Source organism: Onychomys torridus, chromosome 3 (genome assembly GCF_903995425.1).
Source record: "Onychomys torridus chromosome 3, mOncTor1.1, whole genome shotgun sequence".
NCBI classification, from domain to species: Eukaryota; Metazoa; Chordata; class Mammalia; order Rodentia; family Cricetidae; genus Onychomys; species Onychomys torridus.
Genome location: NC_050445.1, coordinates 31,627,729 through 31,736,384, shown reverse-complemented (window position 1 = coordinate 31,736,384; position 108,656 = coordinate 31,627,729). Strand labels below are relative to the sequence as shown.

General features: G+C 41.2%; 1 protein-coding gene across 5 annotated transcripts; it reads left to right on the top strand.

Annotated features, from left to right (window-relative positions):
- Positions 1-17,305: 17,305 nt before the first annotated feature.
- Positions 17,306-104,132, top strand: Ubn2 (ubinuclein 2). Of its 5 annotated transcripts, none has more exons than XM_036180279.1 (18): positions 17,306-17,982; positions 25,333-25,422; positions 36,380-36,481; positions 38,235-38,369; positions 39,912-40,015; positions 40,637-41,126; positions 49,996-50,066; positions 55,270-55,399; positions 59,110-59,228; positions 60,110-60,223; positions 60,727-60,870; positions 62,143-62,193; positions 64,374-64,416; positions 66,482-66,532; positions 67,569-69,116; positions 77,501-77,732; positions 77,983-78,072; positions 80,779-82,681. In XM_036180279.1, the coding sequence occupies exons 1-18, from the start codon at positions 17,548-17,550 to the stop codon at positions 80,826-80,828; spliced, it is 3,999 nt and encodes a 1,332-aa protein (XP_036036172.1). In that variant the 5' UTR covers positions 17,306-17,547; the 3' UTR covers positions 80,829-82,681. The 5 variants fall into 5 exon arrangements, with proteins under 5 accessions (XP_036036172.1, XP_036036174.1, XP_036036171.1 ...); XM_036180278.1 differs by having other exon boundaries at positions 17,307-17,982; positions 25,330-25,422; XM_036180282.1 differs by lacking the exon at positions 17,306-17,982 and adding an exon at positions 18,128-18,559 and having other exon boundaries at positions 25,330-25,422.
- Positions 104,133-108,656: the final 4,524 nt, after the last annotated feature.

Genomic DNA, 108,656 nt, shown 5'->3' with positions numbered 1-108,656 from the left:
TACTGGTCTAACAGAACTCCAGGAAACAGAGTCACATCATCTCCCTACGCCAAAGCTTCGTTTTCTTGTTCTATTCTTACTTCTTCAGTCATAGCTGATTCTCACTGTCAAGGATGTAGGTGGGTCAGATATGGCTGAACCCACTAGAGTTCTGTGAAGCATTCTTGGCAAGTTTCCCTTATGCTAAAGGAACAGAGTAGTGGAAGGGCAGGTGTAAGACCTGGCAGTTGTGGGCATCTTCCAGTGAGGTGCTGCTCAGTTCTAGGTCTTCATTCCTGAAAGATACCCATTCATGCTAATGCACTTCCCAGGGAGGTTTCCAGAGTTTATTACTCAGTAGTCTGACATCTTCCTGTCTGGAGGGAAGGATAGCTGTTCCTCCCAACAGCAGAGTTTTAGATTACTTTTCAAAGTTTTTAATCTACAAGATTGAGATAGAAACATGAAGGCTACTTAAAGCGAAGCATATGCAATTCTGTTAGGAGGGTAATTGTTTCTGGTTGTCTTGACAGGGTTTCAGGCCTTCTCATAGGATAGCTCAGAGGAAAAAGGCTCCAGGATGGGGAATGGGAAATGTGTACAGTCTATAGCATCAATGTACTATTTAAAATCTGTAGTGTATACTTAGAAATGGAAAAACAATCTTTTACAATTATTTTTGTACTGCAAAAGAATTATATACCACTGTACTATATTTAAATTAAATTTTATTTTTGGTTCTTTTCATGTGTGTTTATGAAGGTATGCTTGCACATTTGGAGGTCAGAGGCCAAGTTGAGTATCTTGGCTCTTTCTACCTTATATTTTTATTTATTTATTTATTTTATTTTATTTTGGTTTTTCGAGACAGGGTTTCTCTGTGTAGCTTTGCAGCCTGTCCTGGAACTCACTTGGTAGCCCAGGCTGGCCTCGAACTCAGAGATCCGCCTGCCTCTGCCTCCCAAGTGCTGGGATTAAAGGGGTGCACCACCACCACCACACAAGTCACCATGATTATCTACATTAAGTTGTTGTTGTTGTTTTAAACTGGCTTTTCTTTTAGACAGGATCTTGTGTAACCCTGTAGTGGAGGATGATCTTGAACTTCTGATCCTTCTATCTCCACCTTCCAAGTGCTGGGATCACAGGCCTGGGCCATCATTCCTGGTCATTTGAGTTCTTTATGACACAACATGGAGCCGGGCACGGTGGCGCACCAGCCTGGTCTAAGAAATAAGAAACAACATGCATAGCCTTACTTGCTAGCTTTCACAGTACAGCTCAGCAATTCCATTTTTTATCTACTTGCCAAAGAGACATTCTATACAATCACAATATGCACAAGAATGCTACTTTAAGCTGGGCAGTGGTGGCACTCGCCTTTAATCCCAGAACTCGGGAGGCAGAGCCAGGCAAGATCCAGGACAGGCACCAAGACTACACAGAGAAACCCTGTCTCAAAAAACAAACGAACAAACAAAAAAGTGGAAGTGGGGAGTCAGGTGATAGCACATGTCTTTAATCCCAGCACTTGAGAGGCAGAGGAAGGCAGATCTCTGTGAGTTGGAGACTAGCCTGGTCTACAGAGTAAGTTCCAGGACAGCTGGAGCTACACAGGAAACCCTGTCTCAAAAAAAAAAAAAAAAAAAAAGTGGGGGGAGTCGGAGATGGCAGTTTAAGGACATCTGACATCTCAGCCAAAGCTGCTGGCTCTGCAATGGAGGAAGAGAGCCAGGCACCAAGGCCTGAGGATCTCCAGAAACTGGCTTTTCCACTGGAGCTTCCGGAGAGAATACCGCCCTGCCAAGGACTTAATTTTAGCCCAATTGGGCCTATTTTCAGACTCTTGACTTTGACTATAAGATTGTTGCTTTTAGTCAGTGTTCTCTGTAATTTGTTAGCGGCCACAGGAAACGAGCACTCTATTGAAACAATTCTAGGTCACATTGCCCAGTTGGAAAAAGTGGGTTACAAAATAACATTGTAATGTTGCCCTGGTTTGAGTGTATCTTTGGGAACTCTGGTATCAGTCCTCAGTACCGGTGGTAGGTGGGCCTTCCCCTGTGTTTATGTGGGAATGTACCCTAAGGATGGACTAGTGGTGCTGTGAAATGGGGCTCACCAGTGGATTCACTGTGTCCTCTTTCACTGAATGAGGACCAGCAAGAAGCCACAGGACGGGGTGGCACACACTTTGGTCCTAGCACTTTGGAACCCCGGAGGCAGGAAGGTAATGACTTCAAAGTCATTCTCAGCTATTTAACAAGTTTTGACTACATGAGACCATGCTTTTAAAGATTTCATTCTTACTTTAAGTTATATCTTGTATGCATGTGGTTTGTACAATGAGTAAGGTGCCCTTGGAGGTAAGAGGAAGGAATCAATCCCCTGGGGATATGATTGCAAGCAGTTATGAGCTGCTTGATATAGATGCTGGGAACCAAACTTGAGTCCTCTGCAAAAACAGTACTTACTCTTTACTACTGAGCTGTCTCTCTAGCCCCATGAGATCTTTAAAGCCAAAGGAAAGCTAGGTGTGGTGACACATGCCCTCCATCCCAGCATGAGAGACAGGTGGGTTTTCTGTGAGTTCAAGGCCAGCTTGGTCTACATAGCAAATTTTAGGCCAGCCAGGGCTAAACAGCAAAAACCTGTCTCAAAAATAAAGATGAACCAAAGGTGGGAAGGAGGGGCTAGCAAAAACTCCCCAGATACAGGCAGTTTGATTTGAACTTGGACCCCGAGCTATGAGAAAATGTGTTTCTGTTGTTTGATTATTTGTAAACTACCCAGTCTCCAGTTGTACACAGCGGCACAAAACAAAGGCGTGACTCCATTCCTGTGTATTTACATGTACATGCACAGAGACTTCAAGAGTAACGCCCTACAAAGTTAAAATTGGACTTTTGCTAATAAGCATTATGCCTCTATTATGAGCTAGGGGTATAGCTCTGTTGGAAGAATGCTTGCCAGACATGCATGAAGCCCTGGGATTCATCCCCTCCAGCCCTGTACAAACTGGGGCACAGTGGTTTGCTATAGATGTAATTCTGAACAGTCTTATAAGAAACACAGAGCCAAATGCAGAGTTAAAAGCCCAGAGATCAGAGAGCAGTAGCCAAGAGATGAGACCACCTTCTTACCACCCACTGCCGCTGCCGTCCTTCCCCTGAGAAAAAGACCTACTTCCTGTGTATCTGTATTTTTATTGACTTTCTGTTCTGCCTTCTCATTAGTTGTAAACCCAACCACATGACCTCCTCATCACTGCCTGTCTATACAGACCTCCAGGTCTCTATGGTTGGTTTTGAGATTAAAGGCGTGTGTCTCCATGCTGGCTGTGTCCTTGAACACACAGAGATTCTGCCTGTCATGAGATCGGGATTAAGGATGTGTGCTACCACTGCTCGACTTCTGCTATGGCTTGCTTTATTAGCATACAAATAAAATCACATTTCAGCACAAATAAAATATCACCATAGTTTGCTCCTCTAATACGAGTACTCTTGGGAGATGGAGGCAGAAAGGTAAATTCAAGGTCATCCTTAGTTACATAGTGAGTTCAAAGTTAGCCTGGGCCACATGAAAACCCTTGTAAAAAACAAAACAAGAGAAAACATTTCCCCTCTAGTAGTAACTGAACTGGAAAAATTTGTTGTTTTTATGAGACAAAATGGCTGGGAAGTTAAGATACATGCATATTCACCATGACTGCACATTTGCTGAATCTCATGGAATTATATTTAAGATTTGGGGCTTGGGGGTACATCATATAATATAGGGGTTTTTTGTTGTTTTGTTTTGTGTTCTTTGCTTTTGGGTTTTTGAGACAGGGTTTCTCTGTGTAGCTCTGGCTATTCTGGAACTCATTATATAGATCCGTCTGCCTCCTGAGTGTGGGATTAAAGGTGTGCACCACCACCACCTGGCATAATATAATTATTTTTAAAAAGGAAACTTGGCAAGATGGTGCCACAGGTAAAGGTGCTCGCCTCTATACCAGTGGTTCTCAACCTTCCTAATCCTGCAACACTTTAATACAGTTCCTCATGGTGTGGTGACCCCCAACCAGAAAACTATTTTTGTTGCTACTTCTTAACTGTAATTTGCTACTGTTTTGAACTGAAATGTAAATATTTGTTTTCCAGTGGTTTTAGGTGACTCCTGTGAGTGGGTTGACCCCGAGGGGTCACAACCCAGAGGTTGGAAAGCATGTCTCTATAGTCTGGTGGGTGACCTGTGTTCCATCCCTGGAATCCATGAGAAGGTAGAAGGAGAGCATGTGTGGCATTGCCCCAGCCTTCACATGCATGTATAGCATGTACAATCTCACATAGATAAATCACACAAATATACAATAATAAATGTTTAAATGTTGATTAAAAAACAAGAATCCGAGGTTGTAAGCATTTGCTCTCTGTGTGATGACAACAGCTATCAGAGACTGAGATTCTGTCTAGGTATCCATCCAGGGTCTCAACAGAAGGGAAGAGACGATAGAAACTCAAGTGTCTGGTGGGCAGAGGAGGGAGAGAGTACAAGTGATGAACAGATCAATAGATGACACTGGTCACCTCAATGGCAGCTCTACACATACACTGCAATGTCTTAAGAATTCTGAGGAGAGGGGCTGGAGAGATGGCTCAGCAGCTGACAGCACTGACTGTTCCTCCAGAGGACCTGGGCTCAGTTCCCAGCGACCACATGGCAGCTAACTACTCTCTGTAACTCCAAGATCTGACACCCTCACACAGACATACATGCAGGCAAAATACCAGTGCACATTAAAAAAAAAATCCTGAAGAATTCTGAGGAGAAAATTTTCAATTAGAGACTGTCACGCAGATATGTAAATGAACAGATATTCTTTTCATATGCATGGTGTGAACCATCTAAGAACATGGGAACAGAGGTGAAAGACCCAACATAAGAACCAAGGGCTCTAACTCAAAAGAAAGGTGATAGAAATGCTTGGATGGAAGCAGATTTCAGGACAACTGTAGATGTAATACAGAGTTAATAGCCAAGAGATCAGAGCAATAGCTGAGAGCTGAAAACCTTACCCTTCACTGCTGCTGCTGTCTTTCCTATCCCATTTCTTGTCTCCAAAAGCAGCCTATCTGCAGACTACTGTACAACAGTCCCAGCATCGCAACATACAGCTCCAAGACCATGCAAGATTAGATTCACCCGTGCACACACTGAGATTAGATGAGAGCCTGGAGCTAGGTTAAGTAGAAAAGTAAACAACTATAAAGGTGTTTTGTTTTTTGGTTTTTCAAGACAGGGTTTCTCTGTGTAGCTTTTGGTGCCTGTCCTGGATCTAGCTCTGTAGACCGGGCTGGCCTCAAACTCACAGAGATCTGCCTGCCTCTGCCTCTCAAGTGCTGGGATTAAAGGTGTGCGCCACCACTACCCAGCTAACTATAAAGGTGTTCAGGGAAGGAAACATATTGCTACTTCATAGCTCAGCTGTAAAAAATAATTTCTATGGTTTACAAGGCTGTATGCAGAGGCTGCAGAGATGGGTCAGGGATTAAGAGCACTTGTTGCTCTTGCAGAGGACCTGCATTTGGTTCCCAGCGCTGACATGGTGATTCACAACTATTACTCACTCCAGGTCCATGGGAGTCAATGCCTTCTTCTGAACTCTGTGGGTTCCAGACATGCACGTGGAGCATACACATACATGCAGACTATGCAGTCATATACATAAGACAAATGAATCTTGAAAAACAAAACAACAAACAACTGTAAGCAACAAACACTGACTCAACCAAAGATGGATTCAACTGTGTTAGGAGACGACCACACGTATACATGGTGTGTGTGTGTGTGTGTGTGTGTGTGTGTGTGTGTGTGTGTAAGAGAAAGGAGGTAGGGGGAGACAGATAGACACACAGTAAGAATACAAAATCTTCCTGTTTGATGCCAGGGGTTGGTGGCGCACGCCTTTAATCCCAGCACTCGGGAGGCAGAGCCAGGCAGATCTCTGTGAGTTCGAGGCCAGCCTGGTCTACAGAGTGAGATCCAGGAAAGGCATAAAGCTACACAAAGAAACCCTGTCTTGGAAAAAAAAAATCTTCCTGTTTGATTACAATATGATGAATGCAACATTTTAATGGCAAATTTCCTTGGACATAGTTCTGAGATGCTGAGCAAGGATCAGGACATCAGAGACACAGAGTATTTGCCCAGAGCATCTCCTAGCTGCTTATCAAATGAACAGTAAATCCAACCTCAGGGGCAGAGGCTGAAGGCTTGCTAGGTGCACACACACACACACACACACACACACACACACACACAATCCCACGTGCCTCACCAGCAGCTTTCTCGGGAAAACTCATGTTCCTCAGAGAGGAGTAGCCAAACCACAGATACAGCACAGCTTAGCATCTGAAGGAAATGAGCACAAGTGAGAAACAAGAAAAAGAATAAAACCAAGATTAAGAAGAGGGTGGGGGCAGCCGTGGTGGTGCACACCCTTGATCCCAGCACTCGGGAGGCAGAGGTAGGCAGATCTCTGTGAGTTTGAGGTCAGTTTGGTCTACAAAGCAAGTGCCAGTACTATTATAACACAGAGAAACCCTGCTTGGAAAACCAAAGGGGAAAAAAAAGATGGCTCAGCAGTTAAGAATGCTCACTATTTTACCAAAGGACCAGAGTTTGGTCCCCAGCATTCATATTGGACTCAAATGGCATGTGAGTACAGCTTCAAGGGGTTTGATGCCCTCATCTAGTTTCTGTGGGTACCTGGGCACACACAGGACACTCACAGACAGACATACACACACACACAACACAGGGGACACATACACATAAATCAAATCGAATACATCTTTTAAACTATCACTTGAAAATCGGTACATGTATGTGAAAGTTGTAACAAAGCATTGTATTCTGGACAGAAATGTAGACAGTAGTATTAGTACATTAACGTCATTTACTAGTGATAAATCTAGTCACAGGCATGGGTGTACCTTATAATAACAAGTTAAAGTACAGAGAAAAATAACACTAACATTGTAGACAATGTCCCAAAGAAACTGAGAAGTAAGGCCATTTTAAATTTACCTCTTTACACAACATACAACCATTCAAATGATCAGAAGCAACATATACAAAAACAGAACAATTAGACAATTTCAAGGAGTCTTTGAAAGATGTAAAGGAGAAAGAATGACACAGACTAATGTGGTATGTCTCTGCTCCAACATCTCTTGTTCAAAACTGTATATGGGTTTGTCGTCTATTAAAACAAAGGACTGGCAGACTGGATCCCAAAGTGAAATCCAACTCTGGGCTGCTTGCTCTTACGGAGAACACAGGCATTCATAAAGACTACCAGGAAAAAGACAGGCAGTGCCACAACAGGGGAAATGCTAATCGAGAGAGAGCAGGTGCCATAATCAAGCAAGGTTGGATTCAGGTCAAAATCATTAAGCAAGTCAAAGAAACACACTGAATGATAAAAGCTCTGTTTCCTGATATAACCACAATGGTTATGAATATGCAACAAAGGAAATGAACCAATATTCAAAGAGCGAAAATGATGAGAGACAATGGCAGTCCATGACAGGTGAAAGAAAAACGTAAGTAAAGCCTGCAGGTAATCTAAACCTTATCGGGAATAAGCAGGAGATTAATATGCCACCCAACAGCCCTCTCCTTCAAGGACCCATGGGCCAGTCAATAAAATTGACTGCACATCATGCCACAAAGAAAACAGTATCACTTTCCATGGATCACACCCTATTCTAAGCATGCCACAAATGTTAGCCCACTTAATTCAAACACTATTTTTTTGTTTATTCAGAGCTGAGGACTGAACCCAGGGCCTTGCACTTGCTAGGCAAGCGCTCTACCACTGAGCTAAATCCCCAACCCCTCAAACACTATTTTTAAATAATTACATACATTTATTTTGTGTATATGTGGGGACATGTGTTCCATGGTATATGTGTGAAGATCAGAGAACAAGTTGGGGAGACAGTTTTGTTCTTCCACCATGTGGGACTTAGAGAGACTGAACTCAGGTCCTCAGGCTTGGCAGCAATCACTTTTACCAAGTGAGCCAACTCACTCACCCCAACACCAGTGCTTTAAATGATGTATATTATTACTATTCCCATTTGTCAGATGGGGAGACTGAGATACAAAATGCTCAAGTGACTTTGTGTAAAGGTCTGAGAGGGTATAATAGTAAGCAGCAAAGGTAGAGTTAGACCCAACCCAGCAGCCTAGTTCTCACCCTGTGGTTGTAACCTCACTAGTGACCCTCTTCAGTAAACTCAACAGAACCAGTGTGCATTTTTTAAAAACTTCCTTTTTATATATTCTTTGTGTCTTTCACATCATGCATTTCGATCCCATTCATTTCCCTGTACTTTGTATCCACCCTCTGCCCCTTGCAATTCCCCTGTACTTTGTATCCACCCTCTGCCCCTTGCAATTCCCTCCCCAAATCACATTTTATTTATTTGTTTGTTTGTTTATTTATTTTTGGTTTTTCAAGACAGGGTTTCTCTGCATAGCCCAGGCTGTCCTGGAACTCCTTCTACAGACCTGTCTGGTCCCAACCTCACAAAGATCCACCTGCCTCTGCCTCCCGAGTGCTGGGATTAAAAAATGTGTGCCACCAATGCCCAGTATGTGGGTTTTTAAATCACAGTGATAGAAAGCAGAAGTTAATACTAAAACCAAAGGAACTAGGTAGGTACTTACTGTGCCATCAACAGATTTTCCTCTGTTATGCTAGGCATTTAACTCTGGGCTTCTGGAATGCTTGGAAACATCCTGCCACAGAACTACCCTCCCAGCTCTAAAACATTAAAAATAAATAAATAAAACTAAAGAGACCAAAAATAATAATAACAAATGCCTAGACGAAAACTGTCCTAACTATTCAGTAAAAAAGGCTATCCAAACTAGATTTACGGTAAATCTTGGGAGACAGGGTCTTGCATCCTTATACTAAAAGCCAGGAAAAAATGAAAAGGAGGTGCCATTGGGATCTTCAGGAGTTATAAAAAGATTATTGAAATAAGCATAAAGACTTCACATGAAAGACTAATCAACTCCAAAATTAATTAAGTTAAAAATAGAAGCCATATGGTGGTGCCTGCCTGGAATCCCAGCACTCAGAAGTCTGAGGCAGGAGGATGAGAGCTTGAGGCCAGTCTGGACTGTACACAGGAAGATGTTGTCTCAAAGAAAATAGAAAAATGATACTACTAACAAATGTGTGAAGGAGCTGGCTTTGAAAAAGAATTTCAAAATAAACAAAAAGTAATTTAAATCAGTAAAATAAATGAAAAAGCCTTCATATCTCACCAATCAAGTTGGGAAAGAACAAAAACATACAGCATTTGGGACTTATCTGTCATACGGCTGAATGGGGGGTGGGAAGATTCTCCCCTGCCCTGTCCCCCTCCCCCCACAGCAAAGACTTAAGAGCAGGAGAGCCGTCCCTACCCCCCATCAGCTGCAGCATTGGGGAGAGTGACCTCCTTGATTGGGCAACCCAGTAGAGCTGGCCTTGAAGGTGCAGTGTAGGAGAACCGCCCCTGTGGATGCGAAGGCCAGAGAACTGGCCCTTCCTCTTCCTTGTTGCTGCAAGGGATGAACTAGCCAGGGCAGTGCTGGAGACCTCACCCTGGTGATGGAGACAGGGGACAGCTGTCTAAGGACCCAGGCCCAGACCTAGGGTTAAGTGTGGCCCACCCCAATATCTGCCTCATCTGTGATCTGCAGGAAAACAGTTGTGTGTGCATAGGGGGGAGGGGTGGGTGGTCCTGCCAAGCCAGGGCTTCAGGGGCTCCAGGACACAAGGCAGCAACTGGATTTCCAGGAAGAGTCTCCGTGTTGACAGTGTAGCAGAGACCAGGGGCCTCTAACCAAACCAAAGATTTTTTGCAATGAAGGCCTGTATGTAAAGATGTATGGATAAAAGGGTTGAGTGTGTGATTCACGGTGTCACACTGCAGCTTCCAGGATGAGGATGAGATTTTCCCTTTCTTCCTCCTCCCCCCCTTTTTTTATCTTAAATTTCATTTTATTTTTGGGGGGTTGGGGAGAGAGGTTGCAGAGGTAGAGGGCAGATTCGAGGGGGCAGGAGATGGGTGGGATAGGATGTATGCTGTGAAAAACAAAGAGTAAATAAAAAAGAAAGTTTAAAAAAAAAAGATGGCTCAGTGGGTAAAGGTACTTGCCACCAAGCCTGAGGACTTAAGTTCCAACCCCAGGACCACACTGAGAGAATCCTCTCTTGCAAATGTTTTCTACTCCCCACCTCGACTCTCACACCTAATAAGATGTAATGAAACATAGCTCTTTGATAAACTCACAGAAATGGGAGCTCAAGCATGTGCACCTTTGACAGTTATTTCTAAATTGCCACACACAAAGTTTATCCCAGCAATAAAAGGAAGTGATTGTTTCCCCACATCCTCAGAAGCCCAGTGCTATCCATTTCTAACTCCATCAACCTAGAGGACCAAAGAGCATTTCAGGACAGCTTTTCCTTCAGTGTTGCAGTAGGTTTATGCTGGAACTGGATTAAGCATTTCACTTGATATTTGAAAAAAGCAAAGTTTTGGGGAGCAGACATTTCCTGTTCTATGCTGCAGCAATTTAGATACTACGAAACCTACTTTCCTATCATGTTTGACTGAACTCTCTGTCCAGTCTCTAGTCTTTGTGTTTTGTTGGTCTGTCTTGTTTTGAGGTCAGCTTTTTGACAGCATTCTTTTTTTTCTTTTCCTTTGGTTTTTCAAGGCAGGGTTAATCTGTGTAGCTTTGGCTGTCCTGGTACTCCCTCTGTAGACCAGACTGTCCTGGAACTCACAGAGAGTGTCCTGCCTCTGCTTCCTGAATACTGGGACTAAAGGTGTGCACTGCCAACCACCCAGCAACAGCATTCTTGATTTGGCTTAGATTTTCTTTCCTTTTATGAGTTATGTTGTATCTATGTTTTCTTCTGTGAGTAAAAAAAAAAAAATCATCACCTCTTAAAACACGAGGTATTGTGGGCAATTTTGTCCTACTGTCTTCTCTTATGGGCCTCAGAATAGTTGCCTGTCAGGCTCCTAGTCCTTCCTGGAATATTATCCTTTTGCCTAAACTCCATCTACCTCGGCGGAAGAGCCTGGTCACCAGACCTTTCCTGGCAGTTGATGGATCTGAGGATTGGCACTGACGGTCAATCATTGGTCCTTCCCTAGGATTTTGGAATTAGATGTAAGGGTTTGCAGTCTTTAATCTGGTCTGGCCTATCCAATAATGATGCTAAAAATAAAGGAGAAAGGAGCTAGGGATATGATCAATCAGTAGAGTCCTTGTCACACAAGCAGACTTGTTGAATGTTAGAAAGTTAGCTGACTATCATTATGCCACTTTATAATTTTTTCCATTGGCTTTTGGTTTCATTTTTATCTAAGATTTATTTTTATTTATTTATTTTTTAAGATTTATTTATTTATTATGTATACAGTGTTCTGCCTGCATCCCAGAAGAGGGCGCCAGATCTCATTACAGATGGTTGTGAGCCACCAAGTGGTTGCTGGGAATTGAATTCAGGACCTCTGGAAGAACAGCCAGTGCTCTTAACCGCTGAGCCTTCTCTCCAGCCCCTCTAAGATTTATTTTTAATTATGTGTGTGCTTGTGTATGTGGGTACAGGTGCCTGTGGAGTCTCAGTAGGATGTCAGATCCCTTGGAGCTGGAGTCATGGGCAGCTGTGAGGTGCCTGAAGTGGGTGCTGGGAAGTGAACTTGGGTCCTCTGTAGGAGTAATACTTGCTCTTAAACACTGAGCCAGTTTTCCAGGCTCTGGTTCCATTGTTAATAATACTTAATGACCTGGTCTACCAACTCTACTTGAAGCTCATCTCTATAGTCTAGCTTTTCCACCTTCCTTTCAAAACTCCAGCTCACTCCCTCCAGAGGCTACACCTAAACTTTCTTTCTTCAAATTTCCTCCTTCAGAGTTTTGCAAGACATTAGTTCCTCCCACAAGTGTTAACAAGAAGGTATGCATGGGGCCCAGGGAGATGGCTCAATCAGTAAACTGCTTGCCAGCACAAGCATCAAGCTCCGAGCGTGGGTCTCCCAGCATCTATGTAGAAAGCTGGGCCTGGTGCCTCAAGTTTCTACTCTTGGTACTGGAGAAACAGACAGGTGGACCCCTGAAACTTGCTGGCTCACCAGACTAACCACACTGATGAGTTCCAAGTTCAGTGAGAGACCTGTCTCAGAATATAAGGAAGATGAACTGATGATATGGCCAGACAGACAAGGCACCACCAAGCCTTTTGACTCAAGTTTCAATCCCAGGCCCAGCATGGTGGAGAGACCCAATTCCTGCAAGTTGTTCTCTGACCTCCATATGTACACTGTGGCACATGTACACCTCCTCCTAATCCTCCCAAATACAGAAGTTCACAAAATAAGTGTAATAAACAAAAAATAAGGTAGAAAGTGATTCTGGAAGACATCCAACATAAGTATGCACATACAATACACATATACACCGACAGACAAGGTACAAGGAGCTTAGTAGCTTGATCTCTCAGGATATATAATTATTACATGGATATACAAATATTAAAAACAAGAGTAATCTGACATTATAGTATATAAAACTTTAACTATATAAAATACTGATTTGGCACTCACTAGGATGTGCCTAAAACCTCTTCCTAGCTGCTGCTTCTTCTTCTTCTTCTTCTCCTCCTTCTTTTTTTTTGAGACAGGGTTTCTCTGTGTAGCTTTGTGCCTTTCCTGGAACTCACTCTGTAGACCAGGCTGGCCTCGATCTCACAGAGATCCACCTGGCTCTGCCTCCCGAGTGCTGGGATTAAAGGCGTGCACCACCGCTGCTTGGCTCTTCCTAGCTTCTTTCAGGGCCCCTTTCTTCAACTACATCAGTTAGGATTTTCTAAGTTCTCTCGGGAATGTGTATGTATCTGCCTTCTACCCCTAGTCTCTAGGAGCAAAATTACTTTTTCCTGGCCTGTCCCGCCTCTAACTGCTAAGATGCACATTTACTTCAGCTTCAAAACTGCAACCAACTAGAGGGCTCAGAAACCAGTTCTGAGGGTTACAATATCATTTAATCATTTAAGAACAAATAAAGCAAACTACAATAAAACTTAGGAGAAAACATCGGTACACGCCACACCAGTCCTTATTTAGAACTTAAGAGTAGAGCTGCTAAGACCAGGGTATGGAGCATGGGGATATGGCTCGTGAAAGGCAAATTCTGGGTTCATTCTGGGACAGACAGCCTAACTTTACATTGCCACAAAGCCCTGGGACATATGCAGTTAAGCAGATGAGAATGTCATTTGCTGGCAAAACACTCAAAACTTTCTATTGTGTTTCAGGAGAGTAAAAACCCTTATGAGTTTAGGAAAAGGATGTCATCAATATCAGATGTGTATGTCACGATGTTATTCAAGATACTATAAATTGCTCTCAAAGAGGATGTTTTATTAGAAAAAGGAATAGAAGCCAGGCATAGTGGCACACCCCTTTAATCCCAGTGCAGAGGCAGACAGATTTCTGGGAGTTTGAGGCCAGCTTGGTTTGCATAGTGAGTTCCATGACACCCAGAACTACACAGTGAGAACTTGGAGAAAGAGAAAGGGGTGGGAGGGAGGGAGAAAGGGAGGAATAAAAAAAGGGAGGGAGGAAGAGGGCTGGGAGAGAAATAGGAAAAGTGAAAAGATACAGAAATGTGTTTACTGGTTTTTTCCAAGACAGGGTTTCTCTGTGTAGTCCTGGCCGACCAGGCTGGCTTTGAACTGAGATCTTCTGCCCCAGCCTCCCAAGTGCTGGGATTAAAGGTGTGACTACCTGGCAAAGCTTAATACTTTCAAAGTCCAAAGCTAGCTGGATGTGGAAGGAAGGACATCCCCATAACAACCACAACGCTCTGGAGGTGAATTGGAAAGGACAGGAGTTGAGGGCAGTCTTAGCTCACGACTTTGTCAACAAAGCGACACCTGAAACGTCTCTAGGGTTAAGTTGTCAGTAAGCTCTTTTATTCTCTATTTGTTTGGTTTTTCGAGACAGGGTTTCTCTGTGTGGCTTCGGAGCCTGTCCTGGAACTCACTCTGTACACCAGGCTGGTCTAATAAGCTCTTTTAAATATGACCTTAAAATGTAAAGTTAATCTTCTCAGTCAATGAAAATTTTAGAAAGACAGTATTAATTGCCTTCTGATGTAGCAAATGAAAAATGGAATTTTTTAATTTATTTTTTATTTATTATTTGAGACAGGGCTTCTCTGTGTAGCTTTGGAGCTGAAAAATGGATCTTATTTAGGGTTGAAAACCAGCCAGGCAGCTGGTTGGTGGTGGCGAATGCCTTTGATCTCAGCACTGGGGAGGCAGAGACAGGCAGATTTCTGTGAGTTCAAGGCCAGTCTGGCTGGGGTAGTGGTGGCACATGCCTTTAATCCCAGTACTCAGGAGGCAGAGGCAGGTGGATCTCTGTGAGTTCGAGACCAGCCTGAGCTACCAAGTGAGTCCCAGGAAAGGTGCAAAAGCAGAGAAAACCTGTCTCAAAAAAACAAAATGTGAAACTCAAGGCCAGTCTGGTCTGCAGAGAGAGTTCTAGCATAGCCAGGGCAACACAGAGAAACTTTGTCTCAAAAACAACAACAACAAAGGAAAACCAGCCAGGCATATTGTTACACGCCTTTAATCCCAGCACTAGGGAGGCAGAGGCAGAAGGGTCTCTGAGTTCAAAGCCAGGCTGGTTGACAATAGTGCGACCTTGTCTTAAAGAGAAAAACAAAATAAACAACTTCTTTATTCAGCATTGGTGGATATAGTACATATACTTTTTGAGAAATAAGCTAATAAATCAAAAAGTTGTTCTTGGGGCTGGGTAGTGGTGGCACATGACTTTAATTCCAACACTCAAGGTAAAGGCAAGGGATCTCTGAGTTCAAGGCCAGTGTGGTCTATAGAGCTAGTTCCAGGACAGCCAGGCCAACACAGAAATCCTGCCTTGAGTAATCAAACCAACCAAACAAAAAACACTTGTTCTTGGTGATGTCACAATCTAAACTATTACTATAGAACATTTAGAATGAAAAGGCGTAGAACACTTTTATTTTAGATATATGTAGCAAACCAGTTTTTTGTTTTCTTTTGTTGTTTCTTTCAAAACAGGGTTTCTCTGTGTAGTTTTGGTGTCTGTCCTGGAACTCAGCTTTGTAGACCAGGCTGGCCTCAAACTCGCTTAGATCCACTTGCCTCTGCCTCCCAAGTGCTGGGACTAAAGGTGTGTGCCACCACTACCCAGTGCAAACCAGTTTTATATAATTACTATCGTCGGTGTAGGAAAGTATATTCAATACTAGAAATGAGCATTTAAATAATTCTAGGTCAACAAGGTGACTCATTAGACACAGGACTTGCTATGCAAGCCTGGCCACCTAGAAGGAGAAGACAGACTCCACAAAGTCATCCTTTGACCTCCATCATTGGTCTTCCTGTATGCCTCACAGTGAGGTATCTTATACTTCAGGTGTGTGTGTGCACTGACTTACAAAGAATCTTCTTTTTGTTTTGTTGTTTGAGACAGGGTCTCATTACTCTGGCTGGCCTGGAACTCACTATGCAGACCAGGCTGGCCTCCTGAGGGCTGGGATTAGTGCTGATGTAAAGGCTTAGAATCTATTTCTTATTGTGGATTGAAGTTCACAGTATTGGGAAAGCACCCGGCAGAGGATAATGTTGGATGAGCAGCATGCCTACAGAAGAGCTGGCTCAAGGACAGACTGAGTGAAATCTCTGGGATAAATTGTAGATACTGAATACAGGTATAGAGCTCACTTTGCAGGACAATTGGAGCTGGGATAGAGAATGATACGCTAAAAAGTGTTTCAGAAACATTAATTGTCCCATTGTAAGACTGGCAGAAATAGAGTCTGAGGGCAGAAAAGTCATTTAAGTGCTACTAAGTCCAAAATATAAGATCCCAATCAAAATCGGGAAGGAATATAGGAGGTAAAACATGGTGTCAATGAAATATTGCAGCATTTTAGAGCTACAAGAGTTCATTTCTTCTTCCTCTTCTTCTCCTCTTCCTTTTTTTTTTTTTCCAGACAGGGTCTCACTGTGTAGCTCTGGTTGGCTTGGAGCTCACTAAGTACATTAGGCTGACCTTGGACTCAGAGATCCACTTGGCTCTGGCATTCCACCACCACCATTAAAAAGTGCTAGACGGCCTGTAGCTGGCTATGCAGACCATGTTGAAGTCCAACAGGCTGCCTCTGCCCGTGCACCTCCACACCTGGCTGAGAACTAGGAGGGACTTTTGGGATGAACATTCCATCACCACTTGGTACATCTTTGGAAAGGAATGGAATTCTGAGCTAATACCAGCCAGTTAAAAAAGTCTATGACGTCACTTTGACTCAGCTCCTCAGCATCTAATACAGCTAAGGCAATTAACAAGCTTGGGTTTCCTTAAAGACGCGGAAAGCGAGCTTTCAAATTCACTTTCTACTAAATAGATTAAAAGAGCCAGTAATTCTCATCCTTAAAAACCTCAATTCCAATTCAGTTCCCACGGGTACGCCAACGGAGCCTAACCCACGCTCCTTCCCACTCAGAAATGGGCCATCTAACGTGGTTTTTTGTTTGTTTTTTCCTGAGAGCGAGTCTCCTAAAATAACAAAACCTGCTGAGACGTTCACGTCTTCAAGAACTGTTCGTTTGCCAGTTCACTTTCCCAACTGCGGCGCGTCATGGAGCGTCTCACCGCCATGCGCAAAGCGGCTGGGGAGAAGTGTAGGAGGCATCGGTGTGGGAGGCAGCGTGGCGCTTTCGGGAGGGGTCTTCGCCTTTCTAGCCTGGGCACCTCCGGCGACTGGGCACCGGGCGGGCAGGCCCGGCGGCCCGGCCTCGAGTCCCTCAGCCCTCTCCAGGGTCCACCTGGAATCCTCAGCTGACAACCTCCCCCCGCCCCCACGCGCCGAGAGCCACAGGCTGACGACGGGCGGAACGCGGCGCCATGTCTGGGTCGTTCCCAGGCACATCGCAACGCTCACCCTGAGGGATCCGCGAGCGCGCCTCGATTTCCGGACGAGGAGAGGAAATTACTCCGGGAACCCCAAACCCCTCCTTCCGAGCCGAGGCATAGATAGCGTCCGCGTTACCACGGAGACAGGCCTGTCTGTGACGTCACTTCCGGCGGGCTGTCTGGACTCCAGACTGTTGGGAGGAAAAGAGGAAAACTGAGCAACAGCCACGACTGTGGACGCGAGCGTCTCCGGTGTGCGCATGCGCCCGCTCAGCGGCCTGCTTCTATTTATGTGGGGGACCCAACATGGCGGCTGCGGCGACCCTGGCGATGGCGGTGGAGCCCATCAGAACGTAGTAGCGGGGACAGGGACCCGGTCCGCACTCACGGTGGCGTCCGCGGAGACGGCTGAGGGTGCTGGAGGGAAGAAAAGCGACGGAGAGCGGAAGGAAAGGCGGGCAGGCACGCCGTACGGCGTCGAGGCGAGAGCCGGCTCGAGCGAGCGCCGAGGGCCAGAACAGTGGGGATGGCGGAGCCGCGCAGAGTGGCGTTCATTAGCCTGTCACCGGTGAGGCGGCGCGAGGCCGACTTCGCGGGCGCCGAGCGCGAGCCCCCCCGACTGGAGCCGCAGCCGTACCGCGAGCCGGCCCGGGCGGAGTCGGCCCCCCGCGCTGACGCGCAGCACCCGGCGCGCGACAAGCCGCTCCCCCAGCGCGAGGTCAGCCGCGCCGAGCCGCCCATGGCGCTGCAGCGCGAGCCCCCGCGGCCCGAGCCGCCGCCGCCGCCGCCGCCGCCGCTGTCCCTGCAGACTGCCCCGCCGCGGGAGTCGGCTTCCCGGGCGGAGCCGCCGCCGCGACCGCCGAAGGAGACGGTTCGCCTGGAGCTGGTGCTCAAGGACCCCACGGACGAAAGCTGCGTGGAGTTCAGCTACCCGGAGCTGCTGCTGTGCGGAGAACAACGGGTACAGAGGGTCCCTCCCTCCCGGCCGCCCCACGGCTCGGGTGCCTCCGGACCGGCCGCCTGCCCGGGCTGCTCTGCACTTCGCTCGCCCCGGGGGTGGGGTGGCGGGGGCCGGGCGGCTAGACGGGGCGGGAGCTGCGCGGCTCGGCCCACCTAGGTGGCCGAGGCTGCCCCCTTCCACACCGCGGCGAGCCCGTTTTCCTCTGCACCTTTCGAAACCTCAGCTTTTTCCTCCTGTTCCTTTCTGTTCCCCACACCAAATCCCGAGGCCCCGCGAGCCGTGCGGCTAGCTTCTTGTGGCACTCCATCTGTCGTTCCGGTAGAAGGGAAGCGAAAAACCTTGGGGGACACGCCCCCCGGTCTGAAGCGGAGAGATTGTGTGACCCCTTCTCGGCTCATCCTCATCCTTCCTCAACCCAGCTGTACCGGGCTCCAGGGCTGCTGAGATGGGCTCGTGGCCGGGTGGTTTATTTTCCTTGATTGAAGGGGATTTAAGAGCAATTAAACATTTTCAGAAACTAAAGATTCCACGTTAGGAATGAAAAAGTGGATTCGTTAATGTGGTTACACTCGTGTTGGTAAATATTGTTAGCTCTGTGTGTGTGTTGAGTTTGTGCATATTGTCTTTGAATGGAAAGGTCCCTTGTCTTATTCGGTGGCTGTCTAATCATATGATTTGCGTGGCTATCATTAGTTCGAATTGGGGTTGTTTGTTCAATGTAGTCTTTTGGAGAATGATGAAAAAAAAACGTTGGCTTTGAATTAAAAAAAAATTTAGGAGAATACATAGGTATGCCTTTGAGGGAAGCGGTGAACAATGGGGATTAGGGCAGCGGTTTGTCGGTGACTGTAATTTTTATTGTTGTGGGTTGCTGATCTTTAGAGGGGGGAGGGGGGAGAGAGACAGGCAGACAGACAGACAATTGTCCTCTAGTTTAGTGACTATGCTTTTTATTAGCCTGGGCTTTCTAGCAGGTCTAATGGACTCCAGAATTCATTAGTTCCTTTCATCAACTATCTTTGTTGTTGCAGTGAAGGACTCTTAATCAAAAGTCTCACGGTGAAAAATATCATTAGTCTGTGTTCATTTTGTGCCAGATAATCCTTTGATGACTAGTTACAAGTATTGTTGTGCAGCCATCATTACTAAATGTTTTCAGAGAAATTGAATTGTTAGGGGTAGAGACCATTTTGGTCACTTTCACATAACATTTGTTCTGTAGATAGACTCACTTCAGAACTCTCTTTTTTTTTATATGTCTTTTTTTTTTTTTGTCTATTAAGTTGGAGCATTTTTCAAATATATTTCAAAATATAATTATACTTGTTAATATAAGTAGGCGTTCAATTTTTATAATTTGCATATGTTACAGATTCAAAACGTTTTGTAGATGGGTGTGCTAGTCTGTGACCTCAGTGCTCTGGAGACTGGGGTTAGAAGGATGGAGAGTTCAGGGCCATATTGTGAGACCCTGTCTCAAAAAACAAAAACTGGATGCCAAAATGGCTGAGCAGGTAAAGGCATTTGCTGGCAGACCTGAAGACCTGGGTTCCATCTCCAGGATCCATCCACGTGGTGGAAGGAAAGGACCATCTTCTGCAAGGTGTTCACATACAAATAAGTATAACAAAACTGCGAGACAAAAAACATCATTAGGTAAAAATACATAATTCTAGTTAGTGTTTTGCCATTGTACAAACACTGTAGAAACTAACCTAGGTGGGGTTTTTGTTTGTTGTTTTTTTTTAGTTTTGCTTTTTTGAGACAGGGTTTCTCTGTGTTGCTGTTCTGTCCTGGAATTCACTCTGTAGACCAGGCTGGCCTTGAACTTAGATTCCTCTGACTCTACCTCCCCAGTGATGGGATTAAAGGTGTTGATACCCCACCCCGCAAATCTAGGTGTTTTAACCTGCTATATAGTTAGCTATATGGTACTTAACCATTTAATTTGCTATATGGTTATGCTCTGTGGTATTTATCATTGCATATGTTATCTTTTCTGAACCTGAAGGCAGTGTTTGGAACATGACTATACTTTCATGTTCTAGGAGACAGGTAAATTGGGTTTAATTTTTGTGTTTGTTTTGTACATACTATCAATTTAGGGATTTATTGGTACAAATTTCTCATCATATATTCAAACATATATCTTGTAATTCTACAAAAGAATTTATTCTGGTTTTATTTTTTGTTGCGTCGGTTTTTTTTTTTTTTTTTTTTTTTTTCTTTTGTTGTTGTAGTTTTGAGACAGGGTTTTGCTGTGGAGCCTTGGCTGCCCTGGAATATGTCCTGTTAGACCAGGCTCTTAATCTGTTTTTTATGCCGTATACTTTTGCAGCAAAAGTTTGCCTCATCTTCCTATGATTAGTCCTACTTAATATATTTATTACCGAGTAATGTATCAATAACACCTTTGTAAGTGAGTTGTCATGGCTCCGTAGAAATCATAGAAGAGTGGCCAACCCTAGGAAAGCAAACTGGGAACATGAGAGTGTCTGGAAAGTGGTGAGCCCCAAATCTCCTCCTCCAGGGAGTCTTTGACTTTTATTTTTCCCGTGCTGAGAATGAAGCCAAGGATCTTGAACATGCTAGGACAGTGACATGCCATATCACTGACATGACTCCAAGTACACCTCATTCTTTGTTCTGGAGACAATACAATTTTTTTATAGTTTCTTTTTTTTTTTTTTTAATTTATTTTTATTTCACACACATTGGTGTTTTGCCTGAATGTATATATGTATGACCGTGACTGATATCCTGGAGTTACAGACAGTTGTGAACTGTCATGTGGGTGCTGAGAATTGAACCCGGGTCCTCTGGAAGAACAGCCAGGGCTCTTAACCGCCGAGCCATCTCTCCTGCCCCCGAGACAAGACAATTTTAAGTTGCTCAAACTGGCCTTGAACTTATTGTGTATCCCATATTGGCTTTGAATTTATGGTCTTGCTGTTTTACCTTCTTGAGTAGCTGGGGTTACTGAGTAGCTGGCGCAGATTATTTTTAGAGTTACAATCTTTCCAAAATAATTTTAAATTTGAGTTACTGGCATTGAATAGTGTAATAGGCTTTAAGTAGAATTAGAATTAATTAGAACCTGTAATAGGCTAAGTAGAATTAAAAGAAACAGTGTCCAAATTTTTTAAAATAGCTATATGTCAGTGAACAAGATTTGTTAACTGAAAGTTGGTAGCTATGGGCTGTTAAAAACATTAAGTGGCCAGGTGGTGATGGCGCACGCCTTTAATCCCAGCAATCTCGGGAGGCAGAGGCAGGCTGATCTCTGTGAGTTCAAGGCCAGCCTGGTTTTCAAAGTGAGTTCCAGGACAGCCAGGACTGTTTCACAGAGAAACTTTGTCTCAAAAAAGAAAAACAAACAAACAAAACCCCAAAAAGCAAAAAACAAAAACAAAGTTATGTGCACATTTAAATAAGTATATTTATATACATTTAAATAAGCCCCTTCCTACTTGATAAATGAAGAGTGCAATCCCAATGAATGGAAATAAAGTTGGAGTTTTTCTATATTTATGAGAACTATAGTCTGTATTTTGGCTAACTCTAAAAAGCAAAATCACCTTGCAGATTAGGTCCACCCTTTGCCTTGTTCTCTCTTTGTGGTATTTATTATGCTATAATTTTGGTGGTGCAGGTGGTGACAGACCTTGAAATCATTCCTATCCTGAAGCTGAGCAGTTGTACGCACGCCTTTAATCCCAGCAGAGCCAGGTGGATCTCTGAGTTCTAGGCCAGCCTAGGCTACAGAGTGAATTCCAGGAAAGGTGCCAAAGCTACACAGAGAAACCCTGTCTTGAAAAACCAAAAAACAAAAGACAATCCTATCCTGAAAGATGAGTTTATTCGCTATTGCCGGTGGTAGTGCATTGTGAAGTAAGTTTTAGATGGGGCAAACACATAAGGAAAACGTGCAGCTCTCCCATTTGAGAGCATCGCAAGTTGAATGTCCCGTCAAGAGAAGGCAAGTGGTGATGGCGCTGCTGTAACTGCGCTGCCCCAGACTCCTGTGGGATCTGCTGCTTGTCACCTGTGTGGATAAGACCTGTGAAAGATTTGACCATGCCGCCAAGATGAAAGCAGAAAATCATTGCATTGACTTTACTCGTAGGTAGCTGATCATTTGCAGTTTGTTTCACCTGGGGGATTCTTGTTGGGTTTATTAGGAAAAGAGATGATTCTTTCTGGGTGTTTGTTGCTTTGAGGTAAGATCTCAGTGTGTAGCCCAGGTTAGCCTCAAACTTCTGTCAGACTTCCTGCCTCAGCTTCCTGGGTGCTAGGATTGCAGGTATTATTTTTTTTTTTTTTGGTTTTTCAAGACAGGGTTTCTCTGTGTAGCTTTGGAGCCTGTCTTGGAACTCACGTTGTAGACCAGGCTGGCCTCGAACTCAGAGATCCACCTGCCTCTACCTCTTGAATGATGGGATTAAAGGCCCGGCTGCAGGTATTATTCTTAACTGTAAAGGAGAAGTGAGTTTGTTTTAATTTTATAGGCCACATGTAAACAAGAGTTAGATTTCAATGCCTGTATAATAAAGTACACAAAATATTTTAGAATAGGCTGGTCGTGACACACAGGGTATTGAGACAGGATTATGAGGCCACTTAGACTGTGTAGTGAAATCTGATCCTGAAAACATTTTAGAATGACATTTAAAGGTGAGATGGAGAGGTGGCTCAGTGGTTAAGAACACTAGCTGCTCTTCCAAAGTACCCAGGTTCAATTCCCAGCACCCACATTGCAGTTCACAGGGGATCTGGCATCCTCAAATATACAGACAAAACCCCAATGTAAGTTAAAAATAAATCTTTTAAAATAATGGTGATTTGGGTTGGGGATTTAGCTCAGTGGTAGAGTGTTTGCCTAGCAAGCCGCAAGGCCCTGGGTTTGATCCTCAGCTCAAAAAAAAAAAAAAAAGGTGATTCTTAGTAAAAATTACAAATCTTTGTGTTTATATTTGCAAATATAAAATGAGTCAGGCTGGATTGGGGAGAAAGCTCGGTGATAGAGCTCTCGCCTAGAATGTGAAAGGCTCTGGGTTCAATAAAACTGTCATAAAGCCCCGATCGTGCTGATAAGGACCTAGTATTGAACTACACAGTGGTGGGAGGGGACAATTTACAAGAACAAAACATGCTGATTGCTTGCAGTCTTGTGTATTAGTGTCAGGGCACTGCTATACCCCAAATGTAGCCTTTTATTCCATACCAGACTCACGTTGCTAGTTTGTTTCCCCTTGGGTTGTTTATGTTTTTCATTCATAATGCCAGTTAGGATAAAAGATTCTATAAATATTATTACATTTAAAAATTTATTCTAAAATCAACTCTTTACAATCTAAGGAGTCCCCTCCCCCTCACTCTAATGTGCTGAGGATGAACTGTCTTCATCTTGTCCTTTTTTTAAGATTTATGTATTTATTTATTATGTATACAGTGTTCTGTCTGCATGTATGACTGCAGGCCAGAAGAGGGCACCAGATCTCATAGATGGTTGTGAGCCACCATGTGGTTGCTGGGAACTGAACCCAGGTCCTCTGGAAGAACAGTCTTAAGAACACTCTTAACCTCTGAGCCATCTCTCCAACCCCTGTCCATGTTTTCTTGTTGTATTTTAGGCTGATTATGTGTAGGTCTTTATATCTAGGATGAAGCACATTAGTACCAAATTCAGGTTTTTGTCTTGGTTTTAATATACTTTTAATTATTTGAAGCTGCAATATCAGCTTAAAAAATTAACCCTCATACCTTTAATCCCAGGAGGCAGAGGCAGGTGGATCTCTGAGTTCAAGGCCAACCTGGTCTACAAAATGAGTTCAAGGACAGCCAGGGCTGCTTTACAAAGAAAACCTTGTCCCAAAAAACCAAAAAGAAAGAGAAGAAAAGAAAAAAACTCTAAAAATTTATTTTCAGATGAGTGTGTGATTGTGCACACTTTAACCCAGCACAAGGGAGGGAGAATCAAAAGGATCTCTGAGTTCGAGCCTAGCCTGGTCCAAGTAGGGAGTTCCAGGTCATCCAACGCCACATAGTAAAACTTTGTCTCAAAAACAAAACAAAACAAAAAAATAAACAACAAAACCAAATTTACTTTTTTTTTTTTTTTAAGATTTATTTATTTATCATGTATACAGAAGAGGGTGCCATATCTCATTACAGATGGTTGTGAGCCACCATGTGGTTGCTGGGAATTGAACTCAGGACCTCTGGAAAAGTAGTAGGTGCTCCTAACCTCTGAGCCATCTCTCCAGCTCCCAAATTTACTTTCAAAGTAATTTTTCTGAAATTGGATAAAATATTTTTTTAAAGGTAGCTCTTAGCCGATTTGTTTATTGAAAACCATACATATAAGATATATTTGCTGATATAGTAAACTCAGGTCAGTGCAAGCCTGGCAACTTGAGTTCAATCCCCAGAATCCTCAGAAAGGTGCAAGGAGAGAACCAACTTCACACCATTGCCCTGTGACCTCCACATGTATGCACTTGCCCACCCACACCCATCATGCAGCACATAATAATACATAAAAATTTTTTTTGAAAACATGGTAAAGTCAGGAAAGGATACAGTTTTGTCTGTTTTGGCAAATGGGTGGTGAATGTAGGATCCTTGCTCATAGTGCGTGAGTGTGTGTTTCATTCTCCAATGTTAGAAGGAAGCCATAGTGAGCTATTGTATTTTTTTTTTTTTTTTAGCTTTATGTATTCCTTGAGTGGATATCCATTGACAGGAGACAGGTGATATAGGAATTGATTCTAAGTTTTTAGCAGAAATCCAGGGCAGCTGCAGATACTCAAATAATAATGTGTAAGCATATGATGAATCTTGAATCTATAATGAATAATTTGGATACCTTTTTGGGGCTCTTTCATAGCCCTTTTTAGGGATAATATCAAAATAAAATTCGTATTTTCATTTTTACCTATGTTGGTCTAAGGAGAGAGTTTGCTTTATTTGGGATGGGGTGGCCATATGGTCCTTTTGCAAGTGGAGTCAATTTTGATGTTGAATTCTTGACCATCAAAAAATTGTACAGTGTGTGTAAGTCTATTAACTGCAGATACTTTCCTTCTGTGAACCGTCATATATTTTTAAAATAGCTTTTAATGCTTTTGACCTATTTGTTTGTTAGGAAAAATTGACTAATTGAAATTAAAGAGAGAGTCAAGTTGGGAAAATAATACAATGTATGTAGTTCTAGAATATATGATATTAAATACCTATTTGATATGCTAGTCAGTTATACTAAACTATAGTTGATATGTGATTAGTATATGGCAATCTAGTTGAAGTAGTTCTAATACTTCTTTTTTTCCGTTTCCTTTGAATCAGAAGAAGCTTGTTCATACAGAAGACCCATTTAATGATGAGCATAAGGAGAGGCAAGAAGTGGAAATGTTGGCTAAGAAGTTTGAAATGAAATATGTGAGTATAGTAGTGTTCACGTAGGTCATTTTACCCTGTTGGCCTCTTCTCTTTGTGCAGCTAGTTGGGAGGGCCTATAAATAGCAACTGCTTACTTATCTTGATTTCACAAATTGAAGCTGAATGAATGGTTTTGACAGGCAGACAGTTTTACAGGTTTGTCCTGACGGTTAGTAGGCTGCATTCATTATAGTCCTAGAATCTAGGCAGTTTGCTTAACAAATCTTACATTAAAAACTATAAGGTAATAGTTAACCATACCTCACAGGTGAACAGAATGAGGCTCTAGGCCTAAGGTTACGTGACTGGTCCATGGTCATATAGGGTCAAGAAGAGGCAGCGCATCCAGCTGTGTGTAGCTCTAATCTGCTCCGCCCCACTGTGGAGAACTGTCCTCTTGGTCATCACCCTTCTTCCCTCTAAGAGAGTAAGCCTCTTGGTTCAGAGTCTGTCAGGATCAGTGTAAAATTTCTGTCTTATATTTACCTTAAATATTCATGTATATCATATATTACATGCAACAACATATTCTTATTTTAATATCTGTTTTGTTTTCTTTTTAAAGGGATAGTGATAAATTTGGTGATTGAAAAGTAATTCTGAGGAGCTATAATAAATGAAATAGTTGAATTGATCATGGTCTGGAGCATGCCTGTAATCCCAGTTCTTTGAGGGCAGAGGCAAGAGGATCACTTCAAGTTTTAGGTCAGGCAGATTTGATTTGCATAGTGAGTTCTAGATTAGGGCTACCACCTCTCTGTCTCTGTCTCTGTCTGTCTGTCTCTCTCTCTCTGTGTTCCTAAAAAATCTGGGTTTTATTTTGGCATTGATTGAAAAATAAATATATATTAGATTGGTAGATGGTTCATTAGGTAAAAACACTTTCTGCCAAGCCAGATGGACCTGAGTTTGATTCCTGAAACTCATATGATAGGAATCTGACTTTGGAAAGTTGTCCTCTGACCTCCACATTTGTATCATGTGTACATATCTCTTCTGTCAAAATAATTACATGTAAAAATGTTCTCTATCTATCCATGTATTTATTTATTTATTTATTTATTTGGGCAGGATTTACTATATAGCCCTAGCTCACTGCAACTCACAGACCAGCTTGTCTCTGCCTCCCAAATGCTGGAATTAAAGTTGTATGCCACCATGCACAGCAAATAAATAAATTAATAGATTGATTGATGTAAATAATTCTATACATTTTGTTGAGTGACATCACAATCAGTTGTGAAATGCTTTAACAGTCCCCTCACGGTACTGGGAAGTGGATATTATAAAAGTCTGTAATCATTTTAAGAATTGTATCACTCATTGGTGAGCCATAACTTCTGAGAAGTTAGAGCACTTTGGGAGCCTCCTCAAGTCTGTTTTTTCCTCTTTTTTTCCCCCTTTTATTGGGTATGGTCCCTAGGATTCAGCTTGGTAAAGTTTGGGATAGAGTTTGGGCAAGCTTGTTAAGAACACTACAAATTGAATTCTACTCATAAAACATAGATACCAGTAAATTTAGTGTTCTGTATAGACTAACATTGGCCTGCAGCCATGCTGGATGTGGTAACTCTCGAGTTCAAATTGGCCTACCTAGCAAGCTCCAGGACATCCAGAACTACATATAGACCTTGTCTTTGAAAAACAAAACAAAAATGAAACAAACAAACAAAATAGTTTGGAACTGTCCACCATAGTTGTAGATTCTGCCTCCATGGATTCAACCAACTGAAGATCAGATATATTCAAAAGAGGAAAGGAACCTGTATTTTACATATGAAGACTTTTTTCAGTTTTATTCCTTAAACAATACAGGTTCATAGTTATATAACATTCACATTGTATTAGATATTAGATATTATAAATATCTAGACAGCAGGATACAAGTGGGTTATATATAAACACAATGACTTTTTTTTTTTAAGATTTATTTATTTACTATTATGTATACACTGTTCTGCCTGCATGTGTCCTTGCAGCAGGCCAGAAGAGGGCACCAGATCTCATTACATGTGGTTGTGAGCCACCATGTGGTTGCTGAGAATTGAACTAAGGACCTCTGGAAGCGCAGTCAGTGCTCTTAACCACTGAGCCATCTCTCCAGCTCAACACTATGACATTTTATACAGGATATTTGAACATCTGGAGATTCTGTTAGGGTCCTGGAACAATCCAGGATATAAAGGTTTGGTTACATATTAAAATCATAAAATGACCTTTTAAAAACAACTTGAGAAAGAGGGTAGTCTTTTTTCTTTTGGCTTTTAGAAACAAGGTTTTGCTGTGTAGCCTGGCTGTCCTGCCACTCGCTCTGTAGACCAGGCTGGTTTCAAACTCAGAGATTCACCTGCCTCTGCCTCCAAAGTGCTGGGAGTAAAGGCGTGTGCCACTACACCAGGCTTCAACAACTTTAAATCCCTGAAGACCTATTGTGAAACAGCAGTTTTAGGATATGTGGAAGATCTTACACCTATAAGTGTTGGTTATCAAAGTGTGTGTTAGTGTTTCTGTACTGTTGACTGTTTCTACTGATTTAAAACTGCTCTATCCAATAGGAAGGTTGAAATCAGCATGGATATAAAAAGATGCAACTGTAGAGGGATGGGTACAAGTTAAGAAGCTTTGTAACCAAGGTGGTTCTTTCCTGGTTGTAAGACTGGAGTCTTTTCAATTAATATCTGCCATAAGTGATCAGTGAAGGTTGATGTCATTTACTGTCAATTGCAGTGGGGGTCCTGTGCTAGGAATGGCATGTTTGTATTTCAGCTTACTAATGTTGTAATTCCTCAGCACTGGCCTGAGATACTGATTATCAGGTTAAGCCAGTACTAATGACTCAGTAAGTAATAGTCTGAGTCATTATGGAGTGCTTGGAAAAAGAGCTTTAAAGAAGGCTCTTCATTTGAGATATAACAAAATGGAAGTTTTGTTTTTCGAGACAGGGTTTCTCTGTGTAACAGCCCTAGCTGTTCTGAAACTAGATTTGTAGACCAGGCTGGCTTTAAACTGCCTGCATCTACCTCCTGAGTGCTGAGATTAAAGTCGTGTGCCACCACATCCAGCTCAAAATGGAAGATTTTTAAAATTCATTTCCATACAAATTTCTATGGAAATAAATTTTGATTTTATTTTATTTTTCAGAGATGAGGACTGAGCCCATGGCCTTGTGCTTGCTAAGCAAGCTCTCTACCACTGAGCTAAATCCCCAGCCCTAAATTTTTATTTATTTATTTATTTATTTATTTATTTATTTATGGTTTTTCAAGCAGGATTTCTCTATATAGCTTTGTGCCTTTTTCCTGGAACTCACTTGGTAGCCCAGGTTGGCCTCGAACTCATAGAGATCTGCCTGGCTCTGCCTCCCAAGTGCTGGGATTAAAGGCATGCACCACCACTGCCCAGCTCTAAATTTTAATTTTTGTAAGGTCTACTTAATGTGTAAACTGTACAGTATAAAAGGGTTCAGAAAATTATGAATTAAGACTGATTCTGTTGCAAGGAACAGTCATCCTAAAGATACTGAAAAAGAGTGATTCAGAATAGGTGTATGTAGAAGGAAGGACACATTGCCAGTGTCTTGAGTTCCTTAATGTTTTAAATTCACATTGTATGTGCTCCTTTTGGGCATCTGAATATGTTGTTCCAAGCCAGACATGATGGTGCATGCCTGTAATCTTAGTATGTGGATGATGAGGTAGGGAGAGCAAGTTTGAAGAACAGCCTAGGTTTACATAGTAGGCTCCAGCTATGGGGCTGGAATTAGAGATGTGTGTAAACTGCCTTGTGGATGCTAAAATCTCTGCAAGAGCCACAAGTGCTCTTAACTGCTGAGCATCTCTACGGCCACCTGCTTTAAATTTGGAAAAGTACACATATGTATTTTATGTGGTGTGTGTTTGGGTACACACATGCACATCACGTGTGTGGATATCAGAGGAAAATTATCTTTTTTCTCCTCCTACTATGTAGGTCTTGGGGATCAAGCTTTGTTGTCTGGTTTGGCAGCAAGTGTCTACCACTGAGCCATCACTGTTGGCCCTCAGAAGTTGAATGAATACCCTTTTTTTTTTTTTTTTTTTTTTTTTTGGTTTTTCGAGACAGGGTTTCTCTGTAGCTTTGGAAGCTGTCCTGGAACTAGCTCTGTAGCCCAGGCTGGCCTCAAACTCACAGAGATCCACCTGCCTCTGCCTCCCAAGTGCTGGGAATCCAGGTGTGCATCACCACCATCTGGCTAAATGAATACTCTTAATGTCCTTTTTGTGAATAACCTGAGTTGTAAATAGTATTTAACAAATTGTTTTTCTTACTCCCTGTATTTATAGTCTTTTGCCACATTGTTTTTTTAATGGCTGTTAGCATTGAATGGCTATGCCATAGTTGATATGATTTATAGTTATGTCATTGATGCTGTTATTGGTAGGATTTTTGGTGAGATTACAGATTAATATTATTATAGTCAAAACTTTAGTTAATTCTTTTTGATAATCTCTTTAAGATTCACACTTAAAATTAAAAAGATTCACACCTATTTAACAGCACTACCATTCTGCTCCATTGAGCACTAACAATTAACAACAGTAATTTTTAGTGGCAACAAGCTGGTAACCTTGACTAGACACACATGCTCCTACATCTAATTACCAATAAGCTGTTTACTCATCACAACAGACAGATTTGCTGTTTGTATTGTTTCTAGCTTTCCCCAGGAAAATTGTAGTCACCTAGTTGTGCCTTAATCCCCTACCCTGAAAGTATTCGATGAGCAGAAAAGAGTGGTTGCGATTTTAATTAGCATCCTAGAGAACAATTTAAAACTCAGGCTGAGCTGTGAGAGGCAGCAGGATTCACTGAGGAGCAAGAGTCCATATAAAGTGAAAGCATGAGGAAAGATGAGCACAATTGCTTAGGATGGGAATTTCAATGGTCTGAAAAGCTCATGTCAGAAAATTTTAAAAGAAAGGTGGGTAGGCAGTCAAAGTGAACATGCAGAAAGCCTTGAATTTGTGAATATTAAGGCTTTTGGTTTTGTCTTATAATAAGGATGTTTCTGAGACAGAAGATTATAGGGAGTTGTATTTTTGAAATAGTCATTAGAATGTAGTAAGGGTAAACTTGAGGGAGATGAGGCAAACCAAGGGATTGAATACATTTAGGTAAAAACAGTGACCAACCTTTCTAGACCTGACAGTTAGAATGGGAAGGAAGCTGAAGGTGTGACAAACCTACAAACGAAGGTCCTTGTGAGAGAGACTTGAAGTAGAAAGAAATAATAATCCTTGTTTTGACCCCAACTCTAGCAAAAATTAAAATATAAGAAGGGAGAGATTGAGGAAGGTAGGTAGAGAAGAAAGAAAAAAAAGAATAATGACAGACTTTGAAGATGAAAATTATTGAGGTATCATTTAACTACAACGTAATAATTTTAGTTGTACAACTTGGTAAATTTTAATAAATGCATATAGTCTGTAAGTGCCACTAGAATCGTGGTGTGTTTTATTTCCCCACAGACAGCCCTACCTCCTTGACTGTTTTGTTTCTGTAAGTTTTTGTTTTTCTAGAATTTCCTGTAAATGAACTTTTCCTGTGTGTGGCTTTTGGTTTAGTATGGTGCCTTTGAGAGTCATATGTGTGTCTTATGTGTCAGTGAGTATTCCAGTGTTGCATTCCTCCAGCACATGAAAGATACTGTGATGTTTTCAGAGTTTGAGGTTTTTTATTTATTTTTATAGAACATTTTCCTATTTTCTGCTCATGTGGAGGTCAGAGGATAACCTGCAGGAGCTGATTTCCTGGATTGAACTCAAGTCACCAGACTTGGCTGCAGAGCATCTCCACACGGAAGACCATCTCACTGGCCCTAGTTTTTAGATTTTGACTGTTACCCATAAAGCTGCTCTAAAAAATTCACAGTATACATTTTATATTAACATACATTTTCAATCTAGGCGTGGTGGCTCATATTCTGTAACCTCAGCACTTGGGAAATTGAGGCAGGAGGATTGTCACAGTTGTTCAGGTCATTCTTGGGATATGTAGTAAGTTCAAAGGTAGCGTAGGGCTATGTAGTAATAACTTACCTTTCTGTTGTTTTGTTTTTGTTTTTTTCCGAGACAGGAATTCTTTATGTAGCCCTGGCTGTCCTGGAACTAGCTCTATAGACCAGACTAGCCTCAAACTTAGGTATCTGCCTGCCCCTGCCTCCTGAGTGCTGGGATTAAAGGCATATGGCACTACTGCTTGGCATGATAGCTTATCTTAAATAAATGTGTGGGCAGTGAAATGGCTGGCAGGTAAAAGCACATGCTGCCAAGCCAGATGACCTTCTACATGGTAGAAGAAAACCACCTTTTGCAGGTTGTCCTCTGGCTTTCACATGTGTGTTGTATTATGGACCCACCCAGAAATAATGTGAAAGGAAAAAAGACCACACATTTTTACTGTGTATTCTCTTTTTCATGTGCTATGCATGTTTGTGTTTGTTATGTGCACATGTGTGCTCCCAGGTGTGTATGAAGGCAGGATCTTACTTTCTGAGGCAGGATCTTTTACTGAACTGATTGGCTAGACTGGCTGGCTAGTGAGCTCTGGGATCTCTCTTCCTCTTTCCTCCCTGCACTGGTGTTACATACATGTAGCACTGTGTCCCTTCTTACAAAGTGGCTGTATTACTTTAGTTGTTTGTTTTATTTTGTTTCGTTTTTGAGACAGGGTATTTCTGTGTAGTCCTGGCTGTGAACGCCTATGTAGACCAAGCAGGCCTCAAGAACTCACAGAGATCCTTCTTCTTCTTCATTCTGAGTGCTGGGATTAAAGGCATGTGCTATCATGCCTGGCCTGTTTTGTGTTTGTTTGTTTTTGTTATTGTTTCTGAGGCACTATCTTACTCTATAGTCAAGGCTAGTCTCAAACTCATGATCTTCCTGTTCCAGCTTCCCCAGGTGCTGGAATGATAAGTGTAGGATTCACACCTGCCTATTATATCCCTTGCTATCTCCACACGTGAAATAAGAGATGTTGAGTTCCTCCATATCCTTTTTAACACTTGGTATTTTCACTTTTAATTTTATCAGGTAATGAAGTATGTGTGCTCTTGAGTAGGTGAAGGTCAGAGGATAGCTCTTGGGAGTCATGTTTCTCCTGCCATGAGTGGAATCGGAGAATTAAATTTGTATGCAAGCTTCTCTAACCTCTGAGCCATCTCATTAGCGCACAACAGTAAGCGTGAAACCGTTGGGGAACTGTGTGGGAGAAGCTAACCTGGAGACATGTGGCAGTGGACACTGATTTGAATTCTGATACTGAGTTGAAGGCTCTAGCTAAAAAGTGACCCCACAAGCTCTGTAACTTCTACAACTCTTCTAGATAGAAACAAGTCTTTGTGACCGTCGAAAAGTTACCTCTCCTTTCTAAGCTGTGGGTTTTTTTGTTTTGTTTTTGTTTTTTGCTTTTTTGTGGAATGTGAAATAAAAGATGGATGTGCGTAGGGTAAGATCTGGTGCAGATCTGCACTCAGTGACCAGTAGCTGTTGTCGTCATGGTCTAATTACATATTAGGGGAGTTAAATACACACTTTATGCCTCCAGTAACTGCTGATGTTGAGATTGCTTCACTTTTTCCTTTGAAACTAGTTTAATTAGATTTGTTCCCCAAGTGATGTCTGTTAAGCTTTTATCTGGAGTTACTCAAGGGCTTCCACAAGTGTATAGCTAGCTGCATTTGTCTTATCTCACAATAAATGTCTTAGGAAAGACTTGTCTAGTCATCTGTTAGAAAGCACTCCATACAACCTTCATGTAATTTACCTTTTTACTGTTTATAATTGGTGTAGTCATTAATCTTCCTTCTGGCTACAGTACCATTCAGTCCATAAAGGCTGGCACCTGTGGGTGCTTGGTAAATTGCTTAAAGTGGTTATCTTGTTTTAGTTCTTTGGGGATAAGTTCTTAAATTCTGGGGGCTAGAAAGATGGCTCAGTGGTGTGAAGAGCACTTGATGCTCTTACAGAGGACCTGGGTTGAGTTCCCAGCACCAATATGGCAGCTTATAGCTGTCTAGAACTCCAGTTCCAGAGGATTCAGTGCCACTTTCTGGACTTTGTGGGCACCAGGCATGCCCATGGTACACAGGTATACATGCAGCAAAACATTCAGATGCATAAAATAAGAATAAACAAAAGCTTTAAAAGAACTCAGTCATGTCTGATATTTTAACATATTGCTTTCTTAAACTTACTGTGTAGAAGAGTGGCATTGAATTTTCAGTTTTCTTGTCTCTGCTTCCCAAGGACTAGAATTACAGGCATGCTCTCTATAGCTTAAGTTCCTAACATGGTTTGGGAGGACTGCAAGAAAGAGATTCAGGACTGCACATATGCTAAGCATGCACTCTGCCTTAACAGATACTCTCAAATCTTTAGTGATTTGAAATATAGTATGTAATTTTTAGTAGAATTACTGGTTAAATAAGATGAAAATTTAAAAAGTTTTAACACATTCCCATTTTGATAGTAATGATTCATACCTAGGAAATTTGGAAATAAGCAAAAGAAGGAAAATGTAATTTATATTACATATTTTACAGAGGCTTTCACATGGCTTTCCAGAAAGGTTGGTTGATGAGGCCTTTCCAGCAGTGTCTGATGAGTCCATCCTCCTCCATTTTCTAAAATCTTGAAGTTTATAATGTAGTAGATGAAATAGGTGTTGTTAACCCCATTTGATTTATTAACTATTCCCCACTGAGGTTTTTTGGGGGTTGGGCATGGATTGAAACAAGTTAGATGTTTTAGTTCAGTATATATGGCAGACAGCATTTAGTTAGGATTACCTTTGGAAGTTAGCCTGAAGGGAGGCACTACCTTAGAGACATTGGTCATATTCCAGGATAGCCCTTTCCCCCTCAAGCACCATTGTCTTTGCATTTAGTTTTTACTAAAGACACATTGCCTGCATCAATCTTTAAACACTTAATTTGCATTGAAGTCCACATTGTGAAAACTGGAACCAAGCGGCAGTAGAGGTTCGCATCTCCCTTGTTCCTTTCTGCAAAGCCCGCTGTGGCCTGGAAGGAACATGTTGATAGGCTTGATCCTTGGCACAGTTTCATGTTCCTCCTCTTCCCTCTTCTTTTCCTTGCTTTCCTTTCCCCTGTCACTGACTAGAAAGAGGAACAGGATGGAAAGATGGTGCAGGGATGCTTACAAATCATAGTTAGATTTGAATCTGTAAATATAAATATCCAAAATGAGGCTTAGAAGCAGAACTCACATACTTGTTTGTGTTCATGGTACCAGCAGAAGGCTGCTTCCTGTTTAAACTGCTTATCCCTAGCTTATATGGAACTTCGGGAGTTCAAGTAGCATTTTCTATCTGAGATATAATGAGCTCTTTATGCTGTGATCAGCCAGGGTCAAAATAAGGTATAACTTGAATAATGCAATCTCCAAGAACTGGTTTGTTTTGCTTTAGAAACATTTCATTTAAAAATAATTATAGGTTGACAAGTTTCAAATATAGTAGAAGAGACTCTTGTTCTCATCACCCAGCTAGATACTCCCAGGGGTTGTACCTCACATACATAACTGCAGTCATCAGAACTGGAGAGTGGATCTTGGCACAGCACACTTGAGAATAGGCTAGACACAGATCTTGATCTGACTTTGTCAGTTCCTGTCTATGCTTGTTTTTCCTATTCCTGTATGTCTATGTGTGTAGCTATATAACATTTAGGTATAACTTGTTTTTCATATTCCTGTATGTCTATGTGTGTAACTATATAACATTTAGGTATAACTTTAAGAATAATTTTTGGGAGCTGGAGAGCTGGCTCAGTGGTTAAGAGAATGTAGTGCTCTTGAAGAGCACCTGAATTTGGATTCCAGCATTTACATCAGGTAGCTGACAACTCTGTAATACCAGTTCTAGAGGATCTGATACCCTCTTCTGTCTCCTGAGGGCACCTGCACATGCATGCATACATACATATATACATGTATATGTGTGTGTAAACATATATCCACACACAGGCACACAACACACATACAACTAAAAATAAAAAAGAAGGACTGGAGAGAAATGACTCAGTGATTAATTAAGATCCCTTGTTGATCTTACAAATGGTACAGGTTAGGTTCTTAGCATCTGTAATTAACTCCAATTTCAGAAAATCCAATGTTCTCTTCTGACTTCTGAGGGGAACCAGGCATGCACGTGTGCATATACATATGCAGGCAAAACATTCATACATACAAGATGTAAAAATTATTTTTAAAGAGAAATTTTTATTTAGTGTCTGTGTGCACATGTGCCACTTTCTCATGCATGTGGCAAATGTGGAGGTCAGAAGATAACTTTGAGAATGAGTTCTCTCCTTAAGCTTATCTAGATCGACTGTTTTTCTATTCTTTTTTGGAAACAGGGTAGCTCTAGCCATCTTAGAACTCATTATATAGACCAGGCTGCCTTGAACTCAGAGATCTATCTGCCTCTGCTTCCCAAACGTGTGGATTAAAGGTGTGTGCCACTATGTCCAGCAAGATTGACTGTTTCTTAATATTTCCCTTGGCTTTCGTAATCATGATGGCTCTGAAGAACACTGAGCACTTATTTTGTAGCCTCCTGGCTGAATCAGGGTTACAGACTGTTGAAAGGAAGACTACAGAGTTGAATGGTAATTTTTACTATGTCAAGGATAGATGCCATCAATTGATTGACCATTGATAGTGCTGACTGTGGCTGAGGAAGTGTTGACAGATTTTCCACCTCACAGCTACTTTGTCTGGCTTGTTCTGTTCTGAGGTAGCAGTCACTAAGTGTAGTTTACGTGCAAGGTGTGGGGAGACCCAGTTGCCTACAAAGGGCTTCTCTACAAAAATTATGTGAATTCTTCTACTAGGTGTTTTTAAATTTATGGAAACAGTACAGGTACTGAATAATCTAATCTGTTTCTTCTTTGCAGGGTGGAAAAGTCCGTAAACACCGGAAGGATCGGCTACAAGATTTAATTGATATAGGCTTTGGCTATGATGAGACAGATCCATTTATTGATAACTCAGAGGCTGTGAGTATATATCTTTCATATGGCAGTAAACTCTTGGCAATAGAAGTCAAGGCTAAGTAACAAAATATTTGTTTTGTTTTGTTTTTTTCTGAGACAGGGTTTCTTTGTGTAGCTTTGCGCCTTTCCTGGAACTCGCTTGGTAGACCAGGCTGGCCTCGAACTCACAGAGATCCGCCTGCCTCTGCCTCCCAAGTGCTGAGATTAAAGGCGTGCGCCACCACTGCCCGGCTTAACAAAATATTTCAGTGGATGTTTTTATTTGTGCTTTTAAAAGCTGTTTTTATAGATTGAAGGTGTTTTTTTGTGTTTTTTTTGTTTTGTTTTGTTTTGTTTTTTGTTTTTTTTTTTTTTTTTTTTGAGACAGGGTTTCTCTTGTGTAGCTTTGTGCCTTTCCTGGATCTCACTCTGTAGACCAGGCTGGCCTCGAACTCCCGATTAAAGGCATGTGTCACCACCGCCCAGCGTTTTTTTGTTGTTTATTTTTAAATACTATAGATTGACATTTTTGTAATGTTGACTTGTTCATGGTCAGTTGTTACTTTTTCATAGGCCAGGCTTTGGCAAACTATAAGGGCCGTGCAGTAAATATTTTAGACTGTGGGTCATATGGTATCTATTACAGCTGTTTTCTTACTGCAGAATGAGAGCAGTCATAGAGAATATGTAAGGAGTTAGTGTGGCATTGTTAAGAGTAAAACTTTACTGGGAGACTGTGATATTTAAACTCATGTAATTTTCATGCATCATATTATACTTAATCTGATGCTTTTCCCACCAGTTAGAAAAAGCAAAATTCATTTCTGGTAGACGGGGTGACAAACTGTTAGTCTGAGCTTGGCTGCAAGTCCTTGTTTGGCAATAAGGTGGTAGACTGCTACATGTAGTTTGTGAGCTTTCAGATCCTACGAGAATCTTGTGACACTAATAGTTGCTTATTTTCAGGTATGTCGTTAGCATTAATTCCTGGAGAAATCATTACTCCTTGCCCAAACTAAGAAATAATATTTATTTGTTTGTTTTTCTTTTTCTAGTCTTGGGTTTCTCTGTGTAGCCCTGGTTGTCCTGTAACTCACAGATGAGAACATTTTGAATATAAAGTTCATTAACCAGTGTCTCTCTCATCTCTTTCTGCCCTCATCCCAAACTTCTGCTGTCTGACATTCTAGTCTTAACTTTATAAATTCAGCATATTTAGAGTCCATATACAAAGGATAGTGTGTGATATTGATATCTCTGTGCCGGCTTATTTCACTTAACATAATGTCTTCTACACATTGAAAATGGCAGCATTTTCTGACCTTTGTTTTGAAGATAGGGTCTCACTATGGAGCTCTAGTTGTCCTTGAACTCATTCTATAGACCTGGCTGGCCTTGAACTCAAAGAGATCCACCTACCTTCACCTCCCTAGTGGTGGGACTGAAGACATATGCTACCACACCCAGCAGCTCTGACTTTCTTTTTTAATGCCAAATAATGTTTTATTGTATAAATAAATACACCGTATATTAATATTCCATTCATTTGCTGATAGACACTTAGGTTGTTCAGTGTCTTGGCTTTTACAAATGATGCTGCTGTAAGCACAGAAGCATAACATTTCTTTGTTTCCGTGCCCATTGGGAGTGTGCCCAGTAGTGGGATTACTGCATTTTCAGTTAGTATTTAAGGAAATTGTTAGTAAAAGTTGTTCTTTGACATGTTTATAGACTTATAGACAAGAGAATATATTTGAAACTTTTTTTTTTGCTCTAGTATGACGAATTAGTCCCTGCTTCTCTAACAACAAAATATGGAGGCTTCTACATCAACACTGGCACTCTTCAGTTTCGCCAAGCTTCAGACACTGAAGAAGATGATATTACAGATAACCAAAAGCACAAGCCCAAGGTGAGTTTGACATCTCAGCAGTATGGAGAACATAAAATTAATATTGTATGCCTTCTGTTTTATTTTTTTTACATTTTTGCTGTGCTGAAAATTGAGCTCAGGAGTTCTTGTATATTAAATAAGCATTCTATTTCTAAGCTACACCAGGATATTTTTTTAATTATTCCTTTCTTACTATTATATGTATATATATGTATATGTGTATGTATATATATGAGTGTGGGCATGTGTATGCCATACTTTTGAGAATTGGATTTCTCATTCCACCATGAGCTCTGAGTATTGAACTTAAACCATCAGGCTTGCATGGCAAGTATTTTTACCTGCTGAGCTATCATTGCTGGCGCCCAGAAGTTCTTTTTTTTTTGGAGACATTGTCTCACACTGTAGCCCTGGCTGTAACTTACTGTATAGATCAGGCTGACTTCAAACTCACAGAGATCTACCTGCCTTCTGAGTGCTGGGACTAAAGACCTGTGCCACCACACTTGGCCTCAGGTTAGACTTTTTGAATGTTATTTGTGCCACAACCATGAACATAAGGAAAAGTAAAATACTGTTGTTTGGTGAACTTTTTAATTATATGTTTAAAATTATATTGGTGTGGGCTGGGGAGATAGCTTAATTGTAGACTGCTTACTTCCTATGCAGAAGGCCCTGGATTTAATTGCCACACTATTTAAAAGAGAAAAAAAAAAACAAAAAAACAAACATAGTATTTAATCCCAGCATTTGGGTGGCAGAAGCAAGTGGATCTTAAGTGAGTTCAAGGTCAGCCTAGTCTACATAGCCAGCCAGGGCTAGTGTGAGATATTGTCTCCAAAAATTAAAACAGCAAAACAGGCAAACAAGAAAGTAGGATTTTTTGTACAAAAGCCATTCTTAGCCGTTAGCTTCCCTCATACCAATTTGTAATGACTTCTTTTGTTGTACTGTAGCTGAGAAATGAATATTGTCCACAGGTGTTTCCTCTGTGGAGTCAAAGACTTTATGTGTACCATAAAATGTAAACTCTAAGGCCCAGTGAACTTCATCAAAGTCAGATTGAGAGGCTGGTGAGATGGCTCAATTGGTAGTTTGCACCATTGCATGAGGAACTGAAATTGGGCCTATCTAAAAGCCTGTTGTGATAGCACACACACCTGTAATCCAAACACTGGCGAGGCACAGACAGAAGGATATCTGGGCTTGCCCACAAACCAGTTTAGCTTAATTGGTGAGCTCCATGTTCAATGAGAAGCCTGTGTGAAGTAAGGTGGAGAACAATGAAGAAGGCACCCATTGACTCTCTCTGGTTCACATGCATCTGGACTCGCACACCTAAACACATACACAACAGTAGCAACAGAACATAGGCAAGAGTGCTCATCTACCCCAAGAACCTATACTTTCACTAAGTAATTCTAACAGACACTTAAAAAGATCCCTGCCTTAGATGCTGTATTGCTAACATCAAAGAGGAAAATACTGACACTTGGATATATTTGGATCAAAGAGGAAAATATTGATACTTGGATGATATATTCTCTTATCATTTTGCAGGTTCCCAAGATAAAAGAAGATGATATTGAGGTAAAGAAGCGGAAGCGGAAAGAGGAAGGGGAAAAAGAGAAGAAGCCAAGGAAAAAAGTTCCCAAACAATTAGGGTATGCTAAATTAAGCCTGTTAGGAAATTAGTACCACAATATTATTTCCTTTTAGAAATATATATTCACCACTAATGTATTTAGTTGTCTAATATTGTGGTACTATTAATAAGCAGGAGGCTTTGTCATCTTAGAGATGTATAATGTTTCAGATTGCACTTAAAGATTTTTCATTGACTATCTTGTTTATTACAACTTTTTAATCTTAAAGAACCAGCTTAACCCAGAAGTGGTGGCACAAATCTGTATTTCTAGGACTTGGAGATTGAAGCAGGAGTTCAAGGACATCCTAAGCTATGTAAGGAGTTTGAGGCCAGCATGGGCTATGTGAAACCCTGCCATATCATCCAGAAGATGTTGAAGGTGCTATCATGAAAGTATAATAAGAAACTAAAAAGACTATTTTATTCTTCCGTCTCACATATGATTATTTTAATTATTTTAGATTTTAATTATTTTACTCATTTACATAGAGGATTAAATTTTTTTTTTTTTCTTTGAGCTGAGGATTGAACCCAGGGCCTTGAGCTTGCTAGGCAAGCACTCTACCACTGAGCTAAATCCCCAACCCGGGATTAACTTTTAAAATAACATAGCCTAACCATCTTTTTTCCTTCACAGAGTTGTGGCTCTCAATTCACACAAGTCTGAAAAAAAGAAGAAGCGATATAAAGATTCACTTTCTCTGGCTGCGATGATACGAAAATTTCAAAAAGAAAAGGATGCATTAAAGAAGGAATCTAGCCCTAAAATCCCTGTGACCCTATCAACTTCCTCTCTGACTAAGCCCTCTTGTGCTGCCACAGCCCTGGGGGATGACATCCCAGACTTAAGTCTGAACAGTGCTGATCCAGACCTCCCTATTTTTGTTAGCACAAATGAACACGAATTGTTTCAGGAAGCTGAAAATGCCCTAGAGATGCTAGATGACTTTGACTTTGACAGATTACTGGATGCTGCTTCTGATGGTAGCCCCCTCTCTGAGTCAGGGGGAGAAAATGGGAACACCACCCAGCCCACCTTCAGCTCTCAGGTTATGCCCAAGGTGGTACCTACACTTCCAGATGGTCTACCTGTGCTCCTTGAGAAACGCATTGAGGACCTTCGTGTAGTAAGTGTAATGATGCTCTTGGTTTTTATTCACTGCACAAACATGTAGTTTAAAGTTTGAAGACAAAACAATCCACAGTCCCAACAACTTAACTTCCATAGCCTCTTGTAGACATTGGCTATATATACATAAGTGTTTTTATTGAAATTTAAATAGCTCTAGTTATAACATGGATATACTACTATACACTTGATTTTTTTTTTTTTTTTCTTCTAGTGCTGGGGATAGAACCTAATGCTGTAAGCACATTAGACAATCACTCTACCACTGAACCACATTCTAATCTCTGTAGCTGATTCTTTTGTTTCAGCTTACCTTATAAAGTTTTCTTCATATTTGGTTATTGTGTGTGTATATATGTGTGTGTGTGTGTGTGTGTGTGTGTGAATGTGTGTACCCATATGTTCATAGTGCACAGGTAGAGGTCAGAGGACATTTAAAGAGTTAAGAGAATAAATACAATCCCAGCACTCGGCAGGGCAAAGGCAAAGGCAGGCGGATCTCTGTGAGTTTGAGACCAGCTTGGTCTACAGAGTGAGTCCAGGACAGCCTGGGCTACACAGTGAAACCCTGTCTCAAAAAAACAAAACCAAAAAATGAGAGAGAATGAGTACAAGCATAGGAATGGTTTAAATGGAGAAATCATAGAAGAAAAATGCACAGTAAAGAGGAATCCATACATTACACCATGCAGAAAGATTTTTAGTAAAAATGTCTTCAAATTCATGAATTAAAATCCAGAAAAATACCATTTTAACAATGGCTACTTCTGCTAAGGGTAAGGAATATAAAATAATGTGAGTTCCAGTCCCAACTTCCAAGTATCCACTATTATACCTGGTTTAATATTACTTTTATAATCAGGAAGAAAATTCAAAATAGCTGAAATATAGCATGGATTCAGACAAACATGCCAAAGTAATAAAAAATAATTTTAAGCCAGGTCTGCCAAAATTGAACACAAAATACTCTGTATCTCAGATAAAAGGGGGATGTGTGAGACTGAGTTTGTAGCCAGTCAGATTAACAAATGAGTCCCAAGTCTGAGGAGGAACCTAATGTGACAGCTGTCATGGGGGATAGAACTAGTGCTTACTGTAGTTGCTGATTGGCTAGAAAAGTTGACCATAAAATAGCTAGGGGCTTGCTGGGCAGTGGTGGCGCATGCCTGTAATCCCAGCACTCAGGAGGCAGGGCCAGGCAGATCTCTGTGAGTTTGAGGCCAGCCTGGTCCACAGAACAGGATCCAGGACAGGCACCAAAATATACACACACAGGGAAAACTACACAGGGAAACCCTGTCTTGAAAAAAACAAAAAATAACTAGGGGCTCACATTGTGGGTAGAACTCTTATTTATTTATTTATTTATTTATTTATTTATTTATTTGTTTATTTATTTGTTTATTTGTTTATTTATTTTAATTTACCCTAGACAGTGTTTTTCTGTGTAGCCCTGGTTGTCCCTGGAACTTGCTCTGTAGACCCCAAACTCAGAGATCAACCTGCCTGTGCACCACCACTGCCCAGTTAGTGGTAGAACTTTTGGGTAGGTTATAAGAAGTCCATGACTTGATCTTTTGGAACTGCAAAAATAATTAACAAAATAAACAACTACATGTCACAATAGTTTGGACCAAGCAAGTTTAGGTACACTTCCACAATGTAAGTAAGAGTTCTCTTTGTCAACTGGCCCTTTGGTTTTATTGATGACTCTGTTTTGCTGACTCCTATTTTTGTTACTTCATGTTTCTTCTAAGGTTGTGACTTACTAATAGCTGCTCTGTTCTCACTTACTTGAGTTTCCTTCCTTAGTCCAGAAAGTGGAGGAAGTGTGCTAAAAGAGCTCATTGCCTGCGCTATTTTTTTTTAAGATTGTATTTTTATTTATTTATTTAACAATTTATTTTTATTTTTTATTTCATGTGCATGGGTGTTTTGCCTGCCTGCTTGTCTGTGTGAGGGTGTCAGATCTTGCAGTTACAGACAGCCATAAGCTCCCTGTGGGTGCTGGGGTTTGAACCTGGGTCCTGTGTCAGTGCTCTTTAACCACCGAGCCATCTCTCCAGGCCCCTATTTCTTGTTGTTTGTTTGTTTGTTTTTTCTGCTTTTCAAGACAGGGTTTCTCTGTGTAGCTTTGCACCTTTCCTGGAACTCACAGAAATCCAGCTGGCTCTGCCTCCCGAGTGCTGGGATTAAAGGCGTGCACCACCACTGCCCGGCTCCTATTTCATTTTTAATTATGGAGAACGTATGCACATATGTACAGGTGCCCATGGTGGCCAGAAGAAAGCATTGGATCCCCTGGAACTGTAGTTACTAGTTTCCTGACTTCTGTGGTTACTCCAAATTGAACACATATCTGAAAATTCAGAGCTAGTATACACAAATACAGAGAGACCATGTATCTTTCTGGGTCTGGATTACCTTAGAATGATTATTTCCAGCTATATCCTAGATACCAACTCTCTGTCAGATGTATCACTGGTAAAAGTCTTTTCCCATTCTACAGACTGCCTTTTTTATTTGAATGATGGTGCCCTTGACTTTCATGAGGTTCCATTTGTCAGTTGATTGTCTTAATTCCTGCACTACCAGAGTTCTATTTATAAAGTTCTCTCCTGTGACTCAATGTTCAAGTGTTTTACATCCTTGGTTAGATTTAGTCTGGAATTTTTGTTTTTTGAAGTTGTTGTGAATGGTTTTGTTTCCCTGATTTCTTTCTTGGCTTGTTTTTCTTTGGTATATAGGAAGGCTCCTTATTTTTGTGTGTTTATTTGGTATCTTTCTACTTCGCTTAGTGTAGGAGTTTTGTGGTGAAGCCTCTAAGATCTTTATGTATAGAATCATATCATCTGCAAATAAGGATACTTGACTTCATTCCTTCCTGTCTGTATCCTTTTTATCTCCTTTTCTTGTCTTGTTGAGAAAATAGCATCCTTGTCTTGTTCCTAATTTTAGTGGAACCGCTTCAAGTTTGTCTCTGTTTAACATACGTTGCCTGTGGATTTGTTGTCTTTGCCTTTATTATGTTGAGTTTTGTCCCTTATATCCCTAGTTTCTGTGATTAAAGGTTGTTTTAAATTTATTTATTTTTATGTGTATGAGTGCTCTATCTGAATGTACACAGGGCATCAGATCCCACTAGAGATGGTTGTGAGCCACCATGTGGTTGCTGGGAATTAAATTCAGGATGTCTGGAAGATCAGCCAGTGCTCTTAACTGCTGAGCCATCTCTCCAGCCAGTGGGATTAAAGGTTTTTGCACCATGTGTGGTCTGTTTTCTGTTGATACTCTAGTTTTATTCCACTGTGGTCAGATAAAATACAAGAAATTATTTCAGTTTTCTTCATTTATTAGATGTATTTTGTATCCCAATATTTTAGTGTAGGTTCCATCTACTGAGAATGTATACAATCTAGTGTTTGGGTTAGAATGTTCTGTTCATATATGTTAGATCCATTTGATCTATGATATCATTTAACTAATTCTCTATTCATTTTTTTTTACATGAAGCTACCTACTGATTTTGTGTGTGTGTGTGTGTGTTTGTGTGTGTGTGTGTGTGTGTGTGTGTGTGTGTGTGTTAATCTGTTACTTTACATCTAGAAGTATTTGCTTTGTAAAGATGAGTGCACCCAAATTTAGTGCATATATACTTAAGATTGTAATGTCTTGATGGACTGTCCCCTTGGTCAGTATGAAATGTCCTTCTTTCTTTTAGTTTGAAGACTATCTTCTTGGTGTATTTTTGCTCATCCTTTCACTTTGAAGTGGTTTCCATCTCTGGTGGTGAGATATGTTTCTTGGAGGCAACATTTTGCTAGCCTGTGTCTTTTAGTTGGATGCTTAGAGTTATTCTTGAAAGATGTATATTGATTGCTGTTGGTTGTGTTGATTTTGTTGTTTTTCTTAGGTTTTCTCATTACTACTTCTTGAATATGCCTAACTCTTCTGTCCAAAGTATTACTTGACCTTATCCTTTGGGAGGCTGACTTGGTGATCATAATTTCCTTTAACCTGCCTTTTATTTTGGCAGGTTCTCCTTTCTCCTTTGATTATTACAGATAAATCTGTGCTGGAATCAGTAGTCATTCATACTTGTAAAACATCTGCCCAAGCCCTTCTGGCTTTATAGTCTCTATTGAAAAATCAGATGCTGTTCTCATGACTGTTCTCTCTTGTAGCTTTCATTATTCTTTCTTTGTTTTGAACATTTAGTGTTTTGACTACTACTTGTCTTTTTGGTTCTATTTGGTATTCTTTATGCCTTTTGCACCTTGGTAGGCATCCTTTTTCTTAGATTTGTGAATTTTTTTTTCCTTTGATTTTGTTGACAATATCTTCTGTAAGGTGGGGCTTGGTGGCATACAACTTTAATCTTAGTGCTCGGGAGACAGAGACAGTGAATCTCTGAATCTTGAACTCTGTGAGTTCAAGGCTAGCAGCTATACATAGCGACAGGATAGTCAGAGCTACATAGTGAGACCCTGTCTTTAAAGACCAAAAAGACCCCAAACAAACAAGAAACAACAACAAAAACAAGAAAAGAGAAAATGTTTTAAAAATATTTTTATTTTATTATTTAATTATGCATGTATATGTGGGGGTGGCTTGAATGCTGGGATTAAAGCCATGTTCTACCCTGTCCCACCTTACACTACTTTTCTATTGGTGTGACAAAATACCATGACCAAGGCAACTTATAAAAGAAAATATTTAACTTGGGGCTCACAGTTCCAGAGAGTTAGAGTCCATGGCCACCATGGCATGCTGCATGGCACTTGGAGCAGTATCTGGGAGCTTATACCCCTATGCAAAATCAGGAGGCAGAAGATCTGTGAAAAGACTCAGGATTTGAAGCTCATAAAAGCCCACCACCAGTGACCTCCTCTAAGCGAGGCCACACCTCCTAACACTTCCCAAGCAAGCAGCTCCAATAACTTTGGACCAAATGCTCAAACAGGAGCCTGTGAAAGCAGTTCTGTTCAAACCACCACTGTTGGTTGTGAGCAACCTAATGTAGGTGCTGGAAATTGAACTCAGGTCTTCTACAGGAGCAGAATGTTCTCTTTACTGCTGAACCAGCCCCGGGTGTGGTGTGCCAGAGTTGTGCATGTTCTGTTTGTGTTTCTTTCTTTTTCTTTTAGATTTACCATTTCTTTGAGTGAGTAGTCCAGTTCCTTCCCTTGTCAGAACGTTCTTCTACTTGATCAATTTTTTTCTGTAAATCTCCCCATTAGCTTTCTACTTGATTTATTAAGTTTTTTACTTCAAGTTTTATTTTGGTTTGGGTTTTCTTTAGAAACTTTATCTCTTTACTAAATTGTATTCTCATCTTGAATTGCTTTCTTTATTTCATTTGACTATTTGTGTTATTGAAGCTTCCAGTCCAGCCAGCATTTAGTCATAGTTCCTTGGACATACTTATAATAATTTATAATTCTACTTTGAAATGATTGTGTGTCATCTAAGTTGCTTTTCTCAGAAAATATTTCTATGGGAATTCTACATTTTGGAGGAGGCATGTTATTTTGGTTTTTCATGTTTGTGATTTATGATGAGACTTAGACATCGTAGGTCATTGGTAAATGTTTTTGGTTTTTGGTTGTTTTGTTTTGTTTTGTTTTGGTATGGATATCTGTCTTACCTTTTTAAGTTGGATGTTTGGATCTCAGTTGCTATTACCCCAACTTTTCAGGTTTTGGATCAGTTGAGGTTTGTCTAGGGGCAACTCAGTGATGATGTGCTAATGGGGTGTTAGAAGTGTTCCTAGCTCAGCTATGGCTAGTTTCATCTTCTGAGCACAGGAGCAAACCTTCCATGAGTTAGCAGGTTCTTGGTACAGATCACTGCAGGGTTATACAGGTGGTCAGTAGGTGGCAGGGGTTAGGGTGGTCATAGTGGTAGGGGCACTATCTGAGGGAGGTGCACATGATGCTGCAGAAGTCCTCAGGTGGAGGTGCTGGGTGATACCTGGGGACTATGCAAGATTCCATCAAGTAGGTCATTGTCTTAGGGTTTCTATAGCTGAAATGAAATACTGACTAAAGCAGCTTGGGGAAGAACGGGTTTATTCAGCTTTCATTTCCACATCACAGTTCATCATCAAAGGAAGTCAGGACAGGAACTCAAACAGGGCAGGAACCTGGAGACAGCTGATGCTGAGGCTGTGGAGGAGTGCTGCTTACTGGCTTGCTCCTCGTTGCTTGCTCAGCTTGCTCTCTTATCAAACCCAGGACCACCAGCCCAGGGGTGACACCACTCACAATGGGCTGGACCCTCCCCCATTGGTCACTAATTAAGAAAATGCTCTAAAGCTGGATCTGATGGAGGTATTTTCTCAGTTGAGGCTCCCTCCTCTCTAATGACTCTAGCTTGTGTCAAGTTGACATAAAACTAGCCAGCACTTTGAGTCGTCTTTTTTTTTTTCTTTTAATTCTCTTGACAGTCTTGTATTTGAAGTGAAAGCATTATTTCCCTTTTGAGAAACTTAAGTGGAGAGTGGCTAAATAATTCAGGAGCACATATCTTACAGGTAACAGAAGTCACCTCACCTCCATGCTTTCTTTCTTCATTTCCTTTGCCCCAACCCTGATTTTTTGGCTTACTTCTGGGTTTTAAAAAGCACCGGTGATGTGATTCAGCTTTTTGAGATCGAATTATTAATAATATTAGGTACTCTTTGTTTTTGTTTAGTAAAAACAATACAAAAAAATGGATGCTCCGCCCCATGTGCTGTTGCCGTTCCTCTGAGACAGTAACCCTGACTGCATTTGAGAGACTTTACATACCACACAGTTTGAAGGCTGGGGAAACAAAGGTGCAGCGTGGTTGAATGATACTCTCAAAGACACCTAATTTTTAAGTTGCCAAGATTCAAAGTGAAGACAGTGGCATGGCATAGCATGCACACTGCCAAAAGCCACTCCTTCTCCTTCATACACTTAGGATGTAGCTATGGTCATGTTCTGGGCTTCAAAGGCTCTGTGAGACTTTTTTTTTTAAATCAAACCTGGGCCATGGCAGTGAGAGTGCCAAATCCTAACCATTGGACCACCAGGTAGGCTCTATGATATCTTAAATCAAAAGATATCTGTCTCTAATAGTGTCCACAACAGGCTCAGTGCAGCCTTTTCCTAAGCTCCTAGTAGGAAATTGCCAATAAGAAGATTCAGCATTCATAATTAATAAGTCTCTATGTCATAATTTGGGAGCTGCTTGGTGGCCCAAAAGAAAGCCTTTTACAATACCCATGAGTTCTTTGTGTCTTACTTTGAAATATAAGATGTTGCTTTTTCTTCAGGAGATAAAAATGTATCCTGAGCTCACACATTAGTGTCTGTCTGATTAAACAGCTTCTTGCTGTTAATTTTTTACTTGGCAGTGAGTAAATATCCTTTCATGATAAACTTTTTGACTTAAATTTTTTCTTTTGTCTACAGTTTCATTTTTATTCTTCCTTTCTTTGTATATTTCTGTACCCTGAACATGCCTAATCTTCATCCTAAGAAATATGTCTTGGAAATTGCCTTTTCTATCTAAAGCAAGGGAAGGTGTCACATACTTTGGTAGCTTGGTACAGGTGGCCCTGGTGTTCTTGAGTTCTTGTATCAATTCTGTCCAGTCAGTGTGCATCTCCTGACTCCTGGTGTGAACTGTGCCTTTGACTTCCCAGTCTAAATGCCACAAAGGATTATGGCAAAGTTTCCAAGTTAAAAACCATTTTCTTCTGATCTCCAGGTTAAGAGGAAATGCAGTGTGACAATGTTACTCTCAGACTTACAGTTTGTGCTTATTCCTTGATCATTTTTGTTTTGCTTTTAATTATATAGAAGCCAGACTACTGCAGTCAGACAGTGTCTGTGCTGTGTGGCAGGTTTTTCAAGAAAAGCTTTCTCTGTGTATAGTTTTGGAGCCTATCCTGGAGCTCTCTCTGTAGACCAGGCTGGCCTCGAACTCACAGAGATCCACCTGGCTCTTCCTCCCGAGTGCTGGGTGTGCTCCACCACTCCCAGTTTAAGATGATAAAGTTTAAAGTGGACATAATCACTGGATTCTGCAGAAGTCCTCAGTTGCTGGGTGATACGTGGGTGATACTCTGGTATCTGATTCAATAGGGCTACCAAGCTCATGACTAACCTGGGCTACATAGGGATCCTATGTCTTTAGAAAAAAAGTGTGTGTGTGTGTTTGTGTGAGAGAGACAGACAGACAGACAGGGGGAGTTTTTTACATGTGTTTCACTTAAAGGCAATGTCTGTTCTGTACTTTAGGCATTTTGGCACGCACTGTATCTGTCACAAGATTGACACTCGGTTTTCACTTTAATACTTTTCATGACCTTTGATGATTATGTCTAAAAATAGGCAGTGCTAATACTTTCACATTGCTAAGTATAGTATTTCCCTGTAGTTATTGGCTAGATGGCCCCTGGGAAGTTGCTTTATTTCAAGTGGTACTGCCAGTTCCATGTGCCATACTAATTCACTCTGTGCTTTGCGTTTAACCGCTTTAGAGGTTTGAGCTCCGATTTTTTTTTTTTTTTTTTAATGCTCTTTGATAGAGAGCCTAGTCTTGCTCTCACTTTGATTTTAGCCCAGTGGCACTAATTTTGAATGTCCCAAGTGAGAGAATAGGCCTCTGCTTTGTGAGCCACTAAGTGTATGTTAGTGATTACAGCCACCGCAGCAGACATATGTGATAGCCTGTTTGATTTGGATCTCAAATGGCTTTGCCTCATTCTGGCTCAAAATTTGTGGTATTTTACTGATAGTGAAGTTTATTAGTAGTAGTATTGTTGTTAGATAATTCGTATCAGTAATTGTTTATTGTGAATTATATTGTTGGGTTTTTTTATGTTTCTCTAGGCTGCCAAACTTTTTGATGAAGAAGGAAGAAAAAAATTCTTCACACAAGATATGAATAATATTCTTCTGGAGTAAGTGATTTTTTAGATTTATAGACTTATTATATATACAGTGTTCTATTTGCATGTATGCCTGCACACCAGAAGAGGGCACCAGACCTCATTATAGATGGTTATGAGCCACCATGTGATTGCTGGGAATTGAACTCAGGACCTCTGGAAGAGCAGCCAGTGCTCTTAACCTCTGAGCCGTCTCTCCAGTCCTTGAGTAAATGATTTTTATCTTTTCCTTTTTAAACTTGGACTGGAAATAATCTGAATGATATACTTGGCCAAGCATTTATGAGGCCCTAACTTCAATTCCTAACTCAAATAAAAAGAGGGCAAACAAAAAACCTAGCAGGCTTCTGAGGCAGTAGAGTGCTTGTGTAGCATGCTGGAAGCCCACCTCTAATCCCAGCATTTTGGAGGTGAAGAATGAACAGTTGAAGGTCATTCTCAGCTACAATGTGAGTTCAAGACCAGCCTGGGCTACTTGACACTCTATCTTAAATAAATTAATAAACTAATTAATTAATAAAAACTTTGCAGAGAGTGGTGGTACATGCCTCTCATCCCAGCACCAAGAGGCTGAGGCAAGAGAACTAGAAGTTTTAAGTGGTTGAGGGGCTGGTACAGTACTTACCTTTAATTTACAGAGATCTGGATCAGATTTTCCAGTACTGCATAAAACTGGTGTGGTACTTCATACCTTTTTTCTCAGCACTTTCTCAGTAGAGGTGGGAGCAGGAAGACTAGGAAATTCAAGATTATCCTCAGGAATAATATTAAGTTATACAGTTTATAGGCTAGCCTGGGTTGTATGAGACTTTTTCTACATACATACACACAATTGACCTGTGAAAACCAACGAGATGACTCAATGGATAAGGTGCTTACCAACAAATCTGATGACCTGAGTTTGATCCCTGGGGCCCATATGGTTGAAGGACAGAAGCAAGTCTACAGTTTGTCCTCTAACCTCCTCAGGTACTCCATGGTACCTAATATGTGTACACACACTCACGAACGCATGCATACACACATACATAAATATTACTTTAAAATATTTTTTAATCGACTTGTGAATTAGAGGTTTTGCTCTCAGTCATCCATTCTTCCTATTCTGCTTTGCAGCATGTTTTTTTATAATATTTGTTCCTGAGCAAAACTGTATTTGTTCTCCACACTACTAACAATAGGTACAGCCTTTGAGGTTTCTAGCTTTTAGAGCAGGTGACCACTATGCAGGTTGCCCATTCAGCTGGTCTTAGGTATATTTTTTGCCACTTTATATAAAAAATGTCTGTGAATGTCAGAGTATTTATTCAGATTAGCCACCTATTTCTGCTACTCATAATTGAGACATATAATTCCGTGATTATTTAGTGAGGTTAATTATAATTTGTGCAAAATTTATAGCCAAATGAAAACTATGGTTCAAGGAAGAAATCTTGGAGCCAGGCAAGGTGGTGGTACACACCTTTAATTCCAGGCAAAGGCAGATGGATCTCTGGGTTCAAGGCCAACCTGGTGTATAGAGTGAGTTCCAGGATAGCCAGGGTTACACAGAGAAACCCTGTCTTGAAAAACGGAAGAATTCTTGGCTGTAAGTTTATATGAAAACTACAGACATCAGATTGGGAGAAAAGGGTGAGGGCTCATATATGACATGGATTATGTTAAAGTGAGCAGGTTTTTTAGATTTAGTATCAGTTTTACCCTCTGTGTTTGATACTAGCTGCATTTTTGAAGGTTGTAGCCCAATATGCTGTACTTGTAAATGGTTCTAACTGTTGGTTATGGGATGTAAGAATTCAGCTGACTGCAGGCAGAACTGGGCAAAGTGTGCTCATGAGGAAAGAAGCAGTCTTACTTGTAGGATGAAAATGATCGGTCTGCTCTGGCATTTAATAGTACCAGACAGGAAGATACAAGCAAATGTTTCTGTGGTTCCTTCCTTCTAAATATACAAAGAAATACTCGATTTTTTATAAAAGGGTGTTTTTCGTTACTTATAGTTACTATCTCTGTGATCCTTATACTTAGAAAAATAGACTCCTCAAACATAACAGTGTGTCTCCAGTGGAGTGGATGAAGAGTTTGAGCTCCAGACTCCCCAGACAGTGCAGCTGTCACTCATCAGAGTTCTCCCAGACTCCATCATCCCATCTTACTAGCCATTTTTCTCTCCCCTTGTACTAGAGCAGTTCTTTCCTCATGGCTAAGACTGGTCTTTCATTCTCTTCCCCCTTCCCTGCCTCCCTTCTTTCCTTTCCATTTCACTCTCCTGTAAGAGGGGAATCTGGTTTTCCCCTGGAAGAGTAGAGACCATCTTTTGGGCTCTGGAATGCAGGTAAATCAGAGTTGCATTAATAGGCTTCCCTCCATTCCTTCCATGTCTGTCACAAACAAATATCTAAATGGGGGGGGGGGCATCTACTTTGGTTTCTTTTTTAATTAAAGATGTATTTATTTGTATTTTATGTATATGGATGTTTTGCTTGCATATATTTAACTGCAGCATGCATAAGCCAGGAGAGGGTATCAGGTCCCTTGGAATTAAAATTAAAAACAAAATTGTTTGACACCATATAGGTACTGGGAATCAAACCTGGTCTTCTGGAAGAGGGTCAGTGCTCTTAACTGCTGAACCATCTCTCCACCTACACACACACACAGACACACATCTGCTTTTCATTTTCATTTCACAAAAGGTGAGCTCTCAGTCCGTCCCCCCCCCCCCAGCTGAGTATCAAACCCAGGGCATTGTGCTTGCTAGGCAAGCGCTCTACCACTGAGCTAAATCCCCAACCGGGCTCTCAGTTCTTTAAGGCCTTAGGCTCAGACTTGATGTTTTTCCTTTAAAGTCACTTTTTTATTGTTTATGGCCTTTTTTCCCCCTGTCCTAACCTCACATGCCTTACTCTTCTGGACAGAGTGCTGTTGTAATAACATGTGTTATCCCATAACTCAAGTGTATTGGCCTCACCATTTCTTCCTTTTGTTGAGGAGAAAAAGATTAATTGCTTGGTTCACCATCATTTTTTTCCATAGTTGAATTGGACCTGAATGAACAAGTACACTTATTTATACAGTACACTTATTTTTCTTTCCTGTTCCTGAAGCAGGCATTCTGAATAGATAAGGAGCTTCTGGCTGCCTCCGTTCTTCTATTACACTAGGCATAACTGTTTGCTGGACACTCCCTATGAGACCTTCATACCATTTCCTTGGTGCTTCTTGAATGAGGAGTGACTTGAATGGCTGTATACAGAGGACTTAGCAGTTGGTTTCTGCTCAGGGAGTCAGCTTTCCCTTGTCTGAGTTAACCTTTGGAAGCCAGTGACTTTAAACTATCTCCTTGAGTCTGATACATCTCTTAGTACTTGTAGAGTTTGTATTTTATTTTCAGTTTCAACTAGCTTTTTAACGATAAGACAAGTCCAGAAGCCCTACTCAGAGCCTAGTCCCTTAGTAACTGTCTAGCCAAATGCTACCAGCCAAGCATTTCTGCATAGTACACATGACCATGACGTTATTTCCCTGCAGGCTGTTGCATTTAACTATCTATTCACTATTTAGTTTTTCTAATACTAGGGATTTTCTTTTACCAGTTCTAAAAAGCATGATTTTGTCTGTTTTATTTTTTTCTGAAATTACAATATATCTTTTTGTTGTTTTTGTTTTGTTTTGTTTTTCAAGAGAGGGCTTATCTGTATAGCCGTGGCTGTCCTGGAACTCACTCTGTAGGCCTCAGGCTGTCCTCAAACTCCAGAGGTCCACCTGCCTCTGCCTCCTGGGTGCTGGGATTAAAGGCATGCACTACCATTGTCCAGCTGAAATTACAATGTATCTTAGAGGTGATAATTTAATTTGGGAGGAATACTTATTCCTGTACATTTTTCTATAATTATCCGTGGTGACTTGGGCATAATTTGTTGCCAAGAACCCCAATTTGTTTTACTTTTTGTTTTTTGTTTTGATACAAGGTTTTACAATGTATCCTTGGCTGGCCTAGGGTGCCTACATAGGTCAGGCTAACCTGGAATTCAGAGCATTTCTTGCCTCCTCTTTCTGAATGGGATTAAAAATGGGCACCATCAAGCCTAGCTAAGAGCCCCAATTTGATAACAGCCTTCAAACTAACATCTATTGTTACTTTTCTTCAGTAGCAGCTGCCAAATATAATCTTTTCCATTTTGAGAGACTGATAAGTTTCTTCCTGCTAAAATATGGCAATTATTACAAATTTTACTGCTGTACTTTTAAAATAAAGAAGAGAAAATATTAATCCCACTGAACAAGAATAAAGACCAATGAACCAAACTTTTTGGTCAAATTAAGCAAGCTTTATTTCCTGTCAGACAGGGCTGTCTCCCTAAGGCCTGGTTTCAGAAAATAGCATTGAACATAGGAGAAAGTGGAGCTTAGATAGGCAAAAAAAAAAAAAAAAAAAAAAAACCTCCAATGCTAGGGGATTTCTAGGGGTTTTTGGTTATGTGAGGACTTGGTAGAACATCTCAAAATTATTTGGCAGAACATCTTATCAGGATGGAGGCCAGGTTATAAGGTGTGGAACATGTTAAATTCTAGAAAATGAGTAAAGACATGCTAAAAATTTAAGTTTCACAGAGAACAGGGAGGAACTTATTTCTACCTTATAACAAGATGGCTTCTAAACTTAAGATGGAGTCAGAGGCTAGTTCATCAAAAAGAAATAGCTACTAGGCAAAATATTCAACAATTAATTTTCTGCCCCAAAAGGGAAGTGAGAACTAATCACTTAGAGTAAATTGAGTAAATTATTAAATACACAGCGGTGTCACAGGCATAGTAAGGAAAACAAAGACAAGGAAATAGCATGTGCACATAGCTGGGTGGGAAGGGCCTTGCCTTTTCAGATACCTTAAGGGAGGGAGAATGTTATAGAGATGGGGGGCCGGTAAGTAGTTTGGGGAACATCTGCTTTTGCTTGCTTGTTTCCTTCCTTCCTTCCTTTCTTTTTTTGTTTGTTTTTGAGACAGGGTTTCTCTATGTAGTCCTGGCTGTCCTGAAACTCGCTTTGTAGAGTAGGCTGGCCTCGAATTCAGAGGTCTGCCTGCCTTTGCTTCCTATGTGCTAGGATTGAAAGGGTGTACCACCACCACCTGGCTATTTTCTGGCTTATATGGTGCACTGTAAAAAGGATTGTATGTAGTTTACTGTTGTGTGGTTTTGTTTTGTTTTGGGTTAGCATCGAGTTACAGCTACAAGAACTGGGCCCTGTCATTCGTAGTGGGGTCTACTCCCATCTTGAAGCCTTTGTGCCATGCAATAAGGAAACACTGGTAAAACGTCTAAAGAAGTTACACCTTAACGTCCAGGTAAGTGGAAGAATGGTATCTATAGCTTAGGTTTTGTAACCAGTAAACAAGATGTTTGCTCAGAGTCTCTGCACATTCATCCCTTTACAGTTCTTTTACATATGTTTAATAACCACAGGATGTCACTAAAGTTGATTAGGAGCCCCTTCTTCAGGGCTGGTGAGATGGCTCAGCAGGTAAAGGCACTTGTCGGGCAAGCCTGGCAAAATTGTCCTCTGAATTCCACAAATATATCACGGCAAAAGCAACTACACATGGCCATGCACACACAATTTAAAAACTATTTGCTTCAACAGAATTCTTTATTAAGACACCAGTATCTGTTAACAAAGGCTTCTTTTGAGTTGAAACAATTATAATTCCTTTTTGATTCAAAGCAGGTTAATGAACAAAAGAATTGTGTTCCCAACTCATATTTTGTCTTTTTGTCAGCAACTTCATTGACAATTGAAGCCAAAATTCAAATGACAGAAATGGGTAACAATAAAGTAGAGCTAGAAGCCGGGCAGTGGTGGCGCACGCCTTTAATCCCAGAGCTTGGGAGGCAGAGGCAGGTGGATCTCTGAGTTCACGGCCAGCCTGGGCTACAGGGAGAGTGCCAAGACAGCCAGAGTTACACAGAGGTCTCGAAATTTGGGGGGGGGGGGGGTTCTAAAAAAATAGAGCTAGAAGTAAAAATAGTTTTTTCTTTTTTGAGACAGGGTCTGGCTATGTGGACTTGGCTGGCCTAGAGCTCATTATGTGTACAGGTTGATGTTAAACTCACAGAGATCCACCAGCAATGCCAATGTAGGCACCACCAGACCTAGCCCAGAAAAACACCATTTTGTGTAGTAAAAAACACCTTTTCTGCCAGGCGGTGGTGGCGCACGCCTTTAATCCCAGCACTCGGGAGGCAGAGCCAGGTGGATCTCTGTGAGTTCGAGGCCAGCCTGGTCTACAGAGTGAGTTCCAGGAAAGGTACAAAGAGAAACCCTGTCTCAAGAAACTAAAAAAAAAAAAAACCAAAACAAAAACAAAAACAAAAACAAATCAAAACAAACAAAGAAACAAACAAAAAATAAACCCACATACCTTTTCTTCCTTTTTGAGAAAGTATTCTGTCCTAGACTAGCCCAGATACAGCAGGGTTTATGGGTGCTGGGATGGTAGGCCTTTACCACCTTGCCTATTTTTGTTTGTGTTTTTAATTTTTATTTTCTGTATGGGTATTCTGCTTGTATGTACATCTGTATACTGTGGATGTACATGGTACCCACAGAGGCCAGAAGAGGGTGTTGGCTCCCCTGGAACTGAAGTTGAGGGTTGTTTACTGCCATGTGAGTTCTGGAAACAGAATCTGGATAGCCCTGGCTGGCCTGGAACTGGCTATGTAGATCAGACTGGCCTCCCACTACCTCCTGAATATTGAGATTAAAGGCATGCACAGCCATGATTGGCCTCAACTCACCTGGTTTTATGTTTTTCTAGAAATCGAACATGCTTAGTGCATGTTAGGCAGGCTTTCAACCAACTGAGCTACATCCGTAGCACCAGATTATAAGTAGTATATAGTAGTGCACACCTTTAATCCCAGCACTGTGAAGGCAGAATGAAGTGTTAGTCTTAACAATTAAAAGCCCAGAATCGGGTTGGGATTTAGCTCAGTGGTAGAGCTCTTGCCTAGCAAGCGCAAGGCCCTGGGTTCGATCCTCAGCTCAAAAAAAACAAACAAGCAAACAAATCCAGAATCAGCTATTAGGGTGATCAGAGAATCAGAGCAGCCAGCCACTAGAGACCTCTTACCTCTATGAAATCTCAGACCAAATGGGCATCCTCTCTATGAATCCTCAGACTGAATGAGATCCTGTTTCCACCTACTTTATATTCCTGTCTCCACCTCCCAATTATGCTTGGATTAAAGATGTAGCCCAGAGTGGCCTTGAACTCCTGATTTTTCTGCTTCCTCCCTAGTGCTGGGATTCAAGGTGTGTGCCACCACTGCCTAGCCTCTGTGATTAACTAGTGTCTAGCTCTGCGCTCTGATCTCCAGGCAAGTTTTATTTGTCAGAACACAAAATATCATCTGAGGCCAGCCTGGTCTATATAGTGAGCTCCAGATAGCCAGAGCTACATAGTAAGACCCTGCCTTAAAAAAAAAAAAAAAAAAACACAAAAATTATAATAAAATATTTTCAGAGAAACAATTGAGTTTGATGTTTGAAGTTATTTCCTATCCCATTGGATATGAGAGAAAGACATCATCTGTCTTGTCCTTGTTGGTCTTTATATAATTTTTGTCACACCATTGTATTATAAGTTTTGCATTGTCTGAGCTTCATATGAAGAGAAACAAATTGTTTTCTTCTCTCACTTGCTTTCCAGCACTGTCGTGCCTCACGTATGTCGACATAGTAGAAATTGATTTCTGCTGATTTGAATAGCTCTCTATTGTATGAGTGTATCTCATTTAGCTTCTCAGTTTCACTGTTGATGGATAGTTGAAATTTTCCAGGGTCATCTACTTAATTCTTCAAGAAATTTTGATGCTAAGTGTTGAGATTTTTATTCTAGATACCATTACGTGCTTAGTTTATTAATTGGCATTCATGGAATAGGTAAAAAATGCTTTCTAGTTATAATTTTCATGTCCTGAATACATCACTTATCAAAAATTGTAATGACTTATTGGGGGACTGGGGTATAGCTCAGGTAAAGGCTGGCTTAGTATGCCTGAGTCTCTTGAATTCAATCTACATTACAAAAAACAAGCAAAATCCTTTTGCTTAAGCAAAGAAAGAGTTAAGGTATTTCTGGGCCTATGACAGTGATAAAGTTTTAAGCACTTAAGTGTATGTTATTTCTAAGATGAAAATGCTGTAGGCTGATTTGAGCTGTCAAATATAAAATTATTACTTTCCTTTCTGTGTTGAACCCATATGGAGAAGGGTTTCTCAGTTTTCTCTTTCATTTGACCTTGAACTTAATTTTTGCTTGCACCATAAATTATAATTGCTAGCAACAACTAGGAGAGCAGGATGCCCACATCTTGTTGGTAGTCACCAAAGCAGATTGTGTGTTGTAGTATTTCAGAGTAGTGTCTTCTTTGGGTGTATCTTTCAACACCAGGAGTTAAACAGTAGTCTGAGAATGTCTCTCTCATTCTCTGGGTTATTTGTATTACAATTCATTCATAGCCAGGCGGTGGTGGTGCACGCCTGTAATCCCAGCACTCGGGAGGCAGAGGCAGGTGGATCTCTGTGAGTTCGAGGCCAACCTAGTCTACAGAGCTAGTCCAGCACAGGCTCCAAAGCTACAGAGAAACCCTGTCTCGAAAAACAAAACAAACAGACAAACAAACAAACAAACAAAAAAACCCAACTCATTCATAAAGCAAGTTAAACAGTAGTCTGGGCAATGTCTCTCTCATTCTCTGGGTTATTTATATTACAATTCATTCATAAAGCTTATTGGGCAGAACTTGGACTCATCCTTAAGAATGTGAAGGAAAACTGTTACTGGGGCAGCAGGCAAAAACTGGGATTCTACTTGGTGTAGCAGGAAACACAGTCATCCTAATTTTTCATCCAGTGTGCCTTTGACAAGTTGCGGCTGTAGAAGACGTTCCATGTTAGATAGCATTCAGATTGAAGTTCTGCTTATAGAGTAAGTTTTGTTAGGATATTTGGAAAAACAAAACCAAACCACTCCAACTGTATTCTCCCCCTCAGGACGATCGTTTAAGAGAACCACTGCAGAAATTGAAGCTGGCTGTTAGCAACGTCATGCCTGAACAGCTGTTTAAATACCAGGAAGACTGCCAGGCTCGCAGTCAAGCCAAGTGTGCCAAGTATGTACCTCTGCTATGGGCTGGCTTTAGAATTTGAGAATGACATTTAGTTGATGTTCTTTAATTTTTTTTTCTTTTTTTCTTTTTTTTTCCTGGAGCTGAGGACCAAACCCAGCTTGCTCTACCACTGAGCTAAATCCCCAACCCCGATGTTCTTTTACGTGGTTTCTCTGTGTAGCCCTGGCTGTCCTAGAACTCTCTTTGTAGATGAGGCTGGCCTCGAACTCACAGAGATCTACCTGCTTCTGCCTCTCGAGTGCTGGCATTAAAGGTGTGTGCCACCACTCCCCTTCTTAGTTGATGTTTGTATGCAGGTCTCATTCTCTAGAACCCTTGTGTACCATTGAAATGATTTAATGGAATGTTTTCTAAGTGATGTGTCACTTCCCACTCAAACTGCTTTGTTGTCAAAAGCAAAAGGCTTTGGTTATTGTATGGAGGTAAACAAAACAAGAGTCAAGGCAGGCAGAATGGGACACGCCTATAATAGCAATTGGGAGGTTTCAGCAGGGTGATCCAGGTTCTAGGCTAGCCTAGGCTTCATACTGAGGCTCTCTCTTTAAAAAAAAAAAAAAAAAAAAAAAAGGCTAAAAGCTAATGCTGGTTAGGCATTGCACATGTTGACCAATTTGACTCAGCTGAGGTTGGACACAAAGAGTTTGATCTAAAGGATGAGCATTTGTACCTCAGTAGTATAGTTCAGAGTCCTTATTTACTCATCCACTTTATTACTGGTTCCAAATTCACCATATTATGTGGAAATATGGCCCCCTGTTCTGTTTTGAATAAACATTTGGCTGAGCAACTGAAGTATTTAAGGACTCTAGGATTGTGAATTCACGGTTAAAACTTTGCTTCATAAAGTATTACTCATTTTTTAGGTTGCAAACAGATGAAGAAAGGGAAAAAAATGGATCTGAAGATGACGATGATGAGAAACCAGGGAAACGAGTCATAGGGCCACGAAAGAAATTCCACTGGGATGACACCATTAGGTGAGCTTTGTTAGTCTTCATTTGTAGACAAAGAGAAGAATCTGCAGGAACCCACTAGACTAAGTCAGAAGCAACCAAAGATAAGTGCCTTAAGAAAACATACTCGGGAATAGAATCTGGTATAATCGCCTCAGGGTGCTGGTGCTTTGGGCTTCATATAACATATTTTATCGGCTGTTCTAAGAGGAGTGAAGTCATTCTGGTTGCATCATGACCAGCATATGCTTTCCCTGTGTGAACTGTGTACTTACTCTATCCCAGGGAGACAGCTATCCCCTTCCATCTTTGCTTACTTAAAGAAAGGCACCAAAGGCCATTGTTTCATGGTGAGGGTTGATTGTAATGCAGTGTTAGAACTTACTTCTCTTACTGTCTGAATACTTCACTTAACATTCTTTACTGCCACCATATTTACATGCTTTAAAAATACCCATTTTGAACCGTATTTTCTTTAGTTTTACATTTCACATTTCTGTATCAACATATATTTTTAATTTGTTTAGAACTTTGTTATGTAACCTTGTTGAAATCAAATTGGGATGCTATGAATTAGAACCAAATAAAAGCCAGTCTGCTGAGGATTATCTTAAATCCTTCATGGAGACAGAAGTGAAGCCACTGTGGCCTAAGGGCTGGATGCAGGCAAGGTAAGAAATGTGCCTTCCTGGATTTTGTTGTATTTTCTTATTTTGCTGTTATTCAAGATATATTTACACACAAACACACATCACATTGATTTTGCTAAGAACTTACATGTTTGGGGAGTGTTGCATGGGAGAGGCTGGAGGGAGAAAAGGGAAGGGGGAAAATGATGATCTCAAATTATTTAAAGTGGGAACTGACATGTTCAACATTCTGTTAATGTATCAAGAGACCCTATCTCTAAACAAAGCCAACCTCTGTGTGTGTATGTGTGTGTGTGTGTGTGTGTGTGTGTGTGTGTGTGTGTGTGTGTGATTTCAGATCATCAGCACTTAACAAAACATGTGTTGTGGATCTAGAAATAAGATAGGTATATTCTTTTGTTTTGTTTTTAATTCAAACCATTTTTCCCTTTTTTGCTCTGAGTTCAGTAATAAGGGAAAAGGATGGGAGGTGATGGCTGTAACTTGAGGGATTATTAACAGATCAAAAAGAACCACATGCTGGATTTAGAGCAGAGATAGATGTGGTGGCACACATTTGTACCCTAGCGCTGATGACAGTATACAGAGGGTTGCAGGTTTGAAGCCAGTCTGTTTAGAGAATTCCCGATCCGCTTGGGCTATCTTGTGAAATCCATCTTAAACAAAATCACCAGTCATGGTAGTATATTCCTCTCATTTCAGCGCGTGGGAAGCATGGCAAGCAGATCTCTGTGTGTTCAAAGCCAGCCGGGCTTACCTAGACCAGTTCAGGCTGGCTTTGAACTCACAAAGATCTACTTGCCTCTGCTTCCTGAGTACTGGGATTAAAGTCATGTGCCACCATGCCTGGCTGGAGGATTTTAAGAGAATAAAAAGCAAACTTGGCTATCAATCTGTCAACCTTAAAGTAACAGAAACAACCTTTTCTGTTGATTTGTTAAAACATCTAAATACATAGAAACGATATAAAACTTTTCATGAAATACATTATTGAATAAAGTTGTTACTACTTTTTTTTTTTTTTTTTTTTTTGAGCTGAGGATTGAACCCAGGGGGCAAGCGCTCTACCACTGAGCTAAATCCCCAATCCACGTTGTTACTACTTTTGCTTAGTGAATAAGCAAAAATCAAATGGTTAATGCTTTTGAGTTCAAGGTCAGCCTGGGTTACAATACTAAGTTTGAAGCTAGTTTGAGTCACACAGCAAGATCTTGTATGCAAAAATAAAATAAAATAAAAAGTGAAGCGATTACCATGCTATAAAAAATAATTTTGTCTTTCTGATTTTTCTAGAATGCTTTTTAAGGAAAGCCGGAGTGTACATAATCATCTTACTTCTGCTCCGTGAGTAAATACTGACTCTAGATTTCTCCATAGGTTTTTTATTCATGTTATAGCTTTGGGTCCTCCCACCCCCACCCCACCTAACCCCCACCCCCAAGATAGGGTTTCTCTATGTAGCCCTGGCTGTCCTGGAACTCTGTAGACGAGGCAGGCCTGGAACTCAAAGATCCACCTGGTTCTGCCTCCCAAGTGCTGGGATTAAAGTTTGCACCACCATTGCCTGTCTTTTGTTATGGCTTTAAGAAACATAACCATTGCTTACTAAAATACTGGTTGACATAGGTAAGACTTAAGTATACTGTTAGGTCATCTCTGTGTTGCCCCCCTTTTTCTTTTTGTTTGTTTTGACTGCTGACTTTGGAAACAGTACCAAGATATTCTCCAAACCTTCCTAGTCTAGATTGGGGTTCTGCTGTAGGAGCCATCCAGTACGGAGCTCAGGCTTGCTCCTCTTGTTCTTACTGTCTACATGGGTAACTACATTGATGAGCTGGGCTTATAGGATACTTCCATGTACAGCCCTCCCCTGCCTTGAAACCTTCTAGTGTTCTTCTGTGGCACAACTGGCTCTAGAAAATATAAAGCAGGTTTCTAGATCTGTGAGATGGTTCTGTGGATAAAAGCACTTGCCATAAAAATCTGAATTGGAGCCCTAGAACCCATGGTAAAAGGAGAAAACCAACTCCTGAAAGTTGGGTCCTGACTCTATCTATGCCCCTGTACATATATACAGTTACAGTCACTCACAAATAAATCAATTTTAAAAAATGTTTATACCAGAAATCAAACACAGGTCCAGCATATTGCTAGGCAAGCACTCTTCTACTGAGCTACTTACCAAGCCCAATGAAACTTTCATTAAAGAATGAACCTTTATTCTCCTAATCATAGAAAGATGCCAGTGGTTGCTTTTAGGGGTCCATACTGATACTGGAATGCAGTTCAGTTGGTAGAGTCCTTGCCTACCATGCATAAGGCCCTTGGTTCTATCTCCAGCATTTTAAAAAAGTTATTGAAATATATAAAGTTAGTGAGTTATAGATAATTGGCTAAAGTACTTCAATGTACTTTTAATTCTGCTAAGATATCAGATTATCATTTTGGGGATGATATTATAAAATTCTTCCTCTTTATATATACAGTTAGGAGAAATGGATATTTTTAGTTTTACTATATCATCAGAGATTTGTTGTTGTTTCAGTTATTATTCTTCATTTTCTCTTTTAAGACAGAATCTTGCTTTGTTACCCAGTTTGGTCTTAAACTCCTGGCCTCCAAGTGATCCTGCCTCTCTACTTCTAAAGTAGGTCGGATCATGAGTGCTGCCGCTGTGCCTGGCTCCCTCAGTGCTGGGCATAGAGCCTAGGCCTTTATACATGCCAGACGAGCACTCTGCTCTTGAGCTACGTCCTACTCCTCTCCTCCGCTTTAGAAAGACTTCCATTGTTACTTCTACCTCTGTGCTTGGTTTAATAGTAGTAGTTGGGGTGTTGTTGTTGTTAACCAGGAAATAGCATAGGTAAATATGGCTGTCCTAATGATCTAATGGCTTCCTCCAAAAAGGCATGGAGACTACTGTTGCCTTCTGGAAACTGCACATTGACAGGTGTTTCATGCTGCTTCCCAAATGGTCAAAGTTTTTTGGTTTTTGTAGCCCTGGCTGGCCTGGAACTCATTTTGTAGACCAGGGTGACCTCAAACTCATGAAGGTTCCTTCTTGCCTTTTAATTTATTAATTTTTTATTATTTCTAACAATTTTTGATTTTGCAATTAAAAATAATTTTCAATAAAACCTTAAAAAATTTTTTTCTTAAGCAAAATGTCATTAATAACCCATTGCCCTGATTTGAGTATGATTTGAGCTATTTCCCTACAAATGATTGAGTTCTTATCAATCTGTTGAAATAAGTCTCCTTAGGTTAACTTGTTTGAAGTCATTTTATGTTTTATGTGTTTATATATAGTTTTTATTTTTTCCTATCTATATTTCTTATTTTAGTAATTATTTGGCCTTCTAGTCACTCTGATTAAAGAAGTATGGCTGACTATCCATGTGCAAGATGACTCATTTCTTTCTTCAAAGAGCTTTCCAAATAGTGGAAAAAATTAGGGTAGTCTGCTTTAATTCATAACATGTAACTGCTTCTGAAGTGACCTTCGTTTTCATCTTTTTTCTTAGAGCAAAGAAAAAGGTGATTCCTGCATCAAAACCCAAAGTCAAGGTAAGAGTCCAGCAAATCTGTAGTTGGTCCTAGTTGCTGAGTGTTGGGGTAGATTCTTAAGAGAAGAGGACATGTGATGTTTAGCAAAGATTAACAGGTGCTATGCTAAATTGCTTGTTTTCAACTTCATAAAAGCCCGTTTGAGAAGTAGATTGTTGTGGAGCTGTAAGGATTTACATTCATTAGTTCTACATAGAAATATTGGATAAAATGTAGCAAATGTTCTTTAAAAACATAATTGAGGGGTTTGGGATTTAGCTCAGTGGTAGAGCGCTTGCCTAGCAAGCACAAGGCCCTGGGTTCAGTCTGGAAAAAAAACAAAACAAAACAAAAATCAAAACCATAATTGAATTTGCTGGGCATGGTTGCATATGATTTTAATCCTAGCACTCAGGAGGCAGAGGCAGGCAGACATCTGAGTTTGAGGCCAGACTGGTCGAGTTTCATCATATCCAGGGCTACATAGATAAACCCTGTCCTAAAAAAACATAGCTAAAATTATTAATACAAAAGAGAAATTCTAGAGTCCAAGAGGACCTACCACATTGATGGTCTGTTGCTGAGGCCTTCATTGCCCTTGGCGGGACTACCCATCGCATTATGGTTTCTTTTCACTGTCTTCTCAGAACATAACAGGTAGGGGTTTCTGGGGATAGTACGTCAGAAACAGAAAAGAAGCCTGGGAAAAGCAGGGCCCTAAAAGAATGATGTCTTTAGTTAATGACAGGGAGGGGAAGCATCTACCTACCAGCAGAGAAAATTTTCTCTGTTGACCAAGGGTTCTAGATTGGAGAAAGACAGTCCTGCCTGAAAATGTCCCCTTTGTTAGGAGTTTAATTTGCATTACTTGCACAAGGTGGCAGAGTGATTTACTGATTCAGCAGTGACCCAGGGCAGCAGGCAAAAGCAGAGTCTGTGCCATGTAATGTTCCACATCCTAGGCTTACCTATTTATAGCACAAGTCTAACATACAAACTGTAGGTAGATCTCAGACAAAGCATATACTCAGCATGCCAGAGGCCCTGGGCATAATCCCAGCACCACAAAAAGCCCCAGACAACAACAGACAAAAGCAAAACCCATGAGCTTACTGTCTGCTGTCTGAAATATAGTCTAGGTAAGTGGATTTATTAGTACAGGTTAGCGTCAGTGGACATCACAAACAATTAAATCCACCACAAATAGGTGGTAGATTTGTTAGTTTAGAACATAAAGTATCTAAGCATTCATGGTGGTATGTTCGTGGTAGTACATATCTGTAATCCCAGCTCTCTGGAGGCAGAGGCAGAAGAACTGCAGCAAGTTTCAGGCCAGTCTCAAACATACTCAGGGATACATAGAACCTGTCTCAACCTGTTCCTACCCCCAAGAAAAAGAAACATAAGATAATCTTAACAGTGCTTAGGAAAAGCTGGATTGTGAGCCTTCCTCCATTCTTTCTATTCTTTAGCCAAGAACGAGTCTTCCTTCACTGCTAAAATTAATATTTGAGGTGGAAAAGGTAATAAAAATATCCCTAAAAGCAGACATAGTTTGGTTATGACTATAGCTCATTTGATTAGTGCTTGCCTAGCATACGTGAAACCCTCACATCACATAAAGCAGTCATTATAGTACAAGACTATAATCCCAGCACTCAAGAGATAGAGGCAGGAGGATCAGGAGTTCAAGCAAAGATTGAATTATCAGCATGATCCTTTGCTTGATAAGGAGTTGGAGGTTAACCTGGGATATATGAGACTCTGCCTCCCCCAAAATATAATTAAAATAGAAACCTTGTGATGGTAATACCTTTACTATTTCTGCCCCTACGTCAGTCCTATATTCTTTCTAGTGATGGAGTTTTGGTAATAGTGTACTTGGATTGTCAGCATGTGCAAGCATACGAGCCATGTGTTACCCTCTCGTTTTAGCCAACAGTGTGACTCTAACGGGATCATGCCCATGCTTCTATAGGTAGTGAGGTTTTCAAGATTGAGTTCTTAGACTAAAAGTTTGGGACAAGTGCTATAGAAGTGAGAGTGTAACAGCATTCTTAACAGCTTACTTACTGTAACACCGTAGGAGGTGATGGTAAAGACCCTTCCTGTTCGTTCTTTCCCCACTATGCTGAAGGTAAGTGATGTGGCTGCATATACACATCAGTATATAAGACTCTGGGTTTGGGACTCTTTCTTTCTAAGGAACTAATAGAGCCTCTGAAATGATGTATGGGTCTGTGTAGTAGTTTTGTCTTTATCTTACACATGAAGTTAGTCCAGTACTTTTACTACCAACAAATAAATGGTTGCTCTTTAACTTGCTAATGTTTTTCTTTTACTCTTTGAATATTTTTAACTATAATTCTCTTAACTCTTCTTTGAATTTGAAGAAAGTTAATTTAACAGACAATATTCACCTAGACATTTAGCACTTCAATTACTAATATCTTTAATTTTCTTAGGACAGAACCTGACTCAGTTGGAGACACTAAAGCTTATTTGATAAATTACAAATAATGAGTAGAAATATGATTTAAATATGGTTGAATAATTCACTAGTTTTCCTGTGTACTAGTGGTAAGTAGCTATAGAAATCCAAGGAAGCAAGGAACAAGAGTCAGCCTCCCTGCAAACCTTATTAGACAAGAGGTGAAGGCCTTTCCGAGGAGAATAAAAGCTCTGAGAAGCTGGGGTTGAAGTAGGTTCTGAATGTTTGGTGAAGTGGAGTACATGAGTGACGTCTCCCTCAGTCAGTGCACTTCAGCCCCATTTTGAGGTCCTGGTAAGATGACTTGAAAGGCCATGGTAACGAAGTGTGTCACACCTTATGAGGAGAGCTGGTTAGAGCACTTGTCTCTCAACACTATTTTGGTTTTGGCAGTCTTCTCAAGGTTTCTAGCTTTTAAAAAAAAGAGATCCAGTACAGTGGTACATGCCTTTAGTACCAGCACTTAGGAGGCAGAGGCAGATGGATTTTTGTGAGTTCAAATCCAGCCTGGTCTATATAGGGAATTCCAGGACAGACAGGGCTATACACAGACCTGTGTGAAAATAAACAAAATAGCCAAAAAATATTTTTAGTCATCATAAGAATGTCTTAATCTTGTAAAAACTAAGTTTAAAATTTGTAATTAACTCTATTTTTTCCAATATAATGCTACTTATGCTAGGAATGTAGCCCAAAAAAAGACGCAAAGGCTCCTGTATCTTTGGTGGCTTCAGTTGGTGGTCCATCCACGAGCTCCAGCACATCCATCATTGCCTCAGCCAGCTCTAGCTCAGCACCAGCCCAAGAAACCATCTGCCTCGATGACTCCCTGGATGAAGACCTTTCTGTCCACTCGTCTTCACTGGATCTTGTATCTGAAGCTTTAGCTGTCATCAACAATGGGAACAAGGGCCCCTGGGTTGGCTCAAGGCTAAATGTGCCAGCTGCAAAGCCTCGTCCAGGGCTGAGAGAAGAAAAGCTAGCGAGCATCATGAGCAAGCTACCGCTGGCTGCTCCCAAACAACTGGATGCTGCTCAGACTGCACACTCGCCAAGTCTCATTGCTGGTCACACGGGGCCAGTACCAAAGAAACCCCAGGATTTAGCTCATACTGGCATTTCTTCAGGCCTTATTGCTGGTTCTTCAATTCAGAACCCTAAAGTTTCCTTAGAACCTTTGCCAGCCAGGCTACTCCAGCAAGGATTGCAAAGGTCAAGCCAGATACATGCTTCTTCCTCTTCACAGACTCATGTCTCCTCCTCCCAAGCCCAAGTTGCTGCCTCCTCTCAGGCTCTGGGAACATCAGAGGCCCAAGATGCTTCTCCGTTAACACAAGCAACAAAGGTGCACCAGCACTCAACTGTCCAGCAGAACTATGTGTCTCCATTACAAGCCACCATTAGTAAATCACAGACCAACCCAGTTGTGAAATTAAGTAATAACCCCCAACTTTCCTGTTCGTCCCAACTACTCAAGACTTCAGATAAGCCACTGATGTATCGCCTCCCTTTGTCTACCCCATCACCTGGAAATGGTTCTCAGGGGCCCCATCCCCTGGTTTCTAGGACAGCACCGAGCACCACTACCTCCAGTAACTATTTAGCCAAGGCTATGGTGTCACAAGTCTCCACGCAGGGTTTCAAATCTCCCTTCTCAATGGCTGCATCTCCCAAACTTGCCGCATCTCCCAAACCTGCCACATCTCCCAAACCTTTGCCCTCACCTAAGCCTTCTGCCTCACCCAAGCCCTCTCTGTCAGCTAAGCCTTCAGTATCAACTAAACTTATTTCTAAATCCAACCCAACTCCCAAGCCTGCTGTATGCCCAACTTCTTCCAGTCCAAACACACTAGTCGCTCAGAGTAGTCACTCCCCCAGTAACAACCCTGTCCATAAACCGCCCAGTGGAATGAACATCAGCAGACAGTCTCCCACTCTGAATTTGTTGCCCTCAAATCGCACTTCTGGCCTTCCATCGACAAAAACTCTTCAGGCCCCTTCTAAACTAACAAACTCATCATCCACTGGAACTGTTGGGAAGAACAGCTTGAGTGGAATTACGATGAATGTACCTGCCAGCAGAGGTAGCAACCTTAACTCAAGTGGAGCTAATAGGACTAGTCTATCTGGGGGAACAGGAAGTGGAACACAGGGTGCTACTAAACCGTTGTCTACTCCACATAGACCAGCCTCTGCCTCAGGGTCTTCAGTGGTAACAGCCAGTGTGCAGGTATGTATGAACTGTGCATCCATGTGATAAATGTAAGATTAAGCAAGCTTTCTGAGTCACCTTGGTGACTTTTCATGTGACATATACAATTTGTTTATACTAGGCTGATAACAGCTATGACCATGGAATGTTCTCAATGTTGATATCATAGTGCTGGGTGAGAATTTCATTGGAATGTGTGTTTTTTATTTTTTCAACCAAGTATCCTATTAGGCTGTGTGTGTGGTACCATATACCTATAATCCTAGCACATGGAAAGGTGAAGCAGGAAGAACTCACGTTGAAGGCCAGACTGGGCTACATACAGGGAATTCTAAGCTAGACTGGGCTGAATAACAGAGTCTTACCAAAAATAAAAAAGTAAAATGTTAGAAGGTAGGATGGGGTGTTAGCTCAGTGACAGTCTCACTAGCATGTGTGATACCGCAGGTTCAATCTCCAGTATCAGGAAAAGATTCACATTTACCTTAACATTTGTTTTGAAAAACAAAACTTGAATGTATATTTAAAACTTTATTTCTTAGCCAGACATTCTGGTGCACTCCCAGCTCTTGAGAGGTAGAGGCCTGATGATCAGTTCAGAGTTATCCTTGGTTACACAGCAAGTTCAAGGCCAGTATAGGCTATGTGACACCCTGTTGAGGGAAGAAACTCTCCACAGACTCTGTCTTATTAGAAACAAGAACAAAGTATTAGTGTAGAAATTAACACATTCAATTGTCTCCCTACCTTTTCTTCTATCCTTTTTGTTTGTGGGGGCATGATGTGCATGTTGTGTGCAGTGCTTAAAGAAGGCTAGAGAGGGCAACTGATTCCCTGGAGCTGGAGTTACAGGTAGGTTGTCAGCCCCTGACTTGGGTGCATGAACCAACCTCTGGTCCTAGGAAAGAGCAGCAAGTGTTCTTAACCATTGAGCCAGCTGTTTTGTTTATCTAATCAAATTTATACATTTGTATTTTCTTTAAGCAGTTATCTGCTCCAAATTAACTTTTTAGTTATTCATGTATAATTCTGTCCACGTAATGTTGGAATACCTATATACCACATTTTCCCAGTTTGTTAAGTTTTACTTTAAACTTGCCTCTCAATTAGCCAAGTACTCTTTGCTAGAAGGGACATAGACGGTTTTTTACTTTACAGTTGCCTTTGCGCACTTAATCACTGCTTCCTATGTTGTAACATTTACATGAGCGTAGACTTCCTGGCTCACTAACTTAGTACTTCAGGTTATAGAAAAGTCCGAGGCTATGCTGGTTATTTTATTATCCTTTCTAAGTAATGTGTTTTGTCTGAAATGGCTGGAAAATTTACCTTTAAATCCCAATATTCTTAGACTAGAGCCCTGTTTATCTTATCATTAATTTTGTACTTAGAACATAATGAGCCTCATACCTGAATTTTTTTAAAATAACAAACATTTTAATTTTAGACAAAAAAGGGGAAATGTGGTGATACTGTATTCCTCAAAATATTGTACACCCTAATAAACTTATCTGGGGTCAGAGAACAGAACAACCACTAGATAAACATAGAGGCCAGAAAATGGTGGCACACACACCTTTAATCCTAGCATTCTGGAGGCAGAGATCCATGTGAGTTCAAAGCCACACTAGAAACAGCCAGGCATGGTGACACACGCCTTTAATCTCAGGCAGTGATGGCAGGAAGCAGAAAGGTATATAAGGCGTGAGGACCATGAACTAGAGCCTAGTTAAGCTTTTATGCTTTTGAGCAGCAGTTCAGCTGAGATCCATTAGAATAAGGACTCAGAGGCTTCCAGTCTGAGGAAACAGGATCCGTTGAGGAATTGGCAAGGTGAGGTAGCTGTGGCTTGTTCTGATTCTCTGATCTTCCAGCATTCACCCCAATACCTGGCCCTGGGTTTGTTTTTATTAGTAAGACCTGATTCAGTGCTTTGCTTAGACAGTGGACATTTGTCTATAGGCTGGACTGGTCAGGAGCCTGCTGCACTCCTACCTGACCCTGAAGCTGAGACCCCCAGCCTCTGCTGCCACACCTCACTTAGCTTAGGGTTATTTTGAGAACCTTTTTTTTAAAGACAGGATCTCACTCTGTAGCCCAGGCTAGCTTCAGACTTGTAGCTTCAGCTCTTATTGCAGCTATTTGTAGAGGTTCCATGCAATTTAGTATAGTGTAAGAAGTTACCATTCTTCCCCTCACAGGAGTTCAGGATTGCATACTAATGGAGAACAAGTTCACTTTACTGACTCTTCAGTGCTTGAAATCCATAGTGATGTTTTATCTCTGCTAAAAACTTTTTTTCATCATAAGGAAATAAAGCTGAGTGGGTGTTCTTCACCTGCAGCCCAGCACTGAGGCAGGAGGATCACTTACTTGAGCCCTAAGTTCAAGACCAGCCTAGACAAGCTAGTGAGACCTTATCTCAAAGAGAAGGGAAAGACAAAGGGAGAGGTAACAGCAAAGCTCAGATACACTGATCCTGGGGATTCTCTGTGAAAATCATCCTTATAGACAAAATTAACCTTTAATCAAAAGAAAAAAGAAATGGAATTCTAACAAAAGTGGTAGTTCTAGTCCTATACCCTCCTTACTATCCACGCTTATGTTCTTTCTGAGACAAGACCTTCAGCAGTCACTACTTCCCATGTGCTGGGGTTATAGGCATGCACCACCATGCCCAGCTAGCAAGAATAATGACAACCAGGTGTGGTGTGGCTCACCTTTAATCCCAGACAGAGGCAGGTGGATCTCTGGGAGTTTGAGTCCAGCCTGGTCTTCATAGTGAGTTCCAGACTAGTCAAGGATACATAGTGAGACCCTGTCTCAAAAAAGAAGAATGAACAAATGAATGACAAACTCTTAATTTTATGAATGTTACCATTGTGTTATCGTGTGACTTTCATTATGAAAATAGGAAGTATAGTTCTCATGTAGCTGTACCATTTTGCTGAAGTAGTGATCAGATTTTGGTTAAATCTCCATGACATAAGTATTGTCTTTGTTCCACTATCAGAGTTGTGACTTCATTTACTTTCTTATTCTAAAATGTTAGGGGAGTTTTCTATACTTAAAAATTGGATTTGTGTTGTGTTTTTTACTTCATTGCTTTCAAGTGTCTGATTAAATTGTCCTTCACCTTTTTCACCTCTTAAATCTATGTGGCCATCTTGTATTTGATTATTCTTTATCCTAAAAGAAGCCATTCATTGTCTTAAGAATAATTGATCTGTCAGCAAGAAAGCTGCATGACAAAATATGTGTTGATGACGAGTTCCTTCCTGGTACTCTTCCATTCCCAGGTCGATGTATGACTTGGAAACCCCAAGGTTCCTGCCTTCTTTGATCTGTTTTTCTCTGTCTTACTGGATGACTCAAGAAAAAGTCAATAGTTGATTAATGTCACATCGCCTCTGCCGTTGGGTAGTTGTTTCCATATGAAATAGCATCTCTGAAGTCTTCTCAGCTCCTTTTGTGGCCTCTAGATGTGTATTGAACCCACGTGCTTTAAAGCAGATGTTCCTCCATGAGGAAGTACATTTGGGGTCTGTTCTTGTGAAGCTGGCACCTCCTGTCTACAAGGCATCTGCAGTGCTATCCACAGTGCAGTGGAAAAGATGAGTCATCTAACAAAGGTTGAAAGTTAAAATATTCCTGAGTACAAATTATTATCTCTGTCTGCTTTCCTTCCAGAACGTTCTTCCTCTTTCTTGCCCTTCAGCTTACTGACTTTGTATGATCCTGTGTTTGCCACTTTATGATTCTAAAAGCCATCACCCAGTCAGCAGACTGGGTACTATGTGCCAGGCTCTCATCTATGTGCTGGGGACCCAGGGTTAATAACATACTGTTCCTGCTCTCGTAGAGCATATCCTCTAGATAAGCTAAACACCAGTATTATTTAAAAAAGAAAGAAGCATGCGCTATGAAAAAAATGTTGAAAGTTGATTATTGCTAACATAAGGGACCTCAAAAGGCCTGTTAAAGGAAATACTATTTGATTTGAGCAGAGAGTTGAAAGAATGGGGCACAGCCTATAGAGAAGACAGGAGATTGGTATGGACTAGGGACACAGTATAGAAATGCTGAGTGAAAGAGCCTGAGATGAAAGCCTGTGTGGCCAAACTGTGGGGATAACCTACACTGATGGGGACTGTAAGGGTTTGGGGGTTCCTTACAAAGAAGGGAAGTTGTTGGAAAGTCTTAACCAGGAGAACAGTAGGGCTGCATTTCAGAATGGTATTGCAGGTGACTGGGAAACAGCTGTTTCTCCCAACAGAGTAAGTAGCTGTATAGGATCAAGTGCCTGCCTGAGAAAAGCAGTTTCCGTTCATATTTCTTCTCAAAATGGAGAAAGCATAGAAAAACGTGTCTGATTATGGACACTGTATTCTGCTCATCTAGCTAATATTGACAGCTTTTCTGTGCTCCCAAATGTTATAAACAGTGGGATTTTCTACTTCTGAAAGTACCTCTTCGAGAGAACTCCTAAATGTCAATGTAGCATTGAGGTCACCTAGCATTCTAATTTAGTCATAAACAAAATTGGATTTGGAAAATTCTTAGGAAGTGTGAAACATTACTTATAGCATATTTTTTTAATTGCTGTTATTTTAAAAATAGGAACTTGTCCTAATTTATCTTTTCCACTTGTTGTAATGCTTCACTTAGACTTTTGTAGAAAGGCTTTAAAAGGTTCAACTCATTTCCATTAGTCACTGTTTTCACTGAGAGCCATTTGGACACAGCTTTAGAGACTACAATAGACTTACCTTTAAAATAAAGGAACCATTCTTGCTTGCTTTTTTTTTTCAAGACAGGATTTCTGTGTGTACCTTTGCGCCTTTCCTGGCTCACGTGGTAGCCCAGGCTGGCCTCGAACTCACAGAGATCCACCTGCCTCCCCAATGCTGGGATTAAAGGCATGCACCACCGCTGCCCGGTGCTTACTTCTTTTTTTTTTTTAAGATTTGTTTATTTAATGTATATGAGTGCTCTATCGACTTTATGCCAGAGGAGGGCATCCATTCACACTAGAGGTGGCTGTGAGTCACTGTGTGGTTGTAGGAATTGACCTCAGGACCTCTAGAAGAGCAGCCAGTGTGCTTAACTGCTGAGCCATGTCTCCAGCCCCCATTCTTGCTTGCTTTTTTCAGGGGGGGAGGGGAAGGAAGGTTGAGACAGGTTTTCTCCATGTAGTTTTGGTGCCTGTCCTGGATCTCGCTTTGTAGACCAGGCTGAACTCAGAGATCGTTTGGCTCTGCCAGAGTGCTGGGATTAAAGGAGTGAACTGCCCGGCTTCTTGCTTACCTTTAAACTGATACAGGATCCTTTTTATCCTAGTCACTTTAAAACAGTTTTGTTTCTAACTGGGTATTTTTTCCTTTTTTGCAGTAAGCTTGATTTTTTTTTTTTTTTAAAGATTTATTATATACACAGAAGAGAGCACCATATCTCATTACAGATGGTTGTGAGCCACCATGTGGTTGCTGGGAATTGAACTCAGGACCTCTGGAAGAGCAGTCGGTGCTCTTAACCTCTGAGCCATCTCTCCAGCCCATAAGCTTAATTTTTTTTTTATTGAGGTGCACCCACGAACTGGCCAGCAGCTGCCTCATAATTCCTGTTAAAGAGAACAAGTCTGAATCCATTTCTTGGGATTGGTCAGTTAGATTAGTCCATCCCAAGTATCCTCCATCCATGTGGCTAAAGACTATTCCCCTTCTTTTGTCCAATCTATGGGCCCTGGTGGATAAAGGCAATCTTTTGCATGGCAAGACAATGTCAGGGTGTTTCCTATGATAGGGAGCCTTTTATTTCTCCGTCAGGATGCATTTAGGTTCCCTTTGCATAAGTTGAAAACAATACAACAAAACTGTTAGCCACAGGACAATCATGGTGCAAATTTCAACAGCAGGAACACAAAGTTATGTTAGACAGTCAAACCTTAGAAAGTTTGTTCTTTAACAGTCTTTTTTCTGTGACTTTCCACCTTTGGGGGCTGGGCTCCTCTTTCGTGGGTTTCTCAGGTTCTTTCTTGAGGTGTGAAGAACTTTTATAAATTCAAGTTCCATTTGCTTTTGGGATACCATCTTACAAGGACTCCAATTTGCAGTAGGCTCAATAAGGAAGGGAATGGCTCAGTTGCCTTTAGCCTACTGGCTGTGGGTAGGTTAGGACTTCTGTTGGTCTTTTCTGTATCAAATACACAGACTGCAAGCCCAGTGACACTTTGAGATCTTTGGCAGCAGTTAACTCTGCAGCTCACACATGATTGAGCCTGTATGATAATGAGTATTCAGAGACGGGTAATGCCTGGGGGGCGCTCACCAACCTAAGACAGAGCACCTGTGTGGCCTGGGCAGGTGTCTCCATGATGGGTAAGGTGACCTGGGTGTTTTTTCTTAAATGTATCTACTGTGTATCATAAGTGACATAGTAAAGAAAAAGGCTGGCAACTCTTCAAAATGTCACTTAACATAACCTGTTGAGGATTACTGCTTAGGTGTAAAGAGAATGTTGGGTGAAGAAGAAACTCCTTCAGTGTATTAGATTAAGGTTGCAGCCCCAGGCTCCTAGAAAAAAAGTGTTTGCTGATGGGCAGGGGTGGGTACCATGATTCCAGTTTTGGACATGGCAGGTCAGTTGAGTGTTGGAAACCCAAGTGGTGTTACTCACGAAACTCTGATTCACAGGATTAAAATTGAGGTGACAGATCAGAACTGAGCTCATAAATATCAATGATAACATAGGAGATGAGCAAAGGTTGGAAATGGAGTAGTGGAACCAAAATAAGATGTCTTCTGGAGAGTGACCTCACTTTTTGTTCAGCAGTGGTATGGACCCTGGGGTGTATAATACTATGCAGTGTACCACAAATGTATGGGAAAGTTACGTATATTTTCTTACATCTTAAGAAATGAAACCTTTAGCCCTTACCATGCATGGTGGCATCTGAGACATACTTAAGAGGCTGAGGCTGGAAGGCTTGTATTTCAGCGTTTGTTTGTGTTACATAATGAGTTCATGCCAGCCTGAGCTAAACAATGAGATGCTGTTTGAAAAACAAATAAAATATCAAACCTTAATTAATGAAGTATTTTGGTAGAAATAACTCACAAAACCAACAATATCTAATATGTATTATTAACTTTAAAAAAAGCTTTTTGGAAGTTCTAACTGGCCTGAAACTTGCTATGTAGACCAGACTGGCCTCGGAACTCACAAAGATCCTCCTGACTCTACCTCCCGAGTGCTGGAAATTAAAGGCGTGTGACACTAGCCATCTCTCCAGTTTCTAAATTTTAATAAATTAATAAATAAAAATAAATTCTATTTTCCTGACCACAATTAAAACTATAAAATTTTTAACTAAGGAAGCATTACAGGCAACAAAAGAAAACTCCCAGTGGCAGGACTATAGTGTGTAATGTTTGCTTCTAAGAAAGTTGGATGTATTAAATAAATGTTTGATAATGATAAGTGCCCATTGTGAAGAAATGCCAGAAGTAGAAAAATCACTGAATTGTTGTGTAGAAAGTCTTGGGAAGAATTGACTTAGCTCAAAGAGTATATTTTAAGTCGTTTCCCCTGTAAGCTCACCAGCATTAGCAGATTTCTGATTCATCACTCAGGGCCTCAAAGCTCACATAAAGGAGTAAGAAAACACTTTATACTTAGGAAGTCTGATTTCAGAAAAGCGGTATAATGGAAACCAGCTTTTAGCAATTCTGGAGGAACTATAGATAGGAAGAAATGGAGGCTTTCATTCAGTAGGTTTGATTTTTAAAAAGGGATACATATAATATTGATTATTGCTGGGGGATGGAAAAGATCCAGAAATAACAGTGGAGTTGTAGAAAGAAAGAATGGTGTCTGGGGGAGGTGCAATGCTGCTTCCAGTCGGAGCCCTTTAGAGTATAGGTTGGGCAGTTATCAGCTCTGGGGAAGCACAGGGAAGAAAGACCAAGGATGAAGAGCTTTCAGGTGCTGTGATGAAGGAGCAGTAGACGGGATGGCAGCTGTAGGCCCTGCCAGGAAAGAGCCTGAAGAGTCCCAGTGGGGTTGACTCCCACATGATTCATGTCTGTGGTTTGGAAGGAGAAGTAGAGAAAGGGCAATGTAAGTTTTGGACTTCGAGGCTTACAGGCAAGAATGGGCATTGAACAGCTAAGACGCAGACTGCAGTGCTGACAGAAGAGCTGTGTATACAAAAATTTCCAATGTCATTTGCAGATTTTCAGAACCATTATTAGTAACTCTCTGGATTATATTTTCACCTCAGTGTTACTTTTTCTCATTTGTTAGAACAGATAAAGACACAGTCTTGCATCCATGAAGATGTTAAATCAATTTAGGTGCAATGCTTTATTTCTTATCTATTTTGACCCCTGGTTTCTACACAGTCCACAGCAGGAGCATCATTATTGGCTAATGCCTCACCTCTGACTCTCATGACATCACCTTTGTCTGTAACAAATCAAACTGTGACTCCTTTTGGGATGCTGGGTGGCCTTGTTCCAGTGACCATGCCCTTCCAGTTTCCCTTGGAGCTACTTGGCTTTGGAACGGACACAGCTGGAGTGACAACCACCTCGGGATCTACCTCAGCCGCTTTCCATCACAGCCTAACTCAGAGTAAGTGGAGCTCTGTTTCAAATGAACGCAGGGACCATCCACACCACATGTCTGTTGTAATGAAGTATGTAGGAGAAAGTCAATGTGGGGGATGTCTTAGCATGCTCATGGCTATATTTACATAAGTCAACTTTCAAAATATGTGTGGTAGTGTTAAAAAGCTCTTGGTGCCAGGGCTTACATTGGCACTAGAGAAGAAGACTAAGGGGCTCACATCAGAAAGATCACCACAAGTCTGTTTTCCTCTCAGATTTACTGAAGAGTTTACAACCGGGAAGTCAGCATGCAGCAACACTTTCCCACTCACCTCTGCCTACACACTTACAGCAAGCGTTTAATGGTAAGCAAGCCGCTCGATTCTATCATTCTAACTGTATAGAGATGCTGACTCAATATCCTTCAAACAGTAGGAATGGGATGACAAAACACTGGATCCTCAGTGGCAACAAACACATTGAAGAGAAAGAAAAAGGGTAAATGAGATATGCTAGACACAAGAGGAAAAGATTTTATTATATAGACATGTTACCTAAGCATGGATTCATAAAATAATTAAGCAAAGTTGTAGACAGAAGTTGACAAGAAGGCTCAGCAGGTAAAGTACTTGAGTTTTGTCCCCAGAACCCACAAAAAGAGGACACCAGGCACACATGAGGATACACATGCATACATGCAGGCAAAACTCCCAAACACATAGAATGAAAGCTAAAATAAACTATGCACCAGTTTACTCTTGAGCATTGGGCAGAAATTGGAGCTGTGCTTCAGTCTGGAGGCAATATGCTGTCCTTAATCTCATGATCATTTCTGTGGTCAGCTGCCCAAAACTCATCCTTGAGAGAAGGAACATAAACCCCTTATGACCTTCCTGCTCTTGATTCGGCTTGAATATATTCCTGTTCTGTGATCCAGTGGGGGACATGAGCTCTTGAGGATTGGTATGAATGTGACCACCTACAAGGAAGTAAGACAGACAGGATTCTTGATGATCAAAAGACCCCAGTGTTCCAGCTCTATGGGAACTATCTTATTTGGTCAACACCAGTCTCCCAGAACAGGAAAAAGAGGACTAAGTATTTTCCAAATAACAAAAGTTTAATTAAAACTTGTCATTTAAAAAGTGTGATATAAGGCATTAAACTTGAGTCTGGATTTTAAATTGTAGAATTGCTAATTTGGAAAAGCTTCACCAACACTATTACCCCACACTGAAGACAAAAAAAATTTTTAATAGATGTCATATGGGAAACTAATAAAAATAACTGATTGAAAGAGTCTCATCTGGTAAATGGTTGATAATAAGAGCCCATTAGTGTTTATTCTTTTTATTTTTTTTTATTTATTTTTTATTTTTTATTTTTGGTCTTTCAAGACAGGGTTTCTCTGTGTAGTTTTGGTGCCTGTCCTGGATTTCACTCTACAGACCAGGCTGGCCTGGAACTCATAGAGATTCCCCTGGCTCTACCTCCAGAGTGCTGGGATTAAAGGCATGTGCCCCTGCCACCACCACACGGCTAATTTTTATGTGACGTCTCCCCCCCCCACCCCCCCTGCTCCCCGAGAAAGGGTTTCTCTATGTAGCTTTGTGCCTTTCCTGGAACTCACTCTGTAGTGCAGGCTGCCTCAAACTCACAGAGATCCTCTTGCCTCTGCCTCTCAAGTACTGGGATTAAAGGCATGCACCACCATCACCGGGCTAGTGTTTATTTTCTTATTCTTATCTCAAAAAGGGGTCAAAAAAAGTTTTCTTTGCTTTTGTTTTCAGAGACAGTGTCTCACTGTGTAGACCTGGCTGACCAGGAGCTTGCAATATAGATCATACTGGCCTTGAACTCATTGTATGCTGTGTGCCACAAAGCCTGAGTGGCACAAATAATAAATATTTTGGACTCTGCAATCCTATAATCTTTTTTTACAACTACCTAACCTTATCATTATAATGTAAAATAGCCACAAATAATTTATAAACAAGTGAATAAAGCTGACTTTCAATAAAACTATATTAACAAAAACAGATGGTGGGCCAGATTTGGCCATGGGCCATACTACATTAAACTCTGGTATAAAGAATTTTACTCTAGTTACTTTGAACAAAATCTTTGTACCTTACTATTTTATAAATCTGATTATACTATTGATCAAATCATTTCTCTCTACAAATGAATATATGTATAGATATATCTTACTATGAATGAAAAAGGCCCTGGTTATTTAGTAGAACTAATAATACAACAAGTAATCACTAACAATGATACAGTTTTTCTTCTAAGACAGGCTGTGTTTTAAATTGTTTTAATGTTTGGCCATATATATATGACTTAGGATCCCAGTCAGTCCTCTTCCCTTCAGGAGTTCCCTCCCTCTCATTCTCTCAGACCTGGCTTGTCACTGGGTTTTCATCTTCCTTACCAGGGCTCTGGACTCACGGGTCATTGGGTCCTACCCTTGCCTGAGTAACTCCCTTTTTCTCTCCTCCTAGTGATTTTAGAAGTAGTTGGCTGAGGATCAGATAGAGTGGTTACATATCTTCTACAAACAGTGAAGGGCAACAGAATCAGTAGATGTGGAAACTAAGCTGCCAACAGCAGCCTTGCATCCTGTACCACAAGGCTAGGACCTAAACAAAGACATAGCTGGACTTTTTTCACTACCAATGTGATGTGTTGTTAATACTTGGGAATTATCACATGTCATATAATGGCAAAATATTTAATTTCTCTTACAAGAAAGTAAGACCTAGTCTTCCAAAGGAATCAAAATATGTGGTAGGTAGGTCCCTTGAAGGTGGGCAGTGTGTGATCTGGTTTCTCTGTGACCCAACATTGGGCATGGGAATGAGGTAAATAAATGGTAAACACCTACTGGAGTTTTTAATATAGTTTTTAGTCACCGAGTTTTACATCTTATGTTTAAACAACTTCTATAATGCCATCACCATGTGAGATAAAGGTTATCTTTTTAGAGATGTAATCCACAATAAACATTCTTGTTTTTTCTTTTTCTTTTTTACAACATGCCAATCCCTATTTAACGTTTCTTTTCTCAGATGGAGGCCAAAGTAAAGGGGACACTAAGTTACCACGGAAATCTCAGTGACTTCCCAGCAATCAAGAGAGGAATCATTTGGCTGGCTGATGGGACCTACCTGAAGGGAAAGTCTTATGTGGTCACAGGGCTGCTGTTTCTGTCGATGTTTACATTCTCGTCCCAAGCACTGTGCTGAGGAGGAAAAGGAAAGGAAATGTTGTTACTTGAGCAAAGCCAGGTGCAGGAAGGAGGAAGAGATGCTTTTGTGCAAAGTTAGTGACCTTGGTCTCTTAAAGTTCCCATCTTAACCTACATCAAAGAGACTCAGCTGTCAAACCCACAGAAGCATCAATTTGATTTTTTTTTTTAAAATATGGGGGAAGAAGGAAGTAGAGAGGATTTGGGTAAATGGCCATCCATCCTGGGGGTTGGATCTGAACACTCTACATACAAGTGCATAATAAAAGCAACTAAAAGTAGAATCAGCCCAGTTTGAGGAGAATCAGTCTGTGTAGGGAACAGATTTGCCATAGTCAATCGCTTGATGCTCTCCAGACAGTAGCCGAAGAGTACTGTACCCTCAGATGTCCTGAGCAAACTTGAATCTTCTCCAGTATGTAGCAGTTCCCAATGTAAGTCAGCAGACTGAAGAGGCTTCAGCAAAGTTGCTGTAGCATGGTGATATATATTACTATATCTTTTAGATTTTTAAAGTCAGGAAAGTGAGCCTATTGCTCTTAACAGACAAAACGTTGATGATGCCCTTTTTGTAAAAGGGTCTATTTTATCCTCCATTCAGAAGTAGGTACTGAACTCCTTTCTGCGGCTGCCTTGTCATCCGGTGTTGACTGGTTAGTATTTATTTCTAGTCCTGATGCGCAGAAGTGAGTGTTCGCATTTTCTCTTGATACTTGGGGTCTTTGTTGTTGGGCTGCTGCTTTGCTGCTCGTCTCCCTTGTAGCCTGCCAAGAGTTGCAGATGCCCAGTTCCCTCACTGCACAGTGCTCTTCACTAGTGGTACTTGAGGTGACTAGAGCTGTTGATATAAACAGAGTGTACACAGCATGTTTCTTTATGAGTCAACCAAATAACATATACATAATAGTATACTGTTTTAAAGGGATGAATTCCAGTAGGAATACTGATGTGCACAAAGGATCACCTTTTTTTACTATCACAATGAAGCTTTATGTCCCATATCCAATGCAGTAAAAATGTTTTGAGCATTTGGAATCTTAAAGTTTTACTAGAATTTACTCAGAATGTTGATATTCAAGTACACCTCCAGATAATTAAGATTCTTTAATTCTGGTTTCTGTATGTGAATAGAAGCAATGAAGGATGTAAAGGGGAAAACATACAATTCTCTTTGGATACATTTTATTTTGCCTCAACTACATTGGGGCATCCCTTGAATATTAAGCTTCTAAGTATTTTCAAATTACCCAAGAATAGCATAAGCTCTAAGCGATGTAACTTTATATATGAATTACAGACTAGCCTGGTAAAAACAAGGTTGCTTTCATATCCTCATTACATATTACCATGTATCATTACGTTTGTACAGACCAGAGTGTTAACCAGACCCCATTTTCCTTTAATAAACAAAAGTCTCAAGAAGTGTCTAGGACTATAATAACCAACCACAGATCTGCTCAGATTTTTATGCCTATAATTTGACTTCAAAGTCACATTGACATGCTTCACAGCAAAAAGTCAATGAATAAATGAAAACTTTAGTTCCAAGAACTTGTTGCAGTAAGGGAAAAAGATTGTTCAGAAGAACCGTTGAAGCTGGGTATTCTGGCCCATGCTTGTAATCCCAATACTCAGGAGGGTGAGGCAGGAGGATCTCAGGTTTGAGGCCAGCCTGGAGTATATAGCATTGAGACCCAGGCTAGTCTGTACTGGGCTGACAATGAGACCCTGTCTCCCAAAAAAAAAAAGAAAAAAAGAAAAAAAAGGAAAAAAAAAAAAGAAAAAAGAAAGAAAGAAAAGAAAAAAAGGAAAGGAATCATTATTATAATTTCTTAACTGTAGTAATTTTGTTTACCAATAAAACAAATACAGATGCTATATGAGCCCTAGTAGATATTTTGGAAAAATACAGGGACATTGCAGAGCTTTGACTTGAATTTAACATGTTAAGTTTCATTTGAAAGGTCTCTTCGAGAAGCTTGCTCAGCTCTTGGCTTACTCTAGCACCAGATGACTTCTTTTCAAACATGCCTGTTCATACTGCCTGGGCTGCTGTGCTGGGGGTGTGTTTAGGAAGGCGGCCTTGGGCTTTGCTTCCTCTACCCAGGGAGAAGTCAGGGCATATTAGTCTCTCTTCCTGCTGATACCTGTGTGTTTACATGGACACACACACATTCATATAAATCAATTGCTATTAAAAGTCAAATAATGATAATTATAGTTTCTTAAGTCCATCAATTCTGAACCATGCTATATGAAGGCCCCTGATGGTTCTTTGCCATCATTAGAAAAGAACAAGATTAGTAATTCTCTTTCCTGTGTCTTTTTATAAAATTACCTGAAACAGGGGGCTCTGAGAATATAATATGTAAAGTATATTCTGTTCCTGTCAGTCCTGATTCCCCAAGGACTGCTGTGAGAACCCTACTTCAGCAGCCCTTTCATGTTATACAGATGAATCAGAGTTCTTTCTACATGTAAATACATTTCTTTCTATATCATAACATTGAAAATGGTGTCCATAATTTATGGTTACCTGTCTTTACAGTTTTTATTACTAGAAACAAGCATATAAGTTGGTTATTTTTTAACAGAGACTTGCGACTCATGCTGTATTTTTGCACTTAAAGTCAGATTATGTTATTTTTAAAATGGTGAATAACTGGAAAGGATATCTGTAGAGCAATGTGTATCACTAAAAAAACATTAGCAACATCCAAATGCAGAAGTAAATCAGCACACTTAGATCCCATTCATGGGGTACTTGATTCAGGAAGATTAAGCTATTTGTTTCCACCTGTCTTATATTTGAAATTGCCTTCACTAGTGTATAAGCTGTTACTGTACATACAAGGTGATCCTCAGTATTCACAAGCAATAACAGTCAGCAGAGCTGTCCTCGGACAGCAGTGCTGGACCTCAGTTGGAGACTGTTTGGGAGCAAAGTGTCAAGCTCATTCAGAGCCTCCGAAATAAATGCAAGCAATAATTTCTATTAAAATTCAATTACAATTCTTCTCATGCTTCTGAGAACACAATGAGAAATCATGATTTTAAAACAATCTGGAGAAAAGATTTGGGGAAAAGAAGCCAAGTTAATCTATAGTAAGATAGTCCTTATACTTCGAAGGAATCAAGAAGATTCAATTAGTACATTTTTTTATGCCCACCACCCCTTTGATGGATGTTATTAACCCAAATTATGTTGTTTTGTGTCATAGACACTGAATAAGGCTTATTTGGGTCCCAACACTGGGGAAAGAACCGGGCATATACCTGTTTAAAGACTGTGGGTTTGACACCTGCTTGGAAACAGCTTATTGGAACTGATCTCAACCCAGGATATTTTTTCCCAAAGCAGATCTAAATTGTTTACTATGCAGAGATGGAAAGGGCAGGCACCCCTATTCTCTCTCCTCTGGTTGCCCTCTCCCACAATCCTTTCCACCTCTACTTGGTTCAAGACTTTCTGAAATGAAAATTCTATTGTTATTGCAACTGCCATTGGTTATGAGAACTCTGTCCTTTGGAGTCGTCTCTAGAACTCGTTATCTGTCCTACTTGCTGCTACATTTGGAAAATGAATTTGCCTGTGTTGGTTGACTTTACCTTCTCTATTTGTAGGAGATTTTGTCATGTCCTTTGACCCCTGTGTAGAAGAACTAGGGTACTTTATTTCAGGAGTGTACTATGAAAGCACACTGGTCCTTGTCTTGTTATTATTATCTAGGCTTTGGATTTGTTTCCTTTGTTTGTTGTGTTTTGTTTTGTTTTATTTTTCAAATTGAAAATAGAATGACGAAAATCTAGACTCCAGGCCAAACTTGAGAGCTGTCCTGAGCTTCAGCATGAGTACTTCTGCTGACCTAATGTTCTATGAAGGGCACTTTGACTTTTAGTTGTACATGTGTGACTGTTTGTTTGTTTTTGCTTTGGGAGTGCTTTTGGTTTTGTAAAAACAAAGCAGAAAAAAAGTACAGTAGTAGGTAAATGATCACAGACATGTTATGCAATTTTATTTTATAAAATTTTAAGGGAAAAATTTAACTCCTTGTAAATAATTTCTTATCTCTGGTAAAGATGCTTATATTACTCCTCTAAACCATGCTCAATTCAGGCCTTTGTCTTTGTTAAGTGCCTTTTATTTCTTTCTTTTTCTCCCCTCTTTTGAAACTTTTCTGACACCTTCGAGTACATACTGATTAAGTCAGGGGATTCAGGAGAAAGAATCTCAGACTTGCCAAAATCATGTCATGTTATAATACTCTTCCTGTGCTTTGTATGTGTGGACACAAGTATGAGATGCACAGTGTGTGTATAAAACCAGGCACAGCTGTTCCATGGTAATCTTTCTAAGCACTGCCCTTTGGACATTGCAGAACTTCTGCCTTGTTTTCCATTGCTTTGAGTTGATTCAGATGGGCAGATTGGGAAGTAGTCTTTGCACATGATGCTGGCTTCCCCTTCTAAGTATCTGTAGAAGTTAAAATGTGTGTGTGTGTGTATAGGGCATTATATATATATATATATAAAACATATATGTGTTGGTTTTTGCAAGCATAATAAACTCGGTGGACTCATTGACTATTTCTGGATGTAATCCACTTCTCTCTACCCTTCAGATTTGGCAGAAGTAGTGTGTGAGGAAGTATCAGGATAACAAGAGTATCTTGTGAGTCAATCTGATATGGTGCCCTATGCAGACAAGATTAAACACGTGGAGGGCTAGACCTAGAACCATACAGTGGTAGCTGAATACACTTTGAAGGAAGTTAGCACCCATGTCAATATTAAAAGGTGTTTTCTTATGGAAAATTATCTGTAAGAAATTATATAGCTGAATACCTTGAAAACTTCAATAAACTTTAAGATATTAGATAGTGAGGAAACACTCATAATCTGCAACATACTTGAGAGATTTTCAATCTTTTTATTTTCCAGATGATTAGATTTTGCTCTAATTTCATGATTATTTAAATATCTTTCTTGAGCAAAATAATATGACTTCCAATATCTAAGATTTATTTATCAATTTTTTAGATGTGACATGTTGAAAGTGACTAAGTTGAACCAATTCTCTAAACAGTACAAATATATCTATAAAGGACCCCATTGAAGTAATATTTTAATTGGAAAAGGAGACTAAAAGGCTAAAAGAGGAAGCTCCTGGTAGCAGAGCTGTCATCAGGCAGCTAGGATCAGTAGTGAGTGTTATTCCTAAACTACTTTATCTAGGGGATGTCATTTAACCTTCGTGCCTCAGATTACCCATGAGACAGTTGGGTATAAGAATAATCGCCTACCTCCCAGGGATATCAGAGACTTGACTATTTCAAAAATATTTTGAGTTTTTCTAGAACATCCTATATAATTATAGTATTATCTTCCTGCAGAGGTTGAAAAACATATGTGGATATAAAGAGCACCCTATGGTCTTTATGTTTAAAAAAACAATCACTGGAATTTTAATTTAGACACATATTTGATATTTAAACATACCATATTTGTAGTGTGGTAGAATTATTAGTTTCAGATTAATCAGAGCAGATGACACTAAGTTTCTTAACTACCAATAGGTTTTTAAAGCTTTTATGATGTTATTACTTGTGTAATGTTTTCAAAGGTTGTGAAAGTAAAGTTAGATGAAGTTTGGTTTACTGATAAATGATCCTGAAAGGTTATAGCCTCCCTCTTAGACCTTCTGAATCAAACTTCCGTGTAGTGCTTGCTTGGTGGTGGGGAAAAACTAAGTTTTTACCTTTCTAGGAGGAAATCAGACCCTGCACACTGCTCCTGTGTCTGTAGGTTTATCCGGCTTTGCCCTGGGGGTGGGGCAGGCCTACACCTAGGCAGCTGTCTATACTTTTAACTTTGCAGTTCATGCTTCTTCAGCCCATGAGCAAGTTGGAGCCATCAGCTGCTCGGGCTGTAGGTGGGAGAAAGAAAATAGGATTCACTTTCTGGCTGGGGCAGAGGTAGAGATGGTCAGGGGAGAAGGAGACATGATTTCCCTAGCTCCCAGGAGTTTAGATCATTTTATCTCACCTTCTATTTGTGCATACTGAGTAATAATACATGAAATGTTTCTCTTTAAAACAACAGGAACAAATGGATGCTGCAGTTTTTGTTAGGGCTAAATAGTGTGTGTGAGAGAGTGAGTATGGGTGAGTTTAAATTACAGCACACATTCAGTGTCAGCAAAGACAGAGAGCGCAAGGTGTTGAGGAGCAGGTATCCAGCTCATGTGAGTTAGGAGAAAGCACTAGGCCTACGCAGCTGATACATCTAGGCTGACCACAGAACTGGCTCAGACCTAGTCATTCTCTAGTCTTAAGGGATTTTCTGTTGGTGGTGTTTGTTTTTCTAAAATCACTTTGGGGATTTTTGTTTATTTTTTTCCTTAGTTCATAGCCTCTGAGTATCAGCTATGCAGATAAGCATACTCTTTGTTTTCCACATTTCCTTCTTGTTCCGTTCTTCAGTAACAAATGTGAAGATTTCAACCCAAAGTAATAAGGTTTAGGGGTTTTGTTGAAGGTCTGAGTGTTTTCTCTGGGGAAGAGTAACAGCAGCCTAAAATAGAAGTGTTGTCTGTGTTCATCTGCCCTAAAATGTGAACTTGACATAAAAAGCTAGCTGATAATCCCTTTGCCTGTGCAGACCTAGAATTAGTGTAGTGGAACATGTTTGAGCTTTTATGAAGTCACCCAGTGTAGTGCTGAGTTAGTGTTTGGTTGACAGAGCTGAAAAGATGCTCAGGCTCTGATTGAAAACAGCTTCAGCATTCAGGTTGAAGTCTTCATTTCTCTTTGTCTTCGTTCTTGCCTTTGGTGTGGAGCTCTTATGTCACCCACTGTTCCACTACGATCCAGGAAGGAAAGGTCAATTGTTTCCACATCCTCTTCTCTGTAACTTTTCCATCTGCCCTCTGTCCCCATCCAACACAAAGAGAGTATAGGGGATCATTTACATCTTAGCAGAGATGTAAGCATAGGTTATCTTTAGAGTTTAATGGGAATACTTTTGACTAGCCTGATGCTAAATGACATTTTTCTCATGCACACCCTAAGTACCATTTACTTTAAAGTGGTTCTTTGCGATCTCCTTGTGTTGTGATGTTTCTGCTTCTCTGTGTTTCCTATGGGTTCCCATTTCATAGCAGTTGATACTCCAACTTGGTGTACTTTTTACACTGCTACCCACACTGGTCTTACTAGTACAATTAAGTACAATTAAGGTTCTGTACATAGTCCAGAACTTGGGGATTTTTCCTCTTCTCATTTATATTAAAAAACAGATCTTATAGGCTGAAGGTGTAGCTCATTGGTGGAGTTCTTGCCAAGCGTTTGTGAAGCCTGGAGGTACCTACCCAGCAGTGCAAAAATAACAGTAAATGGATCTCATTTTTACACAATACCAGTACCTTTCAAGATTCATCAGCAGAAATAGGATCTTCTTTAGAGGCTCGTAACAGTCTGCCTTGCTGGTTTTCTTACCTCCCCTAGAACAGAGCTCTTTGGCTAAGGTCTGTCTGAGCCAAGCAGACCATTGAATCCTTAGTCCCAGTTTTAAGTTCCTCAGAAAACTTTCATATGCCCTCACTTCGCTACAGTTACATAATTCAGTTTGACCCTGAACATGGCTGCTGGGTGCTTGGTGGTAGAGCTTTGACTGACACCAGATAAGATGGCTTACCTGAGATAATGTGAAAGTCAGCAGCTCTGTCTGTCTTCAGAGTACGCTTAGGAATCGACAGCAACCAAGAATAGCCATTGTCTGCCCATGTGACAACCTATACTTAAAATTTCACAACCATATTATATTTTCTCTATTTATAACCATAAACTTTCCTTCATTCTTACTTACTTCTACTGTTTGCAGAAACATTGTGCCCTGTCAGAAAATTGTTTTTCCCTCACACTGGCAAACTTACCAAGGATTTGCCCAATTTTAGCTAGAAACATAAAAAGGAAAATAAATTTTTGTCAGTTGACAAGGGTATTTATTTGTTTTAAACAGTTAGAAAGTTGAGCCAGGTTTGGTCAGCTTTCCTGATATTTCGGCTCTGCCTCCATAATTATATTTTTGATATGTGATCCAGGGTCTTCTCCCAGCAGGGCTTGTTTCCCTCCCATACAGCTTCCTCTGATTCATTGTTAGCCTCTAAGAAGAGAGCCAAGCTTTGCAGTGACTGATTGTCAACTGTCATTGAAAAATGTCTTATTCTAGAAGATATTGGAGTGCTAAACCATTCTTGGAGGAGAGTGTTAAACAGTGTCAATTTTTAAGGAAAGGAAAATAATTCTGGCTGGTGAAAACTTTGTACGCCAAATAATGAACAGAAGTCTAACCAAGGTGATTAAGAGATGGGTGTTTTCTCTCTTTGCTTGTGAGCAAGGTTCATTTATGATTGTCAGAATTCCCGTGGAACTGCAGAACTATTTGCTATAACCTGAAAACAAGAGCCTGAATTTTAGTCTGGTGAAGCACAGATTTCCAACCCCATGTCCAAGTTTAGCTAAGGGGAGACTTGTTTAGTAACAGAAGGAAAACTAGTTATTTATACCGTGAGTGTCCACTCTACAGAGCTGCTTCCCACCAGGGAAATGGTTCTTCCTCTTCAGTCAGCTCCACCCTACACAGATGTTCTTGTGTTTGCAAGCCAGTCTCCAAGAAAGGAGCCTGAGAAGTTGATGGTCCTTTAGGGGAAAGGCCCCAATTACTGTGTTGCAGCTGCTTGCAGGAAGGTGTATTTTTACTAACTTGAAGGAATATATGCTGTATTTCAAATAAGTGTGTGACTTAATACTTTGGGATTTTTTTTTTCCTCTAAAAACTGGACCTGAACACAAGCTTTGAGTTGGTATTTGTAATAATCTCAGGACCTGAAAGATTGTAGCATTTAGTGTGTCTTAAAAATTATGTACTGTACCAGCCATGGAGTTTTGTAAATATACCTGTCTCCCTTTTTTTGTATTATTTTAGTAAATAAATAAATAAATTTATAAAAGGGGGTGGTGATGACGTGTGTGTGTGTGTGTGTGTATGTGTGTGTGTGTGTGTGTGTGTGTGTGTGTGTAAGGCTCTTTTAAAACAGACTGGTGCTTGTTGAATTTCTAGTTCGGCTCAGCAGGAATATGCACACACTGCTGCTCCTGACCCTGCACTGAGCAAGGAGGAGGTCCTTCATCCTGCCTTTCCAGTGCTCTATGCAGTCCTAGCAAATGGAAAGGAACTTAGAACCTAAGCTCTTCTCCACAGCCATCTTGCTATTGCCATCTTGGTCTAGTTCCAGAACCCTTTAAACTTTGGCACTAAAGCTTCCACACTTCACTAATTTCTAGTTTTAGAACTCATAACTTTTCTAAGAAGAAAAAGAAGAGCAGGTTTTTAAAAAAAAAAGAGAGAGAGAGAGAAGAACCTCACATTTCATAAGACCCCTGATGAATTTGGATATGGGAGAACATAAACATTCCTAACTGTGAATTTACTAAATTGGCCCTGAGATACGCTCCTTTGGTGCAGGGATTTTTGTTTCTTTTACTTTGCAGCAGCCTTGTTCATATTCCAGGTGTAGCTAGCAAACCCATTTTGAAATAAGAGCCTTACTTGATTCAGACAGAATAGATGTTTCCTGTCTATCCTTTGTGACAGGACCTCTTACATGAGTGTGTTTTTTTCTTTTGTATATGTTATGTGTTTGTTGTATTAAATAAAGAAGACTGTAAATATTACTTCGTGTCTCTTGTGTTATTGCGCTAACTAGGGTTTAAATGCTCCACTGTCAGCAGGAGTTGAGAGTCTGTATTATACTGTATCTAGCACCATGGGCAATGAAAGAAAGAAAGAAAGAAAGGGTACAGGTACAGCCTGCTTGTTGTGTTCTAAACAGTTTGCAATCACTCGACAATGTACAATTGTCAAGAATTATTCAAATTTCTGGTACAAAAATGTGCTCCCTTGCCACGGGACATTTGAGTTCTGTTCTACAGCGACAGAGGAAGGCTCCAAGGAGAGAGAGCTTTAGGTGAACCTCCAAGGACAGGTCCAGAATTGGCAGTCAGGAAGGAGTGCCAAGTAGATGTGCTTGGGAGGTGTACATCTGAGTGGCTGAGGAAGGCAGATGGTAGAGTCTTAGCATGCAGGCTCACTGGGTTCTTCCTGCAGGCAATGGCATGTGCTGTACACAGAAACTATGCATAGCATATTGATATGAACAATACGTATCTGTGCATAGAGAATATAGACAGGGACATAGACCCCCAAAATATGAGTAGTGGTTTGAATGTTTGTTCTCATTTTCCATTTATGTTGTGTAGTTTCAGTGTCTTGTCTTGAAGATGAAAAGGACTTCTAAGAATTTCAAATGGCATCAGCTGTTTGGAACTACCAATTAAAGACAGCTGTGTCTGTGTTCCTGCCTGTCATTCTTATTGGCCTTGGAAGCAGTTCGTGATGCCTCCCAAAAAACCTCCAAAACACCTGAGTTAAATAATTTGATGTGCCAGGCAGTGGTGGTGTGCAGCACTCAGGAGGCAGAGGCCGGTGGATCTCTGAGTTTGAGGCCAGCCTGGTCTACAAAGCAAGTTCCAAAACAGCCAGGATTGTTACACAGATAAAAACCCTCTCTTGGAGGGAAAAAAAATATAATTAGTGATGTCATACTTTTGTCAGTGTATAATATTGATGTATTAAAGTTGCCATTGTGGTGTATTTTTTAGAAATTTACTTTCATTTTTGTTTACAAATGTGTATGTCCACTTGTGGGTATATGAGTGTGCATGTGAGTGCCCATAAAGGCCAAAAGAGAGTTGCACCCCTGTAGCTGAAGTTCTAGGCAGTTGTGGGCATCTGATAGGGATGCTGTGAACTGATTTGGGTCTTCTGAAAAAGGAATGAATGTGCTCTTTAAGCACTGAGCCGTCTCTTCCAGCCCCCAAAGATGCTGTTGCCATCAGTCAAGGTATTTAAAAGATCTATTACTGGGTCAGCGAGGTGGCTCAGTGAGTAAAGATGCCTGCTGCCAAGCCTAATAGCTTAAGTTTGATGCTTTGCCCACATGATGGAAGGTGAGAACCAACTCCTGAAGGTTATCCTCTGACCTTTACATATTCATATATTCTCTCTCTCTCTCCCTCTCTCTCCCTCTCTCCCTCTCTCCCTCTCTCTCCCCTTCCCCCTCTCTCTAAATAAAATGTACTTTAAAAAAATCCATTATGGGTTTGACACTATCTTACACAAAGCAATAAATAAATAATAGCTTTACCATTCATATATAATAAAAAAATTTGAGGCAGGGTTTCTTTTTGTGGCCTTTACTGGCCTTGAACTTGTAATCCTCCTACCTCAAACTCGTCAATGCTAGACAGCAGCTGTGTGCCACTGTTCCTGATATAACCTTATTTCATCATTTCTTCTGTACATGAAAATAGAACTCAGGAAACTTTTTTTGAAGAAAGTCATCCAAAGAACTAAAAGGTTTCTGAATAAGCTAATAGAGAGCTAAGAAAGAAGTGGGTTAGACCAGTGCTGCCATGTAGACCTGAATGGGGAGCAGGTGTTTAGAAGAAAGTGTTACTAGACTGGAAAAATTAAAGTGTGTTAGGGTAGGCCTTTAATACCAGCAGAGCATTAAAGAGGCTGAGTTTGGGACCACTCTGATGTTTATACTGAGTTTCAGGTCAACCTGGGCTGGGTAGATTAACCCTGTCTCAGAAGAAAGAAAGAGAAACTGTGTTAATAAGGAAGCAGGTATTATCTTTCAGCATGGAGACAACAAAATGGAAAGTGGTTTAGGAAAGGTCTAGATGGAGTTTCAAGCCAGATTTAACAAATTGTTAATGAAGATACTTTGCTTTTACAAATTCTTAGGGGTGAGTGTGTAGAGATTGGAGTCTGAGTATGTTTGTAGCATTACAGTAATCATAGGAGTACAGGATAACATCATGATAAGATTGGCTGGGTAAATCAAATGAACACTTCATAGCGTGTCTTAAAATAATCAAACACTGAGCATGCCACTGCATGCCTGTAATCTCATCTCAGGCTCATCCTCAGCTACACAGAGATCAGCCAGGGTTACGTGAGATCCTGTCAGAAAGAGCAGAGTGGTGTTACATTGTAGGAGAGACCCCTGTGCTTTTCAAAGGATAGTGACAGTTGCCTCTTCAGGTATATTCTAGTATGTCTTGTCATCTCAAAAACTTGTGTCATCCACATGTCCCTTGACGTGGCTTGTCCTTTTCTGTGTGTATTACCGCTGTGTCCTGGCGTGTGTCCCTTCCCTGTCTCCCCACTAATTTTTTTTACTAGTAGAGTGGCGTATGCGAAGGTGAACAAGTTGTCACTAGTTAGACGGGTTCATGTGGCTCCACTATGAGACTCTCGCTGAAGATGTGTTCTTGCAGGTCTTCCCCCCCAGTGAGAGTGGCTGGATCAGACGTGGAGAGCACTGAGCGAGCAGAGTGCCTAGTACATACTAATGACAGCGACTGCAGATTCTTCCTGTCTTTGCTTCTCAATGCATGCTTCCTCTTTCCCATTTCTCCAAAACACAGAAGTGAAACAGTCCTATGAAGATCTGCTGTGATCACTGCTTAGCACACGAGTATGGATAAAAACCCAGCTAAAATGTGACATTGCAGGTGTCAGAAACTCCTAACTTAAAAAGAAAGGGGAATCTTGTGTATCTCAGCGGTCTTTTGAAAGGTACCTGGTGCAGGTGAAGCTTTATCTAGTGGTCACTAAAGTCCATCTCTTCACAGGTAGTCTTCCTGCTACTGGCCCCAAGTTGTTCTTCATAGCCACTTGGCTACTGCAGTTCCAAACTCTTTGTGAGCATATATCGCTTATAATGTGTCAGCTCAAAAGCATTCTCTTCCCTGATTATTCGCTTTGTCCTTCTGTCCGTCCTTTAGTCCCTCACACTGTACTGCCCCATCCTTCAAGCACCTGTTACTTTTTTTGATATGTCCCCTTGTGCATGCATCTTGGTAAGTAGCATTACTTTGCACACATACAGATGTAATCTATACAATTGAAACTATGCTATACATGCCTCCTGTCTTTCCTGTGGGTTAATCTACATTGTTCCATGTACTTGTGTGCTTCTGTGGTCTGGTGCACCATTTTTCCTAAGTGTGTATCCTACCTCACTGTAAACAGCTCATTCCCTAGAGGTGGTTACCTGAGGTTGTCCTTAAGTCCTTGTTACCACTGAAAAAGGCTCTGGGGGTCTCCCTTTCTGGGATTGCTTGTTCATCTTTGCTAGCTGTTCAGTTGTACTTTCTGTCTTCACTGTAGACACTCCTCTCTTGTGAGTCTTAGGTGTCATATTTTTATCCATTCCTTGTCTTTTAAACTTTGTGTATGGTGTCCTTTACTGAACAGAAAGCCTTGCTCTTTAATAGTCAAATTTAGCAAATTTAGTATGGTAACTCACACTCAGGAGGCCAAAGCAGGAGAACTGAGTTTGAGACCAGCCTAAGCTGCATAATGAGGTCTGGTTGCACACGGTTTGGGGGAGATAAGAATGAGAATATTTAGGTGTTTTCAGGGATGGTGTCTAATACGCTTCCCTATCTAGACCACAGATTTTCTCCTTGAAGACTTGGCTTACCTTTATCTTCTTTCTGTCACTCATCTGCTGTCTGTTTCATCCACCTCATAATCCTCCTCCATCAATCTGTAGTGCCAGTTTTGTCCTCTGTCCAGTGCTCATGTACAGAAGGGTCTGCTGCTGAGCTCTGAGAATGTGGGACTCCATGAGACTTTGTACTTTTGCATCAGCACCATACTGCTCGTCATTCTTGTGAGTTTAGAGTGTGCCTTACATCAAGTCCCCAGTTGTCCTCTGCCCACCTGTGTTGAGTGAGCCAATTGTGGATTTTTATTGTCATATAAATTTCACATTGTGCTGGGCTGGAGAAGTGGGTTCAATAGGACCCAGCTGCACCTACATGGCAACTCATAACCATCTATAACTCCAGCTTCAGGGGGTCCAGTGTTCCCTTCTTACCTTGGTGGGCACCAGGCATGCACATGGTACACAGATATACATGCAAGTAAAACCTCATATGCATAAAAGTTTAATAAGTCTCACATTTTTAAAAATTCACATTGTGTTTAGTATGAGTAGCACATGCCTTTAATCCTTGCACTCTAATGACAGAGACAGGCGTATCTCTGAGTTCAAGGCCAGCTTGGTCTAAATACCGAGTCCTGAGATATCTAAGGTACACAGTGTGACACCCTCATTCAAAAAAAGAAAAACCACATTGCATTAAAGAATTAGGCTGAGGGCATAGAGAGTTGGCTTAGGAGTTAAGAGCTCTGGCTGCTCCTCCAGAGGACCTGGGTGAGTTCTAGCACCCACATGGCAGTTCATAACCATCTGAAACACCAGTCCTGGGGGATCCAATGCCCTTTGGCAGCCTTGGGGAACCAGGCACACACATAGTGCACAGATAAACATGCAGACAAAACTATACACATACAAAAAAAATTTAAGTTTTCTTAGTCACTTTTCTGTTGCTGTGAAAAGACACCATGACCAAGACAACTTGGCTTAGAGTTTCAGAGGGTTAGTTCATTATCATCACAGCGGGGAGCATGGCAGCAAACAGGCACACATGGTGCTGGAGCAGTAGTTGAGAGCTCATATCTGATCCACAGGCACAAGGCAGAGAGAGAGAACTGGGCCTGGTATTGATTTTTAAAACCTCAAAGCCGACCCCAAGTGACACTTCCTCCAACAAGTCCACACCTCCTAAGCTTTCCCAAAACTGTCCCACAAGGGACCTAGCATTCAAATAGATGGGCCTATGGGGGCCATTCCCCTTTCAAACCACCAGAGTTGGAATTTTTCTTTAGATAGAGTTAAATTTGTAGAGTGGTTTAAGAAAAGGATACAGGCCAGGTGGTGGTGGTGGTGGTGGCGGCGGCGGCGGCGGCGGCGGCGGTGGCGGTGGCGGCAGCGGCAGCGGCAGCGGCAGTGGCAGTGGCAGTGGCAGTGGTGGCACACGCCTTTAATCCCAGCACTCGAAAGGCAAAGGCAGGCGGATATCTGTGAGTTTGAGGCCAACCTGGGCTACAAAGCGAGATACAGGACAGGCTCCAAAGCTACACAGAGAAACCCTGTCTTGAAAAAAAAAGTGGGGGAAGGGGTTGGGGATTTAGCTCAGTGGTAGAGCTGGGTTTGATCCTTAGAGCCAAAAAAAAAAAAAAAAGAATAAATACAAGTTTCTTTGTGGTATATTTATTGGTTCATTTTTCAGATGGCTTATGCCTTTTGTGCTCTACACTTTTCTCTGTAGGTTATTGGTGGTATAGTTCATGAAAATATTCTAGTCTATTATTTGATTTTTGTTACTTGTGTTAAAGAATGTTATTAGTCCAGCATGGTCACACACTTCTGTAACCTTAGCACTCAAAAAGCTGAGTCAGAAGGGTCCTGAGTTTGAGATCAACCTTGTCCACACAGAGAGACTCTGTCAAATTTCAAAACAGGAGTTGTGGGGGAGGGTGCAATTAGGCAGAGAAAATAATAAGGGAAGAAAGGAAGTAGTAGTATTAGGTGGCTGGAGAGATGGCTCAGCACTTAAGATCACTTGTTGCTCTTGCAGAGGATCCAGGTTTAATTACCAGCAACCACATGGCGGCTCACAACCATCTGTAACTCCCAGGGTATTCCACACCTCTTCTGGCCTCCCTGGGCACCAGGCAGGCACATGATACACAGACATGCATGCAGACAAAACACACATATACTTAAAATAATAAGTAAAGTTCTTCAAAAGTAGCATTAGATTTGAGGGCGGCAGGATAGACTTCTTTTAATGGAGAAAGTTACGTATCCTAGGAAAGATACAGAGAAAGAGTTGGGATGCATCAAAGCAAAGTGCTAGAGAGGTCTCCAGAAATCCACAACAATACATCCACTGTAGACTACTAGCAGTGGTCGAGAGAAAGCCTGATCTGACCTAGTCTGGTGATCAGATGGCCAAACACCCTAACTGTCGTGCTGGAACTCTCATCCAATAACTGATGGAAGTGGATGCAGAGATCCTCAACCAGGCCCCAGGTGGAGCTCCAGGAGTCCAATTGTCGAGAAAGAGGAGGGACTGTAAGAGTGTGAATTGTTGAGACCAAGATTGGAAAAGCACAGGGACAAATAGCCAAACTAATGGAAGCACATGAATTATGAACCAAAAGCTGTGGAGCCCCCAACTGGATCAGGCCCTCTGGATAAGTGAGACAATTGAATAGCTTGAACTGCTTGGGAGGCACCCAGGCAGTGGGACCTGGACCTGTCCTTAGTGCATGAGCTGGCTGTTTGGAACCTTGGGTTTACACAGGGACACTTTGCTCAGCCTGGAAGGAGGGGACTGGACCTGCCTGTACTGAATCCACCAGGTTGAATTGAATCCCCAGGGGAGTCTTAGCCCTGGAGGAGATGGGAATGGAGAATGGAGGGGAGAGACTGGGGGAAAGGTGGGGGTGGGGGAGGGAGGGGGGAGGACAGGGGAACCCATGGCTGATATGTAAAATTAAGACACAAATATAATAAAAAATAAGCATGGGGAAAAAAAAGAAAGTTAAAAAAAAAAAAAGGGATGCTCCTGACCCTGGGCTCTTGCTGTCTCCTGATTGTTGAGACTGCATGCTTCCTTGTCCAATTAATTGCGATTCCTGTCTGAGTTGCACGGTCTTCCGCCCTCCCTCTCTTTCTTCCTCCTTTGAATGCTGCAAGTGTGCAACAAGGTGCTTCATTTTCCATTAACTGTCCTTCCCTCTCTCCCTGTCCTCTTTGCTTTCCCCTTTCCTTCTTTTTTGCTGTGCCAGAAACAGGGCTCAGTCACTCCACCACTGAGCCACCACCCCCGCCCTTGCCACACACGATTCTTTCCCTCACCACTTCCCTCACTGCTGTTTTTGTGCACAGAAAGTCCTTCTGGGGCTGGAGAGACAGCTCAGAGGTTAAGAGCACAGGCTGCTCTTCCAGAGGTCCTGAGTTCAATTCCCAGCAACCACATGATGGCTCACAACCACCTATAATGAGATCTGGTGCCCTCTTCTGCTGTGCAGGCAAACATGCAGGCAGAACACTGTATGCATAACAAATAAATAAATCTAAAACAAAAGCAAACAAACAAACAAAAAAAAACTAGAAATACTTAAAAAAAAAAAAAGTCCTTCTGATGCAGTTTCCTGAGTGCTGGATTATAGGTTTACACCACACCCAAATAGTCACTAGGTTTTCAAATTTTATGATATACCCAGCATCTTTGCTAAGCATTTTTAATTTTGGTGGTAGTGGTATTGGGGATTGAACCCAGCTGGAACCTCACACATAGACAGCATGAGCTGGATGCCTGTGCTACATCCTGGCACTAAGCTTTCATATTCTAGTAATTCCTGTTGTTGTTTTATTAGATTTCCAGTAAAATCTGATAAAAATCTAATCTAAGTGTTGTTTTTCAGAACTGGAGTTCTGTGTATTGAGTGTAGGGGCTGGAACATGCTTGGCAAGCACTGTACCACTGAACTACATCTCTAGCCTGCTGAAGATAATCTATCAAAACAGTGATGGTTTTATTTCCAAATCTAGGTCTTTTTGTTTCTTGGAGCATTAGACCGGGTGTCTATCATGAGTTTCTATATTAAGAGTGGTGCTCATTCTAATTTTAGTTGTGTTTTATGAGATGGGCTCAGGCTAACCTGTACCTCAGCCGCCTTCACCTCCCAGTCCAAAGATTACAGACTTGTACCATCACGCCAGGTGTACAGCTTTGATGTGTACTATTTGTGAAATTAAAGTTGCTTGGGGATGTAGACCATCTGCACAAGTTGAATTATTTCAAGTATTTTCCCATAATATTTACATAGAAGCAACACTCAAACAGAAAATACTTAGAAATCCACTCACAGTTCCCTCTATTTGTATACTCTTATGTCTCTCTCAGCTTTCACATTCCATTTTGCTTATGTACATCTTCTCTTATTCATTCTTGTTATTCCTCTTTACTAATTTTTCAAAGAACTCTGAACGTCACTGGGTACATACTCATTGTACTTGTATTTTCTAAAAATATTTATTTCTATGTGTATGAGTGCTTTTCCTGATTGTATATATGTGCACCACATACATGCAATGCCTTCTCATGGAAGCCAGAAGATACCATCTGCCCTGGAGCTGTACCCATAAGGGCACTGGAGACTGAGCTCAGGTCCTCTTTGAGAAGCGCATGTGCTCTTAACTGATGAGCTACCTCTCCAGACCCTAGTTCCACTTTTCAATTCAAATTATATCTGACCTATCCTCACAAGTATAAAATAGCATCTTATTACTCATGTTTTACTTTTCCCTTTTTTGTGTGCCTATTAAGTAGTATATTAAGTATAATATATTAGTCTTTCCCAGTTTATCATAAAATTATGTATTTCAGGAAAGTTTCCGGATGGGCTTTTTGTGAACTAAACTTTCCAAGTCTAATGTTTAAATAGCAGGTGAACTGAATATAATTGTTATTTTTCATTTATCACTTAAAGGTGTAATTTCACTGCTTTCCTTTCCTCCCTGAGGCTTCTGTTTGGAAAACTAATGTCATTCTAATGCTTTGTTTTGGTGCTCTCAAATTTTACTATTTTGTGTCCAAGTTTAGGTTTTTCTCTGTTCTTTTGGTGTTCCAGGAGCCCTTTGAGTTGGTGATTTTTATTGTTAGTTTTTAAACATTCTCACTTATGATTTCTTTATTCTCCTAACTGCATCTATTTTCTCTTTTGCTGAGACTCTGTGTTGTCTCTCTTTTATTTTTGCATTTTTCATGTCTTTTTCTTCTGTTTTTGTTTTTTTTGGGGATTTTGAGATAGGGTCTCATGTACTCAGACTGGCCTTGAACTTGAGAGATAGCTGAGGCTGGCTTTGATCTTCTCTTACCCTTGTGTTCTTAGTGTACCCTTTTGTCTTAGTGCTGGGGTCACAGATCACAGGTGGGCACCACCACGCCAGGTTTATACACCTCTGGAGTATAACAGCAGGCACACACTCGCGGCTGAGCTACACCCCAGCCCAGATGTGCCCATTCCTAGTCCCCTTCCCCTTAGGTTTATCTAGTGTGCTGCTTGTTTATTTTCTCATTGTGACTGTGTGTTTAAAGTAACAGGTTGTTTTAGCTGTTTCTGTGTTTCCCTGGGTTTATTTACTTTCTTAGATGATAATATCTAGGAAGAGATGAGGCCAAGGTCCTGAGACCATCAAGTCAGTGGGGAGCACAAGACCTGTTCCAGAGCAAAGCACGGGCCCCAGATCAGACACTAGTCAAACCCCGAGTCTGTATTTTGTGCTTACTGCTCTCTGTAACTTGTTTACAGTGTGCATTCCCATACTTCTGTGTCATCCTTCACAGATCTCTGGACTTTGGAATGTAGCTATGATTCCTATGAGCCATGGATTTAAAGTGTTGTTTTGTTGTTGTTTTGCTTTGGGTTTTTTTTTTTTTTTATGTATTTACATAGGGGTGAGTTTTTTTTTTTCACTTGCATGTATGTTTGTACACCACTTGCTTGATTTATTCCTGTGGAACTGGAATTACAGGTGTTTTTGAGCCACTATGTGGCTGCTGGAAATTGAACTCCAAGTCCTCCAGAAGAACAGTTAATGCTCTTAACCACTGAGCCATCTCTTCAGCCCTAAAGTATGTTGTTATTATATATATATATTGAGACAGTGTCTCTCTGTGGATTTCTAGCTTCCTGGAACTTACTGTGTAGACCAATCTGACCTTGAACTCACAGAGGTTCTCCTGCCTCTGCTGGGATTAAAGATATGCACCACCATGCCTAGCTAAAGCATGTTATTTAAAAAAGAAAAATGTATCTGAGTTTGCATTTTCCAGCTTTAGGGACATTACTAACCTAAGACCACTCCAAACTAAGTTTTTAGCTCAGGATTTTGGGGCCACATAGAAAGAATGTTAATGTATGTGAGTGGGTAATACTAGATAGAGATTAAGAACACTGGTGGGAGGACCCTACCCTGTCACCCAGAGTTTCCAGTGACAAAAATCCCAGCAAGAAAACCAGAGATGACCAGGGTTTTTGTTTTGTTTTGTTTGTTGTTTTCGTTCCCAGCAAGAAGGTGGCTCCTCCGGCCCCAGCGTTCTTTGGAATCTACCTGCCCTCCTGTACCAGCCTGAGGCTGGGTCCTCTTTCACTTCCCCGTCCAAGTTGAAATGCACAGCCCCACCCACCCTCTGCTGCTGGAAAATGCTGTGGCAAGGCCTTTGTCCCTCCCCCATCTAACCTCCGCGTGTCTGACTCCTCTCCACTTGTTTCAGCTTGATCAGGCTTCAGAAAAGGGGTTTGGTTTTTGTTGTTGTTTGAGTGGCTTTGATTTTTCAAGACAGGGTTTCTCTTGTAGCCCTGGCTATCCTGGAACTCACTCTGTAGCCCAGGCTGGCCTCAGATTCACAGAGATCCACCTGCCTCTGCCTCCTGAGTGCTAGGATTAAAGATGTGCGCCACCACTGCACAGCCTGAAAGTGGTTTTTATGTTAAAGCTTTCACAAATACTTTAAGGTATTCTATATTGACAGAAATCTCGACACATCTAATTGTGCATAATGTGAAAACTATACATCCTCTATATTTTTTACTGAAATATCCAGGTAAGAATACTATATAAAAATAGTTAATAGTTCTGTTTAACTATCTCCACACAGCCCAGTTCATAAGGCAAACTTGTGTGACACCTCTGGTCCATCAGATAACGTGCTTCAAGAGCAGGCCTTCATAAGGAAGAGAAATTAACCGTGGTAACTTCACTTACTAAAATGGGGCTTCCTGTGTGAGTTTCACCAGAGACCCCAAAGGCTGAGAACAAAACAATAGGTGTCCTTCCATTGTAAGGGGAAGAGGAGCTGGATGACCCATGCAGCCCATGCTTAGAGACCATGCCGCCCTTAGCTCCGTCCAGAAGGACCACGAGTGTCTACCTCTGGGCTATCCCACGGACCAGGACAGGATTTCTCGGGCAGCAGCTCCTCATCACTTCAAACCCAGTGAGGGGCTTTCAAGAGGACCTTGGCAGTGCGGCCAGCACACCTTCTAGAGTTTGAGGAACTTGAGATTGGATCAGATGCAGCCCTAAAAGTCTCCTGATGAACAGTCGGCGGCCAGTGTCTGCAGAAGACAGGGAGGCTCATGGAATCGTTGGCATTCTCAATCTCCTTGTGCCTCACTGAAGAAGGGAGGCCAATTTGAGCATTTCAAGAAGAAATCCATATGAGACTCTGGATCCAGTTCCCAGTGCTGCTGGGGTAAGGGTTGGGGGAATCCAGCCAAAGGGAGTAGTTAGAGGGCTGGGATGGCCCAATGGAAGGATTGGGGCAAAAATCCTAGCATGCAACTAGGGAGTGCCCTCTACAGGGGCTGGAGACTAGAGAGGCTTTTGTGAACCCAAGAAAAAGTGATCCAAGAAAAGAAGCAATGCCACTCACCCAGTGTCCAGCTCTAATAATCAAGGGAGACCTGGCCTCTGCTTCCTTGGCACAGAAGCTAGCAAATGGGGAAGAGAGAGTGTGAGAGGCAGGAGGGACGCTGACCTATGGCCCTTCTGCCACACGTCTCCATGGCATGACATTTGATGTTTTGATTTAACGGTATAGGGGACTTGATACCTAGAAAGAGACTTAAAAAGAATGAGAAAAAAAAAATCACAAAACTAAACCTCTTCATTACCCAAAAGAGCCTGTTAAATTCCATCCGGGTGTGGAAAAATGTGTACTGTTGCATCAGATATGTTGGAGCACGCATGGGAATGAAGGGTGCTCTCTGCTGATGCTGAGCTTGTCCAGCAGAGAGTCCTAACTGAGAAGCTCGGCAAACCGGCTTGGCTGTGATCAGAGCTGCTGGCCGCAGCACAGCCTGGGACAGCTCATCCGGCAGAGGGAAACGTTTCATCCAGTTAGCTTTGCTGTTAAGGTGTGATACAGACTGGACTTTTTCAGAACCAAAGATGGTCTGGCATTTCCAGAAAAGCTATGTGAACCACCTCCAGTTTATAGCAGGAGAGAAAGGAATCACCTTGGAAGTTCATGTGGCTGTGGGGGAAAGAATAGGCTTGACCCTGCTTAGACTTAGCATGTCCAGCTTGCTTGTTAGTAGTTACATTTTCTTCTGATTATAATGTCCCTGCAATTTAGATGCTACAGGATGCTATCAACAGAGAGGATTTTATTAAAAATAAGATCTTACCTGGGCATGGTGGCACATGCCTGTAACATTAAGGCAGGAGAATATCTGTAATTACGAGGCCAGTCTGGCCTACAAAGTGAGTGCCAGGCCAGTATGTCTGGAAAAAACAAAATTAGAGAGAATGTAGATCTTTAAGTAAGTGTAGAAACCACTATATGGTGAGAGGAGGCGTGAGCCTCTCCTCTAGAGAGCTGGCAATGGTACAGATGACACACCTGTTTTGACATAGACTGCTCTCCACCCACCCTCAATGGCTGTCAGGATGCTGCAGTACAGTTCTGTAGTTTGGGTACCAGCCTTCATTCCCATGTCCTTACAGACCTCCCTGCATACCACAGAAACTAAAAGTATAGAAACTCCACTTACCAAACTCTGCCTTCAAGGTGCCAGCTGTGATTTCTTCCTGCCAGTGCACTCAAATGCCCAGGTAAAGGGGAAGTGAGTGTGGGGGCTGTGGTGGACTTAACACCCTCCACGGGCCTGCTGTCCCATTGACAACACTTGGCCACTGAGATCAACCACAGAGGAATCAGTGCACTTTTCTGCCCAGGTGACAGAAACAACCAGGCTCCTCTACTCTGGCTGCAGCAAACAGCCCTAACCCTAAGTCCTGCAAATCCTCTGGTGCCCTGCACTCAGCTCCCCCCTGCTTCAGAGCCCTGCGGTGGACCCTGACTGATCTGGCTACCTAGCTGATGCACAGAAAGAAATGTACTTCATGGGTCTCTTTAAGGTCAAGGTGATTTTTTTAAGCAGTAAGATAATAACTGACATTTAAAGGAGAAATGCTATGAAGAGAACTTGACAATGGATGTTTAGAATGTTTATCACTATGTAATTTTGTTCAAAATAATGTGCTAAAGGATGATTTTTCAAAATACTGAACATTTGAATTACATTGTTTTCAATAAAATAATCTTTACTGAGAGGAATTAGGACTTTTACTGTTAGTAAATAAAAGTATTTTCTAAATATTGTTTACTTTTTAAAATAGCCCTCATTTCTGCTTTACGCATGCTTTAAAATCTCCATACTGTGTTGGTTCAGTGCTAACTACATGCCTGTGATTTCAAAACACAAATACCTGTAGAAGAGGGTACAAAACACGGTCCAGAAAGTCCAGAACTCCCTACTGTCAGGTGCATGTAAGCAGAAGGGCGTAGTCAAAGGAAGCAGACGTGTACATGTGTCTACTCCCAATACACGCTTCAATTTTTCTTTCATTTGTGTGTGTGTGTGAGTGTGTGAGTGAATGCCAAATGTGTGGATGCCCAGAGGCCAAGAGGATGGCAGATTCCCCTGGAAGTGGACTTAAGTGTGGGCACAGGGAACCAAATTGGGGTCTTTTGGAAGAGCAGGATGCCCAGCTCTCTGTCTAGCCCATGTCACTCTTTGTATACCGTTCCCCTCCCCCAGTCCTGTCTGCATAGACAGGTAGCCAGTCACTGCCATGGAACCTACACTGGACCATTTCCCTAGTTTCAGGGCATAAGAGAGAGACATCTTCACTTAAAAGTACCAACAGATTCATCTACAATCAACTCCCTCACCAGCTCAGGAAAGAAGAAGGAGCAGAACAGTAAGAGCTACAACTGTGAGACGTGTCTGCTCGTAATGTCAGAAGCTACCCCGTAAAGCCTCAGTAACATCAGCTGAACAAGGACATTCATGCCAAAGTGGGTAGGGTAGCGGGGACAACCATGACGCCTCAACCCTATACAGAGGACTACAGGTAACAAAGGAAAGCTCAGAGTGAGGCGAATAGTCTTCCCTAGGGAAGACCCCCCCACATTGGTTATCCAATACTGAATGGTGTTGGATAACTGAACACATACAAGTAACATTATACTGACCAAGCAGGTTGTATTTAGGAATACACACACACACACACACACACACACACACACACACACACACACACTAATGAGGCTGTGAATTGAAAAGTGCTAGGGGGGATTTATGGTTGGATTTGGAGGGAAGAAAAGGAAGGAGGAAATGGAGTAACTGTAATTTTTTAAAAAAAGCAACTTAAGGAAAGTATGGGCATTGTCTTTCCCACATATACACAGTATGAAAACACCACACAGAGGATTGGCTCTGTGCTCGACATGACATTGTCAATAAAGACCCTGAGCACTTTGCAAAGATCCAGATCTAAACCTACCTTCATCTCCACAACAGAGTGTCGTCACTGATGGATTCACACTTTGCTGGGCTGGAGTGGAAGTTTTGTGAGTATAGCTGCTGGCCACTTTGCTTGCTTTTCTTTTCCTAGCACCTAGAAAAAGAAACAGGACCCATAACAAGTACTTAATAAAATTCATCAGGTGGTAAAATATTTGCTTTCACATCCCCCCTCCTCACTAAGATGTGGGCACATGACCCAGGTCATTGCAGCTAAAAGCACTCATCGGAGGGATGACTTTAGAGTGAGGACGTTATCCTGAGAGAGGCCAGCTTCAGCCATTGTCCCCAGTACCTGACAGGTGTGTAGCTAGTTTTATGTCTTGACATAGCTAATGTCATTTGCTAAGAGGGATCAATTGAAAGAATGCTTCTCCATAGATGAGCCTAAAGTGGATTTTCTTGACTGATGATTGACAGGCAAGGGCCCAGGTCGCTGTGGGTGGTGCCACCCCTTGGCTGGTGGTTCTGGATTGTTTAAGAAAGCAGGCTGGCAGGCGGATCTCTGTGAGTTCGAAGCCAGCCTGGTGTACAGAGCGAGATCCGGGACAAGCACCAAAACTACATGGAGAAACCCTGTCTCAAAAAACAAAACAAGGGTTGGGGATTTAGCTCAGTGGTAGAGCACTGGCCTAGCAAAAGCAAGGCCCTGGGTTCGATCCTCAGCTCCAAAAAAAAAAAAAAAAAAAAAAAGGAAAAGGAGGAAGAGGAGAGGAGGAGGCGGCGGCATGGGCGTCAGGCTGAGCAAACCATGGTTTCTGCTACAATTCCCACTTCCAGGTTCCTGCCTCCCTCCAGTTTCTGTCCTGACTTCCCTGGATGATGGACTACAACTTGTAAGATGAAATAAACCCTTTCCTCCCAGGTTGACTTTGGTCATGGTGTTTATCCCAGCAGTAGAAGCCTTAACTAAGACTGCAGGTGACCAGCGCCTGCCCATGCCCTGTGTTAGCACAGTGAGGTGCAATGACTATGCCTAGGATGTTTTCATTGGATTAGATTCATAGTAGGTCGTCAAGTTATTGGGTGTGTAGTTATTGGGTGAAAGCTTGATTTCTGGTATCAGAAATTTCTGGTTTGGTGTGGTGCCTCATACAGGTAATCCCAGCACTTAGAAGATTGAAGCCAAGCTGGACAATGGTGGCCCACACCTTTAATCCCAGCACTCAGGAGGCAGAGGCAGGCAGATGTCTTTGAGTTTGAGGCTAGCCTGGTGTCTTAGGGTTTCTATTGCTGTGAAGAGATGCAATGGCCATGGCAACTCTTATAAAGGAAACATTTAATTGGGGTGACTTACTTAGAGTTTCAGAGGTTCAGTCCATTATCATCATTCCTGGAGCATAGCACCATGCAGGCAGACATGGAGCTGGAGTAGTAGCTGAAAGTCCTACATCTTGCAGGCAACAGGAAATTGACTGATACACTGCACGGTATCCTGAACATAGGAAAGCCTTACCTCCTAATAGTGCCACTCCCTATGAGATTATGGGAATCACTTACATTTAAACTACCACATTCTACTCCCTAGCCCCCAAAATTTGTAACAATACCATAATGCAAAGTGCATTTAGTCTAACTTAAAAAGTCCCCATAGTCTATCACAATCTCAACAATGTTTAAAAGTTCAAAGTCTCTTCTGAGATTCATTCAGTTTCTTAACTGTAATCCCATGTAAAATCAAAAAAAAAAAAAATCACCTTCTTGCAACATATAATGGCACAGGATATGCATGACCATTCCAAAACCTAGGAAAGGGAGCATAGTGAGGAAATACTGGACCAAAGCAAGACCGAAAACCAGCTGGGTAAACTCCAAATTCTGCATCTCCATGTCTGATGTCAAAGCACTCTTCCTATCTCCAACTCCTTTTGGCTTTGTTGACCATGACACACTTCTTTCTCTTGGGCTGGTTCCACTCCCTGTTAGCAGTTCTCCTCAGGAGGTATTCCACAGCTCTGGCACCTGCAACATCTTGGGCTCTCCAAGGCAATCCAGGTTCCAGTTTCACAGCAATGTTCTTTCTACTAGGCCTCCATTCAAAGACAACCTAGCACATGCCTAGCTCCAGCAGCTTTATTCTATAGCTCCACCCCTTTCGTCTATGCAACTCTAAAGCCAGAACCACATGGCCGAAGCTGCCAAGTTCTGCTGCTTGCTAGGGCTGGACCATGGTCCCTTGTTCAATTACATCTTCACCAGCTTTCTGTTTTTTATTGCGTAAGCTTGGCTGCCTTGAAACTTGTTCTGTAGACCAGGCTAGCCTCAAACTCAGAGATCTGCCAACTTCTGCCTCTCAAGTGCTGGCATGAAAGATGTGCACCACCACACCCTGCTCTAAGTTTCCCTTTAATTTGTTTTCAAAAGTTGGAAACTTAGCTGGGTGAGATCTTGCCCTGAGGGCACCACTGCCTTTTACTCAGTTTCTTAATCAGTTTATCTCCTTAAACACGGGATTTAGCTCCATTTCACTTCCTGGTGCTCTTCTTCTCCTCAAAATTTACATTTTGTAGTTTTCCCTGCTCAGCTTGCTCCTTTTCATTATGAATCTTCATTGGAGTTTCCACTTACAACCACTTGACAGAGTCAGTATTAGACTATTATGAGATTTCTTCTGCCAGTGGAATTAATCCAAAACACTTCACTTTAGCCTCAGGTGGACTCTTTGGACAAGGTCAAAAGAACTATCTATAGGCAACATATTAAAATTCTTCTCCTCTGAAACCTCTTGAGTGAGCCCCCAACAGCTCTGTCTTCCATGTTCCTACTAATATGACCCATTAAGCAGTGCTTAAAGCATTCCACTGCTTTTATAACCCAAAGTACTAAAGTCCAAATTCCTCCAAACAAACACATGGTCAGGCCCTATCACAGGGATACCCCAGTCCTTGGTACTGACTTCTGTCTTAGTTAGGGTTTCTATTGCTGTGATTAGACACTATGACCACAGCAACTCTTTTTTTCCCCCTGAGACAGAGTTTCACTCTGTGTAGTTTTGGTGGCTGTCCTGGATCTTGCTCTGTAAACCAGGCTGGCCTTGAACTCACAGAGATCAGCCTGGCTTCGCCTCCGGAGTGTTGGGATTAAAGGTGTGCACCACCACCACCTGTCCCATAGCAACTCTTATAACAGTTCAGAGGTTCAGTCCATTATCATCATGATAGGGGAGTTTGGTGGTATACAGGCAGACATGGAGCTGGAGTAGTAGCTGAGAGTCCTACATCTTGCAGGCAACTGGTAACACTGAGCAGTATCCTGATCATA

Bases quoted from the DNA above. Each gene is read 5' to 3' on its own strand.
- Ubn2 (XM_036180278.1), top strand. From the start codon at position 17,548: ATGGCGGAGCCGCGCAGAGTGGCGTTCATTAGCCTGTCACCGGTGAGG. The intron at 40,016-40,636 runs GTATGCTAAATT...TTTCCTTCACAG, and splicing joins AAAGTTCCCAAACAATTAGG to AGTTGTGGCTCTCAATTCAC. The intron at 62,194-64,373 runs GTGAGTAAATAC...CTTTTTTCTTAG, and splicing joins AATCATCTTACTTCTGCTCC to AGCAAAGAAAAAGGTGATTC.